Source organism: Mustela nigripes, chromosome 6 (genome assembly GCF_022355385.1).
Source record: "Mustela nigripes isolate SB6536 chromosome 6, MUSNIG.SB6536, whole genome shotgun sequence".
NCBI classification, from domain to species: Eukaryota; Metazoa; Chordata; class Mammalia; order Carnivora; family Mustelidae; genus Mustela; species Mustela nigripes.
The window spans coordinates 97,195,183-97,317,982 of record NC_081562.1 but is presented as its reverse complement, the minus strand read 5'-3'; the positions used below and the strand labels follow the sequence as shown (position 1 = coordinate 97,317,982).

General features: G+C 35.5%; 1 protein-coding gene and 1 non-coding gene across 5 annotated transcripts; both read right to left on the bottom strand.

Annotated features, from left to right (window-relative positions):
- Positions 1-4,161: 4,161 nt before the first annotated feature.
- On the bottom strand, positions 4,162-122,358 carry MON2 (MON2 homolog, regulator of endosome-to-Golgi trafficking). 4 transcript variants are annotated; one of them, XM_059403601.1, is made up of 35 exons: positions 121,813-122,358; positions 106,649-106,712; positions 97,322-97,449; positions 96,261-96,392; positions 92,411-92,540; positions 85,329-85,426; positions 84,492-84,617; positions 82,819-83,013; positions 75,912-76,036; positions 75,357-75,493; positions 74,077-74,230; positions 70,059-70,291; positions 68,292-68,373; positions 66,943-67,127; positions 65,585-65,697; positions 64,400-64,504; positions 63,733-63,813; positions 63,581-63,654; positions 63,405-63,495; positions 59,239-59,340; positions 57,835-57,945; positions 56,151-56,326; positions 53,098-53,260; positions 51,433-51,726; positions 48,391-48,589; positions 44,077-44,705; positions 38,959-39,102; positions 38,351-38,368; positions 37,931-38,059; positions 35,766-35,956; positions 29,096-29,156; positions 27,596-27,719; positions 24,371-24,578; positions 21,716-21,798; positions 4,162-14,593 (listed from the first exon to the last, which is right to left on the bottom strand). In XM_059403601.1, the coding sequence occupies exons 1-35, from the start codon at positions 121,921-121,923 to the stop codon at positions 14,430-14,432; spliced, it is 5,160 nt and encodes a 1,719-aa protein (XP_059259584.1). In that variant the 5' UTR covers positions 121,924-122,358; the 3' UTR covers positions 4,162-14,429. The 4 variants fall into 4 exon arrangements, with proteins under 4 accessions (XP_059259584.1, XP_059259586.1, XP_059259585.1 ...); XM_059403603.1 differs by lacking the exon at positions 121,813-122,358 and adding an exon at positions 104,160-104,176 and having other exon boundaries at positions 106,649-106,714; XM_059403602.1 differs by lacking the exon at positions 38,351-38,368.
- Positions 115,509-115,695, bottom strand: LOC132021066 (U2 spliceosomal RNA). The gene has a single exon (XR_009405238.1). It is a non-coding gene; the product is annotated as a U2 spliceosomal RNA (small nuclear RNA).
- Positions 122,359-122,800: the final 442 nt, after the last annotated feature.

The window sequence follows — 122,800 nt, the reverse complement described above, 5'->3', positions numbered from 1 at the left end:
GTGTGTGTGTGTGTGTGTGTGTGTGTTAAAGGGTGGGTGGGGTGTGTGTGTGTGTGGTGTGTGTGTGTGTGTGTGTGTGTGTTAAAGGGTGGGTGGGGTGTGTGTGTGTGTGTGTTACTTAAAGGGGGGGTGGGGTGTGTGTGTGTGTGTGTGTGTGTGTGTGTGTGTTAGTTACTTAAAGGCCAAGTTTTGGAGAGGGCCTCCTACCGTGAGTCTTATTTGCTGTTGGTCCAGGCAAGTTACTTTTTGCTCACATACAGAGCTTTCTCTAAGTTAGCAAATCATCTTAAAGACGAGATAAGCAGAGTTTGCCCGATGTAATACAGAACGTCCAGTTTAATTGGAACTTCAGGTAAAGGAATAATTTTTAGTTTGTACTTAAAAATTACTTGGAATTCAAATTCAGCAGGACGTCCTATATTTTTATCGGTTAAATCTGGTAATCCTGTTAGTCATCAATCTTCTGCAAAAGGAATGTTGGAATTGAAGACTGTTTAGTCGTGGTACTGACTTCTGTACAGAGTTTGATCCTTTAATGCTGGCAACAGGTTCTAAAATATGGTAACAGTGCATAAGGGAAATTCGTGTATAATTTTTTTGAAATAGCAAGACCCCCCCCCCTTAAAACCACAGTGTAATTTTGAATCAAAGATCCTCACAACCAAGAGTCTCGTTGCAAAGTAAAGGTTACATAACACTCCTTTCGTTTCTGTTCTCTATACTATTAGCGATGGGACACAATTTCACGAACAAGTTTTCAAATTACTACAAACCCTGCCTGACATAATTCGAAATAAATAACATTTGTGTGTAATACGCAAATTGAGAAAGTAGAATATACTCAACTATCCACTAACAGATCTCAATGTTACACTTACTGTAAGCATTTTAAAGCAACTACTAAAGGTAGCTTGCCTGGGATGTCACTGTGAAATATTTCCAATTAATAAAATTTCTGTATTTCTCCATTTTATGTGTGCATTTCTGTATTTTTAATGTATTTTTGTGTGTATATAGAACACACTTGCAGTTAAGTGCTTTACTTGACAAAAGCAGAAATTTGACTATGCATCATACTGCTTACCACAAAGTCTGCAGAACCTTTACTAACAGTTTCACTATGATTTGTACCACCTGTCCTGATAAACAATGATTGGGCTGCCATGGCATCATCCTCCACTTTTCATTCAGTGCACAAGTGGACCCCATTATTCTGCATTCATAGCAAATGTCATCTGTCATAATAGCACAGATTTTCAAATACAAATTTTCAGTTGTTTGCTCTACAGTATACATTAGAGCAATAAAGTTTCCAACTAAATTTAGTCACTATACTACTTCAGCTGCACCCAGTTCCTTTCCACAATTAAAGTTTTTGACAGTGCTGACACCAATTTATTCCTCATCCACACATGGCGTGTTCTTGTTAACAGTCTTCGCTCCAGCCATGATACACAGAATCTTATGCTTTCCCAGAGTGACTGCCTTCAGCTTATCAATCCATCATGACCACACAGCAGGAAAATTGCAAGTTTCTACCTCAGCTTTCCCTGGTCTATTTTCCTTCGACTCTCTCCTGCTTATAACTATGAGTTTATCTTCCTTAGTTTCATAATTTACTCCCCAAAATAATCACTCCAAGCTCCTGCCATCCGAAATCTAGTCCACTTGTCTCTCAAAAGAATTTCATCAATGGGCCTCAGTCACTTACAGTCAACCTTGTTTCACACAACACACAGAAATGTAGCTCATTATTTCGCAGTATGCCTTGCTTACATTATTGGTTTTAACCTGAAATACCCTCTAAGATCTTTTGGCCCTGGGCAAAATCTGCCTACCCATCAAGGACCTTTGAAAATCCTATCTCTACCATCAGGCCATTTCATTTTTTTTTAAATTGATCTTCCTTCTGAATATTAGCAAGAATACCCTTAGCCACATAAGACTAGGCCAAGTTTCCCTACTCTGTCATTCCATAGATCCCTGTACTTGTCTTTCACAGTACTTTGCATACTCGTTAAATATCTGTATTTCCTTCAAAACTAAATTCCATGAGGACAGAGACTAACCAAACGGCTAACAAATAATGGAAACTGCCAAGTACACGAGTACTCTGTATACAGTCTTGTATTATTTTATGTATGTGGTTTCCTCAAGTAGCTATAAGCACCTAAGAGCTCCCAGTGACTGTGCATATAAAAAGGACAGTTATGAGCACACAGTAGTTCTTAATACACAGTGGTTCTCCAGTAAAAGGCAAAAAAGTGGTCTGTGAGAAGGCATAGGTTTTCTGCTCACGTCTTGGATGGTGTGTATCAAATGCATATTTTATTTATGTAACATCAACCTAGGTGCCAGAGACAGTGCTTTACAACACTCCTTTTTAAATCCTAATAAACAACTCTTACGAGTTAAACACTACTATTAAATCCAATTTACAGATGAGAAAACCAGAACAGATTAATTAACTTGCCGGAGGTCACACACAGCTGGGATTTGAATTTAGGAAATCTGACCCCACACTCTGGGCTCTCCATCACTATGCTACTGCTTATAATATAACCTCTTATAACAAAATAGAAATCAGTAAGAGGTTACAAACTGTCCTGGACCAATAATTAAAAAAAAAAAACAAAACAACAAAAAACACCACAACACAGCTCTGGAGGTCACAGCCATTAGACAAATCTTGTTTCACAGTATTTGAAGCTCTTTGTTATGTCCCAATGCCTACTCATAGAAATAATTGTCCAAAACATATTTTAGATTTATTTTAGTAAGGCTTGAATCTTAATGGAGAAAATATTTTTTTAAGATGTGAAACTAGCACATTGTAGTGGAAAAAAAAACTATTTTTGAAGCAAGACATGCTAATGCACAGAATAACGGTGTGACTCTAGGCAAGTCACTTCAGCCTTTAAACACTGATATCCTCCTCTGTAAACTGAGTATAATATACAAAACCTTTGTAGGACTGCTGTGAGGGTTAAAAGGAATAATATAGGTAGAGCCCTGGCTGACTCATACTAGGTACTCTACAAATGATGTTTAAAAAGAGAAATTAGAGGGCGCCTGGGTGGCTCAGTGGGTTAAGCCGCTGCCTTCGGCTCAGGTCATGATCTCAGGGTCCTGGGATCGAGTCCCGCATCGGGCTCTGTGCTCAGCAGGGAGCCTGCTTCCTTCTCTCTCTCTCTCTCTGCCTGCCTCTCTGCCTACTTGTGATCTCTCTCTGTCGAATAAATAAATAAAATCTTTAAAAAAAAAAAAAAAAAAAAGAGAAATTAGAAAATGTATTATAACTACACCTATTTGCTTTATAGCAAATTTTTCTTAAAGGAGAGAAGGTGAAGGAAAGGATGGGGGAGAAAAAGAAAGAAAAATACATAGTCAAAGTTCTTAAGATAGAATAATAAAAATACCATGTAGGTATTTTTCAGTATACAATATGTTTATTACACAACAGAGGTTCTCAAAAAAGAAATTTTAAACTATTGTTTAAAATTTAAAATTTAAACTATTGTTCTTTGAGAACTAGAGGGTGGTTTGACATTGCTATAGACAGGCCATCTCACCACGCCTCACTAAATTAAAAATAAATAGGAATGCTTATAAAGCAAAATAAATTATTAAAAGGGCATAATCTACATGAGGATTGTTTACTTACCTAGAATTTTTACACAAAGTTCTTTTTTTTTTAAATTTTTTATTTTTTATAAACATGTATTTTTATCCCCAGGGGTACAGGTCTGTGAATAGCCAGGTTTACACACTTCACAGCACTCACCAAAGCACATACCCTCCCCAATGTCCATAATCCCACCCCCTTCTCCCAACCCCCCCTCCCCCCAGCAACCCTCAGTTTGTTTTGTGAGATTAAGAGTCACTTATGGTTTGTCTCCCTCCCAATCCCATCTTGTTTCACTGATTCTTCTCCTACCCACTTAAGCCCCCATGTTGCATCACCACTTCCTCATATCAGGGAGATCATATGATAGTTGTCTTTCTCTGCTTGACTTATTTTGCTAAGCATGATACGCTCTAGTTCCATCCATGTTGTCACAAATGGCAAGATTTCATTTCTTTTGATGGCTGCATAGTATTCCATTGTTTACACAAAGTTCTAAATCTACTTTCCAAACAGCTGAGAGATACTTCATAATGTTCTTCTGATTATATATCTTTTAATTTTTATTTTACATATTAGTAGTTTCAACAAAGCTCTCAAAACACATCCCTACTATTCCATTTTATAAAAGTTTTTCCAATTTGACCATTTTTATAAACCACCCTAAACATTTGAATCATTACTTATGAAGTCTCTAACCAGAGCCAAATATGTGGGTGTCTTTAATGTGTTGAACCTAATGGGGATGAGAAAGCAAACACGAAGTATATTAAAGAAGAAAATGAATCATTGATCAGATCTGAAAGTAAATTGCCAAAGTAGCTATGATTTTTAAGCTACACTGAGAAAACTAGTAGTGCTGGAACATAATTAAAAACCTAGAATCGTGCTGAGTGGTAACTGTAAAGCAAATTAAAAATCTATGTAATCACAAATATAACTATGCAGTTTTGTGAAAAATCTATCCTAGGCCACAAAGAGAACTTGGATTTGAGGCCAAGAGACTTTCATGATTATAATATATAACTGACACATCTCAACAACATAAAAATTGTAAGAAGAAAGTGTAACAACAGCGGTATTACTTTCAAGAACTGTGTTGGGAGCTAAAAAAGAATCTCACAAAATTAGATAAATATATCCAGTCTGACATAAACACCATATGGTAACTGCCTAAGAGACAGGAGTTGTACGTTATGTGTTAAAATTATGACACAGAGGTAGTAAAAGCTGGAAAGCAAATGCAATTTGCACAGTTGGGTCTGAAGCCTAATATTCTATTTTATTTTTCTAGATAAAAAGAATAAGATTGCAATGTTATAGCTCTGGAATTTTTCTCCCATCTAGTAAAACTTCATAGAAAGAAGGAGTTGTTATTATATGGCAACAGTTTCTCAAATAATGGCACAGTTTGGCAGATCTTCCCTGGTTGCATTCCTCATTGAATGTTAGTTTAAAATAAAATTTAATGTAACTACATTTGCAGCAACTGAAAATGGCCTCAGAATTCAAAGGTAAAATATTTTTTCTTACCTGAGGGGCTAGATTCAAGCCTATAGCATAATTAGGAACGTTTCAACTGACCTCTGTGTCACTGTAAGCACTAAGCACAGGGATACCAAATACACTTTAGAAGACTTGGAGAGGAGTACTGTAATACTGTAGCTCTTTTCCAAAGAATACTGTTTTGCAACAGAAAATTAGAAACAGCTGAAATATATGGGCAATATGCTGCCTCAAATCCTTCTGAAAGTAGGCAGTATAAATACATATTATTCAGATAACATAAAGCTAATATTCAAAGCATTTGCCTCTAAAAACAAAGAAACCCCCCCTCCAAAAAAGACAAAATAATATTTAAAACCTCATTTAAACAGATCTTAAAAACTCTCGGAAAAGTGGTAGAAATCTCTATCCATATAACAGAAAAGACATGATTGTTCCAAGTTTGCTGAATTCATCGTATTTATAGCAATCCCAGTGAGCATCCTTGCTGCTGAATCCTGTGGTTTCAGAAAGACAGCAGAAGCTACAGTCATTACCTCAACTTGTTCAGCTATTTTGAAATGGCAGGGGGACTTCACCTTGGCAAAAAAGCAACAGTGGCCCAAGCAGAAGGTACAGAATCTCATTTAATAAAAAGGCAGGTGGCAGTGGTCCTACCACTAATAGCTCTGCTTCTTTTGAACGAAAGTATAGTTGAAATTAAAGGAAGAGCTAGACCAGAAAAGGCAGAAAATAAAAAAGGAATGAAAAGGAGAAAAATCTAGGAGAAAGTAAAAAAAAGAAGATAACATAAACAGAATTTTGTTAAAAGGGGGGAAGGCGAAGGACAAAAAGGATGCAGAAGAAAAAGGGAGAAAAATACACAAAGTTCTCAAGATAGAATAGTAAATTTACCAAAAACTTGAACAGTTAACCTGACGATGTCTTAAGAAAATTGTATCTAAATTCAAACTATGTGTTACCTTTCTCCAAAGAATTATTAACACATTATCATCTCTGTTTTAAGGATTAAATAATAGATGCTTTGAAAAGTTCACATGCCTAAACTTATGATTTACTGGTTTGTTAAGTTGTTTTTTTTTTTTTTAAGATTTTATTTATTTATTTGACAGATCACAAGTAGGCAGAGTGGCAGGCAGAGAGAGGAGGAAGCTGGCTCCCTGCTGAGCAGAAAGCCTGATGCGGGGCTCGATCCCAGGACCCTGGGATCATGACCTGAGTTGAAGGCAGAGGCTTAACCCACCGAGCCACCCAGGTGCCCTGGTTTGTTAGTTTTTTTATTTTTAAGTAAACTCTATGCCAACATGGGGCTCAGCTCAGGACCCCAAGATCAAGAGTCGCATGCCTGGGCTCTCTACTCTGTTCCACTGGTCTATGTGTTTGTTTTTATGCCAGTACCATGCTGTCTTGGTGATCACAACTTTGTAGTAAAGCTTGAAATCAGGTAACGTGATGCCCCCAGTTTTATTTTTGTTTTTCAACATTTCCTTAGCGATTCAGGGTCTCTTCTGATTCATGCAAATTTTAGGATTATTTGCTCTAGCTCTTTGAAAAATACTGGTGGAATTTTGATCAGAATGGCATTAAAAGTATAGATTGCTCTAGGCAGTATAGACATTTTAACAATGTTTATTCTTCCAATCCAAGGGCATGGAATGGTCTTCCATCTTCTGGTGTCTTCTTCAGTTTCTTTCATGAGTGTCCTGTAGTTCCTCCAGTACAGATCCTTTACCTCTTTGGTTAGGTTTATTCCCAGGTATCTTATGGTTCTTGGTGCTATAGTAAATGGAATTGATTCTCTAATTTCCCTTTCTGTATTTTCATTGTTAGTGTATAAGAAAGCCATTGATTTCTGCCACGTTGCTGAATTGTTGTATGAGTTCTAGTAGTTTGGGGGTGAAGTCTTTTGGATTTTCCATATAAAGAATCATGTCATATGTGAAGAGAGAGAGTTTGACTTCTTCATTGCCAATTTGGATACATTTTATTTCTCTTTGTTGTCTGATTACTGTTGCTAGGACTTCTAATACTATGTTGAACAAGAGTGGTGAGAGTGGGCATCCTCTCACCACTGCAAGCTTTTTCCCATTGAGGATGATATTTGCTGTGGGTCTTTCATAGATAGATTTTATGAAGTTCAGGAATGTTCCCTCTATCCCTATACTTTGAAGCATTTTAATCAGGAACAGATGCTGGATTTTGTCAAATGCTTTTTCTGCATCAATTGAGAGGACCACGTGGTTCTTCTCTCTTCTCTTAATGATTTGTTCTATCACATTGATTGATTTGCTAATGTTGAAAAGACACATAGAGCAGTGGAACAGAGTAGAGAGCCCAGATATGGACCTTCAACTCTACAGTCAAATAATCTTCGACAAAACAGGAGAAAAAATACAGTGGAAAAAAGACAGTCTCTTCAATAAATGGTGCTGGGAAAACTGGACAGCTATATGTAGAAGAATGAAACTCAACCAAACTCAAACTTACGCCGTACACAAAGATAAACTCAAAATGGATAAAAGACCTCAACGTGAGACAGGAATCCATCAGAATCCTAGAGGAGAACATAGGCAGTAATCTCTTCGATATCAGCCACAGCAACTTCTTTCAAGATATGTCTCCAAAAGCAAAGGAAACAAAAGCAAAAATCAACTTTTGGGACTTCATCAAAATCAAAAGCTTCTGCACAGCAAAGGAAACAGTCAACAAAACAAAGAGGCTGGGGCGCCTGGGTGGCTCAGTGGTTTGGGCTGCTGCCTTCGGCTCGGGTCATGATCTCAGGGTCCTTGGATCGAGCCCCGCATCGGGCTCCCTGCTCCGCAGGAAGCCTGCTTCCCTCTCTCTCTCTCTCTCTGCCTGCCTCTCGGCCTACTTGTGATCTCTGTCTGTCAAATAAATAAATAAAATCTTTAAAAAAAAAAACAAAAACAAAGAGGCAACCCATGGAATGGGAGAAGATATTTGCAAATGACAGTACAGACAAAAGGTTGATATCCAAGATCTATAAAGAACTCCTCAAACTCAACACACACAAAACAGACAATCATATTAAAAAATGGGCCGAAGATATGAACAGACACTTCTCCAATGAAGACATACAAATGGTTATCAGACACATGAAAAAATGTTCATCACTAGCCATCAGGGAGATTCAATTTAAAACCACATTGAGATACTACCTTATACCACTTAGAACTTCCAAAATTAGCAAGACAGGAAACAACATGTGTTGGAGGGGATGTGGAGAAAGGGGAACCCTCTTACACTGTTGGTGGGAATGCAAGTTGGTGCAGCCACTTTGGAGATCAGTGTGGAGATTCCTCAAGAAATTAAAAATAGAGCTTTCCCGGGGCGCCTGGGTGGCTCAGTGGGTTAAAGCCTCTGCCTTTGGTTCAGGTCATGAACCCAGGGTCCTGGGATCGAGCCCCACATCGGGCTCTCTGCTCCACAGGGAGCCTGATTCCTCCCCTCTCTCTCTCTGCCTGCTTCTCTGCCTACTTGTGATTTCTCTCTCTCTGTCAAATAAATAAAATCTTAAAAAAAAAAAAAATAAATAGAGCTTCCCTATGACCCTGCAATTGCACTACTGGGTATTTACCCCAAAGATACAGATGTAGTGAAAAGAAGGGCCATCTGGGGCGCCTGGGTGGCTCAGTGGGTTAAACTGCTGCCTTCTGCTCAGGTCATGATCTCAGGGTCTTGGGATCGAGGCCCGCATCGGGCTCTCTGCTCAGCAGGGAGCCTGCTTCCCTCTCTCTCTCTCTCTCTGCCTGCCTCTCTGTCTACTTGTGATCTCTCTCTGTCAAATAAATAAATAAAATCTTAAAAAAAAAAAAAAAAGAAGGGCCATCTGTACCCCAATGTTTATAGCAGCAATGGCCACAATCGCCAAACTGTGGAAAAAAACAAGATGCCCTTCAACGGATGAATGTATAAGGAAGATGTGGTCCATATACACTATGGAGCATTATGCCTCCATCAGAAAGGATAAATACCCAAATTTTGTAGCAACATGAACGGGACTGGAAGAGATTATGCTGAGTGAAATAAGTCAAGCAGAGAGAGTAAATTATCATACGGTTTCACTTATTTGTGGGGCATAACAAATAGCATGGAGGACAAGGGGAGTTAGAGAAGAGAAGGGAGTTGAGGGAAATTGGAAGGGGAGGTGAACCATGAGAGACTATGGACTCTGAAAAACAATCTGAGGGTTTTGAAGGGGTGGAGGGTGGGAGGTTGGGGGAACCAGGTGGTGGGTATTGGTGAGGGCATGGATTGCATGGAGCACTGGGTGTGGTGCAAAAACAATGAATACTGTTACGCTGAATAGAAATTTAAAAAAAAAAAAGAGCCGCACGCCTACTGACTGAGCCACTAGGTACCCCTTACATATGCCTAATTAAAGAAGAGAGAGAGCCTCTTCTCCTCACTGCCTCATAGTCAAGATTTCTTTTTTCTTTTTTTTTTAAATTTATTTGACAAAGATCACAAGCAGGCAGAGAGGCAGGCAGAGAGAGAGAGGAGGAAGCAGGCTCCCCGCTGAGCGAAGAGCCGGATAGGGGGCTCTATCAGGACCCTGGCATCATGAGGACTCACTGTGAGCTCCTTTAAAGGGAACCAACGCTGGGGCACCTGGGTGAGTTAATGGGTTCAGCAGCTGACTCTTGATTTCAGTTCAGGTTGTGGTCTCAAGGTCGTAGGATCAAGCCCCATGGTGGGCTCCCGGCTCAGTGCAGAGTCTACTTGAGATTCTCTCTCTCCCTCTGCCCCCGCTCATGCATGCTCTCTCCCCCCCTAAATGGACAAATAAAAATCTTTAAAGAGATGGGGCACCTGGGTGGCTGGGTGAGTTAAAGCCTCTGCCTTCGGCTCAGGTCATGATCCCAAATTTTTGGGATCGAGCCCTGCATCGGGCTCTCTGCTCAAGCAGGAAGCCTGCTTCCCTTCCTCTCTCTCTCTCTCTCTCTGCACCTGCCTCTCTGCCTGCTTGTGTTCTCTATCAAGTAAATAAAACCTTTAAAAAAAATCTTTAAAGAGAGCCAACACTGCTAGCGTGTTCCAAAGTGCTAGATTTATAAGAAATTGGTATTTACCTAACTTCTCTGAAATAGCTTTTACATAAATCAATATACAAAGACATTATACCTTTTTTCCCAATCTATAAAAACTTTTCAAATTGAAAGCACTACTCTACTTGCCAGATTAAAAAAAACAAATTCAAGTGATTTTGAAGTATTAAAAATTATTTTCCCATAATACAAAAGTCAGTAACATCACATGTGGTATGAACTCCTGTTATCATCAATAGTAATTAAAAAAAAAATCCACTGTAGCATACACCCAAGCAACACACAGTAAAATGTGGTGGTTTATAGAAGAGCAGCATATCTGCCACAATGCCAAACCTAATCTGTAGAAATCTAAATGACCTATTAGGATGCTGGCAATGCTTTCTTGAGACTCTTTTTGTTCACACTATGACAGTTTTCTATTAAAACAAACAAACACAAAACAGTAATTCACAATATTCTTGGCCTGGACATTACTTTTGTGCCTTTTAAACCTCCAATATTAAATTTTACAGCAATTACAAATAGGTGGGTTTCTGAAGGTACTCTGCCAGACCACACAGACTCCACCTATAGTGGTCTCTTGAGGATTTGGCTGCCCATCTGAATTGTTCTACATTTGGGAAGACTGTATTATATTGGATCACTATATAATAACTAAACTGTTCTTTAGCAACACAAGTGTAACAATGACAACCTCTTTAATACTTTTCTACCCTATGCTATTTCACTCTCACTTTTTTTTTTTTTTTTTAAAGTAATCTCTACACCCAACATATGGCTTGAACTCACAATCCCAGGATTCAGAGTTGAACACTCTCCTGACTGAGCCAGCCAGGTACCCCACACCCTTGGCTTTATGGTTACCTGGGACTAGTGGTACCAAATTGTGACAATGAGCAAAATACTCTATGGTTATAGTGAGAAAAGAAAACCTAGTCACTACTGGCTTTTTATGGAATTAATTCAAATGAGTATTATTCTTCCGAACAAAATATATGTGTAAATTGTTCATTTCTTCCTTCTGGTGCTAAATATAATAAGGAATATAACAAGAGTTGAATTAACACTCAAATGGGAGGGAAATAGGCAATAAACGACCTAGCTGGAGCACCCACGTAGCTGAGTCTGATAAGCATCTCTTGATTTCCACTCAGGTCATGATCTCAGGGTCATGAGACTGAGCAAGCCCAGTGTAGAGCCTGCTTAAGATTCTCTCTTTCCCTCTCTCTCTGCCCCTTATCATCCCTCCTCAAATGCTCTCTCTCTAAAAAAATGAAAATAAAAACACCTAAAAATAAAACCAACATAGCTGCTAATATCATAAAACTTTAAACATTACAAAAAACATTAAAACATTACAAAAAACATAAAACATTACAAAATGTAAGCTAGTGAAAAGTAGTTTCCTCTAAACCAAACTTTTATGCATTTTCTTTTTCCTTTGGCCCCTACAGACTCCTAATAAATAAATGTTACTCACAAAAATACACAGTAAAAGTAACAAAACTTTAAAACTAGTTATAAAGAAATACTAAATGAGACACTGCAAAATCAGCTTTTTTTTTTCTTTTTGGCAGAGAGAAAATATTATAGGAAAATAAAAGTAAGCTATTCAAGTTGAAAATTAGTTTCTTTTATAATGGAAAAAAGTCAGAAAGGAATTGTAATCCAATGTTGGAATATACCTGTTGTCTGGTAATCTATGTTATAAGATAGGCACTGTCAGTGACATACAATGATCATGTGAGGCTTAAAACCCATTATATTTATAGTATGCATTCCAGAGGACATTATTACTAATGGTTCAAGGACTAATCACAGTCTCAGTTGTGCTATAACTGGGAACTTGGGAACTTGCTTTTTTTAATGATCTCTTAGCATCTAGTAATCTTGCACAGCTCAGTTCTCTTAGTCACTAGAGAACCCACTTCATACTAACAAAACAAGGGCTCTGCGTTAACCACCCCAGGAATTGGGATATTTTAGAAAATGCAGCCTAAGAGGAATGTTTGACTCAAGGGAATGAATTGCTGGTAGCTGACTCCTGGGGGTGGCAGGAAATATTCTGAGAGGAAAAACCTGTCAAATTATATCACCAAGGGGGCAGCTCACTTTGCTTGTCACTAAGACTGGCACTGATTACCATATTATATGGTATTAACACATTTATGCTTAGGTCTGTAGGGAATGGTCCCAGTATTGAAAGCTAATAGGATAGATATTAGCTAAAGCTACTCAATTTATATAAATGTATGCTATAAACCTCTGACTCATTTTTAACTTTCACTGGAGAGTAATTTTTATGAGTACAACTGGTCTATTATTTCTCAAGAATAAACATTTTCACTTCATGTAAATTCATGGCAGTATTTTTAACATATTACTTAACTGGCACACTACCTTTCTATTTCGGTAGTCTATCAGTGATAAACAGAGTTTTCTAATCCTTAATTTAACATATTCAAATGTAGGAAATAAACTAAACACACAGCTTGAATGTATTTTTTTTTACAACTTTAAGGAAAATGCTGGAGATAGACTGGAGGAAATGCCATAATTTACCTTAATTCTAGGTGAAATTATAAAATAGAAATTCATTCATTCTGGTAAATAAAAATAATATCCCCTCCAAAAAAGACCTTACCATGTTTATAGGTAACAGTGCAAATTAAATAATTACACAATTACAATAGCCTCAAAATTGTTTCTCATCTATTACTCAATTCTAGTATCTTCCCTAGTTTTATATTTATTTGAGAGGCTGAAATGTATAAATTCTATTAAAATCAAAGGCCTTCTAGCACATTAACACAATACTGAAACCATTATGATTTCTTAACCATTGTTTTAAACATCTTTGCATCTTTACATGTTTAAGAAAATTTAACTAAGAAAAATATGGTAATATCATAATCCATTAAATAAAAAATACAGTGATCTAGGTTAGTTTTTTAAGAAACAATTATGTTAATGTACTCAAGAGCATTTTTCTTCTTCACTGAGAGCAAAGTGAAACAAAATTAGCAATTTACTCCATGACAGAAAGTTTACTGTACTTCTAAATGATTCACTATCTCCAAAAATACACTTCTCATTGTTTTGGAATACACACACATTTTATATTTATGAGTTAGCATAGTTATTTTTCTTCTTGAGAAGACATTACAAAATGAAACACTGAAATGAACGAAACTTCACAGGCAAAAGTTAGGAAATCTGGAATCATCTTGCCTGGGTCATAATTCAAAAACAATGATAAATGCTTAGTGGGAAAAAAAAAATCAGTAGAAATAGAATATGAAAAGTCTTTAAAATTCAGATACCAAATATAAAAACAGACAGACTTATGTGAAAGCTGGGAAAGATATTTAAAGAAATGAGGTATGATGGAGCCAGAGTGCTACAATATATCCCAATGTATTAATAACCCATACTTCAAAGTTGCAAAATCAGCAAATCATAAACTATTTGCTGCTGTGTTCACATGACCTTTCTGGTCAGATGTTCAATAGTCACTAGTAAATACATTTAAAATAAGCACTGAGATAACTGCATGATCATATGGTGAGCGTATCTGCTGCTTAAGAAGGCAAATTATAAGTAAAAATGTAAGCAAACAATTTTGTATTAATAATAAATACTAGCTTCAAGCATTTAACATTATCAATATTTTAAAAATTTAAATAATAAATGCAACTATTTTATACAGAACTGTACCATTTATTATACACACAAGTTTATCAGTTCCCTTTGTTTACAAAGGCTGGTTATAGATAATGTGGAATGTTACAGTACCATCTTGCATAAAATTTTAGTACACTTTTGTACTTGAAAAAGGGTGCAAAAACACCAGCCTAATAAATCTGACTGAATGAAATAGCTTTTCTTTCATTTTAAAAAGTACATCACATACACCACAAACTGTACATAAGCTCACTTTTAAATCACCAATTGAAGATAAAGTAGCAGGCGTGTTTTAGTTACATTAACTCTCTCTCCATCAGTTTAACTTACTAAAGGCTTCCACTGCTACTCATTCAGGAGGCTTTGTTGACATGTAAGCTTGTAATATGAATTACTGAAGTCAGGTAAGTACAATTTAAAGGAGGTCAACAACAGCTGCCAAGAATTATTTGTAGTAAGAAATGTCCTTCTCATAGAAGACTCACTGAGGATCAGATACTCTTGAGATATCTATCTTTCCTCTTTAAAATTATTGTAGCTGGTCAAGACTCTCCATTTTGAACTTTGGATGCTGGTGGTTGCATGAAATCCTTAAAAGGAACGAGGGCCTCTTTAAGCGCAGAGCAGACTTCTGCAGATGAGCAGGTGATGCATTCTACTAAAGTTGGGTATAAAGCAATCACTTGTGCCCAGGTATTTCCATCAACTGTAATGAGAAAGTATAAAAATCTCAAAAACTTGTGGTTTAAATAGTAGAGATTATGCAATTAACATAAACAATCCTTTAAATACAAGGCAAAGAAAAAAATCCCCAAATACGGAGATTCCATAAACGTGTACTCCTTCTTTTTTTTTTTTTTTAATTTTTGGGAGATTTCCTGCACTATTTAATAAGATATGAAGGAAAAACATATGGTCAATGTGCAGTCATCAATACGAAGAAATTTGATAACGTTCATTTAATTTTTTTTTAAGATTTTATTTATTCATTTGACAGAGATTACAAGTAGGTAGAGAGGCAGGCAGAGAGAGAGGTGGAGACAGGCTCCCTGCTGAGCAGAGAGCCCGATGTGGGGCTCGATTCCAGGACCCTGGGATCATGACCTGAGCTGAAGGCAGAGGCTTAACCCACTGAGCCATCCAGGTACCCCTGATAACGTCCATTTTAAACGATACTTCAATTTGTGAAGGCCCTGGAAGCTGACAAAATAACCTGGAATTCAAACTTTTATCATTTTCAGTATAAGTGCCAGATAATGTAGTATGTATTTCAAGAACAATGAGAAAACAACTCCATTTCTTAACGTAGTTGTATGCTAAAAATATAAACATTTATATGATTTTCCCAGTAACGTCCTTGATATTCACTTTAATTTCAAGTGACCACACAGATCCATTCTTGTCCTGTACTGCTCCCTAATCTTTATGTATATCACTACATTGAAACCTCAGTGGGGAGGTACATGTCTGTGTTCTTCACCACTATCACCAACAACCAGTATAGGTGAATGCTATTTGGCTATTTATATCCTAATTAATTTACAATTTCCTCATACTCTGAGATCACATATTACATTCCTATTTTCTTGAAAGTACTATGCATATTGCTGAGAGTTCAATATGGAATAAAACCAACTGAGAGATTTCGTTAGATAGTATATGTATACGACACTTCATGGAGTAAGTCTCAAATCTAGAAGGCAGTATAGTATAAATGAAAGAATACTATGTCATACATGAGGAACTTTAATTCTGTTTTTCACTCCAATTTCTCTTTATCTCAACTTCTGTTGGAAAATAAAGGAATGAGTTTCTCAAACTAGTGTCCTTCAAGATACTTCTTATAAAAATAAATAATGTTCAGGTAAGTTTGACACATGTTATATATATTATCTTCCTTTTCGGGAGTCATAATTCACATGAATTTATTAAAAACCTGCAGTAAAAGAAGAGGTTTAACTTTATTCAGGGCTTCCAAAACTAATTTGGTTATGGAACTTTTTTATATTCAGTATCTACTGACACCACTCATCATCATTCATCATTAATAATCATTGCTTAGTACTAACCTTGGGAAATGCTGACCTGTTCATTAATCCCTACTTCACCCACACAATGGCTTCCTCAGAGTGGGAGTAGGGCTGATGGGTAATGGTGAGGGAGGGAATGTCAGGCCAGAGCTGTTTTTATCTGTTTTATATGTTAGGAATCAATATCAGATTTCTTTTGTAAAAAGAATTGTGCTGCTTGACAGGAAAGAAACATTTTAAAAATCACCAGTCTAAGAAGTTTTAAACAGTCTTCTCCAGCTGTTGCCTGTGAAACTTTCCACTAATCATTTGAGAAAAGATTGCACAGAGAGGATTCTAGAAAAATGGCAGAGTAGGAAGTACCAGGAGTCTGTCTACCCACCCAGACAACAACTGCATTGGCAGAATCTGCTTGATGCCAACTATTTTGGAACTCTGGAGTCTACTGAAGGCTTGCAACTTTCAGGGGTAGACTTGGACAGTTTATTGTGATTAATTTTGGTCAATTTCAGGTCTTAGCACAGTAGCAGCTACACATCCCTCACTCCTAGCCATGTGGTCGGCAGGTGTGCACATGTTCCTGAAGCAGCTAGCACAAAGCCTACAGAAAAGGCCAGTGGACAAAAATAACACAGCCTCCAAGTAACAGGGATCTGTGCTCTCTAATCGATGCTTTTGATCACAAAGGTGCAGATAAAAAGGCTTCAACAGCAACAAAAAAGCCAAACACCTCAATTCAAAAAATGTGCAACGGGTTTAAATAGATATTTCTCCAAAGGAGATATACAAATGGCCCATAATGCACAGGAAAAGATGCTCAACATCGTTAATCATGAGGGAAATGCAAATCAAAACTACAATCGGACCCGCCTCTTACTCATTAAAATGTCTACTATCAACAAAAACAAAAATAAAAATGGAACAAACAAAAAAAACCCCAAGTATTCATAAAGATGTGGTAAAATTAGAATCTTGTTCACTTGTGGTTAGAATGTAAAATGGTACAGCCACAGTGAAAAATAACATAGTGGTTCCTCAAAAAGTAAAAAATAGAGTGGCACCTGGTGGTGCCTGGTGGCTCAGATTAAGCATCTGCCTTTGGCTCAGGTCATGATCTCCAGGTCCTGGAATCTAGTCCCATATCAGGCTCCCAACTCAGCAGGCAATCTACTTTCTCTCTCTGCCTGCTTGTGATCTCTCTCTCTCTGTCTCTCAAATGAATAAAAATCTTTAAAAATAAAAAAAATTCAAAAATTAAAAAAAGATAAAAAATAGAATTACCATATAATCTAGCAATTCTACTTCTGGGTATATACTCAAAAGAATTGAAAGCAGGGTCTTTTTTTTTTTTTAAAGATTTTATTTATTTATTTGACAGAGAGAGATCACAAGTAGGCAGAGAGGCAGGCAGAGAGAGAGAGAGGAGGAAGCAGGCTCCCTGCTGAGCAGAAAGCCTGATGTGGGCCTCGATCCCAAGACCCTGAGATCATGACCCGAGCCGAAGGCAGCGGCTCAACCCACCGAGCCACCCAGGCGCCCGAAAGCAGGGTCTTGAAGAGATTTCTGTACACATGTTCATAGCAGCATTACTCACAATAACTAAAATGTGGAATCAACCCAAGTGTGTACCAATGGATAAATGAATAAGGAAAATACAATATATACACACAGACACACAAAGACACAGATACACACTGAAATATTATTCAGTCTTAAAAAGGACATTCTCTAACATTCTATGATATGAATGAACCATGATCATATTATACGAAGTGAAAAAAGCCAGTCATAAAAAGACAATTTACTGTATGGTTCACCTTATATGAGGTACTCAGAGTACTCAAAATCATAGTGATAGAAAATAGAATGGTGGTTGCCAGAAGCTTGAAGAAATGGGGAATAAGGAGTTATTGTTTAAAGAGTGTAGAGTTCCAGGGGTGCCTGGGTGGCTCAGTGAGTTATGCCTCTGCCTTCAGGTCAGGTCATGATCTCGGGGTCTTGGGCAGGGGGCCTGCTTCCCCCTTTCTCTGCCTACTTGTGATCTCTCTCTCTCTGTCAAATAAATAAATAAAATTAAAAAAAAAAAAAAGAGTGTAGAGTTCCAGTTTCAAGATGGTAAGAGTTATAGAGATGGTGCTGATGGTAGTACACTATTATGAATATATTTGAATTTGAATACATATTGAATATATATGAATATACCACTAAACTATACACTTAAAAATAGCTTATTATAAATTTTTATGTGTATTTTACTATAGTTTAAAAAAAAAAAAAAAGTTGCACAGATTGAAACCTAGTATCTAGAATGCCCCAGATGTTAAGTCAACTGACAAAATTAAGTCTTGGTTTGTTATAAGAAAATACAAAAATACATTAAGATCACATCTCAAACTCAGGAGAAGTTACTCAAATTTCTTAAATTAAAATATATTTTTAAAAGCCCACTATAGATCTTGGTGGGCACCTTGGACTACCTACCAAAAAGGAATGAAAAAGCTGCAAGCATTGATATGGAAGAATCTCCATATTATATGAAGCAGAAAAAAACAGAGTATTCAGAATAGTAGATATAGTATGGTCTATTATGTATATTCATTTATGTTCAAAACTGGGGGGGTACTGGAGTATATATTTGGTATTTACATAATAAACTTTTGGAAAGATCCACAAAATAATAAAAATGGTTACCTATGTCAAGTTAAGAACAGTTAAGACAGATCTAAAATAGGGTAAAGATGATCTTAAAACTTTTCCCTGTATGTCTTTCTATGATTTGGAATTTTTGAACCATGTGTAATGTTATTGCTTATCAAATTTTAATGTAAAGATCAAATAAAACAAAAACAAAATTCCTCCAAATTAAAAATAAGTCTAACAAATGCCTCCTCCCCCCCTCGAAAGCCCCAAAACAAATGACAAATGTCCTAAACAAATGTTGAGTGTACATTGGTTCCAAATCTTATACCTGTCCTCCTGAATTAACTCTGGAATAGCTATGAGCAATCCAACATATTTCCACTGGAAAGGCCTGAATTTTTCTAAGTTACCTTTTATTTTCCTGTTTCTTTTTTTTTAAAAGATTTTATTTATTTATTTGACAGAGAGAAATCACAAGTAGATGGAGAGGCAGGCAGAGAGAAAGAGAGAGAGAGGGAAGCAGGCTCCCCGCCGAGCAGAGAGCCCGATGTGGGACTCGATCCCAGGACCCTGAGATCATAACCCGAGCCGAAGGCAGGGGCTTAACCCACTGAGCCAACCCAGGCGCCCTATTTTCCTGTTTCTTAATGAAGCTTATCATAGCTAATATAATACCATCATCATTTATGGTTACATTTAATTTAAGTTTTCACTTCATATATCCGAAGCTACAATTCAAACTCTCTTAGACAATTTTTAACAGTTACTTAAATAATCTATCACTAATGCACTGCCCTATTCATGGCCCACTGGCTTTGTTTAAAAAAAAAAAAAAAAAAAAGGAAAAGAAAAGAAAAAGATTTTTTAAAGTTACATTTCCCTTCCTTTTTCTTTTTTTTTTTTTTTTAGATTTTATTTATTTATTTGACAGAGAGAGACAGTGAGAGAGGGAACACAAGCAGGGGGAGTGGGAAAAGGAGAAGCAGGCCTCCCGCCAAGCAGGAAGCTTGATGTGGGGCTCGATCCCAGGACCCAGGATCATGACCGAGCCGAGGCAGATGCCTAATGACTCAGCCACCCAGGAGCCCCTTCTTTTCTTCTTCCTTTGTACAAATTCTGCTTCAATTCTTGACAGCTATCAAAAAATCCTACAAAATCATGCAAGCACTATGTACTGAAATGTACTCGTTATATTTAATATATCTCTAACAATAACATGGGAATTGGAGAATTTTTAATTGGAGAATGTTTAAGTCTTAAATATATTTTTAAAGAATCCAATTGTGACCTATGATGTAACAAAAATTTTACTGGTCACTAGGAAGTTAATTCATGGTATCCCTCTCTGAAATATCAACCAGAACTTTTTTTTTTTTTTAAAGACTTTATTCATTTATTCGACAGAGAAATCACAAGTAGGCAGAGAGGCAAGCAGAGAGAGAGGGGGAAGCAGGCTCCCTGTTGAGCAGAGAGCCCCCAATGTGGGGCTCGATCCTAGGACCCTGAGATCATGACCTGAGCTGAAGGCAGAGGCTTAACCAACTGAGCCACCCAGGCACACCAACCAGAACATTTTTTAAGAGAGCTCAAATTTGAATTTGAAGGGATGAAATCAGAGTATTGCTCCCACAATTTTCTTACAAACTCTACTCCTCCCTTTGGATTGAATAAATATAAATCTATTGCTCCTTAAGATTTAGTATAATACTCACCGTTTTAGGCCAAAGCACCAGTGGGTAAATTTTGAAAACAGAAAAATAAGTATTTACTTATAGTATATAGCAACTGCCAGAACAAATATCCTATGACTCATTTATTAGGCATTTATTAGGAACTTCCTTGGGTATTAAAAGTAATGTTACTTAAAGTGCCAGTCTGCTAAGGTACTTGGGCCAGAATATAAATCAATACACTTCCCTCTTTAACAAAAGCTTGTTGTATTAAAAATGCCAACTGGGGTGCCTGGGTGGCTCAGTCATTAAGCGGCTGCCTTTAGATCAGGTTATGATCCCAGTCCTGGGATCGAGTCCCACATCAGGCTCCCTGCTCAGCGGGAAACCTGCTTCTCCATCTCCCACTCCCCCTGCTTGTATTCCCTCTCTCACTGTCTCTCTCTGTCAAATAAATAAAATCTTACCAAAAAAAAAAAAAAAAAAGTCAACTGAACCACTGTGTTCACTGACACAATTAACTTATATTCTGGTGCCAGCTCTTTATCCTGTCCTCAAACCACTTTGTGTTGCAATGCAGAGCATTCAAAATAGAACAAAGCATGTCCCAAAAAGCCTCTCAAGAAGTTTACAAGTTAAGGGAACTGAGCCATGTGTGTATATAACTGTAACACATACAGAGTGCTTTAAGACAAAGGTATACATGCTACAAATTCAATGAAAAGAGAAATCACTCACCATTAAGGATTAAAAACAAGGCTTAAAAGCAGAGTGATATCTGAACTAGATAGATGTAAGCAGAAGACTGAAATAAGCAAAAGGTTGGGACTACTTGGGTAGACTAAGAATTTTAGTTTGGTGGGAAAACAGGATATGTGAGGTCTAATGGAAATAAACCATACATCTAAGGGGGTTTGACAACAATACTCTTTGCATTTGGTAGGTAATGGTAAATGAAAATTTTTTGTTTTACAAAGATAGGTAAATGAACGATCAAAACTGCACAAAAAATAATTTCTGGCAATAATGTAAAGAATGGAATAAAGAGGAATGAGTAAAGAAGAGGAATGTAAAGAAAAGGAATGAGTTACAGAAAGGAGAAACAAATGAGGAAAAGCTATTAAGTAATTCAAAGTTGTATAGTTTATTCAATACAAATGCTACACTACCCAAAAACTCAAGTGATGGTCTACATTAAAAATATATGTACTATGAATTATCCATGGAACATTCTGAATTCAGACCAACTTAGTTTAAAAAAAAAAAAACACTGTTATTTAACATAAAGAAGCTAAAACATTACAAATTAATTTTACTTAATTAAATCCTAATGGACTTGATTCTTTGCCGTTATAAGGCCTGGAAAAAAGAAAGCCAAATAACTGTTATATTTCTAAAATTCAGTTAACTTAATAATAATAGTAAAGTGCATCAGAAATAGAACGTAAGTGCTGTGAGTTTATAATAACTGAGTTTCTAAGCACTTACCATTCTCAGGCTGAGTTTTCTTAAGTGAATCAATGAGAGTACTGACTGCTTTTAAAACAAATATGATTTCCGTTACTTGTTGCCTGAAAAAGAGATGGGAAATTATTTCCATCAGGATTTTAAGATATGCCATGTTTGTTTTTTACTAGGTTTATACAAGTAAAACATCTCTATACAAGTTATTGTATACATCTTTATATAAGTTATACATCTCTATACAAGTTATACATCTCTATACAAGTAGATGTACCTTGGAAAAATACTAGACACAATCCAATGCAAAGTTAATATTAGTTTTAAATTCTTAAAAAAGAAAAATTATTTTATTAATATGTACTTCAATGTGCAAATAAGATTTACATTTTTATCATAAATTATCCATTTCAAAAGGGGGGCATCTATTCAGGCAAATCTAAATTTATTTGTAAGATATTTCACATAACTATTTAAATTTAAGGTATTTTATACATCCTTTTAAAGCTTCTCTACAATTTTTTTTTTCCTTTTTAACTAACTAGTCCTAAAAGGGATCTGCCAAAGTTTAAATGGAAATAAAGACTACTACTACCTCCTGGCATATAATTTTACCATGCTGTTAAAAGGACATTTAAAATTACAATAATATAGAGACGTCTTGGTAGTGTAGTTGGTTAAGTGTCCAACACTTGGCTTCAGCTCTCTGTGATCTCTGGGTCCTCATCTCAGGATCCTGAGGTCATGATCTCAGGAACATGAGGTCAAGCCCTGTGTTGGTCTCTAAGCTCAGTGTGGAGTCTGCTTGACTCTCTCTCTCCCTCTCTCTCTGCCCTCTTGCACTCTCTCTTTCAAATAAATAAGTAAATCTTTTTTAAAAATTACAATAGTACTGGGGTGGGAAAAAAAAGTATGATAGTACCTTTAAAGTTTCTATCTCTCTCTCTAAATAAATAAGTGAATCTTTTAAAAAAAATTACAATAGTACTGGGGTGGGAAAAAAAGTATCATAGTACCTTTAAAGTTTCCAATACAACAAAAGAAACATGCTCAAAATTAATCCTAAAGCATGATTATTTGGAGACATTAGCAATGAAGAATTTAACTTGGGAGTAAAGGATCAAGAGTAGCTTGATTCCCTTCTTTCTCCCTAAATAGTCTCCTCAGGCCTGATACAAATCTGTGTTTTCATTCTACAAAAAAGATTTTTCTATTACTACAACAGTATATTTCAAGTTTCCTTTTAAAGCATAGAGGAATGTCATTGTGTTGCATTGTAGTTTAGAAAATAATGTAATGATACTGAGTCAAACACAGGATGATACACTATAACACTTTTATAAGACAACTATAAATAAGACTCAATTTAAAAGCAATAAACACTGAAAACATAAAAAGAGGAAAAATTACTTTCTGAAATAAAATAATGTTATACTCTAATAAATAAAAAACATTCCAAGCAAAGCAACTTTATTACTGCTTTTCAAAATATACTTCAGAGATCAATTCTGACAAATCAATTTTTAATTATGCCCATAACCAAATTACCAACACCTGTCTTTGGAACTTTTTCACATATAATTCTGAATATGAGAAGGTATAATTTATGTTTAAGAATTGGTAAGCATTGGTAATTAAAAAAACAATAGCAAACTATTATGTAGCTATTTTTCATTCATCAAATTTTAAAAACATAAATCATAAACTGGCAAATAATTTTAAAATGCTAACAACTGAGGAAAAGGACATTTATATACTCCTAGGAGAATGTAAATTGGTAGAAATCTCAGGTAGGCAATTTGTAATATACATATCAAAAGCTTTTAAAATGTCTTTATCTTCTGACAACTTAATTCTCACTTCAAAAATTTATTATAAGTAAATAAGAATGTACACAAGGATTTAGGAGTGGTGATTTACCTTTCCAGTGCTACCTTATATGAGATGGAACCTATCATGATTTTCGTTAATTCTTTCTTGACTTTGACAACTTTGTCTTCCAATATTATTTTGTTTCATTTGTTTTGCCTTAAACTCTAATTCCCATATTAAAAAACAGACTGGTGATATAACCATAATTTGTGATTGCATTTTTTGATGAATTCTGATTTCTACCCCAACTTTGATTAGCCGTGGCTTAGCAGAAAGACCTAGAGTCCATTTTACTAACACAGCATGGCTAAATGGAAAGCAAATTAGTCCAGGAACAAGGGCTTAATTAAGCAAGCAAGAAGAAAAGAAGATCTAAGACATGGCTAGTGGACTTACTGAAAAACTTAAAAATAACTAAAACAAACTAGGAAGTTTGTGGAATATGATTTACCATTATTTTCTCTCTAGAGAGAGTCACACCCATGTGCTCATACAGATCCGTAAGTCCTTATCCAGAAATCCTTAAGAAGACATATTTTAGAATTCAAAATTTTCTTTTAAATCCCAAAAGGAAACTTGGTACATATACATTACTTAACCTCCATGAGCAGTCTGAAAGAGCTCCCCATAATAAAACACACTAATATATCTGCAGCAAAACTTACAAATATTTACACTGTATAAAATAAAATTATAAACAGCTTCAGGTCACATCAAATCACTTATGAAAACAATTTGGTGCTCAGAGCTTTTTTTATTCATAGTAATTAAGATAACATATTTCCTTCATCTATAAAATAAAATCTGTACCTTGGAAGAGGGCATTTACCACTTAATCTTTCATCCTCTATATAGCGATGAAGCACATCTTGAGATCTCTTTAAAAGCACTGAGAGTGCCATTCGTGAGATGTAGCCTTCTTGAGGTGTTGTGACTTTATTACTGAAGGAAAACTGGAGCAATGTTTCAAAACACATTTTAGAAAATTCCTCTCTCAAACGAATATCAATCTCTGCTTCTGTAAAATTGACAATTATTGATGGTTAACAAAAGGCTAAATTAATAACCTTAACAATAACAACTCTTAGCCAACTAGAAATAGAAGGAAATTCTTCAATGGATGAAAGCCATCTATGAAAAACTTACAGCTAAAAGCATATATATAACAATTTTCCTCCTTGCAAGATCAAAAGCAAGGCAAGACTGTCCACTCTCATCACTTCCACATAATATTTTTCTTACCTAGACAAAGACAATTTTATACCCTTTTATACCCTTGACAGCACTATCAAATACTTCTCAATAGTTTTCCACAAGGTCAAACTTGCGATACTCTTTCTTTCTTTCTTTCTTTCTTTCTCTCTCTCTCTCTCTTTCTTTCTTTCTTCTTCCTTCCTCTCTCCCTTTCCTCCTTCCTCTTGGCAACATCTTTCCCAGAGCCAGACCTCTGCTCTAGTGTGGACTAGCTGCTCTCCAGACCTGCCATCCAGCTATATCCTCCAAACAGTCTCTGCCAAACTCTCAGAATTGTCTTTACTCTCTCTTATTTTATACCCAACTTCCTAGATCCATGCCCTCGGTTTCTTTGGTTTACTCCTTTGTTTTCATGGAACACATTCTGGAGTACCTGAGAAAGACTGAATAGGAAGTAAAATTTTTCAGAACTTGCATTTCCAAGAATGTCATTACTTTACTCTGGTAGTTAAAGAAGTGTGTTACCTAGCAGCATTAGCACCACCAGAGAACTCATTAGAAATGCACATTCTCACATCCCACCCCAGACCTACTGAATCAGAAGCTCAAAGACTACAGCCCAGCAATAGCTTGCCCTTGGAACTGACTTTAATGCATGCTGACATTTGAGAATTACCATTCCGTGCTTATACTCTGACAACAGTGGGCCTACGTATAAAACTCCATGTTAAAAATTCTTTCCGACTATAACTCTGAAACCACTGTGTCCATGTCTTTTGGCATCCAATGCTGCTACTCAACAGTCCAGTATCATCTTGACAAAATCCTTCTGTGTCGGCCTTTTTCCTTTTCTTTCTGAAATCTTATAGAATCTTCTCTTTAGCCCAAGTACTCTGAAATTTCATGACAACATAAAATTTGTGGATCTTCCTGTGGATCTTTTTTCTTCCACTGTTCTGGTTACTGAGTGACTATTTTTAATCTGGAGACTGATTTCTTCGGTTTATGTCTTTGATAATTTCCTCTTTTAGCTTTGCTTTGTATTTTCTCTTTCTGGAAAACCTATTGTCAGATGTTATACCCCTTGGATTCATTTTCATCTTTCTTCTCATATTGCCCACTTTTTTTCTTTTTCTGCTTTTGGGATTATTTCCTTATATTTTCTTGCAACCCTTCACTGAACGTGTTATTTTAGTGGTCATATTCTTAGTTTCTATGAGCTCTTTCTTATACTGATTGCTCCTTCTTAATAGCATTTTCTGTTTCATGGATGTAAAATCTTTTATCTCTTTGAACATCCTAATTATAATTGTGCTTTTGGGGAGTGGAATGTGTCTGTGACCCTGAATTTACATTTCCTCTGGGTTTCTTTTCTTCCCTCTTCATCTGTTTTGGTTTTTCTCTTTCACATTGGAAGATTTTCTCTGAAAGCTTTGGCTATCAAGTCATACTTAAGAGTGGTAGACCAAAAATAATCCCTGGAACCCAAGTCTTTATAAATTGGTCCATTTTAGCATAGAGAGCTTTCCATATATATGTTTTAAAAGGCCCTGCAAGTTCAAACTGAGAAGTTTGTGTCATATAGCAAAGCCATTGGAAGAATGTCCATGTACCTATTTTATCTTGGTATATTTAATACTTTAAATGGCAAGACAGAAATTGCTTGAAAAGGTATACATGGCAATTCAGTGGTCCTTATTTAGCTTAAAATATTTATATCTGATTATAAATAGTTTGTAATACTTTTATAAAAATGTATCTAGAAATTTTTATATACTCTTAATAATAAAAAGTTGACTGTGTTAACATATAAATAGTATTTAATCTTTTTTCCTGAGATTTTTATATTTGTTAAATCTACACTTATCAGATCACTTTTATCACTTATCTGGGCTGGGAAAAAGTACTGTAGTTTCTGAACGAAGCAGTATGAGAGACACCTAGTGGCCAAACTGTGAGCATTTACATGCTCTTTAAAGTGTTCAGCACCGTTCAGCAGAAGTTAGTCATGGTTCTGGTAAATTCCGGGGATAATGGATATGCATGGCACAAATTTAAAAATTTTTTAATCATCTCAAGAGAAAAGTCACGTAATGATACCACACAATTACATTTAGCAATTGAGCACAGGTTTAGAAAAAGAAATAATAGCAAAAGGCAATTTAAGTATTATCTCCCAATAAGGTAGCATGATAAAATGAAAAGCATGGAATTCTTTTTAAGGATGAATTTGGCTTCCAGACTTTAGATTATGGATAATTTTTCCAAACTTTTTAAACCTATTTCAAACTTTTTAAACCTGTGCAATATGGTGGAAACTATTCTCATAGAAACGTTGTGAGGAAAGAGGTAATATTCTAGTGTAATACCCTGTACATAGTAAGCATTTACTAAACTTAGTTCCATTAACAATGTTATAGCATCTATTTGTTTTAACTGGTTAACTGTAATTTATAACTCTGAACAACTGATATCAATATCTTTATTTCACAGATGACAAAACTGAGACTCATAGAAGTTAGCCAAACACTAGGTGGTAGAACATACACTTATTCCTTCCCAATAATCCATGATTTCACAAAACTGTTAACTTGTGTCAGCCAACAGTGACTTGGGTAGATTTCATAAGTGCTCTGCAATTTAAATCATAACACATAATTCACAGAATATTCACATTTTATCCATATAAAACTTAATATTCTATCACATTCTTAAAATTTATCCAACAATTCTCAAGTTCACAATTTACCACAATCATAGGACTAACATTTCTATAATCAGTTTCATCCAAAGTGCTTCAATAGTTACTAACATTTTTAATAAATCATTAAAGTAACATACCCGTAAATGAAGATGACTGAGAGTGTATTGAGCCCTTATTAAGCATTGTCATTATCTGACCAACAAATTCCTTAGGAATAAAATTGGCATAAGGTAGTATCTCAGTGCTGATAAGCTGAACTACCTAAAACAAAAGAGGTAAACTCAAATGCATTTTTTTCTTGAAAAAGACCAACACAAACGATAACTTCTAGACTAAAATCTAAATTTTATTTTATTTTATTTTTATTTATTTATTTTTTTAAAGATTTTATTTATTTATTTGACAGAGAGAAATCACAAGTAGATGGAGAGGCAGGCAGAGGAGGAAGCAGGCTCCCCGCTGAGCAGAGAGCCCGATGCGGAACTCGATCCCAGGACTCTGAGATCATGACCTGAGCCGAAGGCAGCGGCTTAACCCACTGAGCCACCCAGGCGCCCCTAAATTTTATTTTAAAAGAAAATTTATTAAAGAATTTTTCTTAATAAAGTACACAAATATTTTAATGTTAACATACAGGATGGGTAGCCTATTTCACCTTAGTAATAATAATAATTTATTTTTTAATAGTAAATTACAAAACAGTCAATAATATAAACTGTTTACTATGCAGTCATTTTAATAAATATTGATCTTATATGAAATGTATCCATGTTAGAATAAAATATCCAAAACAGATTTAAGAATAAATCTGGTTAAATCACCTTTTTAGAATCATAAACAATAAGCCAAAAGAGAAAGTAAAGTTATATTCATTTTTGCTAAACAGCTCACTTCTAATATATAATTCATTAATTTGCCCTTTGAAGAAAAAGGAGTTTATAACAGTTTTAAAACACAGGACAAAAGGCAATGAACACTTTAAAGTAGTTTACTTATTTGATTTACTTAAAAGATCATTTATCCCACTTAAAGGAAAATCATCAAAACACCTCCCCCAACAAAGAACCCATAAAGAACTACTTCCTTAAGTTCCATTTACAATTAAAAAAAAAAATCTTAAAAAAAAACAACACTCATTATGTGCCTCCAGAGTTCTAGAGGTTTTATCTACAGCCGGTTAAAAACAAAAACCTAGGGGCGCCTGGCTGGCTCAGTCAGCAGACTGTGTGACACCTGATCTCAGGGCGGAGCTGAAGCCCCAAGTTGGGCATACAGCATACTTAAAAAATTCTAAACAACTTACTGATTAGTTTGAACCACTAACACCTGGTTTGCCAAACTACAGAGCAAACTCTCAAATACATGCTCAAAAACTGACAGATTTTACTGAATCAATTGCTTTTTTAAATTATTAAATGAACACAACTTCGTATTTAGAGACAAAGCTAACAAGTATAAGGAAATCATGTCAGTGTTTTCAAAACTAACCTTTAATCTATGTGAGAGTTTTACTGCTTTTAGGTTCAATCTTAAACCTATTACTTTACTTTTTCTCTTAGCAATTTTATAGTTCCAACATTTCTACTATTTGCTTTGCACAAATGGTTATGGGAAAATGTTTTAAATAGCTTCCTCACCTCAACATCAATACTTTCATTTCTCTGAAATTCTTGAATAGAGAGATTATCTGGAGGTATGCTAAAAAAATAAACAAAACACTTGATTTTTAAAAGGTAAAATGTTCTCTGAAAATAAACAGCATTCAAATGACAAAAAGTATTTTCTCACCCAGGTTAGACATTACCATTTATTTAAAAAAACAGTATTTTTAATTAAAGTTAATAGGATAAGTGACTAAACTAATTACAAACATGAACTTCTAGCTACAAAAATGCTTGGTCCATTCCAGAACTAAATAAAATCTGTACTTTCAGTACTAATGAATGAAAGAATAACAAAGAGTGAGGATATTACTATTATCTGTAATAACAAGAAAAATTACCACTGTGATGATACCTGAATTCACTTATATTGCCAGTGGAGTGTCTTGGTTATCTGCTGAACTATTCACGGAGAGACTGACCATTAATCACTAATTTGTAATAAACACAATATATTAAAGATCTTTACAATAAAAAAGAGAACATCTGGGGGAAAAAAAAAAAAGCAGAAAATTGTTCCAGCAAGATCACTGGAAATCAACATTCTGTGAGTACCAAGGTGAATTTTAAACCACGTGACTCTTAAGAATGAACAGTAAAATGGTATTAAACTTGTGAAGCAGTGAAAAATAAACTACTTGAAAACTGCTGAGAATCAGATGTTAATGCCTATTACAATAATAGTAACAGTTAAAGTTACAGAGATAGCCAATGTAGGAAGAGCTTTATTTGTATTACTTCCTATGATTGAACAGTAACCACATGTAGTATTATCCTCATGTAATTGACAGAAGAGGAAACCGAGGCTTTGAATGCTAGTAATATGACAAAGAATGTATTATAAGCAAATGACAAGGTCAAAATTTGACCCTAAACTTCTCTGATGTTTGAGCTTAAATTCTTCTCTTTCATGTTGTAAATGCAAAATAGTGTTATCATATTTAGGATTCGAGGCATAATGTACACCTTTATACCTAGGGCTATTTTTGCTTTATTTGGTATTATTTGGTTTTTCTGTTTACAAGTTATTTTCTATTTACAAGTGTTTCCTATTTACAAGTATTAGAATATACACACAAGTATTAGAATATACACACACACAAATGTACTCTACTATGGTTACCAGATCTTTGTTTGAAGCTACTTTTCATCCAACAAATTACTGAGTACCAAATACTCTGTATTAGGCACTCTATGAGATCCAGCTGTGAACAAGATGGACCCAGTCCCTGTTGCATGAAACCTGCATTTTGGTGTGCAAGTCCTAAACTAACTATAATCCGGTAGTAGGAAACTACAGAAAAAGTTTTAAAGACATGTACCCAAATTTGTACCAATGGTGGGAATTTTATAACCACTACTACTAAAGTAGCTTCACAGAATCTTTCTGTATCTCTAGAGATAAAACTGTTTAATTCTAATTTATAATCAAGTAATGTAAGTGTTAACTGATACAAAAATTCTGAAGATGGTGGAGGTAACTAAGGATGGGCTGATTAGCAATTTAAAGAAAGTTTATTACGAACAGACACTAATAATATTAATGTTATTGGAATCATATAGCAGAAACACTTAAATGGATATATTTTTTAAAGATTTTATTTATTTATTTATTTATTTGACAGGGATCACAAGTAGGCAGAGCAGCAGGCAGAGAGAGAAGGGGAAGCAGGCTCCCCGCTGAGCAGAGAGCCCCATGTAGGGCTCGATCCCAGGACCCTGAGATCATGACCTGAGCCGAAGGCAGAGGCTTATTAACCACTGAGTCACCCAGGCACCCCATTTAAATGGATTTTTAATATAATTTATAAATATTTTATAATACTTTAAAAGAAGGTAGCACACCAAGTCAGAAACTGAAAAGTTCATTACTCCTTATCCCAGTGATCAATAAAATTCGAAAATTATTTGATCGTGCATAGATTATGTATTTTTTTTTAAGATTTTATTTATTTATTTGTCATAGAGAGAGAAGCGAGAGCAAACACAGGTATACAGAGTGGCAGGCAGAGGCAGAGGGAGAAGCAGGCTCCCTGCCAAGCAAGGAGCCCGATGTGGGACTTGATCCCAGGATGCTGGGATCATGACCAGAGCTGAAGGCAGCCGCTTAAGCAACTGAGCCATCCAGGCATCCCTAGATTACGTATTCTGATCTCAAAACCCAAACTAACTGTTATACTTTAACTTAGAGTTAGTATCCTTACTAAACACTTTGAGCATATAAAAAAACACTGGTTGAATTTTTTAAAAACACTAATAATTAACACAGTTTACCTATAAAGTGTAAGTAGAGACTGTCAGTAATCCAGGCAGAAATGGGCCACATAAGATCTTTAAATTCTCTAAGACTGAGGTTAGTTAGCGATTTTTTAAAAATTATTTTTATGAAACTTTATTTGACATAAAAGAACCTTCAAACTGATAAAGTATTATTTGTAATTTCTTTCAGTTCTCTCTGCATGGTATATTAAAAAAATATATATTGAGATATAATTTCATATACCATAAATTTCACCTTTTAAGATGTATAATTCAGTCCTTTTTAATATATTCACGAAGTTGTACCACTTTCAATTCTAGAGTATTTTCATCGCTCCTGAAGACATTCTGTACTTTTAGCAGTCACTCCTCATTGTCTTCTCCTCCCACCTGTGGCCATTAATCTACTTTGTCTCCATGTATTTGCCTACTCTGGATATACTATATAAATGAGATCATACACTATATGGCTTTTCATCTCTGGTTTCTTTCACTTAGCACAATATCTTCAAGATTCATCTATATTGTAGCATGCATGCATGCATGCATGTATTTTATCTCTTTTCATGGCTGAATATTCCATTCTATGGACAGACCACATTTAATTTATCCACTCAACAGCTGATAAACACATTTGCTTTTTTTTTCATTTTTTAGCTATTATGAAAAATACTGCTATGAACATTAGTGAACAAGTTTTTGTATGAATATGTTTCACCTGATTTCTTTTGGGAACTACTTGGTGATTTTAAACTTAAGGTCCACTGACCACTAATTGTATGAATTCTCACTAGGCCACGTGTATTCTACAAGTTAAATACATTTCTCCTTAAATACTTTAAGGAGGACTGAATGAATTCCTAATAAACCTCAAGTGTCTACCTGATCACAATGTTTATGTTTTTCATCTTTAATCATGTATTTTCTTTTTCTCATTTAAATTTACTTATCATATCCTCAATTATATCCAAAGTCCTTGTTTTCTTCTAGCTAATTTTGTTGCCTTTTTTTTTTTTAAGATTTTATTTATATATTTATTTGACAGATAGAGATCACAAGTAGGCAGAAAGGCAGGCAGAGAGAGAGAGAGAAGAGAAGCAGGCTCCCCGCAGAGCGGAGAGCCCAATACAGGGCTTGATCCCAGCACCCTGGAATCAGGACCCAAGCCGAAGCAGAGGCTTTAACCCACTGAGCCACCCAGGGGCCCCTTGGTTTAATTTGTATTTCTTTGTTACACTGCCTTGCAAAACAGTTTACAGACCAAAAAGAAGCTAAGAAATATCAGAGACAGGCATGGTTATTCACAGTCTTAGAGTATATATTAAAGAAGTTAAAGGGTTTATAAATGTTCCAAGATAAAATATACTCAAATATTAGTATTATCTAAAAACCTATGTCTTGTTACTCCAAGCAACGTTCTGAAACACCACTATTCAAATACTAGTGCTGGACTTCAGTTATAGAACAAATATATATGTGACATAAAACAAAATTTTGTGATTTCCAAAGTAATCAATTATTTGGAAAACAAAAAACAAAGCCCTCTCATGAAATAAAAATACACATTGTTTTTAAGTTCTCTTCGTGAGCACTGCATTTTTAACTTCAACCAACTAATGAAAGCATTCAATTTGAGCCTTAAAATATTTTTGGACTATGAGGGGCGCCTGGGTGGCTCAGTGGGTTAAAGCCTCTGCCTTTGGCCCAGGTCATGATCCCAGGGTCCTGGGATCAAGCCCCGCATCAGGCTCTCTGCTCAGTGCAGAGCCTGCTTCTCTCTCTCTCTCTGCCTGCCTCTCTGCCTACTTGTGTTCTCTGTCATAAATAAATAAAATCTTAAAAAAAATTTTTTTTGAACTATGAAATAAAAACTAAACTGGCTTTATCCATTTTAGTTGTTTTCACAATGATGAAAAATTTAAGTGAAAACGTATAAACTAGTGGGACTTCTACAACTAATCAACTCATTTCATTTTATAATTAAGAAAAATGATGCCTACTGAAGGGAAACAACCAGTTTAAGGTCAGCAGAAAGTAGGTGGCAGAGTCCAAAGCAGGTCATGGGTTTCCTGACTCTCAGTATAGGGTAGCAGAAGGCTTAAATCTATAACTAAAATAATCACAACTTAGAATGCTGATTCTGTGTTAATGACAGCAGAATTTAGTGCCTTTATTATTTTCTAGCCATTATAAGCAATTCCAAATTTAGAAGTAAATTTCTACTCCCAGTTATTTAGAGTTTGGGTCTTTAAAACTCTGGTTTGAAATATGGCTGCTTCATGGGAAGGGGTATGTATAATATAACTTTCTCTGAAAGAAAAGAAATAACAATAATGAGGATAATAAAAGTGGTAGCAAGCATTTTTAAAGCACTCATGTGCCAGCTACTACTCTAAGCAGTCACTTTTCTTAGCGACTTAATACTTGGGTATCTGGGTGGCCAAGTCTTGATTTTGGCTCAAATCATGATCTTAGGGTTGTGAGACAGAGCCCCTCGTTGGGCTTCATGCTGCCTAAGATTCTCTCACCCTTTCCCTCTGCCCTTCCCGCACCTACTCTAAAATAATAAAAATAAAATAAGTCACTTAATACTCTAAGCAGTCACTTAATTTAAGTGACTTAACCCTCATAGTAACCCTATGAGTTAGGTAGCATTATCATTCCTCTTAACAGATGAAAATATCTCAGTTACAAAGTAACTGTTGGGATTTGAATCCAGGTGGCCCAACTCCCGAGGTCAGTGCATTACACTGGCTGCTTCTTAAGCAATATGATTTTTTAACATACCCAATATACTAAAACCTTTATTGTAAGTAGGGCCATTGTTGGGCAAAAGACTCCAATGAAGTTATAGTACAGCTGCATTAACACAAAACGACATGAGATGTACAGTATCTATTATTAGGACTTTGATTTCACTTTCTACTTTCCTGCACAAAAACAAACAAAAATCATTTCATAAAACTGAACTTAATAAAAATATGCAATAAGAAACTTGAGAATAAGTAAGATGGTGGCAAGACTCAGCCATAGTAAAAGATTCTTCTTTTTTTTTTCCAGATTTTTATTTACATATTTGAGAGAGCAAAAGAGAGAGAGAGAGACAGAGCACACAAGCAAGGTAAAGGGGAGAGGGAGAAGCAGACTCCCTGCTGAGCAGGGAGCCAGATGAGGGGCTCTGATCCCAAGACTCCAGGATCACGAACTGAATAAAGACAGATGCTTAACTGACTGAGCCCAGGAAAAGAAATTCTTTTTTTTAAAAAGATCACAAGTAGGCAGAGAGGCAGGCAGAGAGAGAGAAGAGGGGAAGCAGGCTCCCTGCCGAGCAGAGAGCCCGATGCAGGGCTCGATCCCAGGACCCTGAGATCATGACCTGAGCCGAAGGCAGCGGCTTAACCCACTGAGCCACCCAGGCGCCCTGGAAAAGAAATTCTTAAAGAAAAGTTTACTTATTGCTAAAAAACCTGCTCTAAATCTTGTATTGATAAAGCAACATGCATATACAGATAGAGAACTGGGAAAGAAAAAGTATAAATTTCCAAACCTACTTGATTTATACAAATTAACATAGTGATTTTACACAATGGAGTCCACAGAGGAACTCCAATTTTCAGGGTTGAAGATAAAAACACAATTTGTTTGAATATGTTTTGTGAGTCATTATAATTTTTCTACAAAAACAAAAAGTACACTTGCATTGGTATCCATAACATATCTAGAGATGAGAAATATAAAAGAAAGTAAAACAAAATCTAACCATTTGTGGAAACAGAAATGAGAATGTAATTACTTTTAATTTTGAAATACCAGATATGCTTTCACACAGCAAAATTTAAGTTAACCCACAGACAATTCCTCCTTCAAAAAATTCAGTGTGTGTTCCAATTATCCCACTCTCAGTGAGGGGTCAAAAGAGGATCAGGAAATGCTCAGGTGGATATCATATAGTGAAAATCCCACTCTTCTTTGCCAAACCCAGCATCTTAAAGAGCTGATCATTATCACCACTAATCTTATTTATTATCGTAAAAATACTGATTTTCTGAAATTGTTTTCCTCTTGCAATGTCAAATGGGTAGCAGATTTTAAAAAACAGATCTTCTTAGCTTCATTGAGTCAAAACCTTAACTATGATGATACATCCATATAGTCTTATAGAGTCCTGTCTTAAAATCCAGAATAGCATGAAAACCAAAAATCTCCACTTGTTCATGGATACTGTACTAGTGGATAAATGTTTAATCAGTTGTGCTCTGTATATAATGGAACAATCTTAATAATTACTTTGTTAATGAATGATGAGAAATACTGTTTTCAGATCAATTGCAGTTATTATATACTTTTTGAGAGACTGTCTTAAAACTATAAAATTGAATAAGCTGACCTTTTGGTAAACAGAAAGTCTTCAAAAGTATTGGCTAGTTCTGGCCACATACTGTCAAATTTCCCAGAAGAAGCATGCTGCCGGGCAACAGGTAGCCCAATAGAAAGAACTTTGAGAAGAGAAGATACTGCTAATTTCCATGTGCTTTCGGAAGGGCAGGAATATTTCAAACTGAGAGGAACCCTAAGTGTCTGTGAAAATAAAGACAGTTTAAGATATGTATTAATTAAAATATATACACACTTTAATTACTTAAAAAACTAAAGCAGAGAAAAATAATAGCATAGGTATTTTCACTTAAAAAGGTTATTTTCTAGAAAGATCAATTTTCAGACATAGTCCTCAAATCTACTGCCTAGAAAGATATTCTGACTCCATTTTATAAACAATGACCTTGAATAAGGAACAGCATTTTGAACTTCAGTTTCTCATCATAAAATACAGTGATCTTATCTCAAAAGTTAAGATAGGAGTAGCAAACTTAAATTTTGCAGGTTCTCTCAACTTAGTGTTATTTAATTAGAACATCTTGCCATAGTTTTCCTAGAAGAAAATAATTTGGCTGATGGCGTTCTCACATCTAAGAGAGATCAATATCTTGCTTTTTTCATTATTGCTTAGGTAAACATAACCATCAATACTCTGAAGCCTTATGTTTTATCTCTAAAGTTCTTTAAATTTTATGTTCTACTCCAGTATTTTCCATTTCCAAGTTATTTCAGTAAAATTCATAATTCAAAAGACAATTTATTAAATCTTTAACCCTTGCGGATACAGGTGTAAAGCATCTGAGTTATGTATAGTGACTACGATGTTCAGACTTATTTTTAACTAGTCAACTTTTGAGGTAGATTGCTATAAACCATTGAAGAACTAATTTGAATGAACTCCAAGAGTCATAGTTCTATCCAGCAACTAAAAGACCAGACGGACCAAACTACCACAGTGAGTTGTCTCAGAGCATTATCAATAGTTTCAGCATACAATCAGATCGTTTGCATTAAAGTGAAAATCCTGCTTTTATATAAAAATTCTAGTTAGAGAGCGATAAGGAGTAGAAGAAATACATTTTCACATTTCATGGTTACGGAGGAAATATAAAACTTAATTTCATCACCCTCCACACAATTACTACTAACTACTCACACAGTGAACCATTACCTGTTAGCATAAACTGGGCCTCAACTAAGAGACAATCTGCTTAGCCAAATCTATTTATCCTTTTCCTCTCCCCATGTGCTTTGGGGAAACCTGACTCCACTTCCAGTTGGGAATTTCAGCAATATCATACAATAGGGAAGATAATCAGAAAAAGACATAGGATTTAAAGATTTGATCTTCTAAATTTTAAGTCATTTCTGAAGCCCAATATGAAAGTAAGCCAGCATGCAGTGGGTTGAGAGTGAGCGGTGACTAGGTGAAGGACACAAGCTGTTTACAGTAAAGGAATTTGGAAAAGAAGGAAAGCTGAAAGAGGATGGCCATTTGAGTAGGAAGTAAAGTGAGAGAAAGTTCTTATCTTCTTTCCAAGATATGGTTTACAAGGCTAAAAGGAAAATGAAAGAAAGGAGGAGAAAGAAAGAAAGGAAAAGAGAAAAGGAGAAAAACAAAGAGAAGGATGAGCTTTGGAACAGAGAAAGGTTCAGATCTGCCCTTCAAAATACAGGAAAAAAAGCAAGAAATAAACTTCAGGGGAATCAGACACAATCAACCAGAGATGAGTTTTAAAAATGGTTGTCCATAAACTAGGGAACTGGCTTAAAAATAAAATACAGATGATCAGTTAAATTGAGGCACTGTGAATTTCTCTCTGAATGCTCATCAACCTTGAAGTATGAGAAGTATTGTCCTAAGAAACAGGATCCTTCATTGACTTGTGGCATAATTTAAGAACTGTAAAAAATCTAATGCATACTTATTTTAAAATATTTTTCATTAAAAAAATTTTTTTTCATACTGGGAATGGCTTCCTAAATACTATCCATGAATGATGGAGAAAAGTCCCTATAAATAATAATATAAATATTTTTCCATTTATCTCTCTCTCTATATATATATATATATGGTATACCTATATTACATATATATATATATTTTATTACCTAAAGAGTAATTTCAGTAATAGTGTCTTCATCAAAAAATAGAAATTAAAAAGAAAAAGGTACCTTAATAATATTCTGGAGTACTTTCTCATTCACAACTGCTTTGTGACAGGCTGTTTTCTGGTATAAATCCACAACTACTTCTAAAGACCTTTCAGCAAACGGTACATAATTCAAGGCTACCCATTCCGCCTAAAAAGTAATATTTTCACATGGAGTTAAAAATAAATGAGATTAAATTAAATCATATTGCTTTCAAAGAGAAACCTTCTTTGTCTTAAAGTTCAGTCCTTGGTTTTAGGCTGCATTATATCACATGCAAAGTTTTCAAATAGATACGTACTTCACGAAAGAACAATTTTCAGCCAGGTAAAAATTAAAACTATCAAAAAAAAAGGACAGAGAGCATTCTATCAAGAAATGGGAAAGATGTATTTTACTTTTTGCCAATAGGTTAGGACAATTTCAGGAAATTTAACTCACCGGTGCAAATAGTTGGATCTATTGTGATTCCATTGTGTTGCAAGACAAATAGAATGAGAAAAGTTAATACACATTAAAACTATTTTTCGGACCATGTAAAATTTTAATTTATCTTGAGTGAACAAAATCAGCCTGTGCATGCACTCAGAAATTTACTTTTCCCCTAAGCCAAAATTTTCAAGCTATGGCTATAAAAATCTTTTGGGTAAAATCCAACTAAATTTCACACCAGCAGAGGACAACTTATTTAGTACACACGGATTTCTTCATTTTGCATTGCAGCTATTTATTTTAGACAAGATTAGGCTTAGAGATTTAGAAGCCATTTTGTAATGGGATGGGGCAGTCAAGAAAGGAACTTTGAAGAAAAATGTAACATGAAAAGCCAAACTATCTAGAGAACTATTTGGGAAAGGAAAGTCATAAGCAAGAAAAAAAAGAACACAGAAAAGGTTTTCCAAACAGTGTTTCTTTACAGCTTAAACTATTAACAGACACATGAAAGTTTATTTGTACATGAAAAATTTCTGAGATACTCGAAGTCCTTAAGTAGAACTGTTTACCAGCTATGAAATCTTACAGAGAAAATACAATTTAAAGCAACTTACCTGATTATATTTTGCATTTGCAATGTGCTTTGTTTCCAGCTGCCCATACTGCGGAGGTTTACAGGAAAATTCCACAAATGCCAGTAACTGATCAAATATAGCTGGATACATTATTTGCATGTTTTCTGGCCCCACACAGATGGCCTATAAAAGCAAAAATATGAACAGTAGAATGCATAACCTGAACTCTAGTTAAGTTCTTTACTGTATACACATTTAACCAAATAATCTTAAAAACTGTCCTATTTAATGTAAGTATTCTATAATCTTTTATAAGCCCTGAAGGACATAGCTATTACAAGTTATTTTAAACTATTATTGAATACAGTAAAAGCTCAATGTGTTAATCAGCTATAAAAATGCTTTTTAATAGAAAGTGTGATTTATTACTTAACAGACTGGAAAAAGGGCAAGTACTTGGAGAGGAATCCCAGGCAATCCTGAGTTTCTATGATCGGATCACTTATTCAGTAATACAGCCACTAGACCATCAAGAATACTTCACTGATCAAGATGATATTGACTGATACTGACTTCTATTTTTCTTTTTTTTAACCTTTCAAATAATATGTTTATTTACTTTTTTTTCAGCATAACAGTATTCATTATTTTTGCACCACACCCAGTGCTCCATGCAATCCGTGCCCTCTCCAATACCCACCACCTGGTTCCCCCAACCTCCCACCCACCCCCGCCCCTTCAAAACCCTCAGATTGTTTTTCAGAGTCCATAGTCTCTCATGGTTCACCTCCCCTTCCAATTTCCCTCAACTCCCTTCTCCTATTTAAGTGATAGTATCAGTTCATTGAAATGACAGCTGATTTCTGCACTATGCTTAGTCTTCTGACTTTAATAATCATGTGTATTGTAGTTGGCAAAATAAATCATGTATGAAAATCTGTTTCTAAAAGAAATGTAGGGACGCCTGGGTGGCTCAGTGGGTTAAAGCCTCTGCCTTTGGCTCAAGTCATGATCCCAGGGTCCTGGGATTGAGCCCCGCATCAGGCTCTCTGCTCAGCAGGGAAGCTGCTTCTCCCTTCTTTCTCTCTCTGCCTGCCTCTCTGCCTCCTTGTGATTTCTCTGTGTCAAATAAATAAATAAAATCTTTTTTAAAAAATTATTTAAAAAAATAAAAGAAATATATATGTTAATTTTTCAACAGTATACATTTAATGTCTAATGTTCTGAATATACAGACTTGGTTTAAAACAAGAATATTTTTAAAAATTAAAAGAAATTAAATCTATTGCTATAAGCAATTTGATAAAACAAAGAGTAAAATGTGTATCTTGACACTGCAGATTTTAATTACTTCAGATATACTGAAAGCACCTAAAATAAACCTTACATTTTCATTTTTTCCTAGCCACAAATGTGTTTTCTCCTCCCACCCTCTCACATATTTTAGTGCTTCTTTTTCTCTGTGGGAAAAATATTTAATGGTATTATTTACATAATGTCTAAAATACATTTGTGGTTTACAAAAAGCATGGTCATTCTACACTTTAGGTACCCTCAAAGTACTAAATCAAAATTCAAAGCATTTCAATTTTTTTTTTCAAAGCATTTCAAATTTTTTTTTTAAAGATTTTTTTTTTTTGAAGATTTTATTTATTTATTTGACAGAGAGAGATCACAGTAGACAGATAGGCAGGCAGACAGAGAGAGAGGGAAGCAGGCTCCCTGCTGAGCAGAGAGCCCGATGCGGGACTCGATCCCAGGACCCTGAGATCATGACTTGAGCAGAAGGCAGCGGCTTAACCCACTGAGCCACCCAGGTGCCCCGAGCATTTCAAATTTTTAAGGAATTTCTTTAAAAAGATGTATACATTTATGTTTTTCTGCAATCCATGGCTTTTTAAATAAAATAAATTACCTGTTAGATAATATATTAATTTTATTTTCCCTGAGAGAAGATGTAACCATTTAGTTACTATGTTACCATTGAGTTCTAAATAATGAGTTCTAAATAAAAGTCTGGAAATATAAAGTAGATAAGCAAAATGGGGCCATGACTAAGTTAGATCATCTTGTAATTACAATGTAAAAAAGTAGAATAAAGATATCTAATACTATCCTTCAATATTTGGTTATTTTTCTTAGTAACAGTAAATGGAGGACTTGAATACCTAAAAAAATTTACTCTACTGACTGCTTCTGTTAAGTTTCACTTTCTTCTTTATTAACCTCTTGCTGAGTCTTAACTCTTAGGAGTAAACAAGCAGTAATTAGGAAAAGAAATAATTACACCAAGTAGCTATTTAATTTTCAATGACTAAAAAAGAGAGAAAAGCCTGTGTGGCTACCTTAGAAAACTGAGTATTACAATTTCTCTGGAAATATCTTAGCACCAAATGAAGACTGTGATTATATACTTTGATTTTCAGTGGCTCTTTATAAAAAGAAAAACATACTATAGTGCTATACTTGACTTAATAAGCAATTCTGAGATCTTAAGATGTATAATATGGAACTGACATTTTTTTAAAAACAAATCCCATCTAAGAAAAAGTTATTATTGGTTTTTCTTCAGTATTCTTAAGTTTGCATATCAGAAAAAAACTACAGTATGAGCCTGATAACATATTTTAGTCCAAAAGTTAAGAATCAGTCAGCAATCTAGACATGTCCTATTATTCCAGTTTGAAAATATATGTGGAACAAGAACAGAAAATGGACATCCAACCTCTGACATGGTTCAAGGTTTCTCTTATTAAGTCCTTCAACAGTAATTCCTTCAGCATCTGTATATATTAAGACTTCTTTGCCCTCTCCCCTCATATACTAAGAACTTGAAGGGAACTTGAAGACAGTAACAGTTAACATTTAGTTTAACTGTGTCAGGCATTTAGAAAATGCCTTAAGCAAATCCCATTTGATAAAAAGAAAGTTTTAGATCTATTATTTTCATATTTTATAGATTACGAAGCTGATAATTAAAGAGATCCCAAACCTTGACCCATTGAGTAGCAGGCAAGGCTTCATTGCACAACTCCAAGGGCACCATCCACACATAATGTGATGGTGTTTCCTGGAGTACTACTCTGACAGCCTTGATGACGGAGGCAGATACAGTACCCAGCCATCTGACTTTAGGAAGTTCAGCAATAAATAAGACAGATGCAGTCACCTGATCTCAGAACTTAGGTAAAACAAATCATCAAATTCTCATCTCCCACATAAGCCAAAATATCTTGGCCCCCAAAATAAATAAATAAATAAATTGGCATGCATAACTAGGTCAATTTGGTGGGAACTAGTGATTTAAAAACCAAGAGAAAACCGTGACCCTGAAGCCCTAAACTATAAAAGGGTAAACATGAAATAAAAAATGAGTTTTTATGAAGGAAATGATATTTAATCAATAAAATTTTTGTTGGATAGCTTATTAATTTAAGGATAAAGTCCCAAAATAAGTAAATTTTGCTGTGAAAAAATTTTCTGACACCTTGGGAGAAAATACAGAAACACTTTTGCTGATAATGAAGTATGCTAATTTTTTCTATTAGGAAAAATTAAAGATACCATATGGTTGACTCATATTCAAGTACTATGAAATATCATTTAGATAATCACAGAAGTAATAAATGTTAGCGTGAAAACTAGTAACACAAAATGGTATCAACTGATATAAATGAACAGCAGCAAAACTTCTTAAGTTTCAGACTGAAGGTATGTATATATTGTTTTCAAAGCCAGTAAAAGCTCAGAACAAATTCCTAGTAGTTGGAATAAATGATTGTTTGTTCTGTCATTGCCAAAGCAAAGTTTTTAAAAATAAAATTATGTACTTTTTTTCTTGAAAAGAATTTTGGAGGTTTGTTTCTTCTTTGTTTATAAAAACCTATGTCAAATATCTGAATGACAGTTCTAGATTACAGACATCCTATAAGGCCTGTGCTTTGCTCTGCTTTATGACAGAGTAACTTTTCAGTTTCCTCCAGGCCACTCCATAAGCAACCTATATGCATGGTCAATCAAGGGGGACAGAGTAGGTACTGACAGGCTACTTTTATTTCTACACTAAAAATAAAATAGCTATTCTGATTTCAACTGCTGAAAGCCCATATCCCTAAAATAACGTTTTTTAAATGTCAGATTCTCTTAAATTTTAAGTTTCTACACAATTTTTCTTTACACAGTGTAACTCGGGTTAAAGAGATCAAAGGAATTACTGCTCAGCTGGATTTCCTCCAGAGCCAGTAAAAAGGTATTATGGTGTAACAGAAACCGCTACTTTTACTGTGAAAGTTTTCATCATTCCAGCTGGATATAATTAGAAAACATGACTTGCAGTACGTGAATCTGATCAACCATGAATGTCATAGCAACTTTGTTGGAATTGCTGGCTCCTCAATAGACATTTTTCTGTTTAGCATTTTCGTTATTGTGAATTGCGCAATTATCTTGATAGTTTAAAGAATTCTTTGATTTTGATCTGGTCTTGCCTGCTAATTGGGATTTACACAATGATTTCTAGGTCAATTGTTTATTTTTTAGCTGTTTGGGTTTTACTTTTTTATTTAAATTCAATAATTAACATATAATGTATCACTGGTTTCAGAGGTAGAGGTCAGTGATTCTTCAGTTTTATATAATACCCAGTACTCCTTAATAACTTCTTTGCAGTAACAAAACACACATAGGTAAGATACCTCTTTTTAAAATTTCCATGAGGAAAATTTATAAATTTATTCTTACTTACTTTAAAATATAGGCTCCCAACAATTCCAGAGCTAAATGAAAAATATATATATATGATCCCATACCTTATTAATTTTCTAATTATATAAGTATTTTCTAACGTTGTTATTCAGAAAAGTATATCCTCTTATGAAGGAATGCATGATCAAACCAAAAATGTTGGTGAAAGGAAACAAGAGGATACATACAGTTTCTGAAAGATTCTCAAAACAAACCTGAATCACTTTTTCAGATACATCAGAAAACCCAATGTTTTTAAAATAACTGGATGTTTACAATCCTGAATTTACACAACGTATACATATACGACAGTCTTGATGATCCAGATTTCATCTCAAAAAACATATAGCAAACTAAAAAACTGCCAGCAAACCACATGCATTATTGTTTAGACAGTCACTAAAATTCTATTACCTTTTGGAGAACATCTAAAGCTGTAAGCACGGCTTCCTGTAAACTTGTCAAAACGGCTTCTGTATAAGATGGAAGAATGAAAGGGGACGCATCCGAACTTATTGGCACTGACACAGCACTGTGCAATATGACTCCCAGCTTTTGCAAGTCATCCATGTTGAAACCAGTTTTTATGTGTTGGTAGAGAGCGGGAAATATCTGAATTAATGCTGTAAGGAAAGGCTGACTGGGAATGAAAGTCAGTTTGTCAAAAGTAACAGGAGGCTTAGTGCTTTCCGATCCAATTCTATACCACGTACTCCATGCAGCCCACCAGAGATTCAAATCTTCAAGCTCATCAGTAACTACTGGTGGCTCAGAGCTATTGTATCTTCCCAGTCTGTCTCCAATGGAATCTGTTCTTACAAATGGTCTGCTCAGGCCAGGGCCTGATATGGACCCTAGAAGGACAGGCACAGGTACATTAACTGCAGGTGGGGTCTCAGGCTTATCTGAGTCTCTGACAGGGGACACAATCTGTAAAATTTCCTGGAAGCTTTTCAGTGCAGCCAGAGACACTTCATTGTTTTTGCTGAGTGCTGCTGACTGTATATGGTCAAGAAGAACATCCCATGCTCTTGAAAAATCTCCTGTATTAGGAAGAGAAGAACAAAATCTATCAAAGCAATCAAGATTTCTCTTACTAGTCAAGATGTCTCTTACTACTACACACTTTAGAATGTTTGTTTTATTCTCCTACTCTAATTCCTATACACTAGGAAAATATGCTTAGGTATTAAGATATAAACAATATGAATTAAAATCAATGAAATCCAAAAATCCAGTAAAATTTTTTTTTTAAATATAGGAACAAAGAGCAACACAAAGAGGACAATGAATATATCATCAATGTTTCAGTCTTAAATACAGAACTCTACAAATGTACATACACATGTTTACAATATTTCCTGGTATTTCTGCCTAGGAAGAATGGAATAAAAACTTAAGAGGGTAAAAACAAAAGCTTTTTTTTTTTTTTTTAAGATTTTATTTATTTACTTGAGAGAGAGACAGTGAGAGAGAGCATGAACGAGGAGAAGGTCAGAGAGAGAAGCAGACTCCCCATGGAGCTGGGAGCCCGATGCGGGACTCGATCCCGGGACTCCAGGATCATGACCTGAGCCGAAGGCAGTCATCCAACCAACTGAGCCACCCAGGCATCCCAAAACAAAAGCTTTTTAATAACAACTTTGATCTATCTATCTTTATTAATGTTAAAATCTTTTTTTTTTTTAAGATTTTATTTATTTATTTGACAGAGAGAGATCAAAGTAGGCAGAGAGGCAGGCAGAGAGAGAGAGAGAGAGAGGGAAGCAGGCTCCCCGCTGAGCAGAGAGCCCAATGCAGGACTTGATCCCAGGACCCTGAGATCATGACCTGAGCCAAAGGCAGCGGCTTAACCCACTGAGCCACCCAGGCGCCCCTATTAATGTTAAAATCTTAAGATGTTCTCATTCTTAAAAATATTGGAAAAGTTACAAATTATTACTGAATAATATGTTCTTATAGGTCTAAATGTTTAAAATAAACTATGCTATACTCAAAATCTTAGTGCTACACTTTTTCATATTTACGTAACTTACAGTTGCAGGGTTTTCCTTCCTTTTTTGTTTTTTTTTTGTTGCAGAATTTTCTTAAACATTTCCAATTACAAGGAGTCACCAGGAGAAAAGGTACCATAAAGAACAGACTGCTTTTTAGAATGAGTCTAAATTTCTTCCTCTCATAGGAAACTGAGTCTGCTGATCCACCATCAGCAGAGCATGGGCTGAGTGGTAGTTATTGGTTTCCGCTGATCAACCCAATCTCTTTTTCTACTCCTATGACCAATTAAGCACATTTATATAGAAGCTTTTTATAGAAACATGTAGTTTGTTCCTATGAAGCCCAGCAAAAATGACCTTGTTCCTCTAGCAATCTAGCCTAATGGCTTTTAATACCATGGATTATTACCAATATACTTGTACTTTTTTTGTAACGATTTTTTATTTTATTCATTTGAGAGAAAAAGAGCAAGCAAGCAAGAGCATGAGCAGGCAGGAGGGTTAGAAGGAGAGGGAGAAGCAGATTCCCTGCTGAGCGGGGTGCCTAACAAGGGGCTCAATCCCAGGATCCCGGGATTATGACCTGAACCAAAGGCAGACACTTAAAAGCAACTGAGCCACCCACGCACCCCACACACTTGCATTTAAATAACACCAAAATCAGAAGAACAGGTATTTTCCAAAGTAGGATGACATACGTAGGCTATGAAATACTTAAATAAGGTTTAAACTCACTTCCTAAAGGCTATAAATGACTAAATTTTTAAAGAGGAGATGAACCCCCCAATAAATAAATTAAAAAATAAAAATAAAAAAAGTAAAGAGGAGATGAACCCATACGCCTAAAGAAGCATTCAGTTAGTAGGAAAGCTCGAAGTAGTCCTGCAATAAAACAATAGGTACTATTCTGCCCAAACAGGACAAAATATAATACCAGCTACATGCCTCTTCCTCTCCACTCTTTTTTATTAAAAATTGAGGTATAATTTATATACAATTGAAAACAGATTTTTTTTCTTGTTAAACTATTCAAAGAGTTTTGACATATTACATCTAAAAACTATCAAAACAGCTAAACAAAACTTCTGTCTTTTGCCATCCTAGTTCAAAAGTCAGATGAAACAATAATTTACGAACCAGAACAGTGACTTAATCTCAGAATATTTCATACAATCAGGGGAAAAACCCTGGAATTCCTTTACTAATTTAACTCTATGTCTAGAAAAAAATCCTCTTTCTAAAAGAACAGGTATAATTATATATTACACATGGTTATATTAAACATATGAACATTCTAAGATAATAAAAAACATTTTCTAGTCTTCAAATTATAAAAACATTATCAAAGCTACACAAACTATCTTCTGTCTTCATTTTTTAAAAAACTAGATCTTTATCTATTAGGTTTTAGCTTTTAAAATAATGTAACAATCATGGAAGTATTAAAAATGATGCTTATTTGGGGCACCTGAGTGGCTCAGTGGGTTAAGCCTCTGCCTTTAGCTCAGGTCATGATCCCAGGGTCCTGGAACTGAGCCCTGCATCAGGCTCTCTGCTCAGCAGGGAGCCTGCTTCCCCCCTTCTCTCTGCCTGCCTCTCTGCCTACCTGTGATCTCTGTCAAATAAATAAATAAAATATTTTTTAAAATGATGCTTATTTTGTCAAAACTCAGCAATTGTGCACTTAAGACCAGTACATTTCATTTTCTATAAATTTTACATGAAAGCTAAAAACTATGATTTTTACGTATGTATTATTATTAGGCTTTAGGAATGCAAAATTGATCAGACACTATGGATTATTCTGGGAAAAAAAAGGAAAAATGCATGAAGAACACTACACAAAAATGATGATGAAAAGCATAAATACACTCATGCCTTAACAGAAACAGGCACAAAGGGCGCCTGGGTGGCTCAGTTGTTTAAGCAAATGCCTTTGGCTCAAGTCATGATCCTGGAGTCCCAGGATCGAGTTCCACATCAGACTCCCTGCGGGGAGTCTGCTCTCCCAATGACCTCTCTCGTGCTCTCTCTCAAATAAATAAAATCTTAAAAAAAAGAAAAAAACAGGAACAAAAAAGCTAAATGTAGAATAATAACTTGAAAAAATGCAAGACTCTGTAGGACATTCTCATAATTAAGCAAAAAAATTTTTCGTTCTGTTCATTTTTCTCTACCACCACCATCACTACCATCAAAAGTGAAGGTACAACCCACACTGGATTTCTTAATCTTAGTACTATTGACCTGTACAACTGCCTGCAAAACTCTTCGCATATCGTCTTACTATTGCCTGATGAACATACTACTCACCCCTCAGATCTCCTCGCTAAAATACTGCTTTCTTAGGGAAGCCTACCTAGATCGCAGAGGCCAGGTCAATTACGTATTAGAAGCTTACAAAGCACCACTCCTTTGTAACATTTATCACTGTAGTAAGTTTGCATTTGTGTAATTACAGTTACTCCCTCAGGCACAAGATACCAAGGATGTTGTGTATTTTACTCATCACTGTATCCCCTAGCCCATATGAGTTACATTACATGTTTTCTCAATGAGATGAATGAAAACATGTATAGCTCACACCACACATACACAAAGACTGGCAGTTAAGATTGATTATTCTTGGGAAGTAGCATTGTACATAAATTTTTAAAAAATCTTTTGTATTTTCCAAATTTCCTTTAACATGAATTACTTATATAAACAGGGGGAAAATGTATATATATACCTAAAGGTTGCAGTAAATATCTTCTGGTGTTAAAGATTCTTGCTACTCCGGCCAATGTTAAAACCCATGTCTCTGCCCACTGCTTCTCTGCTGTGTCCCTTGAATGATGAATGAGAATATTGCCACCTCCAGACTCAATCTTTTCTTTGTCTGCAGTGGTAGAAGACTCCCGAACTCGGTCCAATAGATGAAAGAGAACCTGAATATTTATAAAAATGAACAGAAAAATAACATAGCTTAAGTAATAGCATAGCAGTTAGAAACTGTCACAAGAAATTATACCTGACAGATCAATCCCGAATACTAGAAAAATTTTAACAGTAGATATACTGTATTATCTTTAAAGTTATGGAATATGAAAAAAAATTTTTTAAGATTTTGTCAGAGAGAGAGAGATAGCACACAAGTAGAAGGAACAGTAGGCAGACGGAGAAGCAGACTCCCTAACGAGCAAGGAGACCAATGTGGGACTTGATCCCAGGACCCTGGGATCATGACCTGAGCCAAAGGCAGATGCTTAACCCACTGAACCACCCAGGCATCCTAGAATATGAAAAACTTTAAAATTGGATAGAATATTTTCTAAGACTTATTGATTTGGAGTATCAATAGAGTATCTATGGGGTAATATGTAAGAAGGGAATGAAGCTAAGAAGTCCAGGCAAAAAATAAATTATGGAAGACATCTGTAGAGAGATTATAACTGAAGATTCAAGACTACATGAAGGTGCTTCAAAAAAATCAAGCAAGGGAACTTCTGGCTCATTCAGTCCATAGAGCACATGACTCTTAAACTCGGAGTCACAAGTTCAAGCCCCACATTGGGCACAGAGCCTACATTAAAAAGAAGGCGCCTGGGTGGCTCAGTTGGTTAAGCGACTGCCTTTGGCTCAGGTGATGATCCTGGAGTTCCAGGATCGAGTCCCACATCAGGGACCCTGCTTGGCAGGGAGTCTGCTTCTCCCTCTGACCCTCCCCCTTCTCATGCTCTTTCTCTCTCTCTCACACTCTCTTTGACTCTCACATAAAGAAATAAAACCTTAAAAAAATAAAAAGAAGAAAAAAGAAAAACATCAAGCAGGAAGTGTTTGGGACTTGAAGAGTAGATTCAGGGGAAGGAACTGAAGAAAAATTTTTTAAAAATTGGAAAGACAAGCAGAAGCTTTCTGTGAAACAGAATCCAAGGGAAGAGAAATTTCAAGGAGAAAATAATCAAGTGGTAGATGCTACAAAAAAATAAAAGTGAGTAGGGTAAGAACTGAATTAAGGTGAAAATCTTGGCAATTAGAAGACCACCTATAGCCTAAGAACAATTTCCGTGGTTCTCCAATTATGGTCTCAGAACCAACAGCATTAGCATCACACGGGCAATTCATAGACATGCAATTTTCAGACCTCAAGCCAGGGCAGCTCAGAAAAATCAGAAATTCTGGGATGCAGGGGCTGGTGGCTCAGTAATCTGGACTTGAGCGAGTCCTCTAGGTGATTCTGTTACTTTAAGGTTTAAAAGACTCTGAAGTAGAATAATCTGGAAATATATTAAAGGGTCAGGAGAATGCAGGGAAGGTAAAGAAAGAAAAAAAGAATCACTGACAAGCAGGCAACAAGATTAACAATTAAGCTGTTTAAAAGGAAAATAGGAATCAGAAAGTATCAGTTTGTTTTTTTAAATGGTAAAGAAGGCTTAAGCATGTTTGTGATCTGAAAAGGAGGAGGCAGTAGATGGAGTTGAAACAGAATACACAGGACAGAGAAGGGATTTTAATTATTTTTATTAGTGGATATGAATTATTAATTTTTAAGAAGACATTTTGGAATATTTTTATTAAACTGAAGACAAATTGTTAAATACAACTAAGATTTACTATGCAGCCTATTGTCAAACACTGATCTCAGAAACTCACAAAAGTGGTGAAATGACAGATTTAAAAAAAAAATTTTTTTTAAGACTTTATTTATTTATATGACAGAGGGCACAAGCAGGCAGAGAGGCAGGCAGAAAGAGAGGGGGAAGCAGGCTCCCTGCTGAGCAGAGAGCCCCATGAGGGGCTCGATCCCAGACCCCTGAGATATGACCTGAGCCGAAGACAGAGACTTAACCCTCTGAGCCACCCAGGTACCCCAATAAATACATTTTTATTAAAATAGAATACATGGAACAAAAATGGAGAGCTTTCAGCAAAGAAGGGATCCTCACTAATGAGTTGTTGGCTTTGTAAAAAGTTTTTAAAGTTTTTAAAAAATATGTATTTTATCTTAAGGGAGAGAGTATACCTGCACACAGCCGGGGTAGGGGCAGAGGGAGAGGGAGGGACAGAATTCAAAGCAAACTCCATGCTGAGTATAGGGCCCAAAACATAGGACCCAATCTCACAACTGTGAGATCATAACCTGAGCCAAAATCAAGAGTCGGATGCCCAACCAACTGAGCCACCCAGGCATCCCCTAGAAAGTTTTTAAAAAGAGGACAAGAAAGAAAAATAAAGGGGTGCCTGGCTGGCTCAGTCAGTATAGCAAGTGACTTCTGGTCTCAGGATTGTGAGTTTGCGCCCCATGTTGGATATAGAGATTACTTAAAAATAAAATATTTAAAAACAAAGAAAAGCAAGAGAAAAAAAAAAGAAAGAAAATGAAACTGTATATTTAATGAACAAATATACAGAATTTACCAATTAGAGGTTACTTCTGTTTGGTGATCCTGAAAGTAAATTCACTACTGTTGATATTCTTTTATTTACAAAATTCTCAATTGGTTACATTTAAATTACGTGGTTTTGGGAAAACAGGAAGCAAAAAGGGAAAGGCAAAGGCAGAAATCAGAGACAGACAGTAAGAGATGAAGACAGAAAAAGAGAGAATAGGCTTTCAGTATGTAATTTATTCTGGGTGAGATACAACTTAAAGTATGACAAAACTAACATTCTGTATTGTCAAAAGCACAAACGCCTGGAAATTCTTCTTCAAAAATTAATAGGTACAAGAATAATTGAAAAATTTAAAAATCTGTGTCAAAAGCTAGTAACTCAAGCTAATCCACAGTACCTTCCAAATAACAGTGTGCCACGTTGAGTGCTGTAGTAAAGTTCCATGTGCACCAATTGTTGAAAACAGAGTTTGTCCTGCACTTTTCCTCACAGCAGGACGGGGGTCCACACATAATTCACCCAATTTTGCGTAAAGACACAACCACAAGCAATCAAATGGTGGTGCAGGATGGAAAGGCCGATTTAAAACAACTCCTTTCTCTTCTGCCTGCTTTTGCTGTGCTGCCTCTTCTTTATTTAATTCTTTTTCAATAGTTTCTCCTCTTTGGAAAAAATAATCTGAAATATTCCACTAAAAAGCAAAGTAGAAAAACGCCATTCACTCACAGATTTTATTTTGAACACATAAATACATATGCAACACATGGTTGCTTCACCTTTCAGAATAAAACTTTTAAAAGCCACTTCAGTAATTTCTTTTCTAGTAGAACAGATCTGAAAACATCTCTGTCACATGTCTCCATCTGATCTCAGAGAGTTTGGGGAAACAAGCATGGGCTAACGTGAATATTTTCAAACATTTTTATTATGAAACATTTCAATAACAGAGAAAAACGGGGAAAATATATCAATATACTGATATACAGAAAGCCAGGTATTAACATTCTGTCATATTTACTTCGTTCCACTAGATAAAGGGTTTAAAAAAATAACCATAATGCCATTATGGCACCACAAAAATCATTAACAATTCCTTAATATCATTTAATGGTATTTTATAATTTCATAAGAATAATTACTATATCCAAATATATCTTATGACTTCATTCTCAACCACAGTATGTGGTGTATGAATTAATGAGAATTATGCCAAATATAAAAATGTGACCATAAAAATACAGGAGGTGACGCCTAGCAGTAATTTAATCAACACTGAACTACTCTTTGGGAACAATTCTATACACGTGCTTATTTTCTTTCCTATAATTACCTATTTAATAGTAACTTATCTTACTTATAAGGGTATTTAAGTTTGACTTTTAAAACTTCTGGCTTATAATAAACATTAAAAAGTCAAAATAATCTCTTTAAATACATTTATATTGGGAACAGCTTTCTATTTGTTTACTTACATAATATTAATAATATCCTAGCTTAGATTTTACTTTCTACATTAAAGATGAGTAAAATGAGGCTCAAGATGTCAATAATTAAACAAGAGGCACAAAGAATTAAAATACAAGTATATCTGCTTCCACAGTCAAAGCTCTTCCATTAACATATGCCTTCTAAGAGCTAATAAAACAGCATTGACAAACTATAGGACTGTGTATATAGCAAAGCCCTGCATATATAGCAAAGCCTTTTATTGGAGCTTTATTTACTAAATAAGTAGTATATGGAAATGTTGCTACTGAAACAATATTAAAAATCAGTTAATCTTTACACAAGCATACATACTACTGTTTACTAAATCCTCTCACAACAAACCTTTTAAAGCTAAATTTTAGCTCAATATATGAAAATTATTCCAAATATTTTATTAATGAAGTTAATTCTTAAGTTGTGTCATTTAACCCTTCATGCAAAATAAAAGTTTATTACTTAAAAGTCATTTGAACAATCCCTCTAAAGCCAAAAGCCAATTCTCTTAGTATTCACTCTGAATAGCGTAACAATGATTTCTAAATTATATGATCACAAGAAAGGCAGCAATACTTACCAATAAACCTATTGAAGTTAAACTAATATTAAGTTCTTGGTTATGAAGTCCAAAGCTACCTGCAACATCTACAACAATCTGCAGGCATGTACAAGGCATTGTTGGTAGAAAATCCGTCACAACCAACTGAAGACACTGGAATGCAGTTCGTATCAAGGATTCTCTGAAAAAAATGGAAAAAAAATTATACTCGTGCACTTAAAAGCAATGTAAGTAAAAATACACACCTTACACTAATTTTAACCAAGTTAAATTCTATTTTAAAAATTGAACAAGAAAATCTTCCTAATACAGGTCATACAGTATTTAGGTATTTACATAAATGTAAAAGAGAAACACACACTTGAAAAAATTAACAAATAAAAATAAAGAATTTCATATCAACTAGCCAAACAAAACTTAGACATTAATGAGAAAAGGAAACTGGCCACAGCTCCTTTCTCACCACTATATCCCCAATACCTAGCATGGTACCTAGCACATGCAAATGCACACAATTTACTCACTGAATGAAAATTAGTTCCTCATTCTTTTCTATCTATATCTTTTTTTATAATTTTTTTTTTAAGATTTTATGTATTTATTTGACAGAGAAAGATCACAAGTAAGCAGAGAGGCAGGCAGAGAGAGAGGAAGGGAAGCAGGCTCCTTGCCAAGCAGAGAGCCCGATGCGGGACTCGATCCCAGGACCCTGAGATCATGACCTGAGCCAAAGGCAGCGGCGTAACCCACTAAGCCACCCAGGCGCCCTTATATCTGTATCTTATTTAAAATTCTACATCTAGTCTGTAAAAGAAAAGTGTACATTTTGAATTTCAAATGAAGAGAGTAAGAAGTAACTGATTTTAGAGAGAAATTCTAGTGGTGAAATATAATAATGAAATGAATTATAATAGCTAATGTTTATTTTTTCTTAAAGATTTTATTTATTTAGAGAGAGAAAAAGAAAGAGAGTGCACTCAGGCAAGGGGAAGGAGGAGAAGCAGACTCCAAGCTGATGCAGGGCTTGATCTCACAGCCCTGAGACTGTAACCGAAGTGGAAATCAGTCGGATGCCCAATGAACCGAGCCACCCCAGGCAACCCAATAGCTAAAACTTATTATTGAGTGTTTGTTACGTCATGCACTTCCTAAGTGTTCTACATGTACTAACTAATTTCATCCTACAATGATGTCCTATTTTATAACCGCACTGTAGACTGGAAGAAGAAAAATACTTAAGCTTGATTTAAGCCATGGCTGATCTCTTTCCACTTTAATCATCTCAGTATTTTGTAGTATTTAAGAAAATTTAGGGCACCCGGGTGGCTCAGTTTGTTAAACGACAGCCTTTGGCTCAGGTCTAGTTCCACATCAGGCTCCCTGCTCAGCAGGGAGTCTGCTTCTCTTTCTGACCCTCCCCCCTTTCATGCTCTCTCTCAAATAAATAAAACCTTTAAAAAATTTTATTACTACAAATAAGAAAAAATAATTTTCCTTAATAAGCCCAAGCACCTCAATCATATAAAACTCAACTAGTCAGCATACCAGATAGCATGAGTTCTGCTGCAGAGTGAGACAAATATATGCAAACATTCGACAGACCTCTCCCTCTGCTGCAACACTCTACCTTAAGCTAAGTAAATCCATTTTGTTCTTCCTTCAGTATTTACTACTTAGCTAATAATACCACCATTCATTAAGCTGCCTAAGTTACAAATATAGGATTCATTCCTTATTCTATTTTCTATATCACCCTTCACTTCCATAATCAATCTGCTAAGTAGTTAACTCCATCATTCTGTGTTTCTAGAGAACACTGCAGGTTCTCTCATGTCTCACCCACCCCTCCATGGTGCTGTCACAGTAATGTATCTCAAATGCACATCAGATCACACTGTTCCTCTGCTTAAAACTCCTAAAATGCCCTTCAATGTACTTAACATAAATCCAAATAGTTTATAAAAGCATATAAGGTCCCTCATAATTTTGGCTCTGCCCTCCTCCAGGGACATAGGCCCCTACCACTGTAATCTTTTTTTTTTAAAGATTTTATTTGTCAGAGAGAGAGTGAGCGAGAGAGCGAGCACAGGCAGACAGAATGGCAGGCAGAGGCAGAGGGAGAAGCAGGCTCCCTGCTGAGCAAGGAAGCCAATGTGGGACTGGATCCCAGGACGCTGGGATCATGACCTGAGCCGAAGGCAGCTGCCTAACCAACTGAGCCACCCAGGCGTCCCTACCACTGGAATCTTATTCTTTTGCAGGATAACAGACTATTCTCATTAGGATTCTACTTACAGACCTTGTTCCTCTTTCCTAAGATTTTACTTTTAGAGCAAGAGCTATTTATCTGTGTAGTCAGAGTAACTAGCAGGGCACAGGACTTAGAATACACTGGCACAGGGGCACCTGGGTGGCTCAGTGGGTTAAAGCCTCTGCTTCAGCTCAGGTCATGATCCCAGGGTCCTAGAATCAAGTCCCGCATTGTGTTCTTTGCTCTGCAGGGAGACTGAATCCCTTCCTCTCTCTCTGCCTGCCTCTCTGTCTACTTGTGATCTCTGTCTGTCAAATAAATAAATGAAATCTTAAAAAAAAAAAAAAAAAAAGAATACACTGGCAAAAAATAAATGAATAAATTTTTACACTTGATCTTAGCCAAAAGGCCGAAAAGCAATGAACAATAAATTTTTAAAAGTCCCTTAAAAGTAATTTCTTAGATTTCCCAATATATGCAGTGAAGTCTTAAAGTATTAATTCACATCTTACCAGTGCTTAATTTAATAATATGAGACCCAATCTTCCGATGTGTTACAAAATTTGTTAGCTTGGTGCATTTACCCTATAAACCTTGTATTTCTGTATAAATGTCAAATGTCAAGTAAACAGCAATTTTTTCTATCCTTCCAAAACAAAGGTGAGCCCTGATAATTCACTACAGTCACTGGGGGTAGAAATAAGAAAAACGATTCTAGATCTTAGCCAGGAAGAGGACACATAAAAAATTACCACTTCTTCAAGACTTTAGGGCAAAGTCCCTCTTCATTACTTTTTGGATGTTAATTTTAAACACTTACCCTTGATCATTTCTGATTGCTCCCATGACTCCAAGCACTAATGGCCATCCAGGCCCAAGACTGTCTCCCTGACTCTGAAGAATCTGCAACACACATTCTAACTGCTTGAGTCGGATATCTGGATGGTTAATACTGGACATCTCCTTTAATGGGTTCAATAAAAGCAACTGCAGCCTCTGAAAGGAGGGCAGGAAACTAATTAGGAAGAGAGGCTCAAAAAAACAGAAAGGCTTTCCAGTTGCTTTTTAAATTTAAATTCACTTCCACTCAGACTATAATAGTAAACAGAAACTTTTCTACTAAAACAAACAGTGAATGTGATTCTCTAACCATAATCACCAAAGGTTTATTTTGTCCTCTGTATTTTTTTAAAATAAGAGAAAATAAAAACCAATTTTCAACATGTTAAATTTTGGATTAAACGGAGAGTGATCCTGCATTAAAAAACATTCATTGAAGACCCCAAACAAAAATTAATTACTTAATTAAAAACTTTTTTTTAAAAAGACACTAATTAAAGACCCATATGAAATTAATCTCACTAAAGAAAATGTATCTATTAATATCTAGACATATTTGGAGAGAGGAAAATAATCCTCAATTTCTAAAATCATCTTTCATTTATTCCGTTAATGTATATCACATGTATTGAAAATTCTTAATACTCCTAAAAATTAAGTATGGTTGACATGAACAAAGATGGCATAAAACTAGTGGAACCCATCGGAGTTAAAAAAAAAAAAATGTACTCTGTTCCAGTCCCTTCAAAAGTATCTGAAAGCACTTGCTTCATTTTTAACTTTTTTCTCTTCAAGGACTCACTTATTTGGTTCGCTGACTAAAAAAACATTAAAGCTCCCACCATGTGCCAAGTATTAAGCTGAACATTAAGGATACGGATCAGGGTTTTGTTTTCAAAAACCTTAAAGTATAATAGGAAAACGTATGAAATCTAAAATGTAAGTTCTGTAAGAACATTTATCGTTTCTGTTTCATTTATCATTCTATGCCAAGAGCTAATACACCAGTTGGCATATCGTATGTACTCAATAAGTAACACAATTACAATATAGTAAGATAATGAAGGCAATGGAAATGCCTATCAAATGCCTCATTCCTACTCATTCTTCAAAAACCAGAACTTTGGTAGACTTTTAAAAAACTGTGTAAGATACAGGTGAATGATTACAGAAGTCAGGACAAAGGATTCAAAAGTAAACTCTGGAAGAATAAAATAACTTTTAAAAGTATTTTAAAATAAAAATCTATTTATGGTACTTGTCTCTTCCAGCAGTTGTTTTCTCCTCATGTATGGATAATCAGAGAAAAAATGAGAGACAGTTAAGGACCAAACCAAGAAGGCTAATAAAGTAGGGCATCAAAATAAAGCTTTAACAATGCATGAACAGGGAAACTTCTGCACTAGAAGACTAGTTCTAGATAATTTAATAGCTTTAATTCCCTGTCATTTGCAAGAAAGTTGCTGTATTTTTTAATAAAGATAATCCTAAAAATCCAGACATATCAACTTCTGTAAGATATCCATGGCCTACATATAAAATAGAATATTAAGCAACAAAACTCATTCTCAAAATATCATCCATTTGCTATATTAAGAAAAAATTATATATGGGAGATGATTTTATATTAAGAATTATTTTTAAAAACAAGAATTTTTTTTTACCTGGTTTTGTGAAAGTGGAGGATCATGGTTAAATGTTAATCCTGCTTTAATAAGTGAAGTTAAAGCTTCTGCCCCCCATTCTCTCATTCGAGAGTTTGGATGCTGGCAGACCTGAGGACAAAACATTGAATAAAAATTAAATATTTAAATTGTATACTTAAGCTATGTATCACACATCAACTTGAGAAAAGAAAAATTACAACATTACATTTTCTGTTCTTAAGTTTTATTTATTTATTTGAGAGAGAAAGAGCGAGCCCAAGCAGTGTGAGGCACAGAGGGAGAGAGAGAGAGAAGCAGGCTCCCGACTAAGCAGGGAGCCCAAAGCGGGGCTTGACCCCAGGATGGTGCGATCATGACCTGAGTGGAAGGCAGACATTTAACCAATTGAGCCACCAGACACTCCCGTTCTTTCACATTTTAAAAATGTCATCAAAAGTTCATCAGTAATGGAAAATTATATCTAGAATGTAAGTTAGCTTACCTTCTGTATAAGGGGCAAAGGAAGCAATAGAGAGAAGATAAAAGATGAAACTAAATAAGTCACAGGAAAAAAAGAATGTCATAAAAGTAAATTGTGTCATCAGAGTAAACAAAAAAAGCAAGCTCACACCAAAGTTCCTAATTAGGCCTATCCTCATAATCGAATACTGTGCTAAAATCTTAAAAACTTATTTTTGTGCTATTTGGTGAGAAGGTCCATGATAAAGAAATTGGCATATATCCTTTAATAATCCACAAAAGTAATCCCAATAAAATGGAAAAAAAATAAAGAAAAGGACAAGGACATTTGTTATTCTTATTAAGAATAATACCTTTCCTAGCTTACTCAAAAAATACAAAATGAATCCAGGTAACCTAAACCTAAGCCATACATAAACACGTATAATGACGGAAGCAGCTGTTACTGAGAAGTAGCTCATTATTACCAATCATTCCAACTTGGACACAAGATACAAATTCAGATAAAAATTCCCTGGTACTATCTATAATTAGTGATACCAAAAAAGTTTTTCCCTTTGCAGAAGAGCTATCTCAGGATCACAGGAAAGGCTATAAAGATACAATGTTTACTACTAACTCTCAGCCCAATTGCCTTGAAGTTTCAGAACTGAAACTGAGGTAGATCATGAGACTATATAACAAAAGAAGGAGGTCCCAAGCTAACAGCTAAAGGAGACTTCAGAGACTGCATTGTGTTATCACCCATTTTTCAGCCAAAAGCAATTCTTCCACCAAGCAATTATTGTAAAACTTTAGTAATTGATAAATTATACAGGGATAAGTACAAGGAAAAAATAATGGTAATGCTGATTTTTCATATGGTTACCCAGAATCATTAGTTCAATATGTAGGCCTTTATTCTTAACAAGAAGTAAACAGTATTTAAGAAAAAGAAGTTACCTCAAGCAGATGCCCAGTTAGAGGTCTCCAAAGAATTTCTATTCGGTGCATGTTAACTAGACCCGTTTCTAACAATTTGGCAACAGCAAAAAGAGATGGTTCCTAGAGAAAAAATACATTGCAATTTGCTATTGTAAGAATTTTCAGTACCTCAAATGTAAATAAAACACAGTACTCTGAAAAGCAGGACTATAATTAATATCAAATTAGTATAAAGTTAGTAATACTCATAACAGAATCTCAGTTATCATAAGACAAGCCTTTCTGCCCACCTTCAAGTATCCAGAATAGCTTCTAGTTGGAAAATTGGTTAGGAAGAAAATGCCTTCATGAGGAAAAACTGAAAAATTCAAAACTTATTCTAGACATATAGAATGGCTAGTCTTCTGACCAGAAGGAAAGATACATTCTGCCACAGACTAAACTTTGTCCCCCTAAAATTCCTTTGCTGAAACCCTAACCCCCAAGTTGATGGTATCTGGATATAAGGCCAATAAGGGATAATTAAAGTTAAATGAGGTCATAGGGTGAAACTCTGGTAAGTCAGGATTAGTAGTGTCTTAAAAGAGACACCAGAGAACTTGTTAGTGTGCTCTTAAGCACTCCACCCCCACCATATGAGGACACAGTGAGAAGGCAGCTATCTTTCAAGCCAGGAAGAGAGCCCTCACTAGAACCACCATACTGGCATCTAGATCTCAAACCTGCAACCTCCAGAACTGTAAGAAAACACAATTCTGTAATTTAAACCACCCAATCTGTGATAATTTGTTATGGCAGCCCAGACTGACTAATATATATTCTTATTAGTGTAGTCTTCATATGTCCAGGTTTTGTGTGTGAATGTCAGGAAGTATGAAAAAAGCAGAAAGAAGACATCAGAGAGCAGGGGGTAAAGTATGATGTCAAGAATATGGCTGATACCAGTTTAGACACTAATAGAAAAGTAGCAGAAATAAAGACAAACCCCTCTCCTCACTTGCTAGCATTTCACCAACCAGAAAGACAAATATAATGGTCAGGCTGATCCTTCCTGCACGTGCTAATATTGTACACACCTTAAAAATTCGTGTGGTAGAAAAATGTATCATGGTAGAAACAGCATGGTAACTGTGAACTGCCTATAAATGCCTAGCATTTCATTTCAACTTTACCACCTAACAGCTGTGTAACAGTAAGTTACTACTTCCACTAAATTTTTTTAATGTATGAAATTGAGATAATAATATACAGAAACAACCACATGTTAGAAAATATCTGGCACATAGTGAGTCCCCATAAATGTTGCCTAGTATTACTTCCTCCTCCTCCTTCTGCTCATTCTGACCAGGATATATATAAGAATAGTGTGTCATTTAAAAGAATGTACAGACATCCACACTTCATAGCAAAGATTCTTTTCAGGAAGCCTAGGATGTAGTCCTGGTGTCTGTATTTTTAAAAACTCAACAGCAGACTTTTTTTTTTTAAGATTTTATTTTTTTATTTGAGTGAGCAATAGAGAGAGAGAAAGAAAGCACACAACCAGAGGCAGAGGGAGAGGGAGAAGCAGACTCTCCTGCTGAGCAGGGAGCCTAATGCAGGGCTCGATCCCAGGACCCCAGGATTATAACCTGAGCCAAAGGCAGATGCGTAATCAAAAAAACTCTACAGCACAAAAAAGTTAAAGCCACTACTGGTTAAGAATAAAGCTCTAGAATGATACAGATGTGGGTTCAAATCCAAGCTCTAACATTTACCAAATAGGTGATCCCAGATAAATTAGTTAAGTTCTCTATTTTCATATTTCATCTGTGAAAAAGAGGATACTACCACCAAACCTCACCGAGTTGTTTTAAATGATTAAATAAGTAAGTGCCTGATCTACAGTAAACTACAAACAGCAGCTGCTTTTTTATTTTTGTCATTGTTATACTGAGTTTGGTAATATGTCTGCACAAGTATCATCAACCCATTTGAAAACTTTACCATAAGCTACTTCCTCAACACAATGGCACAAATTCCTGAAGTGAGGACCAAAAATGAAATGATTGGTCACTCTAAAGCCACAATAAAGGACATTGATATATAAATCTTTAGTCCCTAGAATATTTAACTCAGAAGAGCTAACACTGATAAAGTATTTTTAACAATGAAAAAAATTATACAAGTTTATTTCAACATCTGAATATTTTACAATAACTTTTTTAAAAAGCGCAAGTGAGGGGCGCCTGGGTGGCTCAGTGGGTTAAAGCCTCTGCCTTCGGCTCAGGTCATGATCCCAGGGTCCTGGGATCAAGCCCTGCATCGGGCTCTCTGCTGAGCAGAGAGCATGCTTCCTCCTCTCTCTGCCTGCCTCTCTGCCTACTTGTAATCTCTGTCAAATAAATAAATAAAATCTTTAAAAAAAAAAAGTACAAGTGAATAATATACTGTTTTATGCTTCCATTTAAAAATTTATTATACTTGAATTATTTTTATAAACTTTTATTTCTGTTCCTCATTTACCACTTCTCTTTACAAAATCAAATCATATAATAGAGAAATAAGAACACATTCTCAGGAATATAATACCCATTCCAGTGTATCCATGTTTTCAACAACTGCTCCCTCTAAGCCTCCCTGAAATATCACATCTGCTCCTACCACTCTCTTTAAATTATATTTTTCCAGGTTAACTATAAACTAATAATAATCAAATTTCCTATTTCTTCTCAATCCTCATTCTTCTTGATTTCTTGTAACATTTCTTTTTTGATTTCCACAATATTGCCCTTTTCTAAATTTTGCCATTCCTTCAATACCCAACTCCAATCACAAATTCATTCATCTTGATTAATCTTAGTTCTTTTAGTCAAAATATGCAGTAAAAACATCTTCCATAAGAGGACACTAAGGATTCAGAAAATAAGTCTCACAGATCTGTAACTTTAACTCTTATACCACTTCAACTACCACTTAACCATGAGCCAAGTAGTTTACATGCTATTTGAAAGTAAAAAATCTTGTATTTCCTTTGTATTTCCTAGAAGAGTATCATGTACATAGAGTAAACATAGTATGGTTACTGAGTGAATATGTAAATTCTCAAGACATTACCACAGAAACTTGCTCAGAGTTCCTTCAGGTACTCTATTAAAAATATATTTGTGTGTTAAGAGTTAATCTTAAAGATACAGGATTATTAAAGGTATCAAGAAATTGATTACTTCATTATATTTTGTATTGCTCTTGCCTTAATTTGGAGTCAACTATAATGCACATTTTCAAACACCTACAGGCTTATGTAATTCTCTAGCTATGTGCTATAGTATACAAAACTTCTCCCTAATGAAACCTTAGTGTGGTTCATCTTTACATCAGTCTTACAGATGAAAAGCCACAGTATAAATAATTATACTTTAGGTCTAGGCAGACAATATAATTTTGGATCTTACAGGTATATGTTAAACAAGTTATAAAGCTGCATCCTCTGCTTTTTAATCATGTTCTGGGTATCTTTATTTATTTGTAAATGGTCACACTATACTTATTTTAAAACACAGAAAGTATTTTATTTTAAATAATTTCTAAAATATAAATAAATCCATATATTCCTGTGCTTTCTAAGTATAATAGAAATTATATTTTGAGTACAGAAAGAAATATTCTTGAATGTCAATATTCAAAAGTACTGTTCTATTCATTCAGTTAATGAGCAAAGCAAAAAATTAATTTTCAAGGTAGGGAGAATCATTACCTTTAGAAAGAAATGATTAGCTCCTTATTTTCCATCCCAACGAAGGCAAGAGAAACTGAGACATATATATATTGCTTGATTTAAATCTTGTATTGCCCCAATCATAAATTATAATTACAAATATTATTATGACATTTTATGGAACTCATTTATAAATGTGATACTGCCTTTATTCTTTATCAAAATGTTTCATAAAATACTCAGTACCCAAGAGAAACAGAAACAGTTTAAAATTATTAATATATATTAGGCAAATCACAAACCGGATAGTCCTCTTCACTCCCCCTTCAACAAATAACCACCATAAATGGTAAATACTCAAGAGAATTGAGAGAGCCTGCAGGATAAGCATTAGTCCCATTACTAAAATACTAAGATCATAATGAGTGTACTCCTTATTTAACTCAATAATGTACCATATTTAAAACAGAAAGATAGAATATCACACCTTATTATTTCCATAGGCCATATCCATTGCTTCTAGGGATAAGGAGCAAAGTGCATTTATTAAATGATGCAATGATACGTCATCAAGATACCTATAATGAAAATGAAGAAATAAAACATTCTGATCTAAAATATACACTAATAATATTTCTATCAATTTTAAAAACTGATTCTTACTGTGAGCTTTCAAACAATCTTGAAAGTATATTGGAAATCACTGGTAAATCTGTCATCACTGCTGTTGTTAGAACCTAAGAGAAGAACACAATTAAATGTAACATATGAACATTTCAGGAAGCACAAATTGAGTAAAACCAACTAGAGCTTACTGTACTGGGTCCTTCTACAGCTCTCCCAGGTTTCAAGGCACCACCACTACTAGGCTTTAATCCCAGAATCCACACAAGATGCTGTAAAATTAAAGGAAAAAAAAATAAAGAAATGTATAAAAATTATAAAAATTCTAGTAACTGAAATTTTTAAAAAATCAGTAGTAACTTCAAATAACTAAAATTAGTAAGTTTCCAATAACTAAATTTGTTTTTAAAGATTTTATTTATTTGACAAAGACAGACAGAGAGCACAAGCAGAGGGAGTGGCAGAGAGAGGGAGAGGGAGAAGCAGACTCCCCGCTGAGCAGGGAGCCCAATTCAGGACTCAATCCCAGGACTCTTGAGATCATGACCTGAACTGAAGGCAGCTGCTTAACTGACTGAGCCACCCAGGCACCCCCAATAACTAAATTTAAGTTAGTAATTACTATTTATATAAAATACTTCTGACACCAAGGATAGGATATAGAACTTAGGCCATTGAGAGAAGAATTCCATCACTTTGTACAATAGAAGCCACATCTTTATTCCTTTCTAACTTTTTCTTCTTCAAACTTACTGCCTAGTCTTTAGGCCTGCTCAAAGCACCAGAAGGCATTGCTTCATTTGTTAGCACTCAGCTATAAAAACAACACTGACCTCTGACCCAGAGCCTACAACATACCTGTAGAGTTGCCAAGACAAGTTGCCATGATGTTCCAAGAACAGCTCCATGGCAGTGTGCCAAGTTAAGTAAAGTCCTCATACACTGGATATTTTTGGAAGTGAGCTATATATATTTTTTAAAAGATATATTTGTAAATACTGTTGTACATTCTTGTAAAGCAGCATTATCATATTCAAATATTTTTTGAAATAAAAAACCAAAAATATTAATAAGAAAATGGGTTTGGATGGATTTTAAAGAACAAATTAATTTGCTTAAAAGTTGTGTCATCATATATATATATATATGTATTAGAATGTCTCATAAGAGATTCCAGATGGAGAAGGTCAAGTAAGGAGTTTTAACAAATACTATAAAAGCTTACAGATTTTACTTTAAAAAGAGGTATTAAAGAGGTATAGATAAACAGGAATCATATCATATTGGTCTACATTATTATTCTGAAAATCAATCTGTAAACAAATATTAAGAAAGACTGCATAAAGGACAGTTTGACATTGGCCTGGATTAATACTGGCTGAGTTCATGTTATGGAACTACCATAACCTTAGTTAAATTAACCTCTCTACCTATCATTTCATTTCTTTAGAAAGAAAAGAGCTGAGGGTATTAAATCAGATAAAACAAAATTCAATAAATATCAGCTGCCATCATCATCATTATCATCATCATGGAGAATATATTTCTTTTAATTTGGTCCTTACTATGGTCTTCACTGGAAAATACTATGTTTTAAGAGTACCACAAGAAGAAATGGCAGATCATGGTTTTACACTTTCCTTTTTTTCTGATTCCTTTGAATTAACATTTTGTAGAACTCAAATGCCCCAGAGTTGTTCTATATTAGAAGGAAACCATGTAAACTACTTTTATCCTAATTACATTATTTCAGAATATACCTGTAAGATATATATTATAGGCATGATCCTTGGCTGGAGCTAATTTTCTGTGACAGTTACTATTAAAAAGATGATTGAAATGAATTACTTTTTAGGAGAAAAAAAAGTTGTGTTATCACAACTGCTTATGATAATGTCAACTGCTAATGTCTTCTGAAGGTATCAATCATCCAGGTAAATAAAAGTAAGTAACTATAATGATAAAATTTGGCAAACATAAAAAGAAAGGTACAAAAGGTGTGCTGGATAGTTAGTTGGTAACCAAGATAAGAAAAATATTTACCATTACTGTTCCTTGAGGCTGGACAGCCAGAGGCTGACCCACTGCCACAACTTGTTGATGAGATTCACTTGATGGACTTATCATCATAACACTTTGACCCTGAATGGAATATGCTAGAACACAAAGGAAAGCTTAAATAATTAAGATAAACTTCTCACACAACATTCAAAGTAATGTTATATTTTACTTTGTTTTGTTTTGTTTTTTTATAGATTTTTAAAAAAATTTATTTGTCAGAGAGAGGGAACACAAGCAAGGGGAGTGGGAGAGGGAGGAGGCTTCCCGCTGAGCAGGGAGCCTGACGTGGGACTCTATCCCAGGACCCTGGGATCATGATCAGAGCCGAAGGCAGATGCTTAACAACTGAGCCACCCAGGCACCCCATTTCATTGTTCATTTGAGAGAGAGAGAGAGTGCATAACAGTTGCAGGGGGAGGGAGGCAGGTAGAGGGAGAGCGAGAAGCAGACTCCCCACTGAACAGGAAGCCAACACAGGGCTCAATCCCAGGACCCCGAGATCACAACCCAAGTCAAAGGCAGACATTAACCATCTGAGCCACCCAGGTGCTCCAGTAATGATATACTTTAAAACATTAATTTTATTAAACTAAGTGCAACTATGACACTTATGTAGTTACCTATATACAAACCTTTTAAAAACTCAGGTGTTACAAAAACCAAGATAAGTTAAACAAATTTTAAGTAATTTTCTATATAGCTTTTTATTTTTATTTTATTTTTATTTTTTTTAAGAGTTATCTATCTTTTTTTTTTTTTTAAGATTTTATTTTATTTATTTGACAGAGAGAGATCACAAGTAGACAGAGAGAGAGGCAGCCAGAGAGAGAGAGGGAAGCAGGCTCCCTGCTGAGCAGAGAGCCCGATGCGGGACTCGATCCCAGGACCCCGAGATCATGACCTGAGCAGAAGGCAGCGGCTCAACTCATTGAGCCACCCAGGCGCCCTCTATATAGCTTTTTAAAATTGTAAAACTTTGGCAGACTTCTTCACAAGCAAAACAGAATTAGGACACATTAAGTATTTTAAAATGCATTCCCAGTAATCTTTTCTAATTAAAGTTAAGGCCAATTTTTAATTGTATTTTTAAAATACAATTTAATACAATTTTAAATACAAAATAAAATGTTTAAAATTGTATTAAAATTGTATTATTCTCCCTGCACCCCCATTGTTTTGAAGAGATGGAAATAACTGAAGCTCCACATCATAACTTCCTCGCCAAGGTCAGAGTCAGTGAATGAAACAGCAGAGGCCTGAACTCAGAATTTCTATAATATTTTCTCTATACCATGTCACTCCACTAGATGGAAAAAACTGTGAATAAGCTAAAGTCTTACATTTGTTGGAAAGTGTGGCTGCAGTGGTGGTATTCAGTACTGTAAGAGCATAATGGGGAGGCAAGGAACCTTTGCATATCGCAGTTATAAAGGCATCTCTTGAAGTTACAAGGCCCAATCTTCCACAAAGCGCAGCCATAGTCAATTCAGCTTTTAAAATATTCTCAGTGGCAGCTTCATCTGTGCTGAAAAGATAAAAGTATTTTATTTAACAGGATTAATTTATGTTTAATAATACTGCAGATATGACATGGAATTAGGTATTCAGTAAGTTTTAAGAAAATCTATACAAAAGTATTATGAACATCAATTTACTTAAGAAGGAATTTTAACTAATGAACATAATGCCTGAAAATCTGAACTGGGTAAAAGCAGTATATAATACATATATCATTATTGAAGAAAATGGTCACATACTCAAAAGATTTAACCTAAAACATCAAGCATTTTTCTTAAAGATTTTTATTTATTTATGTATTTGAGAGAGAGAAAGATGAGCCAGCCATGGGAAAGGGCAGAGGGAGAAGCAGACACCCTGCTGAGCAGGAAGCCTAATGCAGGGCTCCATCCCAACACCTAGAGATCATGACCTGAGCCAAGGGCAGATGTTTAACTGACTGAGCCACCCAGGTTCCCCAAAATATCAAGCATTTTAAAATCAGCAAATCCTGTCATTATGGAAAAAAAAAAATCAAAGTAACTGATAATTATCATCACTGCAAAAGTAGTAGAAAGGCTTGAAGTGACAAAGGCACTCTGTAATTTTAGGACTGTATTTTCTTTCTTTTTTTTTTTTTTTTTTTTTGGACTGTATTTTCCATTAAAACATCATGACAACTATTCTGCGGGGGAGCAGGGCAAGAATAGGATGAAGGAGAGGGAGGTGGCCAAAAAGATTAATGTTCTATCTCTCTGATATGAGGAATTTGAGAGGCAGGGCGGGGGGCTGTGGGGGGCAGGGAGGGGAAAAAATGAAACAAGATGGGAACGCGGAGGGAGAAAAACCATAAGAGACTCTTAATCTCAGGAAACAAACTGAGGGTTGCTGAGGCGGGGTGGAGGAGAATTGATAGGGTAGCCGGGTTATGCATATTGGGGAGGGTTATGTGTCATGGTGAGTGCTGTGAATTGTGTAAAACTGCTGATTCACAGACCTGTACCCCTGAAGCAAATAATACATTATATGTTGATTAAAAAAAATAATAATAATGTTCAATATATATAAAACTATGAAAAAGATAAGAAAAATTAATATTAAAAAACAATAAGGACCAATTTAAGTATCTATTTTAATGTTTATTTCTTATTAACTGCCACATGCAATAAAAAAAATTATAAAGACTGAATACCTGGCATCAAGGAGGAGTGAGAGAGCAGCAAGTAAACCACACCAGCAGGCATTTACCATTTCTTCCCAAACAGCTCTACTAACTTAAAGGACAAAAACATACAACACTTCGTGATCATTATAGATAGCAGAGTATTTGACAATATATCATTCTAAAACCACCCTAGTCATTTGGCAATAAATTACATATTCTATCAACTTGATTATTAAATACTAAAGTTCTAATAGTTAAAATACATTTGAAAAAATGAAAACTTAAAAACCACACCAATTTCAGAATTCAAGAAGTCTTTAAACTAAGTTGTTTTAAAATATCAATGGTAGGATCCTTCAGTACACAAGTTAACTGGGGTGTGTGTGTGTGTGTGTGTAATACCAATTCCTATTCCATTCCCTTCACTGGGCCAAATTTCCAGCCTCTGTGACCAGCTCGAAGAAAGGCAGTGTTAACAAGCTATTCAGCCAGGAGACTGATTTCTATACACTGGGCATCGAGCAAATGAGTAAATCCAGTGAATAAACTGGGACCACGTGTCTCACTTCTGGAAAAGGTAATTGAAAACATGGAAAGATAAAAAAATAAGCCTTGTGGTATTAAACCAGAACTGGAAGAAACCTCAGTTAGGCATTTTTAGACAAACATTTTTTAAAAATGTAAAGAGGTGTGTGTGTGTATTTCCTTTTCAAGTAGTAAGAAGCACAGTAGTGCCCATGTGTTCATTTCTAAATACTAAACTAAAAAGAGCAAGGGCTCCTTAGAAAAATAACTGATTCCTGGGCTTGGCAAGAAAGATCCAAGATGAGCTTAGAACGTTATATTGTGTCAGATAGTGAATTGTGCTCAGAAAATGATAAAAGGACACAGTGGCCAGTTTGAAAGGGGTCCCACTGGCCATTATCAGGGACAATCTGAGTGTTAAACCAAATAATTTATAATCACATCACACTGTAACCTTTCAAATAAAATAGAAATCTAAGAATCCATACTAATATAAATGAGTAAATTAAAAAACTAAATAAATGGGTGAAAAGGGAAAGCTCTCTTTTACAGAAGCCTCAAAATATTTCTCCACAAAAAGTTCATAATTAATCTTACACCAAAGAAACCAGCCAGACATCATGTTAACCAAATGATAAAAGTTAACATTACCAATAATGAGACATACTGATAACTGTATGCTCTTGCTGTGTTTATAGACTAGGTTTAACATAGCAGTATTTCTGTGGTAGCCCTAGCAAAAATTAGTAAATTGAATCTAATTATAAGGAAAAAAAAGACAAACCTAAACTGACTAGCCTGTTTTGACTACTCTTCAAAAATGTCAAGATCATATAAGACAAGAAAAATCTAATGAAGTTTCTAGATTAAAGGATAGTATAGCAACATGGAACTAAATTCAACATGTGATCCCAAAACACCAAAGACATTACTGGGGCAACTGGCAAAATTTGAATGAGGTCTGGGATAAGATAATACTGAGCTGATGTTAAATTTATGATGGGACTATACTGTAGTTTTATTAGGAAACTGTTCTTATTTTTAAGAAAACACGAAAATATTAAGGATATCAGGTCTGCAACTTATTCTCAAATAGTTCAGCAGAAAAGTATAGTGACATACATAAACAGAACGATAACACAAATAGGGTAGTGTTAACAACTGGGAAATCAGAGTGAAGGGATGTTTGGGAACTTGAGTATTTCTGCAACTTTTCTGTAAATTCAAATTATTTCAAAATAAAAATTAAAAATACAGATATCAATATACCTTTTTCTTTATCCATCTGGTCTGATGTTGACTGTAATTCTTGCTGTTCTGATGATTGTGTTGGTGAAGAAGCTGCTTCAGTAGTAGTCTGACATTCTGTTTCAACCTCTCCTAACTCTCCTTCAATCATACTAGTAATTCCACGTACAAGGTCAAGCAAACAATGGAATGCCACAGACATAGCATAACCTTCTGGTATAGTTGGGGGCTCAACTTTGTCCAACATCTCCAGGCTGAAATTAAGAAAAAATCAGAACATTAATTAAAAGCCATGATGATGAAAATATATATACAAGTGTTTGTAGTCCATAGAAAGTAAGAGCAACAGAATAGAAAACATGAATAGAATTAATGAGTGTTTCATTTGGAGGGATCCTTTCTCAGTATTCTAAGAAAGTGATTAGAATAATTAAGGCCTGACCACTGCCATAACTAATTATTTTATCAATTTACTTTTTGTCCCTCCCCCTCAATGTGCCAGTATTTTAATTAAAGAAATTTAATTCGAGAAATTAAGTCTTACATATAAAATAGAGTAAGATTAAATGGATTATAAGTCTTCTCAAACTAATTCAGGTGCTTTCAAAATAAGGTACTACAAAACCAAATCAATCTTATAAACAGGAAGATATTTTCACAATGAGAAAGTATTACTGTGAGATATCCAGCTTAGCTATCATCTCAGACACAAGCTACCAACAGAGTAAGAATAATACTCAGAGCATCAATATGTCAAAGTCAAAAAAAAATTTTTTTTAAAGATTTTATTTATTTATTTGAGAGAGAGAGAGATCACAAGTAAGCAGAGAGGCAAGCAGAGAGAGAGAGGAGGAAGCAGGCTCCCCGCTGAGCAGAGAGCCCGACGCAGGGCTCAATCCCAGGACCCCGGGATCATGACCTGAGCCAAAGGCAGAGGCTTTGACCCACTGAGCCACCCAGGTGCCCCAAGTCAAAATATTTTTAATGATTTTTTATTTTTATTTATTTGACAGAGAGAGACACAGCGAGAGAGGGAACACAAGCAGGGGGAGTTGAAGAGGGAGAAGCAGGCTTCTCATGGAGCAGGGAGCCAGATGTGGGGCTTGATCCCAGGACCCCGGGATCATGACCTGAGCCAAAGGCAGACACTTAACGACTGAGCCACCCAGGTGCCCCCAAAGTCAAATTATAGAGCATTTTCTACTCCATAGTTAGAACAAGCTTTCAAAAAGAAAGGTAACAAATCTTTTGTCTTAAATCACAGCAAATAAGAAATTATGGTTTTAAATTCCTTAAAATTTAAATCTGTCGCAATAATTCAATGGAAAAAGAACTGGTAGTACTGGAACAACTGAATATTCATATGTAAATGATTGATGGTAGATCTTTACCTGGTACCATATACAAAAATTAACTCAAAATTAATCAATGACCTAAATATAGAGGCTAAAACTAATACTCTTAGAATTAGAGTATTCATGACCTCACATTAGGTAATGATTTGTTAGACAGGATACCAAAAGAACAAGCAACAAAGGAAAAAACAAATAAACTGAGTTCATCAATATTAAAAACTATTGTGCTTTAAAGGCCATTATTAAGAAAATGAAAGACAATCCACAGAATAGAAAATTTTTGCAAATCATGTATCTGATAAGGGGCTAAAGATCCAGGAATATATACTAAATAATAAAAAGACAACCCAATTAAAAAAAGGAGCAAAGGATCTGAAACGACATTTCTCCCATGATGATATATAAATGGCCAAAAAGTATGTGAATGAGATAGATATTCAATGTCACTGGTATTTAGAGAAATGCAAACTGAAAATATGGTAAGGTAACATTTAATGTCCACTAGGATGGCTAAAATCAGAAGACTGTAACAATAATCAAAAGACAGTAACAAGTGCTGCTGAGGATGTGGAGAAATCTGAACCCCTATATATTGTTGGTGGGAATATAAAATGATAGAGTCAATTGGGAAAATAGTTTGGCAGTTATTCAGAAAGTTAAACACAGTAATATGTGACTCAGTAATTCTACTCCTAGGTATATACATCTATGAGAAATGAAAACATATGTCTAAGCAAAAAGTTGTACACAAATGCTCACAGCAGCGTTATCTCTAAAAACCAAAAAGTGGAAGCAGTCCAAATATACCCATCAGTGGATGGATAAGCAAAATACAGTACATTCATAAATCTGAATATTATTTAGCCATAAAAAGAAATGAAGTACTGATATATCCTACAATACAGGTGAACCTTCAAAACATGCTGAAAGAAGACTGAATAAAAGAGTATTTATTGTGTGATTACATTTATATGAAAGATCCAGAATAGGGAAATCAGTAGAAATGCAAAACAGATTAGTGGTTGCTAGGGGAATGGGAAAGAGAGACTAGAGAATGAATATGGGTTTCTTTCTGGGATGATGAAAAAGTCCTGGAATTCAAGATGGTTACTGTTACATAGCTTTTGAATACAGTAAAACCATAAAATGTATAATGTAAAGGGCGAATTTTATGGTGTGTGGATTACATCTCAAAAAAAAAATTGAAATCACTAAAGATTACAATAAGTTAATAAAAGACTTCCAGACTCAAATTCTAAAAGTTGCTGAATCATAATCAAGACTGGAGGTAGGTAATTTGTAAAGAAATGCAAAACTCAGAATAAACAATAACAACACCTACAAACAGCTACCATTTGTTGCACAATAACTCTTGGCCTGGGACTCTAGGGGCTTTTTGATATATGTTGTCTTGTTTAACTTTTCACAAACCCCTAAAAGATACAGATGATACAACTAAGGACTAAGGTGACACAGTTATCCATCAACAGTTCTTAACCCAAGTCTCACTCTAAAGCCTATCAATTTAACCCCTAGAATGTGAGCTCCAAGGATTTTAAAATTTAGAGAATCAGTAAAGATATATTTATATTACTGATCAAGAGATCTAAGCTCAAACAAAGAGGTAAAGTTTATGGGTTTAATCATTGCCAAGCAAATGAGACTTTTAGAGCCACAGACTTTTAGCCTGTGAGTACTAAGCATTTTTTTCAGACAAATCTCTATTCTCTATTCTCAATGAAGAAATGATCTACTGAGAAAAAGCACCTGAAACAAAGAAAATAATCCCAAACTCTAATCCCCATTCTATGGTAAAGACCTTAAATGCTAGTAAAGACAAAAAGGTGATTTATGCTGATTTTTATAAATACCACAACCTAAAACAAAGCTCACGCTTTCTTATCTCAGTATTTCAGTGCTATTTTATTAGAACTAGTATATAAATTCCAGTTTTAGATAAAATTTGGCTTAATGACAATAAAAATAACACATATGGACTCCATTAAACACCTTAAGTTAATTAAACTATAAGTACTGTGTGTTAAACTCTAAAAACGTAATTAGCTACAGTTAAAATAAATTTTCTCACCTACAGAATCCTGAAAGGTAGATATAACACTACTCTCATTTTATAGGTGAAGAAACAGATTTTTAAAAAGGTTAATTCATTTGCTGCTGGTGACTCAGTCAGCATTAAAAGACCTAAGTCCAAAATCACATACTTAAATCAAAAAGCCATACAGAAAAGCTAACTAGGTCCTCAAGTAAAAAAAAATACATTTTGGGGGCGCCTGGGTGGCTCAGTGGGTTAAAGCCTCTGCCTTCGGCTCAGGTCATGATCTCAGGGTCCTGGGATGGAGCCCCACATTGGGCTCTCTGCTCAGCAGGGAGCCTGCTTCCTCCTCTCTCTCTGCCTGCTTCTCTGCCTACTTGTGATCTCTGTCAAAAAAAAAAAAATACCTTTTGTTTCACAATACTGTTAACACTAACACATCAATAAACAGCACAAAAGAAAACAAACAAAACCCAATCCTATGTAAAACTCAACATAGAACAAGAGAAAATTAGTTCTAAATTGCATTAGAATTACTAGGTTTAAAATTTTAAATATAATGCAGAAAAATTTTAGGATAAAATAACCTCAATGGCATCATTCATCACAAAATAAAGCTACTACTACTTACTACGTGGCTTTTGCACTGCCTTGCACTGTTATAGTCAGAATAGGTATCCAAGTTCCTCTATATTCAAATGCTGGTAGCAAAGTAACACCTCCACCAATCCCCAACATTCCTGAGTTAGCTGGTGCTGAGACGGGGCCACCTGAGTTATTGTTTCCTATTAGACAAGGGAAAGAAAGCAAAGATACCAACTTACTAGTTAATTACGAATCCATAATACACAGACATCTGTTTAATTAAAGAAAATTTGTTCTATTAAGAAAGGATACCACACGAATAAATGAAGTTTATCAACCCTGCTTTGGCTATTAGAGGCTCTATTTCCCCAGAATACCATTTCCTATTTATTTATTTATTTATTTAAAGATTTTATTTATTTGAGAGAGACAGAGAGAGCGCGAGCAAGCACAGGCAGAGTGGCAGGCAGAGCCAGAGGGAGAAGCAGGCTCCCCGCCGAGCAAGAAGCCCAATGTGGGACTTGATCCCAGGATGCTGGGATCATGACCTGAGCTGAAGGCAGCCACTTAACCAACTGAGCCATGCAGCCGTCCCCATTTCCTTTTTTATAAGAAAGGTACTAATGAGTAAAACTACTGACAAACTTTATAATATACTTTTTGTTAGACCATTTTTTATCAGAGATGAAAATAAAGAATTAAGAAACCATTAATCAGACAGTAGAAAGTAGAAGATAAACACAAAGAAGGCAAAAAGAAACAAGCCATATGTTGATTGCCAAACAAGTTTACCTATTTTTTTAAAAGAGAAATGAACAGACCTCCTAAGGTGGTGAACCAAATTCTTTAAAGAGAGGCACAAAATGAAGATCCTTCTCTCTCTCTCCTTTTTTTTTTTTTTTTTTTTAATTTTAGTTATTTGAGAGAGACAGAGAGAGCAGAAGAAGGGGAAGAGCAAAGGGAGAGGGAGAAGAGGCACCCTGGGATCACCCTGCCTGAGCTGAAGGCAGACACTTAACTGACTGAGCCACCCAGGTGCCCCAAAATGAAAATTCCTCTAAAATGAAAATAAACATCTAAACTCTTATTCTTAAGCAATTAGAGAACTTGAAAGTATAGTAAAGAAGGAAACATATTCTGGAAAGAAGTAAACATAGCTGCCTCAACAAGACTGAATTTTCTTTAAGTATAAACTCTTTACTATCAATACATTTAGGTAATCCAAATTTCTCCAGTAACAAAATTTCCATAAAATATCCTCTGGGAACAGTGAATTCAGGAAATCATGGCAGAATATAAAAAAACAAAATAAGAATTAGTCTTTACCAGCTTGGTTTGTCGTAGCAGGATTTCCGGTAGGAGGGACAAGAAACAACGACTGTATAAAAGATCCCAGGGCATTCACAATATCACGAAAAACCTTGGTAGAATGCTGTTTCATATCATAGGACTGACAAAATGATCTGTAAAATAATTTTAAATGTTTCTGAGGAAAATACTTGAATATATTAAAAATTTTTAACATTTTTTATAGCAATTAATGTTCATATAATCAGTCTGAATGCTGTACTTAAAACTTCATCACACCTGAGTGATTTTACTAAGTTAGTAAAAAGGTTCAGACTGAGGTTAGTGTTATAAAAGATAAAAATCATCTTGGCCATATTAGCCAATAAATTTGGATTGATGGCAATTACTACCCCTATTTTTTTTGCCCACCGCTCAGCTGTTTTACACACACACACCACTACCACTCCATTTATAAATAATACCCAGTTTTCTTTGTTTAGAAATCACTAATACTTGGGAATAAATATTTAAACTCTTCCTACTAGCAAACATTACCCTATCTATTTAGCAAAATATTGCTGAGGTTTTTACCTTAAGAGCTGAGGCTGCACACAGAGTCTGTGTATTGATTCTACTGCAACAGCTCGTAACCACTGTGGTTTATCTGCATCCAGAAATTTCACCAGAAGTGACAGAAATATCTCACATTCAGTTACCTAAAAAGATTTTTAAATAATAATATCTTTAAACCTAAGATCAGAATTTATAAATTACATTCTTGTTCTTAGTGTAATGGACAAACCAGTAAAATCTTCCAATTTTAAATAAATTAAAATTTTTAAAGGGGAGTAAAGAATAAAGCAGACTATATAGGAAAAAGTTAACAATAAAAATAATCAGTATCTCTCTACATCCCTGAAAACACAAAAGTGATCTGCTCTCATGGTTAACCTTTTAACCTTATTCTTTAGAAAACACTATGTACCATTACACCATTCTCATTCCTGGCAGGTAGGATGTATCATATAAACTGCTAATAGAATGTATGTTCTACTCTTCAATAACACCACGTTTTCCCGTAAGTTCTTTTGCTGCTTAAACAGAGAGGCAATAAGCCTAAGCACGTTTAATATATATTTTCTAGTATAAAAACAAGGAATCTGTAGCAGTTGACAGGTAAAAAAATACATAAAGTATTTAGAACAAGGCCTGGTACATAGCTTTGCTTTGTAAGTATTAGTTACCATTACCAATATAAACCATCTCCTCTGCAAGTTCTTTGTAAATAAAAATGTCTGAAACACATTTTCACCATTATGTATTAAATGTCTGATAAATGAATAAACAACCAAAAAAAAAGTAACCAGGTTTTTCAACAGTAAATGGATTACTTCTGTTGTACACTAACTGAGGACACAACAGGATATCTGAGAGCTAAGAACCTGACATTGTGATTACTAAGCCAAACTGGACCCTCCTTTTACTGTGGTACCTTCTTGGACAAATTAGCTAGGGGTATCCTGAAATGAGCGAGCATCACATGGGGCGAGAGGATGTTCACCCAAAGTCTTAGCAGCTGGTATTTTCTAATGCCTTTTAGTACTGTTAACTGAATGCTTAAAATCAGGACATGATCATGAAAGCAGGAGGGATAATTAAAAACTTTATCTGTGGACTGCTATGATTGGAGAAGTCATAAAACAGAGGTTTAGCAATGTTCTAATCATAAGACAGCTAAAAAGCACTAGATCAGAATTCAGATAGGCTCATCTTCTTTATCCACCAACTGAGTGGATGACAAGGTACATAACCTTCTTATAAATAAAGGATAAAATTATCTGTATCTTTCGGAGAAATCAAATCAGAAAACTGTAAGAATAAAAACATCCCCTAAACATGATAAAATTCATGCAAATGCAGAGCACATTATTTTTTCTATTAAACAAATGATCCTTTTAGTAAAGAACTGAAAAAGAATGTGGTGACTCACTGTACAAGTTGTATGTACTTGAGTTTTAACATTAGTGCATCCTCCAAATGGACACTACCTACTTTAGAGTGAAAATGAAATATGTATGTGGTAGAACTGAAGCCTCATCAGCTAGATTATGAGGCCAGAAAACAAAGACTCTCAGAAACATCATTATATCACAGCCAAAGGAAATACTGTTAAAAAAACTTGCCTTGAAGAGTGTATCATTTTCTCTCCTGTGGTAGACAGACTACAGCACAAATCAAACAATAAATTTATATTGTAGCCACTAAAACCTTGTGATCTGGGTAAAGGAGAGACTCTCTCCTGAGGTCTGGAACTTTGTTCTCCCTTCCTCCCTTGTTGCCAAGTGTGAAAGTCTGATCACAGAACTTGTGCTGAGGTCACTGCACTGTTCTCAATCAAGGACATCAAAGGAGGGTGCCTACTGTGAATCTGTTAAGCCTTTTCCCCCAAGAGGTGGAACTCAATAGGGAAACAGGTACTAAGATTGGCATCTATGGCCCAAGTCCAATTCCTTGTGGCATGAAGATACTTCATGAACTCCATTATAAGCATAAAGAGTGATAAATGTTTCTGAATTCCTAGTCTTTGGTAAAGCATAGTAGTCAAGAGACAACTGATGCTTTAAGTTAATCAAAATCATCCTGGTAGCAATTCTAATCACAGCATCACATGGATTTCTAACAGATTATAACATAAGATAACTGCTGACTTAGGACACAATAAAGAAAGTCTGATAGAATATTTAAAATTGGCATTAGCAGCCTTGAAGAGAAAAGAAATGAGAACTAAGAAAACAGAGAAGTAGTAAAATGCACTGGAATTAACAGCAAGGGTTTTGGGTTCTAAAAGAATTCATTAACATCCCAGCTCTGTGGATTAGAAGGTATAATCTCAGGCAAATTACATAAATATCCCAAGTCTCATTTTTTTTTTTTTAGCTGTAGTAAGGTTTATATGAATTAATATATGTAAAGCACTTTGTACAGTATCTAAAATAAATGCACTCAAAAACAGAAATTTCATCCAAAACCGAAATTCTGAAGAAGGTATCTATATCTATATCTCTGACAAAGTCACCAGATGAACTGCTACATAAGACAACCGGTGGACAGAAACCAAGTTCTTAGTCTGTTGGGATACTGTAACAAAAGACCACAGACTGGGTGGCTTAAATAACAGAAATTTATTTGGCACAGTTCTGGAGGCTAGAAGTCTGAGATCAGGGTGACACCATCACTGCAGTTTGCGTGAAAGCTCTCCTCCTAGCTTGCAGACAGCTGACTTATCACTGTGTTCTCACATGGCAGACAGAGCAAGAAAGCTCTCTAGTGTTCCTTCATATAAGGTCACTAGCGCCATCATGACAGCTCTACCTGCATAACCTTGTCTAACCCTAATTACCACCCAAAGATTCCATCTCCAAATACTACCACCATGTTAGGAGTTATGGATTAGGTCTGAGAAATCTACTGACAGTCTTATGAGTGTTCCCTTGCACATGACAAGTCATTTTTCTTTTGCAGCTCTAAAGATTCTCTGTAAGTTTTAGCAGCTTAATTATAATGGGTCTTGGTATAGCTCCCTTAGGATTAATCCTAGTTATAATTCTCTGAGCTTCATGAATTTATATGTTCCTTTCCTCTTCAAAATTGGGAAGTTTTTAGCCATTACTTCTTTTTTTTTTATTTTTTATTTTTTTTAAAGATTTTATTTATTTGACAGAGAGAAATCACAGGTAGACGGAGAGGCAGGTAGAGAGAGAGGAAGGGAAGCAGGCTCCCTGCTGAGCAGAGAGCCCGACGCGGGACTCGATCCCAGGACGCCGAGATCATGACCTGAGCTGAAGGCAGCGGCTCAACCCACTGAGCCACCCAGGCGCCCCTTAGCCATTACTTCAAATAGGCTCTCTGCCCCTTTCTTTCCTCATCTGAGACTCCCATAATGTATTGTTAAGCAATAAGAAAAAAATATATATATATATTGGTCTCTGCTCCTGGTTTCTGACACAGAGCTCCTAAAATCCCTATAATTTCCTAAGTGATCAGAGCATCTGACACAGAGCTCCTAAGTCTCTTGGAATTTCCTAGATGAATAGTATCTTCCACTCTAATGAGGCAATTCTTAATGGATTACAGGAGACGGGCTGGATACCAGAAAAAACAATCATAATTAGAAGCTTCAGACTTTCAGCCCCGCCCTCATTCTCTGGAGAAGGGAAAATGGTAGAAACTGAGTTAATAATCCATCATGCCTACATGATGAGAATTACCATAAAAATCCTAAAAGTACAGAGTTTAGAGAGCTTCCAGGTTGAGGAACATACATATACATGCCAAGAGAGTTGCACACTCCAACTTCATGGGGACAGAAGCTCCTGCTCTTGGGACTTTTCCAGACCCTGCTCTTCATCTGCCTATCAGTAGTAGTATCCTTTTAAATATCCTTTGTAATAAACAGACAATAGTAAGTAAACTGTTTTCCTAGGAAACCCAAAGAACTTCCCATATACAGCCAAGTTACAATCTGTGGGTAAGTGGGCAACATATTATTAACAATTGGCATCTGCAATAGGGGGTAATCTTGTGAGACTGAGTCCTTAACCGTAGGGTCTATGCTAACTGTGGTTAGTATCAGAATTGAATTAAAATGTAAAATACCTGACTGTCAGAGAATTTGCTGATATGGGAAAAACTCCATTATGTCTCATGGATGAGGTGTTATGAGTGTGAGAGTATAACCCAGTACATTTTTGCTAGACATGTGTATCTTGGTCTGCTGGATGGTATGCCATAAGTCTCTTACAGGCTCTTCATTCTTCATCTTCTTCTTCTTTTTCTTCCCCTAATCTGGTAAATGCAAATGACTTGTCTTCAAGCTAGTTGATTCTTTCTTCTAGTCTACTGATCTAGTCTACTGCTGATCCCCTCAGTGCATTTTTCAATTCAGTTACTGTATTCTTCTGCTTTATCCTTCTTTATAGTTTCTCTTTGATATTCTCATTTTGTTCATACACCACTTTCTTGATTTAATTTTAGTTGTCTGTATTCTTTTTGTTCACTCAGTATCTTTATGATTATTCTGAATTTTTGTCAGGTAATTCACTGACCTCCATTTCTTTATGGTTAGTTTCTGGAGATTAATTTTGTTCCTTGAATTGGGCCATGTTTCCCTATTTCTTTGTATGCCTTGTTATTTTGTTGTTGTTGTTGAAATCTGGGCATTTGAAAAAAGCCAACTCTTTTAGTCTTTAGGCAAAGACTTTCACCAATCAGTCAGGGATCCTCTCAAACTTCTTCTGTCCATTTGTTTATTTCCTCTGGGCTTGTGTGTGTAACTTCCCAGCTGAAGACATTTCCTCCTTGTTTCTATTCAGGAGCTCCCCCTGGTGTATGTCTGCAGTATTACGCTCTCTGGGCAGCAGCAAGCAGCAGAACTTTTCTTTGTTCTGAGCAGGGTACCTTTCCCATCACTGCTACCTTTCCCGTCACTGCTACCTTTCCCATCAGTGCTCCAAGAATCAGGTGAGACAGAAACCAGTTAGCATACCTCAAAAAAGTTAGAATGGAGGATGCATATTTCATCTTTCTGTAACCTAAAGGAGAAACCACAGGTTGGGAGTTTTCTCCTCATCACACCATGCTGTGCTCTTGTAAGGAGTGAGATGCGGTATGCAGCTAAGTGCAATAAGATTTCCTACCCACTCTAATGAACCTCTCTGCTTTGCCTTACACTTGTCTGGGGTGCTATAACCTCTCAACTGATAAGCTCTCACAGAGGTAATCTATGTACTGTTAACCTGGTGTTTCCGTGGGGGACAGAGGGGCTCAGCTTCATATTTCCAACATTTTGCTGATGTCACTCTGGTTTACATTTTTAAAAAGTTTCTTTGTGGACTGAAACAGACCATAAATAAATATAACTCAGAATATGTAACAGGCGACAGGTAAAAGCTCTCCATCTCTGGAAGAAATTAAGCTACCTTTCATTTATTTTCAGCAAGCGCCAGGAGACCTTTCAAAACTTTCAAAAGTTAATCTATGTAATGACTCACAAAATTTCCCTCCATTTCAATTGTATATAATTAGACAAAAAAGTACTGTTTTTCAATTAAATATAATTATTGAAAATTATATCAAATACCATAAGTGTTGAGAAGAACACTGTAATTTTTTAAAAGTTAACCCTTACAGAGAAAGATGAAGCTATGAATTAAAGTAAATTCCCAAACTTATGTACTGAAATATTCAATCGTATGTTATTAATTTTGGTGGAACTAAAAAAGTCCAAGCCAACAATTATGAGTGTACCAAAAGACTCTTAAACTTCTGGGACCCAACTCTGATAACAACGGTGTCCCCAATAAATAGCAATTCGTTTGAAGTGATTTGATTTCCTGTAAGTACTTCTACATTAAATACATCAATATGTACTATAGGTATACTTTGTGTGGTCAGAAATAATTGTTAACTACAATGCTTATAAAGATGATTTCTAAATACACTGTGCACAAATGGATTTGGAATATGAAAAGAAAATCTATGACATGTTTATCATAAATATTTTTAAAAGCCCTTTATTTTAAAAAGCTCTCCACAGAATTTATTTTATTTATTTATTTTTTAATTTTTACTTTTTATTTATTTATTTGACACAGGGAGAGAGATCACAAGTAGGCAGAGAGGCAGACAGAGAGAAGGGGGGGAAGCAGGCTCCCCGCTGAGCAGAGAGCCCGATGCGGGGCTCGATCCCAGGACGCCGAGATCATGACCTGAGCTGAAGGCAGAGGCTTAACCCACTGAGCCACCCAGGTGCCCCTCTCCACAGAATTTAGTATAAACTTATCTGTTTGTTTGTAAAGTTGATGGTTAGCTCTAATATTTAGCACATCGACGGCTCACAGTGTTAGAAGTATTATAAACTAAAAAACTGTACAAGGATGAATTTCACATAACATAAAACTAAAAAAAAGTATTACACACCATTTCCTCTAAAAACTATTACATTGACATATTATGATAAGGAGTATCACAACATATCCTGCATTCATAAATTTATGCCAAATAAATACAATACTGGAGTAGAAGTCAAAACAGTTGATTTCTAATCCTAGAGTTCACCAAATTTTTAACTTCTTTGCTTTAATTTGTTAAGATACATTAAATAGTATAAACAAAAGCAGCATAAACTGAAGATACTAAAATTTTAATTACCCTCAAATGAGATAATTTGCTAATTAGCCAAATTTCTAAGCCACAAATTCTATACTGCCCTCAGATAAAAGGCCATGACTCCCCTTGACATACATTAAAAATACTATATAAAACATAAGCAAAAATCTAAGAAAGGATAGAATAAAGCCATAGAATAACTAGGAAAACACCTATAAATACTTTAAAAAAAATTCTGAAGTGTAAAAGCTGAATGCATTATAATAAATCATCATTTAAAGGGCACTACATGCAATTACACATACAAACACACATGAAAATTAGCACTTACCAAAAGGCTGTAAAATTGCTTAATTAGAACAGATACTACTCTGAGCAAACGCATGCAGATAGGAAAATATGGTTTTTCAACTGGTGCTGGAGAAGATGAAGAGCTGGAACCTTGTCTGAACTTTATATTTGGAGAAAAGAGTTTTATCACAAGAGGACATACCCTTTCTTTGAGAAGGAAACTAAACTCTTGGTGCTATTTGCAAAGATAAAAAAAAAAAAAGAATTAATTTAGTTTATACTTTATACTTTTAAAAACACAGACTTACTGGCAAATAAAATTTATTAATAATCAGCTTTATTACATGTTTAGTTTATTATTCTACAGTTTACACACAATTATGAAATTAGTGTTGCTCTTTCAGACTGTAAGATCAAAATGGTCATCAATATTTCAAAAAAATCTAATTTAAAAATGAACATTTAATGATTTGGAATTAAGAGGTTTATTATTAGGAACTGTGATTTTGGTAGAACACTAGCAATTCAAAACAAAGAAGAGAATAAAGAAGACAGATTACACAAATTCAAACAGCTAAAGCATTTAAAATAGGCTGCTGAAAGAAAACCAGGTAAATAAAATATGTTCTATAATTCATTAATTTTACTTTGTCAAGATAACTATTCTGTTCATGCATGGAAGTTTTTTTTTTTTTTTTTTTTAAAGATCTTATTTATTTATTTGACAGAGATCACAAGTAGGCAGAGAGGCAGGCAGGGGGAGCTGGGGTGTGGGGAGAAAGCAGGCTCCCTGCTGAGCGGAGAGGCCAATGCAGGGCTCAATCCCAAGACCCTGGGATCATGACCTGAGCCAAACGCAGAGGCTTTAATGCGCTGAGCCACCCAGGCACCCCCATGCATGGAAGATTTAATAATTAACTTAATATTTTGTTCTACTTAGATTGCTTGAACAGAACACAATAAGCTGATTTAAAAAAAAAAAAAACAACTCAATGACAAGCATAGTCACTATTTTTTTTAAAGTTTTTATCTCTTCAATCTCTACACCCACCATGGAAATCAAACTCGACCCCAAGATCAAGAGTCACATGCTCCTCAACTAAGCCAGCCAAGAGCACTGCATAATTATTTTAAAGTCTGGGACTTCTTTTTCCATTTGAATTATCCAAAAGCGCATAGCTACATAAACAAGTAAAAATCAGTAACAATTTTTCAGTTTTTTTTTTTAAGATTTTATTTATTTATTTGACAGAGAGAGAGAGATCACAAGGAGGCAGAGAGGCAAGCAGAGAGGTGGGAGGGGGGAAGCAGGCTCCCTGCCGAGCAGAAGCCCAATGCGGGGCTCGATCCCAGGACCCTGAGACTATGACCTAAGCTGAAGGCAGAGGCTTTAACCCACTGAGCCACCCAGGTGCCCCAATTTTTCAGTTTTTAAATATTATAATAAACAGCTCACATACCAAATTCCCTCAGACACCCACAGATTGGAAAATGCCTCACTAGATGGTCTCTAGGAACTCCTTCTAATGCTAAAATTTCAAAGTGCTAGGGCACTACAATAATGTAAGACAACACTAAATTATCACATCTGAAGTCTAATGCTGTAATTCTTTCAATCCTCTCACATGGGAAAAAGAATACATGGTAATTTCTTGGAAAATACCTGTGAAAAAATATGATTTATTTTGTTGCAAGATACTACAAATGGCTTACTTGTAAAAAGACCTGTGGAAAATCATTCAGGACTGACTCAAGTAATTCAAGGCCAAATGTTCGAGTCATTTCTGTCATGCCTACTAGCCAGTAAGGAGCATCAGCATTAACCAACTGACAAAGGTCCTGGGAAAATAAGTTAAAAAAAAAAAAAAAGAAAAAAGAAAAATAAATAAAACATTCACATGCTGGAATGAAACATGCTTTTCAAAATTCATAAAATTTTTAAAAGTTATCTCTTCTTATATAGTTGTTTTTACTCCTTAGAAACTAAGCACTGGTAATTCAATTCTGAAAAACTATATACTTGATTATATAAGTAAACTTTAAAAGAATCATATAACTATTGACAATACATAAGGTACATAGATAAATAGTTAATAGTCTTTTAATGAAAAACCACTTAAAATAACCCTTTAATAAAAATTAGTAAAATGTTCAGGGCAGATAAATCTTATTTTACTTAAAAGATATATTCATGACAAGTAACATGAAAATCAGGTATTTGTATATAAAATTACAGTGTTAGACCAAAGACTTACTAGTTAAATTTTTATGTTACAGAAATTATTTTCTAGTCATCCCTAATATGCCTCTCTTTCTAGTTCTGGGCTTAATTCATTTTATTTCCTTAAAATGAAATGTTTTATCATGTTCCTTAGCTATAGATGCCCTTTAATGTTTTAGAACATTTTCAAAATACTACTTGTGACCCTTTAAAATTTGACAATTTAAAAAGCTGACACTTGAAAAATTAAATCAGACATAAAATTCCAAAATCAAAAATTCATACAGAACTATATTCTATAATAAAATCACTTTTATCAACTGAAATACCTGGAAAAGCATATATGCATCTTTAGCACAAGGTTTGAGGGTGCTGACAGATCTTCTGTTACTATTTCCTTGGACCAGTACTGGTTGTTCTATAATATCTGCAATCAAAATAAGATGGGTTTCAGCGGTTTATAATGACTTTAATAAATCATATATACTATTTAAAATAAATACATGTTTGTGAAATTATAAACATTTCTTAAATGTAGGCTCAGTATTATGCCTCCAAAATGGGAAAAAAAATTAGGAATTTATTGTTATATAGAATGCCATAAAAACTACTCTTTACTATCTTATGTCATTTTAATAAGTTTAGCATCTTTATCCATACATTTGATTTTCCCAGTCTCCCTTTTCCCAATCCCTTTATTTAATGGAGTTGAAATTCACATGATCTCTGAATGTACCTTTAAAAATCAAGTACATAGAAGTTTACCACATGGTTAATTCCTATATCACCTCAGTTTAAACGAAGAATTAATTGCTTGATCTGCCACATTGGGGGAGGAGTCAAGATGGCAGAGAAGTAGCAGGCTGAGAGGACATCAGGTAGCAAGATATCAGCTAGATCGCTTATCAAACCATTGCGAACACCTACAAATCCAATGGGAGACTGAAGAGAAGAAGAGCAACAACTCTAGAAACAGAAGAAAATCGACCACTTTCTGAAAGGGAGGACCAGCAGAGAAGTGAATCCAAAGCGACGGGAAGATAGACTGCAGGGGGAGGGCCGCTCCCATCAAGCGGCAGAACAGCGGAGCAGAAAATCAGGGCTTTTGAAAGTCTGCTCCAATGAGGGACTTTGCTCCAGAGGCTAGACCAAGGTGAAGCCCACACGGGATCAGCATGGCTCCAGGTCCCAGGGGCTCACCGAAGGGTGGGAGTTGTCTGAGTGTTGGAGAGCTCGCAGGTATTGGAGCAGGAAAGCCGGCTACAGAGACAGAGCTGAGGAGTGAGCTCTCAACTCAGGGTTACCCTGAACCGTAATCCGTGGCACAGCTATTGCTCCGTGAATGAGGTCCCCACAAGACCCGGGGAGACACCCCCTGGGGGAGCTCAGGGATCTGCGGGGTTTGGAGACTCCAGGCGGAGCTGTGTGCCAGAGACAGAGACGTGGTCACAGGCTGGGTGAGCTCGGAACAGGGCTGAAGGCCAGGGAGACCGGAGTGATTGAGTGCTTTTCTCTGAGGGTGCACTGAGGAGGCACCCCGAGCTCTCAGCAACTCCAGGCCAGAGATTGGGAAGCTGCCATTTTCATTCCCGTCCTCCTGAACTCTACAGAAAGCGTTTAGGGAACAAAAGCTCCCAAAAGCGAACCCAAGTGGATTACTTAGCCTGGCCCCTGGTAAGGGCGGTGCAATTCCGACTGGGGCAAAGACACTTGAGAATCACTACAACAGGCCACTCCCCCAGAAGATCAACAAGAAATCCAGCCAAGACAAAGTTCACTTACCAAGGAGAACAGCGAATTCCAGAGGAGGAGAAAGCAAAGAATGGAATTCATGGCTTTCTCCCCATGATTCTTTAGTCTTGCAGTAAATTAATTTTTTTTTCTTCTGCTAAATTATTTTTAATTTTTACCCTTTCCGCTTTTAATGTTTTTAAACTAGTTTATCTTAACAATACCTTTCATTAAAAAAAAATAATCTTTTTTGAACCTTCATTATTTTAGTCATATTTTATCCTTCATTGTATCTAACTTTATTTTTTTGTATACACATAGGGTTTTTTCTTCTAAAAAATTTGGGGTACAACTTCTTCTAAAAGATCAAAATATACCCTAAATCTAGCTCTGGGCTTGTTCTAGTCTCCAGCTTAATCAAATTCTCTCACTTTCTTTTTCTTTATTCTCCCAACCAACTTCCTTTATTAACTCTTTTAGAAATTAAAAAAAATTTTTTTTTCATCTTTATAGGCATAATCCATCCCTTTATTGTGTTTACTCTTATATATGCTTTTCATTCTTTAAAATTTCAGGAGGTAGGTTCTTCTAAGAGACCAAAATACTGCCAAAATTAAGTGGGTCACCCTGTTCTAGTCATCAGTCTAATATATATATTATTTTCTTTTTAGTATTTTTTTCATTTGTTTTCTTTTTCTAACTTTTTTTTTCTCTGAACTTCTTTTTATCCCCTTTCTCCCCCCACCATTTGGGGTCTCTTCTGATTTGGTTAAAGCACACTTTCCTGGGGTCTTTGCCACCCTTTTAGTATTTATCTGCTCCTTCATATATTCTTTTTTTTTTTTAAAGATTATTTATTTATTTATTTGACAGACAGAGATCACAAGTAGGCAGAGAAGCAGGCAGAGAGAGAGGAAGGGAAGCAGGCCCCTTGCTGAGCCGAGAGCCCAACGTGGGACTCGATCCCAGGACCCTGAGATCATGACCTGAGCCAAAGGCAGCGGCTTAACCCACTGAGCCACCCAGGCACCCCTCCTTCATATATTCTTATCTGGACAAAATGACAAAGCGAAAAAACTCACCACAAAAAAAAGAACAAGAGGCAGTACCAAAGGCTAGGGACCTAATCAATATGGACATTGGCAATATGTCAGATCTAGAGTTCAGAATGATGACTCTCAAGGTTCTAGCCAGGCTCCAAAAAGGCATGGAAAATATTAGAGAGACCATCTCCAGAGAGATAAAAGCCCTTTCTGGAGAAATAACTAAAATCTAACCAAGTTGAAATCAAAAAAGCTATTAATGAGGTACAATAAAAAAATGGAGGCTCTTACTGCTAGGATAAATGAGGCAGAAGAGAGAATTAGTGATATAGAAGACTAAATGAAGAGAATAAAGAAGCTGAGAGACAAACAAATACTGGACCATGAGGGGAGAATTTGAGAGGTAAGTAACACCTTAAGACAAAACAACATTAGAATAATTGGGATTCCAGACGAAGAAGAGAAAGGGGAGCAGAAGGTATATTGGAGAGAATTATTGGAGAGAATTTCCCTAATATGGCAAAGGGAACAAGTACCAAAATCCAGTAGGTGCAGAGAACCCCCCTCAAAATCAATAAGAATAGGTTCATACCCCATCACTTAATAGTAAAATTTACAAGTCTTAGCGACAAAGAGAAAAATCCTGAAAGCAGTCAGGGAAAAGAAGTCTGTAACATACAATGGTAAAAATATTAGATTGGCAATGGACGTATCCACAGGCACCTGGCAGGCCAGAAAGAGCTGGCATGATATATTCAGAGCACTAAATGAGAAAAACATGCAGCCAGGAATACTATATCCAGCTCGGCTATCATTGAAAATAGAAGGAGAGGGCACCTGGGTGGCTCAGTGGGTTAAGCCGCTGCCTTCGGCTCAGGTCATGATCTCAGAGTCCTGGGATCGAGTCCCACATTGGGCTCTCTGCTCAGCAGAGAGCCTGCTTCCCTCTCTCTCTCTGCCTGCCTCTCCATCTACTTGTGATTTCTCTCTGTCAAATAAATAAATAAAAAAAAATCTTTAAAAAAAAAAAAAAAAAAAAAAACTTTCTTAAAAAAAAAAAAAAAAGAAAAGAAAATAGAAGGAGAGATAAAAAGCTTCCAGGACAAACAAAAACTGAAAGAATTTGTGAACACCAAACCAGCTCTACAGGAAATATTGAAAGGGGTCCTCTAAGCAAAGAGAGACCCTGTAAGTAATAGATCAGAAAGAAATAGAGACAATATATAGTAACAGTCACCTTACAGGCAATACAATGGCACTAAATTTATATCTCTCAATAGTTACCCTGAATGTAAATGGGTTAATGCCCCAATCAAAAGACAAAGGGTATCAGAATGGATAAAAATACAAAACCCATCAATATGCTGCCTACAAGAAACTCATTTTAGACCCAAAGACACCTCCAGATTTAAAGTGACGGGGTGGAAAACAATGTACCATGCTAATAGAAATCAGAAGAAAGCTGGGGGGGCGCCTGGGTGGCTCAGTGGGTTGAGCCGCTGCCTTTGGCTCAGGTCATGATCTCATGGTCCTGGGATCGAGTCCCATGTCGGGCTCTTTGCTCAGCAGGGAGCCTGCTTCCTCTTCTCTCTCTCTCTGCCTGCCTTTCTGTCTACTTGTGATCTCTCTCTGTCAAATAAATAAATAAAATCTTTAAAAAAAAAAAGAAGAAGAAGAAGAAGAAAGCTGGGGTGACAATCCTTATATCAGATCAATTAGATTTTAAGCCAAAGACTATAATAAGAGATGAGGAAGGACACTATATCATACTCAAAGGGTCTGTCCAACAAGAAGATCTCACAATTTTAAATATCTATGCCCCTAACGTGGGAGCAGCCAACTATATAAACCAATTAATAACAAAATCAAAGAAACACATCAACAATAATACAATAATAGTAGGGGACTTTAACACTCCCCTCACTGAAGGGACAGATCATCCAAGCAAAAGATCAACAAGGAAATAAAGGCCTTAAATGACACACTGGACCAGATGGACATCACAGATCTATTCAGAACATTCTATCCCAAAGCAACAAAATACACATTCTTCTCTAGTGCACATGGAACATTCTCCAGAATAGACCACATCCTGGGTCATAAATCAGGTCTCAGCCAGTATCAAAAGATTGGGATCATTCCCTACATATTTTCAGACCACAATGCTCTGAAGCTAGAACTCAATCGTAAGAGGAAATTTGGAAAGAACCCAAATACATGGAGACTAAACAGCATGCTTCTAAAAAATGAATGGGTCATCCAGGAAATTAAAGAAGAATTGAAAAAATTCATGGAAACAAATGATAATGAAAACAATGGTTCAAAATCTGTGGGACACAGCAAAGGCAGTCCTGAGAGGAAATATATAGCAAAAGAAACAAGAAAGGTCTCAGATACACAACCTAACCCTATACTTAAAGAAGCTGGAGAAAGAACAACAAAAGAAGCCTAAACCCAGCAGGAGAAAAGAAATCATGAAGATCAGAGCAGATACCAATGAAATAGAAACAAAAAACAAAAAACAAAACAAAACAAAAAAAACCAATAGAACAAATCAACGACGAAACTAGGAGCTGGTTCTTTGAAAGAATTAATAAGATTGATAAACCCTTGGCCAGACTTATCAAAAAGAAAAGAGAAAGGACCCAAATAAATAAAATCATAAATGAAAGAGGAGAGATCACAACCAACACCAAAGAAATACAATGATCTGCCACAATTACTACATTAGCTATAGGTACTGACTAGCTAAGCATCAGCTAGAAAGATGTTTCCTAACTCAACATTTCTTTGAATACTAATAAGATACCATTTCTGCAAATTATGACAGCCTATTTTGAATAAATGTTGACTTAATGACTATTTGAAAAAAAAAAACGAGGTTTTAAGTATTTCTTCCTTATTAGAAAGTATTAAATGAGATACTGGGTTTTAGAGACACACAGCTAAAACTACCAATCCAGGAATCGCACTGAAGTTACGAATACATAACACATCCAAACTGGAGAACTGCGGTTTTACCCTGTAACTTTAATTCCTTAATATTTCAAACTCTAGAACTCAACCTGCATTTACCCTGAGAAAAAAAGCAGAAAAACCAACACACCAAACTAAGTGGAAAAATTCTAATAAGCCAAAAGATTAAGAATGTCTGAAACTTAAAATATGACCACTGGTTAACCTCAGCAAAAGTAAAGAAATTATTAGAATAGGCCTCATTACCAATTATTTACCAGTATTGCCATTTTTTATCAATAATACCAAAAGAACCTCAAATGAAATGACAGACAGCATAACATTAAGAGTTGGGGGTAGGAGGATTTCTCAGGGATTTTCCTTGTGTAAAAGGGAAAAATAGTTTAATCTTTTGTTTCTTGAGTACATAAGCAGAAAGGATGTCATGATGGTAGCACCTTATGATCTTTTCAACTAATCATGGGGAATAACTTAATTTCATCCAATAACAAATTAATAAAACATAATTTCTATAGTTAAAAATTATCAAACTATAAAAACTACTACAGGAATAGTATCTTCAGCTCTCTGACATGTTCCTAAGTTTTTAGGAAATTTTTTTAAAAATCACAAAGAAAGATGTTTATAATTACAATAAAATTATCTAATGAAAATATGAAAAGATAATCTTACATTACATAAAATCCTTCATTAATACATGCTAATAGGCACAGACTAAAATTCATGTGAGGGAAACCCACTCTTGGAAATTTACCTTAAGGAATTAATTCAAATGGGAAAAAGTATGTAGGAGGACACTCAAAAGAGTACTTAAATACTAAATACAATGTAAGTATCCAATAGGAAACTAGTTCATTAAACTCAGAATAGCCACAAAACATAGTACATCCATTAAAATTTAAATTATAGGGCACCCACATAGCTCAGCTGGTTAAGTATCTGCCTTTGGCTCTGGTCATGATCCCAGGGTCCTGGAATTGAATCCCACATTGGGCTCCCTGCTCCTCTCTCCCCCTTACTCTACTGATGCTCCCTTGCTCTTTCTCTCCCTCTCTCTCAAATAAATAAAATATTTATTAAAAATAAGTAAATAAAATAAAATTTAAATAAAAGAATAACATGAAAAATTCATATAATGTAATGTCTAGCTAAAAATACATATAATGCGGTATTTGATATAAAATGTGAAATTAGGGGCACCTGGATGGCTCAGTGGGTTAAAGCCTCTGCCTTTGGCTCAGGTCATGATTCCAGTGTCCTGGGATCAAGCCCTGCATAGGGCTCTCTGCTTGGCAGGGAGCCTGCTTCCTCCTCTCTCTCTTTGCCTGCCTCTCTGCCTACTTGTGATCTCTCTCTGTCAAGTGAATAAATAAAATCTTTAAAAAAATAAATAAATAAAATTTTAAAAATGTGAAATTATACATAATTAAAAATAAACATGAAAAATAAAGAGTTTATTCTTGGGATGATAATACTGTTGAGGATTTAGGTTTTTGAACTGCCAATGTCAATATAACAATATTTGTAAAGTAAATACATTTTTTAAAGTATTCTAGTTTTTAGGCAACCTAAGTTCACAGGGCAAAGACTGAAAATCAAAAGAGAAATCATGGGTCGAAGAACCACACACTGTGAAAAGGAAACCAGTTTTATCACTCTACCTCTGTGTCGTTCATCTTCAGCAACCATCCTCTCAAAAACAACAGTAACAACTTGTCGCACTGTAGCAGCAGCTGTATTATTTGTAATGTTATCTTTTGTAAAGTGTAGTCGAAAACAAAGAACAATTGCCTAAAAGAAGAATTTTCATTTAGTGAAATAGGACTGAAGAACAGAGTAACTATTTATTTGATATAACCCAAAACTAAGTAATTTGTTCAGCTGTTTCAATCACAGATACTAAAATTTCCACCCTCTTATATATACAATAAAACCACTAAAATCCTTGGATTTTGAAATAATTCAAACTAAATATACAGCCACATAAGATTATGTTACATAATGTGAAACATGCACTTCACAACTTGGTTCTTTTAACATGCATATAAAAATGTGCTGTGATGGGGGCACCTGCGTGGCTCAGTTGGTTAAGGCGTCTGCCTTTGGCTCAGGTCACAATCCCAGGGTCCTGGGATCAAGCCCTACATCGGGCTCCCCGCTCAGTGGAGAGCCTGCTTCTCCCTCTCCTCTCTGCTCCTGCTCTTACTGTCTCTGTCTCTCAAATAAATAAAATCTTTTTTAAAAAAGTACTGTGCTTTATTTCCCCAGAATGACTTGTTTTGCAAATAACAAGTATTCAAAGTTTTTTATATCACTAAGTCATCTGAAGATATATTATATAAATATGCTAAGCATATAAATGAATAAAATTAAAATTTTTTAAAGGAGTCATTCTTTTTAAAAATCAACTTCAGGTTGATTAAGGTACAGTTTTATACAATAAGCTGTATCTCTTGGGGGCGCCTGGGTAGCTCAGTTGGTTGGGCAACTGCCTTCGGCTCGGGTCACGATCCCAGGGTCATAGGATCGAGTCCCACATCGGGCTCCCTACTCAGCAGGAAGTTTGCTTCTCCCACTAACCTCTCTACTCTCATGCTCTCTCTCTTTCATTGTCTCTCTCTACCTTTCAAATAAATACATAAAATATTAAAAAAAAATAAGCTGTATCTCTTTAAGGTATTTAATTTGGTGAGTTTTCATAGTTATAGTCACCCATGAAACTACTGCCACAATTGGGTTACAAGACAGTTTCAACACCCTAAAAGTCTCCCTGTGTTCTTCTGTGCTCCACTTTTTCCTCCATCTTTGGTTCTAGGCAACCACCATCTTGTCTCTTTCACTACAGATAAACTGGCATTTTCTACAAACAGCATTTCATCATTCAGTATGCACTGTTTCTGTGTCTGGTTTCTTTTACTTGTAATATTCGTAAAATTTATCCATGTTGTTCTTTGAATCAACAGTTTGTACTTTTTGATTCCTGAACAGTACTTCATAGTATAGGCATACCAAATATTTTGCTTACCCATTCATCTGCTAATGGATATCTAAGTTGCTTCCAGTTTTTAGCCATTGTGAATAAAGCTGCTGTGAATATCATATACAAATCTTTCTAAAGACATGTTTTCCTTTACCATGGATAAGTAATTAGAAGTGAAAAGGCTGGATCAAATAGTAAGTATAGGTTAAACTTTTAAAGAAAATGCTAGTTCTCCAAAGTGATTTTATTTTATTTTATTTTTAAGATTTTATTTATTTATTTGACAGAGAGAAATCACAAGTAGATGGAGAGGCAGGCAGAGAGAGAGAGAGGGAAGCAAGCTCCCCACCGAGCAGAGAGCCCAACGCGGGACTCGATCCCAGGACCCCGAGACTATGACCCGAGCCGAAGGCAGCGGCCTAACCCACTGAGCCACCCAGGCGCCCAGTCTCCAAAGTGATTTTAAACTCCTACCAGCAGTATGTGTGATTTCAGCACTTTCACACATCATCAACAATACTTGATATGGTTGGTCTTTTTCAATTTTAACTACTCTAATGGATATGTAACGATACCTCTCTATAGTTTTAATTTGCTTTTCCCTGATAACTTACGATGCTGAGCCACTTTCCATGTATTCAATAGCCATCTTATTTTGTCAAGGGTCTATTAAAAAATTAGTGCAGGGGTGCTGGGGTGGCTCATTTGGTTATGCATCTGACTCCTGATTTCCACTTACGTCATGATCTCAGGGTCATGAGATTGAGGCCTGCATCCAGCTTCACACTCAATGAGGAGTCTGCTTGAGATTCTTTCCCTCTGCCCCTCTCCCCACTCAGCACTCTTTCTCTCTCAAATAAATACATAAGTCTTTAAAAAAAAAAAATGTCTGATTTTGTCTTGGGTGGTTATCTTATGAATGAGTTGTAAAAGTTTTTTTTTTTTTTTTAAGATTTTATTTATTTATTTGACAGAGAGAGATCACAAGTAGGCAGAGAGGCAGGCCGAGAGGAGGAAGTAGGCTCCCTGCTGAGCAGAGAGCCCGATGCGGGGCTCGATCCTAGGACCCTGGGATCATGACCTGAGTCAAAGGCAGAGGCCTTAACCCACTGAGCCACCCAGGCACCCCGAGTTGTAAAAGTTTTTTATACACTCTAGATAAAAGTCCTTTGTGAGATATTTCTGAATATGTTCCCCCATTCTGTGGCTTTTCTAAGGTTCACAGATTTTTTTTTTTTAATCTACCTAAAGCATCTCTACCTAAAGGTCACAAAAATTTTCTCCTATGTGATTTTCCAAAAGTTTTAGTTTTAAAGAAGCCATGTTTGGAGAAAAACATAATGGTAGTCTAAATACTATATTTATCATATTAATTACATTAAAATTTTAAAGGAAACGAGCTTTTTATATCAATATTACTGTTTGAATTTCAACATAAAGGAAAGGTTTATGTTATATAGAAGCTTTCATAGTACTCAATTTGGTATTATTTCTTTATACTTCACTTTTCATTCCAAAATATTCCATTTCCAAATTAACCAACAAATGCAAGCCCTGCATTTAATTTTAAACTATAATAGTTCTTATTGCTTTGGTAGGTTAAATGACAGCATTTTATAAACTCTTAAATATATTGTATCGGAACAATAATTTGATAGGTAGAAACCAAAAGGGATGACATACAACAAAAGAATACACAAAAATACCTAAAATATTTTATAAAATAGCAGGTAGCTTAAAATAAGCTATTTGCAAATGAGCAAAATCTCATTATGACCAAAGAACATCAAATGAATAACTCAAAAAGACAGATCTATTCTCTGTAGAGTATATACAGCTTAATGTGACAGTACCCTTTTCTACTTTAATACCCATCCACTTTTTAAAGGTATGCAAATTATAATGGAACTACTATTGAAAGTCCAACAAATTTCTTAAACAATAAATGATTAACTAAAGATTATTCTTTATATTATTCTCTGTACTTTCTGTTCTTTAGAAATAAATCATAATTTTAAAAAATCTTTTTAAAGAGTGAAATAATAGAACAGCTGTTAACATGTTCCAAAGAGGGTAGGAATGGGGAAGAAATGAGAAACCCCTACCATACATGCAGCTTTATCTAGTATAAATGCCATAAGGATACTTTCCCAACTACTTAAGAAAGAGATTTAAACACTCTGGCTTACATATCACATAGATGTAAAATTTTAAAAGGCGGGAAGAAGAGCTATCACAGGCATACCCAACGCAATGAGAACATGGATATCTCCAAACATTTTATCTTTCTATTCCTATTTTTCTGCCAATTTTCTCTTATTCCCAACAGGCTCTGCTCTATTACGTAACCTGATTTCAATTCTAATCTGGGGGAAATAAGGCCACAGTGGTTTTTAATGTGCAATGTCCATTATCATGATAGCTACAGGGAAGTTGCTTTTGGTACAAACAGTACCAGGCTTTCCTCTTTCAGTGAACTTATTCAAATACAGTCTCAAAGCACTTAGAAACTTTGACAACAGGTTTCCTACCTTAGAGAGTGACTCATCATGAACTACTGTATTGGTTGTTAAAAGAACAAGAACTGTTTGAAGTAGCTTAAGTTCTTCAAGACTGTTTTCCATTAGCTGCCAAAGCATATTAATTATATTTCCAGCTGCAGTCTGTAAAATAATGAGTTGAATTATTGTCAGCAAATAAAATATAAGGTGTTTAAGTCCCTAAATAAAAAAAGATGTAAAAATATTACCTCTTCTGGTGTTTCTTGATCATTAACAACAAAACCCATGTTTCTAGCTCTATAGATCAAAACACATCTCTTAACTAATTTGAGATTCACAGCTAATTAATTTTCTTCTAAAAAAATAAATTGTTTTAAAATATACCATTTGAATATATGCAAATAGTTGCATACAGTTCTGGGATACCTAGTCAAAATCAAAGCTCATTTCTACAATATGGGTATATTTCGTTTGGGCACTTATACAGACATACACAAATTAACTGAGAATGCTACTATTTCACATATTATTCCATTTATAATACGTATACAAAAAACAAAATGCAACTCAAATTAACAACACATTTATAAAGTCAATTAAATCTGACAGTGTTTTGAATGTTACATTACAGGTAAAAGACTGTATCACTTCTATTAAAGTAACTTATGGAGTTAAGGTAACATTACTACATTTGAAAGCAGGATGCAGATTTGTAGTGATGAAATGTTTTTCCTTGTTTTAACACAATAAAGTTAGGTACAAACAATTCACTTAAATTAATGAACAACAAACTTTCACTTCAGAGAATCTAGGAAAATCATTTTTCCTTTTTAAAAAAAATTATAAATTATATTCTCTTCAATGACACTGATCTATGTCACTGAATGACATGACAAAATGCACTTCATTTTTATTCATTATTCATGAGCACTTAATAGGGAGAAAATACGATGATCTTTCAAAATTAAGCCATGTCCTTCAAGCACATATATTGTTTTACATTGAGTTATTGGATATGCTTCATTCTCCCCTAATTAAAAATCCCTGATTTGATTCTTAGGTGCACAATTGAGATAAAGTCTTCACAGTACCTCAGACACAACTTCATGTGACATGAGTCTCTGAATGGAGGTCAAACATAGCTGAGTAATCTTTGGCTCCTTGGTTCCACAACCCATTAGAAACGGCTGAACCACCTCTGAGCTGTTTTCTTTCAAGGCTTTATTCAGAATACATATAAAATAAATTATTAAATCTAATTCACAAGAAGGAATATATATATTTACAACTAGTATTAACAATCTTAATAAAAACCACTTTATGTAAATACTAAAATAGAAACCAAACAATAAGAGTTAAAATACTTTATACAGATACTATCGACTCCATATCTAAACTAACCCCTTAGCTATAGCTTTCCCATGCTTTTCTCCTAGCATTGTCTTTTGGTTTTCCTCCATCTCCTGCTATAAAATCTTTAAGGACAACTCAGAAGTTCTATCCTGCCTTGGAGAAGTACTCTATTTCTTCAACAGTGCATGAGGGGAAATATGAAAAAGAATAAATACGTCAGAGTAGAAAAAATAATTAAAAATAGTATATACATCATCCCCATCACCCTTCTGAATGTTCAGAAGCTCCCTAGAATTTCATTACATGCCTTGAATTTATATAGCCTTAATTTCTTCAAGAAATAAACTCATTAAAAAACAATAACATTACTCCTCTTTTTACTATAGCATTCTTTAAGTTAAATGGATGCCCATGCTGTAACTCCATATCTTAATTTAACTCTTTCCACCAAGCCAATTCTTTCAGATGCTTTAAAGTAGCCAACAAAAATGTAAAAAGTTAGAACATGCACAAGCTGAGTAATACCTTAAATTTACAAAATGAAATTAAATCAGTATACACTTACTTAATAGCTATACAAAGATGAGTAAGACAGGTCTCTGAGGATGAGGCCATCCTCAGAGAATTTAAACAGATAACATGGAATTCCATCTCCTTGGAATTCCAAGGAAAGAGAACATTACACTTATGTGTTTGGTATATGGTTTTCAAAGGCAATACATCCATCAATTATTCTTTTGAGGTTAAAACTTGTAATTAAGACAGACAAATCTGAATTTTAACTTTTTTTTTTTTTCAAAAGAAATTGTCGGAAAGTCATCCACAGTCACCATGAAAAATATAAAACTAGTCTCAACATTAATTTCATCAGTTAAATCCTCATCTTTCTTCTCCCAAACCTCCCTTTATAGTATGTATGCTAAATAAAGCCCACAATCTCCTATGGCATACTCCGCAAAGTCCCTCAATATGCCAGCATAAATTACTGATTTAACACAGCTAAGTGATGGCAAATATGATAGTCAAAGAACAGTGTTTCCAAAAGGGCTCCTTGCCTTATTTCCTTGCTTTCTTAAGCATAAAAGTTTTGATTCAAACCAGAGTCACAAATTTTCCATAACAATGTCTCAAAACATTTAGATGAATGATTAACAAAGGAAAATAAAGCTAAAAAAAAAAAAATAGTGAGGCAGTAAATATGCTACCATATTCAATCCTGCCAGAATCTCTGAAGTATGAGGCTATTCCTAACTCTATTGAACATGCCTAGTTATTAAATGCCATTCAGGTAAACAGAAGTTTATCACTGATCATTTTTATGACGTTAACATGTTTCTCATTTGAGTGTCACAATAATCACAGAGAGTTTACAGAGCATGATTTGGCTCAAGTGCACAGTAAGTAAGTGGTAAAGCCAGATTTTTAAAATAGGTCTTCTAACTCCTGGTTTGCTATTCTTCCCACAACATTATACTGCCACTCTTTAAGGTAAACAGCACTTAATGCAAATCAAAGTTAAAACTGTTTAAGGTATGAAAGAGGACCAATGAACTGCACTGCCTAAAGTCTTCAGATAAATTCAGGAAAGAAACGGTCTTTATAGAAGGGGAAAAAAAGTACTTTCTTGAGTCTCTTGAGGACAATGACTTCAAGACACACTGGAGGATCACAAAGACAAATCAGTGCCAATTAATTATGATACAATGCCTTCTAATCACTTAGATTTGTTCCTCACAATTTCATCCATCAAGGCCATTGTTCTCTCTTGTCTCTTTGATAACAGCCATTCTGACAGGTGTAAGGTGATTATCTTATTGTGGTTTTGATGTGCATTTCCCTGATGATTAATGATACTGAACATCCTTTCATACACTTGTTAGCCATCTGTATGTCTTCTTTGGAAAAATACCTATATAGGTTTTCTGCCCATTTTATAATCAGATTGTTTGGGATGCTTCATTTCTTGAAAGAGTACTTCACTATTGACTCTGAGATCATCTAAGCCAATGTCCCCACACATAATGATGTTGGTGCTTTTTTGACCTTACCATAAGATGTCAACAGAAAATTTCTGTACAACAACTAGGTGACATTTTAAATAGGAGTCAAACTTACAGGATATCGACAATGCACATAACTCAAACGATGTAATAATAATATGAATAACTATAAACAAGTTCACATATGCACTGAAAAAGACACCTCCAGACTACCTGGCCCACAATGATTCTAAGATGACATCAATTTTAAGATGTGTTATCAATCTGAGTAATACTAAAATGTGAAAAACCTGTGCAGCTTAGAATGAATAAAATAAGGTTAATTTCAGTGAAATGCTATATACAGGTCAGTCACAGTTACCCATGTGTCTCAAGTTAGGATAAATTAAAATAGTATTAAAAATAATTTTTAGGGGCATCTAGATGGCTTAGTTGGTTAAATGTCTTAGGGGACATTTGATCTTAGGGGAATGAGTTCAACTCTTGATCTTAGGGGAATGAGTTCAAGCCCTGCACTAAAATAAAAAAAATTAACAAATAATAATGATAATTTTTATAAATTTTATTTTAATGTAACTCAAAGGAATCAAATATCGACTTCTTGCCTCCTTCTCATTTTCTTTTTTCTCCCAGTTTATATAAGAATAAAATAATCAAAAAGGAAATTCCTATGTTATCCAGGATAAATAATCAGTAACAAAACAACTATTGATCTGTTGTCTTTTGAAGCATATGTGAAAACGAAAACATCTACCATATCCAGATCACAATACTATAAGATAGATTATAACCAAAAAAAAAAAAAAAAAAAAAAAAAAAGTTAGGTTTTTTTTTTTTTCTTCTTTTAAAGCTGACAGTAGGGCGCCTGGGTGGCTCAGTGGGTTAAGCCTCTGCCTTCGGCTCAGGTCATGATCTCAGGGTCCTGGGATGGAGTCCCACATCGGGCTCTCAGCTCAGCAGGGAGCCTGCTTCCCTCTCCCTCTCTCTCTGCCTGCATCTCTGCCTACTTTGATCTCTGTCAAACAAATAAATAAAACCTTAAAAAAAAAAAAAAGGTGACAGTAGTCTTAAACAGAAATTAATATTGCTCTTCTGAGAGGCGCTCTGTTTATATACAATAATTTTAATGACATGCTTTTTAAACACAGCTTTATATAACACCTTCCAATGGGCTTAGACTTTAGAAATCACATTGAGGAAAAAGCTGTATAGCAATAAAGACAACCTGCTCTAACCATTTTTAAAAATCATTCCAGGAAAGAAAGAAAAAGGTCAACTCTTTTTAATCAAAACTCTCTATTTCAATATCCTTTAAAATATAAAGTCAGGCTTTTAAGGGGTCAGAAAAAAAGTTCATTTTTTTTACCTAAGTTCTTTAATAAACAGGACTCCTTTAATAAAATAACACTATGTTTGATATTTTATTTCCAAATTGTATAACTGTGAGAGCAAATGATACACTTTCACACACCTGGAAGAGGTCCAGCAGGTCCCCATATCCTAGGGGTTTCCTTGCTCTGTGCAGTTTCACTGCATAATTGTAGTTTTTATCCTGGAAAGAAAGAATTAAACTAGGATACCCCACTATGAATCACATTAATGGGGGTTAAAAGTTTCATTATGATAAATTTTAAATGGTCATTAAATAACAACTGCAATTCTTGTGAAAGAAATAAAATGTGATGCAGACATGACTGCTATCTTCAAAATCCCTTAAAATTTAATTATTAAAAAGACTGATATTTCTAACAACATTAAAAAAAATAATTTAATGATTCTAAAATCTGAAAATACTTTAATAAAGTCACTCAAGAATAGAAGGACAAATAAAATATGGGCAGTTTCATATTAAAAGCACATTGTATGAAAAGGAAGGATATTCAACAAATGATGCTGGTTTAATCAGTAATTCTGCACAAGAAAAAAAAATCTAGGTCCTCATGTCACTCCACATATTCATTAAAAAAAAAAATTAAAAATAATTTTTAAAAATGACTGTCTACTATGCGGGGTAAGGGCTTCCTAAATGCAAAACAAATGAGAAAAGTTACATTATGTAAACATGAAAAACATCTAGACAAAAATTTAAAAGATAAATAACTTGCAGGAAATATAAACATGATGGGAAGTCAATACTTTTGCTATGTAAACAACTCAAATAATTTGATAAGAAAACACAAAAACTCAAAGAAATAAATGTATAATGAAAAAAAGGAAATAATATATTCAGAGGAAAATGTTCAACATTAAAGACAAATGTCAATTAGTATAAGAATCATTTGCCTGTTCAATTTCCAAAAAAGATGTTTTAAGATAATAATCAGGCAAAGATGTTATAAAAATACACTCACATATTGCTGGTAAAGGCATAAAGTTTTATCTTTTCAAAAAGATAACTCTTTTATCTTTTTGAAAGATAAACTGGTGACAAATTCCAAAACCATGTTCATATACTTTGATTTAATAATCTCATTTCTAGAAATTTATCTTAAAAAAATTTCCAAATACTGAAATATGTCTAACATAAAGGAATGGTGAAATAAGCTACAAGCACTTTTTCCAATATTATGAAGGAATTTAAAAAATTAGAAAAGACAGCATCAAAGGAAAGTACTTAACAATGTAAAAATACAAATTAAAAGGTTAAAAAGTTTTTAAGTATCCAAGGAAAAGAATAAATAAGAACATATTACGCCGTAGAGAAACTATGTAATATCTGGCCTACTAGATTAACTTGTAAGCATAAAATTAATTACAGCCTCCAAGGTCATTTAGCCGAGATTATAGAACTAGCCCACCAACCGACCTCTACTTTATGATGGTACACTGAAATACACCTTCCACACTGTTGTGCGAATAGTTTATATAAAACATTAAAATGAGGGGCACCTGGGTGGTTCAGTTGTTAGGCGTCTGCCTTTGGTTCGGGTCATGGTCCCAGGGTCCTGGGATCAAGCCCTACATGCGGCTCCCTGCTCAGCAGGAAGCAGCTTCTCCCTCTCCCATTCCCCTTGCTTGTGCTCTCTCTCTCTCACTGTGTGTGTGTGTGTGTGTGTGTGTGTGTGTCTCTCTCTCTCTCTGTCAAATAAATAAATAAATAAATAATCTTTTTTAAAAAGAAAAAAAAAAACATTAAAATGAATGTGCCACTGTCCTGATTCAAACTCTTCCATCAAGCAGCTCACGAAGTTACACAATGGCAATGCTTGAATAGTGTATCCAAATAGACCAAACTATTATAGACCAAATAGTCTATCCAAATAGACCAAACTGTTCTCTCTCCCATATATTCAAGTAATCTGCTTTACTTTCCACTTCTATACCTTATTTGCCTGGCTAACTTCTTCCTTTTTTAAAGATTTTTTAAAAAGATTTTTTAAAGATTTTACTTATTTATTTGAGAAAGAGATCACAAGTAAGCAGAGAGAGGGGGAAGCAGGCCCTCTGCTGAGCATGATCAAGCTCCCTGGCTTGATCCCAGGACCCTGAGATCATGACCCGAGCTGAAGGCAGAGGCTTAACCCACTAAGCCACCCGGGTGCCCCTGGCTAACTTCTTTCTAAGCTTTGAGACTCAGCTTCAGATTCCCAGGCTGGATTGGATGCCTTCTTTATGTTCCTATAATAATAAGCCTATTTTTCCATCTTGGCATTGACCACAGTATTAAAATTCTCATTTAGGGGCTGTCTCCTTCATTACTCTGTTATCTGGCTAATATGAACTAAGTATGACAAAATTCATCTACCAAAGTCATCATAACATGTAAAATTACAGTAAAAACTGGGAAGTAGTAAAACACAGTAGAGGTAGCACTAAGAGACTTACTCACATTCTGGAGTGACTCACTCACTATTAGCCTACATTTAATGAGGGCTTATTATTTCCTGCTAACTACTAACAATATAAGGAAGAGTATCTCTCCTAGTGATTCTTACATAATGATTTCCTTATTAACAATGTATTTATGATATATATTCTACAGATGTTTATAAAATATCACAAGCATATATACTGATAAGATAGAAAATACTAAATAAAATCAGCAGATAAATTACCTCTTAACATCAGAAAATAATTCCAAAGCATAGTTACCCATTGCTATTTAAAGACCTTTTAGTAATAAGACCATGTAGATATGAAAAAGGTGAGGGAAACTGAGAAAAGAACACAAATCACACATAATGATCATCTATGTGAAAATTCTACACATAAACTGGCAGTAGCTGAAAGCAGCCAAAGATAGATGTAACCATTATGGTTTTGAGTATGGATTAAATACACAATTTTAAGATATCACAACTTCATTGGTTTCCTTGTTTCAACTATTCAAAAAGCAGATTCTCTGTTTATGTAATTTTTGTACAACACAAGCCTTCTCAGTCAACCTCAAGTATATTATAAACTGGCTTAATAAAAACATTTTGTAATTTATGGTAGTCAAGTGTAAGAGTAAGGCATTTGGCCTTGTAAATGAAAAACTTGATGTTGCTTTGTCTCATTTGCAGAGTTTTTATCTTTAAAGAAAAAGGAAATTCTGAGATAATGATCTGTATATCTGAATCGATGCTGACATTACCTGGCATAGCATTCCCACTTATGTCAGCATTCATGACAGCAGTGAAAACAAAGAAAAATAAACATTAAAGGAGGATGCTTAAAAGAAGGGGAGATGCAAAGCAAAGATTTATTCTGCAATGTAAATAACCTTCCTTTGGAAAATAAATCTAAGAAAACTAAAGCTGGCTAGAAAACTACGCTGAATATCACTGGTCAGACTAGTTAATCCTAATTAAGGGTGCTGATTGTTATAGCAACCCTTTATATTTTCTGAATATGTAGAGATATCTGAGAATTCAATATCCCATTTCATTTGCAACTCCTCCATTGTTTGTTATCTTTAACATCCATGATAGCACAAAAGAAGTAACCTACAGTCTCTAGAACTATAGAGAAGTAAACACTTCTCAAGAAATTAAAATTTTTAAAAAGTTAACTACAAATTTTTCTTAGTATAAACTGTACTCTAATTAAGTAGTTTTGAAACTATATATTGACAAAATTCTTTTCCCTTATTCTTGAGAGCCTTTTATTTTCAACATGATAGTGGTCTAAAAAGGTACAAATACTAAAGTATCAATGCTATAGATACTTGGTAAAAAATGCAAGGAAATAGTTTAAGTGATATACAGCTCCTCAATTACATCGCTCTGGACACTATGGACCTTAAAACATAAACTATTAATTGTATTTGCATAAAGACTTGTTTAGCATCATTTGAATAAAGCTAATTGAATTAAAACAAACAGCCCACCTATACATTAAACTCACACTGACAGAGACAAAATTTTCTTACTTGTTCTTAAAATTTACCAATTAGACATTTTATTTACTTTGGTATAGAACTCAGCACCAGACAGTGATCCTCGGAAGAAATCAGTCTTTTTAAAAAATCTTCATCAGCTACAGACCCAATGATAACGTCTACTCTTGGTGAATAACTAAGGACATGATATCAGCAGTTATAGTAGCAAAAGTTACTATTTGTAATGATATTCTAAAATGATTAGCTAATTTAAAAACATCCAGATCATAATTTATCTTAAAACATTAGTTTCCTCACAGTAGCTAATCCACCCAACATGCATCTCCCAAAACCCACTATCCCACCCTCCAATCCAACCATACCTACCTTTGCCTTTACCCACCACTTTCACTATACCCCTTCTCAAAGTGCACAGAGCATTATTCAGCGCTGTGAATAATGTTACAAAACTATTTGGTGTTTCAACAGATTGTTCAAAATCAGAGAAGAAGCTGTGAGAAACAGATGCAACACAGGAAAGCTCACCCTAAAGGCAAATGTCCGGCAAAGCCCGGCAAGCCCAAGTAAAATCCACCTTCCACCCTTAAAACTTGCCCCCAAAAGTCTTCACTTCATTTTGTAATACTCTTTGAGATTCCACCAATTAGGGATTTTTTGGTATCACTTTTAAAAACGTAAAGAGATTTATGAGAGTTGGAGAGATTCTCCACTACTGAATTTTGTGTCAATCCATTTAATAGGACGGCTTTTCTCCTATAACCAGCTGAGAGCAAAGCACTATTGGAACTGGAAATGCAGATTGAAGGATCAGTAAAGTAAGCAACAGTTACATATAACCCTTGGGAGGGAGTAGTAGCTGGTGTGGAAACCTCACAATATCACGGCAGCATACTGTAGCGGGAAGAACATGGGTTCTCAACAGCCCTGGATTTAAATCTAGTTCCACCACTTAATCATGTGACCTCAGTCGAGTAACTTAATCTCCTTGCATGTCAACATGTTCTATTATAAAGTAGAAGTATTTCCCCACAAAGTTGTCTTTTATTAAAGTGGCACAAATGTCTCACACGTAACAGATTCTCAGAAAATGCTACTTTCCTTTTCCATGTTCATTACAGAGGCAAGAACAAAAAGATGCCAAAGAAAAGAAGTAGATTGAGTATCAAAAAGAGTGCCAAAGAGGAACTCCTGAAATTCCTCCTTGAATACCAGTTCAATCAAGAGAATGTAAGAAAACTTTTTTCTTTTCTCCACCCAGCTCCCATTCTTTCTTCATGACCATACTGTCTTAGTCCTAGGATTCAAAACTCATATAGTACTACTAAATTTATAATACTACATTATCACCTGTTTATATTATATAAAGATAAAATAGATCTTGGAAGGTGGACTGAGAACCAATCTTTCATTCCATTCAGCACAACAAATATTAATTGAATGTCTTTTATGGGTAAGGTGTGTCTTAGGTGATGGACAAGACATGGAGGAGAATGCAAATCCCTGCCCGGAAGACAAGTAGTTTTAACTTTTCTGACTTCAGAGAATTACATGACATTCATCTTTGGCAAATCCAATTAGTTCGTAAGTTAGGGACTTTTACATGTTATCATCATAAACAGCATGCTAGGGCATAAAGGAGAGGCCACAGAAAACTGATAGCTCTTTTCTGGGTTTTTTAAAGATTATACTTTTGTTATTAGTGAAATTTTCATTAATGGTTGAATTTTTAAGCAAAAAATTACCTGCCAAAATTTCGGTGTTTCGTGCAGCTATTGTTTTAACTTTTATTATTCCTGATTCAGCAGCCTGCAAGAATAAAAATAATTAGAACATAAAACTTACTATCAACATGAATTACCTAGGGAAAGAAATCATATATGATCACTATTATCTTTATTTTCAAAACTTCAGAAACTAAAGCCTAGTAGTGCCATAAATATTAAATGTAATAAAATGTGATTCACCTGATTACTCACATGCAACTCGGTATTACAGCATGTTGCCTTTCTCTGCCTAAAGCACATTTAATCCCTCATGAATTGAAATGTTCATAAAATATAAAAATAATATACAAAAACAAAGTCTAATGAAAAAAACTAGGTTTCTCTCCCCCATTTCATACCTCTGTCCCCACCACTAAAAAAAATTGCAAAACACTGCAAAATCAAGTAGACCTGTTTTGGATTTGAGAAGAATGAATAATCAATAAGTTTGTTATTACTTTTAGTTTACATTTTTTTAAACACCCACTAGATTTTCATAAGGCACCTAAAACACTGTATCATTAAGTGCATTTAGCTGGCAGCATTTGGAAGTTATATAGCATTTTATACAATGCCACAGAACTGTTCTGTCCAAGACAGTAGCCATTGGCCACATGTTGCTATTAAGCATTCTGTATGAGGTTAGTCTGAATTGAGCTGTACTCTTAAGTATAAAATACACAACAAATTTTGAAGACTTAGGGCACCTGGGTGGCTCAGTGGGTTAAGCCGCTGCCTTCGGCTCAGGTCATGATCTCAGGATCCTGGGATCGAGTCCCGCATCGGGCTCTCTGCTCAGCAGGGAGCCTGCTTCCTCCTCTCTCTCTGCCTGCCTCTCTGCCTACTTGTGTTCTCTCTCTGTCAAATAAATAAATTAAATCTTTAAAAAAAATTTTTTTTTGAAGACTTAGTATGAAAAGGAAATGTAAACTATCCCTTAAATATTTACACTGGTCAAATGTTCAAACAGTATTTTGAATATATTGGGCTAAATTATATACTATTAAAATTTAATGCCTGTTTCTTTGTATTTTTAATGCAATTTAAAATTACACATATGGATTGCATTTGTGGTCCACATTATATTTCTATCGGACAGTGCTGACATATAACACTGATATACAACTTCCACCATAGAAACTCAGAACATTTTCACTATCAAGAAACATGCCTATTTAATACTTAAACTGGTCTCCACACTTCCAAAAATAATATATATTCATAAGTTATATGCCTAAGTTTTCCTATTAATTTGCTTACTACTTGCTCATTTATTTTGTCATCTCTTACTGCTTGCTAAGAGACAAGTGATAGCGGGTTCTAAAGGTTTAAAAATCACTACGGAAAAACACCTGTGTCCTGGGGGTTCTTAGTTTGAGGGGCACTGGATAAATGCATAAAATAAATACTACACTGTAGGCTATACTATGTACAGTATATGACCTTTGTCATTCTGTTGGTTTCCAAGCATGTGAAGCCCTTGCCTGTGTTTGCAAATTTCCCAACTTCATGAGTTCTGACGCAGGATAGAGCTTATCTACACTATTAAAAATGGAAAATGCCAGATACTTGCTTTCCCACATGCCCTGGGAGCCTATTCTAATCCAAACAGACACACTTAGCAGGGATTCTGAACATGGAGAAAAAAGCAGGGACAAGAGAAAATTCTTTCTGATGACAGCAATACTGAAGGTGACATCTACTTTCCCAGGGCAGTAATAGCAGAACCCAGTGGCAGCACAAAGGGGCCAGTGCCATCTCAGGTATCCAGTCACTTGTTTGGCAGAGAACAGCAGGTCCCAGCTATTTAGCTTCCCTTTGTTTCTGCACTTTTTCTAAAGCTGGTTTCCTCCAGCCTTCTGTCAATTATGTGGGCCACTCAATATATATCAGTATACTTCATTTCTGCTAAATCAGTCAGAGCTGGTTTTCACTGCTCACAACTAAGAAGCCTGATATACTAGGACTTACTTCTATAACTTTAAGAAATGAAAACGTCCAAGTTAAATGAACATTGCTACAAGCAAAAATATAGTAAAAATAAAATTCTTTGGGGAAAGATAACTGATTTTCTAATTATTTGGGGCAGGCAATGTGTATCAGAAACACCAAAGGCTTAAAAAAAAATCCTGATGCCCAGGTTGTAACACATTCCAAGGAATGCGAGTGGGAGCTAGGCATCAGTATTTTTTCAAATCCTCAGGTGAGTCTACTATGCAACAAAATCTAAAAGATGACTGCAATAATGTATGCAAAAGATGATGGTATAAAAAAGATGATGCCCAAGGTAACAGTGATTGAGATAATAAAAAATGGTCAGATTCCAAATATACTTTGAAGATGTACAAACCATAGCAAACTTACAGTAAAAATTTGGGTAAAGAAAAACAAAAAACCAAAATCTCAAGAATACTGAAATCATTATATATACTCTGTTATACTCACACATCGCATCTCAAACTCTGTTAGGTAAATTTCTTACAGAGCCACTCTGTTGTCACTGAGATTACTTCTACCATCATTTTCAAGCTCTTCCCCTCTTCACTATGACCCTTTGTACCCCGTATATGTTCAAGTTCAGTATTACTTCCTGCTTCAGCATCAACAAAAATTGGTCTAACTGAACCATCATAAATACCACTGTTATTTGTCCTAACTCTGAATTCTAGCTAGTCTGACCGAAACAGTTTCCAAAATCAGTCCTATCACTTGCTAGTTACCAGATGTCAGTCAGTAAAAGATTTCAAATTTGCTAGACACTATTCTGATTCCCTGAGATAAATTAATAGTCTATCCATGTCTGTGTCAGAGATATGTATAAAGAAGTACAAATAAATAAATTGTAAAGAGTATAAAATGCTTAACAATTATTTTTATACCTACACAATGAGGAAAAGAAATAAAAAGTGGGTGGGTTTTTTTTTTTAAAGTATAATAGTTCCAAAGTAGTGTTTTAAAAGATACATAACCAGTATTTTCATTCCTAAACACACAAAAAAAAATCATAAGGACTATTTGTTGTCTTAGAGATAATTAGACCTATCTTAGAGATCCCCATTTTTTACATGCAGGTTTCTATTCTCTTTCTACTTTGAAAATGTAACAGCTTATCCCCTAGGCACCCTGTGTGGCTGGAAAGTCTCATTATCAGAGTTTACTGACAACATTTGTATACCAGGGACTCCCTAACCACTATAGTCTTACTTCATACACTGGCTTAGCTACGTCTTCAAGAGCGTCTTTTATAAATGGAGATATTCAGACTCAGATTGCCTTCTGTTTATCAATGATGGTCTATGTGAAGAAGAGTCTTTAATTTCTTGCTTTATAAGTATCCTCTACTCTGATCAGGTTATCTTGTAACCTGATACAAGATCTTGTACTCTGATCAGGATATCTTGTATATCCACTAGGGAATTACTCAATTATAAACATAGTTATTTTTTTTTCCTAAACTGGCTCTCAAGCATAAAATATTTTTTTAAGAAAGTTGCCATTTCTGTAGGCTTAGATAGAGATAGGATAGGATAGGTTAAGATGGGTAGTCTAATATATCTATTCCTGGGGGTAATCTGAGTTAGGAAAAAACACCAAAATTAAATACACTGTAGTACTTAATACCCTTTACTCTTAAAATTAATCTCTCTCAAGAAATATTTTTTCTTTTTTTCAATATTTTTTGCTTACCCAAATAGACTCACCAAGGACTTTGGCACAGAAAAGTAGAGACAAAGAGAATATGTACCCCTCTTCCAAGACCATCTAGAATATTCTTGGCATCACTTCTTACTCGGTAAACTCTTCCTGGGCAATCTCATAATTCCATGGTTTCAATTACTTTCTAAATGCTGAAGACTCCTAAATTATATTCCTGTTCCTTGCCTGTCTCCTAAACTGTAGGACTTATTAACCTAAATGTTTAAGGGGCACCTAAAATTCAAGATATTCAAAATAGGTGTCATTATGTCACCCCCTCCATGCATTTCCACTTCAGCCCCAGAAACACATGTTTCTCCTCCTTATAATCTCTATTTTTCAGAACAGCAGCAGCATCCATCTACTTACCTACTACACATCTAGAGATTCTCCCCCTCATCCCACAAATCTGATCAACCACAAAGGCTATTTTGTGAGCATATCTTATATTCATCCTTCTCAAACCCCACTTCTGCACCTTGATTTAAACTTCTCATTATCAACCTAAATTAGTAAAATGAAGGTTCTACTAGTTTAGAACCTAAACAACCTAGAGATTTCTCTACTTATAATCTTGCCCTCCATTCATCCACTGAGTCAAATTTTCAACAGTTCCCTAGCACCTATCTCTACTAGCGTTTCTCAAAACTGAATAGTGTAAGGCCACCCTTTAAAAGAAACAAAACAAAACAAAAACAAAAGCAAAAAAAAAAAAAAAAAAAAACCCATAGACCTACCCAGTTACTGACAAATCTAAGCATGTATAAATCAAATTAGGAAAAAATTCCTTATTTTTACCACTCCTAAATTATAAACCCAACAAATTCAAAAGTTACATACAGACCCAAACTAACACTAATTTAATGTGACAAATAATGTTTTGCTGAAATTAAACCACTGCTGATAACATGAAGATAACTGTAGACTTATGGAGCAGGTTCTCCTGATTTTGGCACCCTTATAATACCATAAGTAGTGACAGAAATAATTTCTTCCATCAATTTTTTCTGTGACAATTATCAAAAAGCTTTCCCATATTTGTGGGCTATCTATGGTTTGTACCTATAACACTTTATCCCATTCACCTCATTACATGTCTATTCCTCCATTCTAACTGTAAGCCCCATAAGGACAAGAAATATATTCTATTCATCCCTTCATATTACTAATGCCTAATAGTGCCTGGCATACAGGAGCTACATAATAAATGTTTCTAAACAAAAACATAAAAAGTTCTAAGTAGAAAAAGAGACTTCATTGCCCATTAACTGAAAAATCCAGAGGAAATCTGACCCAGAGATTCACAAAGCCATCAGGGCTGCAGTTCCACTTCTTTGCCATTCTACCAGATCTGTCCTGTTCCATGGTAGGTGAATCCTTAGGCCACTTCCAATCTTGGCAATAAAAATAGCTGCAGTCATTCTACACCTCACAATTTTATATGGCACTATCTAATAAAGATCTCTTTCAGTAGCTTTTAAGAAAGAAAGGAAACTCCTTGTCCAGGAGCACTCACTGGCATTATGTAAGCTGGGCAGAAATGAAGGTGGGGATGGTGGGGGTGGGGAGGGTAGATTAAACTAATCAAGGTATGGTACCCTGAAGAAGGAGTAAAATTAATTCATCTCAATCCAAAGGTCTAGAAATGAAGGAAGAGGAAATGGATGTCAGGAAGAGAATTAACAAATGTCTACTACTTGAACTAGGGACAAACTAAAAAAAAAAAAAAAAATTTAAAAAAAGGAATGCTAATTCCCTTTGTCAAAGCTTCCATGTTTTTTAGAAACATATGTTCTATGTTCTATGTTTTTTATTATGTTCTGTTTTTAAAAAAATGAACTTTTTTTAAACTTTCATCTATGAAAACAGATCTCAAAATCAGAACTAATTTACCAAAGGTCCAAATTAATGATCCATAGGACATAGCATTAAAAAGAGAGCTAAAGAAGTAATGTGAAATTCAAATTAACAGCAACTTGGATTTTAAAATGTACTCATAAAAAAAAAATAAAATAAAAATGTACTCATAAGACATCAGGCAGGCATAAAGCTGCCTAAAGACTTATGATTTTGGATGTCAGGTAAAATCAAAAAACCTAAAGTGAAGTCTACACTTGGGAATAGGGAGATCTAGAACATTCCCTAGAGGACAATATATGTGATATGCCTATATATATGGTATCCCTTTTCTTTCCTTTTAAAAAAATTTTTAATCTCCAACAAGTAACTAATTAGTACCTCCTAGATATAAAAATGCTTTGCACTATGGTGAACAGAAAGATAAACAAGATTCAAGATTTACCCATAAGGAGCTATTTGGAGAAAAAACAAAAACCCTAAAATCGCTATAACAGAAGGTAAAATATAAGAGTTATGAAGAAATAACTTTTAAAATAAGTTTAAATGAAAATTGAAAAAACAGAGGGAAACATAATAGCTTGAAAACCCTGGGAAGGAGCTGTAACAGTTTTTGCTCTAGCAACTACCAGTACATGGCACACAGCAGGTACTCAAAAACTATTTCATGAACAAATGAATGAAGGGATGAGAAAATTAGAAAATTATCTGAGGGCACCTGGGTGGCACAGCTGATTGGACATCCAATTCTTCGTTTCAGCTCAGGTAGTGTTTCTCAGGATCATGCCTCAGGGCTGTGGGATCAAGCCCTGCATCAGGCTCCATACTCAGTGCAAAGTATGCTTGAGATTCATTTTCTCTCTCTCTCTCTCTCCCTCCACCGCCCCTCCCCCTTGCAGACAAATGCTCCCTTCTCTCTCAAATAAATCTTTTTTTTTTTTAAGATTTTACTTATTTATTTGACAGACAGAGATACAGCGAGAGAGAGAACACACGCGGGGGGAGTGGGAGAAGGAGAAGCAGACTTCCCACGGAGCAGAAAGCCTGATGCTGGGCTCATGACCCAAGCCGATGCCCAATGACTGAGCAACCCAGCTACCCCATCAAATAAACAAATCTTCAAAAGAAAAAAGATAATTATCTGTAAAGCTGATTCATTCATGCAACAAATGGATAAGCAACATTTAAAGTGGGATTAAATGAAAGGTAGGATTTTTTATTTTTTATTTTTTTAGATTTTATTTATTTGACAGGCAGAGATCACAAGCAGGCAGCCTGATTCAGGGCTCAATCCCAGGACCCTGGGATCATGACCTGAGCTGAAGGTAAAGGCTTTAACCCACTGAGCCACCCAGGCGCCCCAAGGATTTTTTTTTTTAAGATTTTATTTATTTGTCAGAGAGAGAAAGAACAAGCAGGAAGAAGTGAGAGAAAGCAGGAAGATTTTATTTATTTGTCAGAGAGAGAAAGAACAAGCAGAAAGAAGAGAGAGAAAGAAGTGGCAGGCAGAGGGAGAAGCAGCCTTCCGTTGAGCAGTAAGCCGGACATGTAACTCGATCTCAGGACCCTGGGACCATGACTCAAGCCAAAGGCAGATGCTTAACCCACTGAGCCACCAGATGTCCAGAAAGGCAGAATTTTTTTTTTTTTTTTTTTTTAAGACAGGAGAAGGTGAGTCTGGGCCAGCAAAAGGAACCTCAGAAACATGAAAGAGGAAAGCAGTAGCACATATTTGAAGAATATATAGCAGGCAATAAATCTTGGCTGAAGTATAAAGGAATATGAAGAGAATATGAGGGTGATGACACTTCTAGAAAGGAAGGTTAGGACAATCAAGGAGGGTCTTAAATACCATGCTAAGGGGTCCTTTACGTACAGAGCAGCCACTGAGTGTTTCTGAGCCATATATTGAGTATATTAAGCTAGTGGTTACATGTAGAATGGTTTATCTTTTGTGGCATTATTGCATACTAAAGACCAGGCATTTGAAACCTGGAACTAAAATAATATGCTGAGAAAACAGAAAGAAGGAGAGGTATGTTGGAAATTACAGAGCAGGAAGGAACATGTGACAATGAATACAGAGAGCAGAGGGGGGAAAGATAGCCAAACGTGACTAAGGTAAGCACCAGTGATAAATGCCATCAACAGAACAAATGAAAGGAGGGGAAAGGGCAAGTTTTTTGATAAGTTAAGTTCAATTTCAAGAAGTCCTATTTCAAGTGTGGGAAAGATATTCTGGTAGGTGTGTTCCACCAACAGCTAGAAACACAGGTCTCTGCTCAGGAAAGAGAGCAGTCTGTGCAGCCCTTTTCAGAGTCACTGGTACTGGGGTTAAGGCCAGCAGCAGGGGGAGTTAAGAAGATGCCAGGGCTAAGGGATAAGTATGGAGAAGAGGCCTGAAAATAAAATTTAGTTTACACTTATAAAGAAACAAAGGGAGAAGGAATACTGAAAGAGCCAGGAGAAACAGGAAAGTAAAGTGATACAAACTTCAAAATGAAAGAACTGCAACATGGAAAAGAATGATGAATAGTAACAAATAATGAAGCAAGGCAGAGGAATGGGAACAATGGTAAGAACAAGTTGAGTATGTTTTAAAGGCACTTTGCAGTATGATACAATGGAGAGGAGTTTCAGAAAGATGCACAGGGATTCGCATCCCAGTTCTTCCACCTTCTAGCTTTACTAATGTGTGCAAGTTACTGAACCAAGAAAAAACCGTAATTTCCTCATCTGTAAAATTAAAACAGCATCTTCTAATAGAATCAATGGATGCAAGGTCCCTAGACTAATGAAAAAACAATATTTTACTCAACACTGAGTTAACTTCATAATGATAAAGGCAGTCTCATTCATTTTCTTATTTCCCACCATGCTTTACACTTAAGACACTACTAAATTCCTATTAAATTATAACAGTGATAGCAAAACCCAATGTTTTATACATGACTGAAAATAAGCTCTACTTATATAAAAGAAAAATGGGGAAAATTCCATTTTTGAAGTATGTCCTAATGTCTTTTATTTCTTCTGTATCACCAAAGCACAGTGATAAGAAGATGAAATCAATACATTGGACTAAAGATGTTTTCATTGATCTTTGCTCTCATTTTCTTCACAGAAGTAAAAATACGATGATCAAAACACTTAGTGAAAAAAATGTTTTATATTTTAACAATAAATGTCATTGTTTATGGACTTTCATAAATGTATAAGACATGTTATAGACTAACCAAAAGCTGTTTAAAGAACTCTCACTGTAAAATGCTCTTAGAATACTGCAATAATGTAGAAAATTTTCCTAGAAGTTCTAGTGAAAACATTTCTGCTTACATTATTCTTGAAGTTAACATCTAAACCATTAATCAGAAGAAAATGAATTTAATGAGACCTTAGGAATCTAAGGTAACTCTTCTGGAATAAAGTCATAGATACTACACTTGATCTTAGCCAAAAGGCCAAGAAGCGATGGAATAAAGTCATAGAAAGAGCAGAGTCAAAGGGAAAAAGAGAAAAAGAAAAGAAACAAAGACCAAAGGCCACTCCCCTAACACAATTATCTAAAATTGCATTATACAGGAAAATAAGTCTTGACTAAAATAATTTCCAACTCCTTACATACTTCTCATATTAATGTGACTGGGGTTGGTACGTTTTTTTGAATAAATTATGAAAATTTATTTCAATATACAAAACACCAACTTACTCTATGACATTTCTGAGAAAACACAATTGGTTGTGTCATGAGTAAATTTGTTCAACCAACATCAACAGAAAAAAAAACTACATTATAAAATATTAAACCAAAATAGCTCCCATTTAAGCATGCAAACATTATCCAGCCCTCATTCTTAACTGTCAAACAATGCTGAAAATGAGATCTTCTCCCTACCAGAAGAGCCAACCAACTTGGTCCTCAGTCCTCATACAGCTGGTTAAACAAAGAATCCTGACATTGTAAGTAAAAGGCATCTCTCTCACCAAACTAATACATAAAAACACTGGGCACTGAGGAACTCTACTATAAGAACTTTTGCAAAAATCCCTGACAACTAACTCTTATCAAGCCCAAATACACAAGACAAAACAAAGCACCTGACATGGGAAGACTACTTGCACTCTTTTTTTTTTTTTTTTTTACTATTTATACCCTTATTGATTCCACTTCATTAAAAGGGAAAGAAAAAATCCATTCAAAACCCTAATTCTGACCACCTCAACTCAAATGATCTTCATTCCCTTCCTCTTCTACCACCCATTCCCAGGACTTCATCATCCTCTCGGGCAGCCTAATTTGGCAATCTGAAATCCATATCCCCTTATTGTCCCAATCCCTGTCCTTCTAGCTCTCCCACTCCACAACTCAACTGGTCTTTGATTAAATTGCTGCTGCTAGTGCCTTAACCTTCCATCTTCTTTCAATCAACCAAAATTTTGTTGGATTTCCTTATTTAGGAATACAACATAGACCTTACCATCTATCATCATTTCAACCACTTTTCCTGCCAAGACTTTTAAGTGTCCCAAGTCAATTTCTCCTCCACTTCTCTAAAGTGATCCACTGCTCCCCTCAAACTTTCTTTGATTTCTTTCATCACCATTTTGTAATTTTCAACACACAGATCCTGTATATGATTTTTTTAAAAAGATTTTATTTATTTATTTGACAGATAGATCACAAGTAGGCAGAGAGGCAGGCAGAGAGAGGAAGGGAAGCAGGCTCCCTGCTGAGCAGAGAGACCGATGTGGGGCTTGATTCCAGGACCTTGGGATCATGACCTGAGCCAAAGGCAGAGGCTTTAAACCCACTGAGCCACCCAGGCACCCCTCCCCTCAAACTTTCTACCCATCACTCCTTTCATCACTAATTACTCCTAGCAGTAAGCTTGTTTCCTACCTTACCAAGAATAGAGGTCATAGGCCAAACTGTCCACAACTTCCTATCTCTCCACAATGTCCCTCATTCAAATTTATCACATTCAAATTCATTTTTTTCTTTTTCTCTTCCTCGATCTGAGGAAAATATGTTCCTTCTCAGATTGAAAGCAAGTTCATTCACTTATGCCCTTGAAACTCCAGCTTTCTCAGGGACCTTGCTTTACAAGTATTCCCTTTCTCTCCCATATCCTTAACTTTAGCTGGCCAGCTACCTCTTTCCCTTTATTGTTCTTTTTTCCTAAAGTTCCTTCTTTGGGCCTGATATTCTCATTTATACACTCTTCCAGAACCGCTTTATCTATTCCTATGGTTTCTATTATCATGTATAAACTGATACTTCTAAATCTGAAATTCTAGACCTTCCCCTTAAGAACCAAATGATCATTTTCGAACTGCTACTGGTCATTTCCACTTGGATGTCACACATGAATCTTAAACTTATTATATTTAGGACTACTCACTTTACCCAAAAAATCAACTCCTCTTATGTTCCTTCTCTTAGAGATCTATCTTGTTTCCAAGCCAAAACCTGGGAGGCATCACAGATTTGTCTCTCTGCATTATATAGGAGGTCACCATGCCCTGGTAATTTTATCTGCTAAGTCTCTCTTTAATCCATGCTCTCTCTTTTACACATGCTCACCACAATGCAAGTTACCTTCTGTCTTCCTCTACTGCTACCTTCATGCAGGCAATCATTTTTTAAATTTGCTCTCTTTGCCTCAATCTCAGTTCCCTCTAATTCTTTCCACCAATACTGTCAGGAAAATGTTACTAAGGGGCACCTGGGTGGCTCAGTCAGTTAAGCATCTGCCTTCAGCTCACGACATGTCCCGGGGTCCTGCGATCAAGCCCCGCCATCAGGGTCCCTGCTCAGTGGGGAGCCTGCTTATCCCACTCCCCCTGCTTGTGCTGTCTCTCAGTCTCTCTCAATAAATAAATTAAATCTTTGGAAAAAAAGTTACTAATTATAAATTTATCGTATTATTCTCACTCTTAAAAAGCTTTAATGGCTCCCAATTACCTTCAGCATGAAATTTATTTGACATGAAATATAAACATACGCTGTTTCCTCTGCCTGGAATGACTCCCTCCTCTTCTTCTATTGGCTAACTTCTACTCATCCTATTAAAGCTCAACTCAAGAATTACAAATTCTCTCTGATTGTACTTCCAATCTTAGATCCCCCTCATTTGTTTCCAAAGTAATGCCTGCAAACAGAACAACCAAAATGTTTTATTCACTAAATACATAAACAGAAAGCTTCAGAGATTACTACCTCTGAAAGCACTGAATTTCAATTATACAGAAATGATTTTACAACGCTTTAAAGAAATTTTTAAAGCAAAGGAATAATTTTTCATACAAATATTCCAGAACAAATTAGCTAGCACACTTGTGCTAAAAAAGTTACACAGCTGAAGCACTAAAATTTGTATTTATGGACTAAGAAAAATAAGCAGGAATATGAGAAGGAATATACTGCTGTTATTATTGAATTACTACTTTTATTATAAAATGGCAATGAAATTACAGCCACTATTGAAACAATTTAATAGGCAAAGGATAGATTTATACATGAAAACAACTAAGATGGAGAAAACAATGTGGAGATTCCAAAGATAAGAATAAATATCAATAAATAAGGGATGCCTGGGTGGCTCAGTCAGTAAAGCCTCTGCCTTCATGATCCCTCAGGTCATGATCCTCGGGTCCTGGGACTGAGTCCTGCATTGGGTTCCTTGCTCCATGGGAAGCCTGCTTCTCCCTCTGCCTGCCGCTCCCCCTGCTTGTGTGCTCTCTCTCTCTGACAAATAAATAAATAAAATCTTTTTTTTTTTTAATATTTTATTTATTTGACAGAGAGAAATCACAAGTAGATGGAGAGGCAGGCAGAGAGAGAGAGAGGGAAGCGGGCTCCCTGCTAAGCAGAGAGCCCGATGCGGGACTCGATCCCAGGACCCTGAGATCATGACCTGAGCCAAAGGCAGCGGCTTAACCCACTGAGCCACCCAGGCGCCCAATAAATAAAATCTTTAATAAATAAATAAATAAATAAATAAGGCGCTATCCTTTACCAATACTCTTTTCTTCTGTAAGCACCATGATCAAAAAAAAAAAAAAATTACTGGAAACTTAAAATAAAGATTAAATATAGACGCTATCACTTCATTCTACCTTGTTTAAAAGGTAGTGGGGAAGGAGGCATCCCTTCCAAAGCACATGTGCAATCACCTCTGTACTGCACTGAGTTGTTTAGTACCCTTATAAGTAGTTCAGAGTAAGTATTTTTCAGTAATAATTGCGAAGATATTGGGACAGCGTTAACTAGTAAAGCTTCTTATAGTGAGAAAGGCTTTGCCTTAAGGTCTACTGAGCACCATCCTCTCCCCATCCCCAAAATAAATAAAACAAAAATGTACCAGTTCCTGGTACAAAAGCCAAAACTTGGCACTGCTATTAATTTCCAGGAAAAATTTAATGCAACCAAAATATTTCTTGAAAATCAAGGGTCCCTCCTAAAGAATCATCATTTTCAAGATTAACTACTTCATTCTTGTTTTAAACTTGACACAGTAATGGTCATTTTCCAATTCCTAAAGTGGGACCCTAAGTATATTAGAAGTGCCATTGGTTAAGGAGTCAAAGTTCTAACATTCAACGGATTCTTATGGAGTAGGTACTATATAGGAAATTATTTATCAGAGATTATCACACCAAGAATTATTTTTGCCATTACCTCAAAGAGTAGGTGCAATCACTAAGTATCTCTTTGGCCCACGTTCAAGTGAAAAAACTAATGAGCTTTAATGAAAGTTCCTAGATTAGATAGACTGAGTTCTAGAACTCTGTAAGTTACCTGTTTGGAATTCTGAATGCATTTTCCTAAAGAAATAATGTAATAAATGGCAATTAAATTTTCAAGCAAGCCCACAAAGGCCTTTATGTGTAATATAGAGAAATCTCAGTCTCTATATAAATTATAAGAGCTGGGAACAGTCAGTTCTATAAATTGTTAAAAATTACAAAATGGATTTGACATTTCAATAATGAGCATTTCTCTTACAATTAGAACAGCCTGATTCTTTAAAATTCTTTAAAACTGCTTAATTCTTTAAAATTACTTAGTATAAATTTTTTAAATAAAATAAAATTACTTAGTATAACTTTCAACAGAAGAGGATACAGAGAAAATAATGAAAATCTGTATCACAAGCTATTGAGTATCTGAAATAAAACATATTATGATAATCATCTTTCCAAAAGTGGCACATCAGGTTTCCACTATTGGGTAATATTTGCTTACTTTATTAAAGAAATACTAGATGGAGTTTGTTGAAGACTGATGAGACCAAAAGCACTTACAGAAAAGTTAAGGTTCCTTGGAAGCCTAAAATCCAAACTTTACTGGATAAGTTTTAATTATAAAATTGTTATAATAATAAAAGGAAAACATTTAAATTAACATGAAAACATTCCAAAATTCCTTAGTGAACTTTTGGTGAATCCTAAATAGTAAATGAAATTGTGGATATACCAAACTACATTAAATAGGAATAATAATAATTGCCCTTGGGGCACCTGGGTGGCTCAGTTGGTTAAGCAACTGCCTTCAGCTCAGGTCATGATCCTGGAGTCCCAGGATCAAGTCCCACATAAGGCTCCCTGCTCAGCAGGGAGTCTCCTTCTCCAGCTGACCTTTCTCATGTGCTCTCTCATTCTCTCTCTCTCTTTCTCTCTCTCAAATAAATAAAGTCTTTAACAAAAAGAAAATTGCCCTTACAAAAATATCATTGAAATACCTTATGTCAGGTAAGAGAAAGGAAAATGAGAGGCGATTTTAAAAAGCTTAAGAGAAATAAAATGACATCTTAAGAAAAATGTCAATAGTGATTAAATTAAAATTTTCAAGTTAGAAATATTTGGACAATTTATATACATTTTATATACATTATTAGTTGAAGCCTGTTTTTAATAATAAGCTTTTTGCTCTGAAAATCTTACCCTCATAATCTAATAAATCCACCCTTTAACCCTATTCACCCACGAAAGAAAGATGAAGAGTGTATTGAATTTAAACCCAAACGTCCCATTACAGCTGATAACAAGACTTAACATGATTATTGTGGGCCTTCAATATTTGTCATAAGCTAGGTGACTGCACAATTTACTAATTCTTGATAGTACTGACACTGAGTTAGGCTGCGTAACACACGACAAGAAGGAAAACTACTTCCCATTGAGTGATACATACTTAAACGTGAGGAGCGGAGATTTTTTTTACCACAACGATGGGTAACAGTTTTTAGAAGCAACAAACTTTAAGTTTTTAATTCTGGCCTGGCTAGTTTCAAGTTTGGAAAAGGCCAGAAAAGGCGAGGGTAAGGTACATTAGCTGAATCGGCTCACTCCCCGAAGTTCATTTCTAAACGCTGAGGACAGCAGTAGAGAAAATCAAAGCACCCCAGTCGTCTTCAAAGGAAACTATAAATTATAACGCGCTTGTGGTGCAAGCCACTGACTCGTAAATCTGGAAAGGTGAGGACCAAGTGAAAATTAGACAGGACAGGAGTTTGGGAGTGAAGGGCTGGGTCTAATAGGACCGGACATGCTTACCGTGCCTTCTCCCAACGCCGTCCAAAGCTTACCTCTTTGACAGGTGGGAATTTCTTCTTGCATTCCAGGGACAAGGCCCGTAAATCGCTCTGCATATTCTCCAGCAGCTTCTTCACCGCCTCGGGGCTGTTGGTGCCGGACATGATCCACCAAACTCCAATCCAGTATACGAGCGGCGCAAACGAACTCCAGCCCTGTCAGCCCCTGGGGGCGACAGGCAGATCCCTCCTGGCCTCTCTGGCCTCTCTGGCCCTTCCGCAGCCCGCCTCCTGGGCTCGGCCAGGCCTGGGCTGCGAACCCCGGAGCGTACCCGAGCGCCTCCCGCAACCTCCTCGCAACTCTCACAGCTCCTATCCGAGGCGCCCCCCGCAGATGCCCCGCCCCGCTAGGCTCCGCCGGCTCTGACCGAGGAGCCCACAAGGCGGGCAGGTCCCTCCCGCTGCCGCGGGGTCCGGCCACAGTTCGTCACCAGCCAACCTGGCAAAAAGCTTCAGCGATTGCTCCCCAAGCCCTCCAGACTCGCCGACGCCATTACCCGAGTCGCCCACAATTCCGAGCGCGGCCGGGACACGTCAGCCGCACTTCCGGGCACCACGGCCACCGCCCCCGCCGCGGCCAACTGGGGAGGTGAGCCGCAGGAGGGGCGGGGCCGGGGGCGTGGTCACGTTTGGGACCCACCAGGTTCCGGGAGGAGCCATTTCCCTCATTCCCCACCCCCGTCCCCCGCCCCACCCGCACACACTTGGGCCAGTTCTTTGCTTTTTTTAGGGTGACTGCTCTCTGAACGGAGCCACGTATCTCTTGGCCTATCTCTTGCCGTGTGTTTGAGTTAAACTGTATTTCGGTGTAAGCCGTTTGCTTCCTTTTGGCTTAATCTTCATCCGTTTTGTCCCTCTTCATTTCTGGCCCCTCGCATCCCTGGGCTAATGGCCCCTGTCAGTGCCCACCTCCTGTTAATTTTTGTCCCTCCTTAGTACCTAAATTGCAGTTCCTTCACAGAGTTGTACGGAACATACGGGT

What these genes read in the sequence shown, in the direction of transcription:
- MON2 (XM_059403601.1), bottom strand. Translation starts at nt 121,923, where the DNA reads ATGTCCGGCACCAACAGCCCCGAGGCGGTGAAGAAGCTGCTGGAGAAT. An exon ending in CTGTAGAAGGACCCAGTACA is followed by an intron (nt 63,655 to 63,732) that starts GTAAGCTCTAGT and finishes TTCTTCTCTTAG; the next exon opens with GTTCTAACAACAGCAGTGAT. An exon ending in GCAATCAGAAATGATCAAGG is followed by an intron (nt 53,261 to 56,150) that starts GTAAGTGTTTAA and finishes CATTTTTTTCAG; the next exon opens with AGAATCCTTGATACGAACTG.